This window comes from Sminthopsis crassicaudata, chromosome 1 (genome assembly GCF_048593235.1).
Source record: "Sminthopsis crassicaudata isolate SCR6 chromosome 1, ASM4859323v1, whole genome shotgun sequence".
Classification (NCBI taxonomy): Eukaryota; Metazoa; Chordata; class Mammalia; order Dasyuromorphia; family Dasyuridae; genus Sminthopsis; species Sminthopsis crassicaudata.
In genome coordinates, this window is record NC_133617.1 from 671,247,682 (window position 1) to 671,362,779 (window position 115,098).

At 49.5% G+C, this 115,098-nt stretch overlaps 1 protein-coding gene across 1 annotated transcript; it reads left to right on the top strand.

The window, feature by feature from the left end:
• Nucleotides 1-1,052: 1,052 nt before the first annotated feature.
• Nucleotides 1,053-88,249, top strand: GNAI2 (G protein subunit alpha i2). The gene is made up of 9 exons (XM_074283314.1): nt 1,053-1,292; nt 61,898-61,940; nt 63,149-63,290; nt 64,263-64,423; nt 78,240-78,368; nt 82,473-82,602; nt 83,390-83,543; nt 86,195-86,414; nt 86,945-88,249. The coding sequence occupies exons 1-8, from the start codon at nt 1,175-1,177 to the stop codon at nt 86,383-86,385; spliced, it is 1,068 nt and encodes a 355-aa protein (XP_074139415.1). The 5' UTR covers nt 1,053-1,174; the 3' UTR covers nt 86,386-86,414; nt 86,945-88,249.
• Nucleotides 88,250-115,098: the final 26,849 nt, after the last annotated feature.

Genomic DNA, 115,098 nt, shown 5'->3' on the forward strand with positions numbered 1-115,098 from the left:
CTTAAACGAGGCCTTTATTAGAAACACTTGTGTAAAAATGCTTTCCCATCTTTGTTCTTCTAATTTTGGTTGCATCTGTTAGTGTCATGTCCTCAAAATTATTCATTCCATTCACTCACTGACTGACAGGACAAACAAGGCGTTTTTACGAAGTAATGGGTGTGACAAGTAAACCATTCGCTGTTTTCCTAACTTGCTTGTTACCCCCTGATTTTCCTAGCGGACGTTGCGGAACCCCCGGGGCGCGTCAGTTCTGTGGGACATTTTTACATTCTTGCACTCCCAGCCTGGAGCTGGCGACTTCTTCGCTCCGGCACCTCCCCGCGCGCCCCAGGCCCCGGCCCGACACCCCCAAATAAAACTCAGGCTATCTCTCGTGACTTGGGGGGGCGCTCTCCCTTTTTGGGAGCGCTTGAGGGGGCCTCCGCAGAAACCCTCCGGCGTGATCTGAAAGCACATTTTCGCCCATTAAAGAATTTTTTGGAGTCAGGAAGGACTTGGGTGGCCGAGACATTGACAAGCCGCGGATCAGCTTCCCTCTGAGACCAGCCAGCTGTACCCACCACTCAGGGCGGTGGGAGTGTCCCACGAGGTGATGAAAAGTTTTTTTACACCTGAAGTGATATATAAAAGTGAGTTATTATGCTATTAAGCCACGCCCCCAGCCCGAGGCCCAGTTAGCGGGGACTCTCCACTCCCACCCCCATTTCACAGCTAAGAATTAGATCTGCCCCAATCCCTGGTCCCGGGCAGCCGCCCCACCCGTTCTGGCTCCGCCCACTGACCCGCCCCGGACCAATCCCCGCCTCCGATCCCGCCTTTCTCCCAATCCCGTTTCTGACTTCGTCCTGGCCCAGCCTTCAGCCCAATCCCCACCCTCGATGGTCCCTTCGGCTCCTTCCCCGCCCCCGATTTACCTCACTCGTCCCCCGCCCAATCTTCGCCCCTGGTCCCGGGCCCTGGCCACACCTCCAGGCCAATCCCCGCCTCCGCGGCTGCTCCGCCCCGCCCCGCCCCGCCCCGCCGTCGCGGCCGCTGCGGAGGAGCCGGCGCCGCCCGCAGTCGCTGGGAGCTCCCCACACTAGCGCGGTCCGCGGGGTCCGGGCAGAGCGCGCGGAGGCGGGACGGGACGGTACGGGGCCGGGCCGGGGCCAGGCTGGGCCGGGCCGGCGGGATGGGGTGCACCGTGAGCGCCGAGGACAAGGCGGCGGCCGAGCGCTCGAAGATGATCGACAAGAACCTGCGGGAGGACGGCGAGAAGGCGGCGCGGGAGGTGAAGCTCCTGCTCCTCGGTAAGGCTGGGGCCTGATCCCCGGATTGGTCCTGGGCCCGCCCCCGGCCCCCCCTCCGCCCGGGCCGCGGCCCCTCTTCCTCCGGGCTCCACAAGGGCCGGCACGGTTCCCAGCGCTGCCCGTCACTTACTGGACCTAATCTGTCTTTTGACCATCGGAGGTCTGCTTTCCCACCCCGGGTGGGGGTCCCCGAATCCACCTTGTCAACCCCTGCCCCCAGCCTGCCGTGTCCGTGTAATGGAGACCCCCCTCTAGTCCCCCCAAACCTGCGCCCCTCCTGCCCCTCCTTGCCAACCCCCCCACCTCTCCTCAGCCCTATCAATGGGCCCTTTCAATATTCTGGACCCGAATCCCCAAATCTGTGGTCCAGCTCCATCTCCAGACCCCGGCATCCTTCCTCATTTATACCCCAAGCCTCGCTGACCCCTCCCTCTGAGCGCCAGACCCCTGGCATCCTTACCCACAGTCCACTCATTTCTGGCTCCAAATCCTTGTTTCTCTACACCCCTAAACCTTAATACCCTCAAGCCTTATAAGGCCCTCCAAAACGAGTGCTTCCTTTTTGCAATCACAAACCTATTCTCTCCATACACCCATACACACACACACACACACACACACACACACACACACACACACACACACACACACACACACACACACACACGTTCTCTCCTACTGTTCCTTAATTCACTGTCCCCTCTCTCAATTCCATTTTTCCTTGGCCTCCTCCTCATGCCTCCCAAACTCCTCCATCCCCAATCCAGCGACCCCCAAACTTTCTTACCCTTCTCAAGGCTCACCAAACTGACCCTTATGTCTTCACACTTTGGGGGGGGGCCTTGGAATCCCTGCTTTCCTTGGGAGGGGGACTCTTCTTAAACTGCCTTCCCATCTCATCCCGCGCTCCCAGAAATCCTCCCAGCCTCTACTCCAGACTTCCTCCGGCCTCTCTTTTGCCCCCTTAGGGGACGCCCCCACCTGCCTTTTGCCTATCCTCAGGTTTTACTTACTCCTCTCTACCGCTTTCCACGTCACAGGTTCTCCCAAATACCACTTGCATCTAGCTCCCCTCCACACTCCCCCCCATGCCCCCTAAAGATCTACAGATCTGCCTTCTGTCCCCGGCCGAGCCCGGTCTTTCCGCTATCTCTCCACCCAACCCCACCCCACCCCTGGGCAGAGATGGGGAGCCGGGCGGCTGCCTCCTGGGCGCGAGATGTGGGTGGATTTCCCAAGCCTCGGGGGTGGAGGGAAGGCTGAGGGAATCGAAGGCTTTTTCCGACTCCCCTAAACCCCCTACCTAGGTTACGGAAACGCCCTGGACTGGAGAGGAGGGCGGGGTGCGGGTGGGGGGTGGTGGAAATAGAGAAGTTCCTCTTGGTGGTGGGAAGGGGGGAAGCTGCCGGGCCGCTGGGGGCTGGGGCTGCCTCCACCTCCCGGGCCTCGTTCCGCTTACTTTGAGCTTTGGAGTTTCGAAGTGTTCCCCCCCCCTGCCCCTCCCTCGGAGCGGGTGGGGGGGATGGGGGACTGAACCTCTTCTTGGCTCCCCGGCGTGTGCTCTCGCCCTCCGACCCCCTCCCGAGTGCTCCTAAACCGGAGGCGGGGGAGTTTGTTTGGATCTTTGGAAAAGGGGATTTCGACCTTTTTTTTTTTTTTTAAATCTGCTTCCAGCCCCTGGGGAAAATGGTGGCGCTAGGGGAAGGGGAGGGGGGTGGGGAGGGACGGACATGTTGCTGTCCGGGAACTGGAGGCAGCTTCGACTTCCCTTTTTCACAGTCCGCGGGACTGGCGGGGTGGCTGGGGGGGGGGGGGGGGGACCAGCGGGGCACGGAGCGGCGGGGCGTCTTAGCGATTGCCCAGGATTGGCGGGGGTGGGGGGGTGGATCTTGTAAAGAGACTCCCCCGAGGCTGGGGGGGGGGGAAGCTCTGGAGCTGATGGGGAAGCCATTCTTTTACCTAGAGTTAAGGAAGTGGTTCTGTGCTAGCTGGTACCTCTCCCCACCCTCATCCAACCCCCCCCCTCAAAAAAAAAAAAAAAAAAGCCTGGAAGGAGAAAAACAAAGCGGCTGGGCCGATCCTGGGCCACTCCTCTGGGGTTTGTGTGAAGGGCCGGGAAAACAAACCCCTGGTGGGTTTGTGATCCTGTGGGACTGGCATCTGACTCCTGGGAGCTGTAGAAAGGAAACAGCCCCAGCCCAGGGAGGCCTAGGCCCCGGGCATCAGGAAATCATCTGAGGACCCGTGTGGGGCAAAATCGAGGTGGGGGAGGGGAGGGGGGAGGATTCTCCTCTTTGGAGCTCCCTGACCGTTTGAGTGGTGTTTCTGGTGCTTATCACTGATGAAATGTTCTGACGTCGAGAGGGGAGGAAATGGATGTACCCAGTACTGTGTGTGCGCGGTGGGGAAGGCTGAGGCCAGCTGTTTACGGGGAGGGCAGGGCAGGGCACAGCCCCGCTCTCCGCACAGTTAGAAGCTGCTTCCTGTGCCTGGCGGTGTGTTCTGAGAGGTGGGTGGAAGCTGTGTGGGCTGGTCCCAAGCTGTGTATGCCTTTCTCCACATTCACGTTGGCCTTCCCCTTGGGATGGGCCCACCTCAAGCTTTAAGTAGCAGGTGGAAGATTGTCCCTGTTTCAGCTTGAAGCTTTCCCTGGCAGGGACTGCTGTTTTCCTCACAATGACATCATTCTCCTCTGAACCCCATTCTCCTTTATACCCCCAATTGGTATTACCCTTGTCTAGCCTCCTTTTTTGAGAACGGGGAGGGGAGGGACAGCGGGGCCTTCGGTTAGGAGGAGGAGAGAGAGGGTGGAAGGCTACCTTGGGGATTCTCAACCCACAATGCGGGGCTGGGCTGCCTGTCTTCTGATCTGCTCCCCCCACCCCGAGATTTTTTTAAAGCAGGAATAAACTAGATTTTTTTCTTATTTTTTTTTTTAAATAGCAGCTGTTCAAGTGTAAATAGTGCTGAAGTCTTGAGATATCTTATTCCCCCTTGTTTGAAGCCAGAAATGGTTTTGGGCTCCCCTTCAGATGGTTGTAAAATGAGACTGTTTTTCACAGGGGAAGATGGGAGAGCTGCAGGCTGGCAGCATCCATCCTTTCTTCTGGATGGTGACTAATTAGAGGTGCTATTAGAGGTGGTAATTTCTGGGCACATGCATCAGTTTTAGGGTAATTACAGCTCTATGCTCACCTCCAGCAAAGCTATTCATTGGACTTGTGGGTTTAAGGATCCTGGCATCGCCTGTGGTTTTCAGACAGAATGACTGACCAGGGAGGCTTTGGGATAAGCAGACTTTTTCAAGATGGCAACTGAATGGTGGAGAAGGGCTTTGCAGAGCCCAGGTCTGCCGCCCAACCTCCTCCCAGTCCCACTTTATTCTTGGACTGACATACTGTGCTGTGTCCAGCAATGTGTCCAGGGTGGGAGCAACGCTTTTATGGTTCTTGGGTTCTTAAAAGTTTCTGAGAGAGGAACAGCTTCCTGGTTGGCAGGAGGAAACGAGCAGCCGAGAATGTGATAGCAGAGTGTTGGGCGGCATGGGGCGGTCTTCTTGGCAGCCAGTCTCTTTGTAAGCTTCCATTGGCTCTCAGGTTTGGATGTGACCTCTGGGGTAGCAGAAACCTGATCTGTATTTTGATGTCTCCAGAGTGTCATTTGTAGTTAGTTTTTAAGGTGGCTTTGATGGAAGGGATCTGCCTGTGTGCCTGTGTTGGCTTCCCAAAGGCTTCAGTGCCCTTACCCTGTTGAAAGATTTTATTGTCAGAGGACTGGTACTGGGAGTCTTACTCCGAGTTTCCCCCTGACTGGTTTGGGGTGGGGGTGGCGGGGTGAGGAAGCAGCTGGACCAGTCAGAGAAGACCTTCCTTGTCCGGCTGCTAGTGGAACTTGGCCTTGGTGGGGGCAGGGGAGGAGGGGAAGCCCAGAGGAAGGAAAAGAGCAGAGCACAGTATTCAACGTATCCTCTGTCCTGGGAAGCCTTTCCCAAAGCTCTGTCCTTTATCCATTTCTGTGGCTCTTGTCCCTTTCTTTCCCTCTCTTCCTGGCAGTGCCAGCCACTTTCTATCCTATGTGTCTGCCTTTGGAGCCCAGATCACCCTCCCTGATGGATTTTTTCAGGAACATTGATAAGAACTGTTATTTCTCTAGTGCTTTTAACACTTACAAAATGTTTTCCCTATAGCACTCTTTATAAGGATTATTAGCTCCATCTTACAAATGAGAAACCTGACTAAGGCCTGTGGACACCTGGCATAGTAAATGTTGTCTCTGGGATCAGCACTCAGGTTTGCCCTGAATCTAGAGTATTTGCCACCATGTCTCACGATAGTAATAAGTGCTATAATTCAGTAAACATTTATTAAGGGCTTCTTATTGCAAGGCACTCTGTCGGGTGTCAGGAATACTATTCCCTGCTCTCCAAGTGTTTACAATCTTCCCTTGCTCTAGTCCTAAGTAGGTGTTGCAAGTACCCTGTTTTAACAGAAGAGATCCCTAAAGTTTCACAGCTCACCAGAGTGTTAGTCATTAGGATTTGAATCCAGGATTCCTGACCTTACGGCTAATGCTCTTTATAAATGAGAAGGTGATTTTCACTGGGCTCTCAGCATGTTCCCACTGCAAAGGCATATAAAACATGGATGTAAAATCCTGTGTCCATTGCACAGAAAAGATGAAATAACATAGCCTTTGCTCTCAAAGGGCTTACAGTCTAATTTGGTACAGCACAAACACATGAGTAACTGAAATGCTAGAGAGAAATATACCAGACAGGATCCTGGAAGAAATCTAGTTAAAATCCTTAAGATTTCTCTCTTCTCAGAATCTCACTGAGCTGAAGCATCCAGCCTTTAAGAAAGGGAAGTCTGTGGGCTCTACACCAGGCTTAGATCTGCAAGGCTTTTCAAGCTCCCCTCCCTCCAGTTTACAGTTTGGAGAAGAATCTGGATTTGGTGGTTAGGAAAGGAGATGAAACCTTGAGAGCCATCAGCTGGGTGGCTCATAGATAGAGCCCCAAGCCTGCAATCTGGAAGACTTGAATTCAGATACAGTCCCAGACACTCACTAGCTCAGAGACTGGGCAAGCCACTTAATCTCTGTTTGCCTCAATTTCCTTATTTGTGCATGGGAAATAATAATAGAACCTACTTCCTGGGGTTGTTGAGAGGATCAGATGATTATTTGTAAAGTACTTAGCCCAATACATAGTAACCACTATATAAATGTAACCTATTATTATTATTTACAGTATCATAGATTTAGATGAAATAATCCCTTAGCACAATGCTGAGCACATAAAAGGCATTTAATAAACACATGCTCCTTCCCCTCTCTTCCCCTTAGAGGTTATAAGGGGACCTTAGATGTTACCTTTTACCTCCCCCCATCCCAACCTTTTTTTTTTTAAACATATGAGAAACCTGAGGTCCCCAGAAGGAAAGGAAATTGCCCAAGAGTTGCACAGCTGATAAAACAGTCTGGCAAGGATTAAAGACCTTTAGTTTTTTTCTTCGCCTGAAGTCTCTAGCAAAATTATTTTTAAAAAGTCTAGTCTCCTTTCAATGAAAATTAGAGATCTGCCCACACTGGACCCCTGGAGGCAAGTGTGTGCGAACAGGAAGCACAGGTGTGCCCGCTAGGCAGGAGAGCAGCAGGCACTTAGATTTTTTTGTCCACCCTCTTCTTTCTTCCTGGAGCAAATCTTTGCCTGTATTGAATGGAGTGGTTCTACTGCATCGAAGGACTGGCTGGTAGCTGGAAGTTAGTAGAGAGCTTGTGACCCCAGGATTGGGAATGGAAAAGAGAAGGTAACTCCAGGTGGAGTCTTATTAGTATTCTCTCCCAGGAAAGCAGAAGTTAGCTGGAGGACCCTTGGAGGAATCTAGGAGAGATGGGAAACTACTCTAGACAGGCAGGGCAGGACAGGACAGGACAGGATAGGATAGGATGAAGTCTTAGCCAGGGAGTGAGGTGAGGTTTCCATGGCGCAGGGGAAAGGCCATTGGACTGGAAATAGGCCCTGACTCTGACACTGCTCAGGCTCTGGGTAGATAGGTCACTTCTCCTCCCAAGGCCTCAAGTTTCTTAATCTATCAAATGAAGGAGATAGACCAGATGATTTCTAAGCTCTCTTCTAGCGCTGAATAATCTGTGCCCTAATAACCCTTTGATTGTTGACGTTCTGTGTTCTTTGTTCTGAGGTCTCTTCAAACTCTGACACTGTGTGTGACTGAGACTGTGATTATGTGCTTCTGTTCCCTGGAAAATTATTATAAGTGTGATTGTTTTCCCCACCCCTTTTTTGACTGAGTTCTTTAACAGGTCCATAGTAAGCAACCCTTTTGTTGGGTTCAAGATCAGACCTGGGCCTCCCTGGGGGTGAATATTGGCTGTTACGGGGCACAGTATTGAAATACAATATAACAAGGTGAGGATTAATGTCTTTAACCAGGAATTGGACCATAACAATGAGAGAAAATGGTGCTGGGTTGGTGAGGGTGGAAGTTAGGAGGCATTTGTCCCTGGGGAATGAGAAAGAGAAGAGACACCCCTAGAAGGGTCATCTAGTCCAGTTTTACAGAAACACAGACCTGCTGGTGGGGAGGGAGTTCAGGGAAGAAGGAAGAGAGGGACGTTCTTATACTATATGAGAGCCATACACAGAGCAGTTCATTCCCTGTCATATCATGGAGGCCATCTGCCCTTGTGTTTTGAGAGTCCCCCCCCAAATAGGCTTCAATCTGGCTACTGCTGCTATGGATTGCGCTGGCCGGGATGAATCACAGGTGGATGGACTCCTTTCAGAAGATGAGTGGGTGAAGTCTGTGCTGTAATAGGTGAGCCAGGCTTAATAGGAAGGATGCACCTGCCTAATCAGCTCTCCTATCCCAAACAAGGAATGCTTTCTCAGAGGTACTTGGGAGAGCCTCTCAATCCCCATTATAGCCCCATTACACATACAGGGGAGGTGCAAGTGCCCACTGTGAGCCTCACAGCATCCTAGAAGGAGGAGTTTTCACCCCAACTCCCATTTTCGATGAAAGCCCAAAGAGATTGAATAATATACTTGGGGTCACTAACTCAGATGGAGCAGCCCTTGAAATGGGCCCGGATGTCATCTGCATAGTTCTGCCTGGAGCTCTCACTATATATAGTGCTCTCTCTATAAACTCAAGTTCATTCGTTTGGCCTCAGCATCCGTTTGTGTTGGGCACATTTAAGATTTGTGTGACAATAATGGGCCCTCCTATAATCATGGTGGGTTATTATTGACGTGCATTGTGCCTGAGAAAGCTAAGCACTCCCTAATAGCTCTCTGAAGAATTAGCCAGGATGGGAAAGACATCTTTGTTCATTGTTGGATCCATGGGTTTAAAAAAAAAAATCCTTTTAATTTTGTAAAGCTCTTTTGGCCAGCAGCCAGGCCCCAAAACAATAGGCTCAGTTGGGTTAAGTTGGTGTGCAGGGTCTGTAGCTAATAATGTTGATTGAACATAATACCATCCCAGTGCCCATTTTTAGGAAGTGTCTGGTAGGCACTCTGTATCCCTCTGTCCTGGCTCCCTCCTCACCTTGGTTTCTGCTGCTTTGACTCTGGCTATAACACATTTTACCAAAGCCTAAAATGATTGCAGGAGTTCAGGTCCGTCCTCAGAAATGATTTTGAATCAGGGACAGAGTCAACCTGTGAAGGTCTGAAGAGAGCCCGACTCTTTCATCTTTTATTCAAGCCCTTTTGTACAAAATGACTAATATGGAAAGTTTTACATGAAAAAATAATAACAGTAGCAGATTATTTAGCTCTTTAAATATTACAAAGAGCTTTACATTTATTATCTTTTTTTCTTTTATTCAAGTCTTTTTGTACAAAATAACTAACATGGGAAGTTTTACTTTTTTATTAATTCAGTATATATGCATGAGTAAAAAAATTATAACATTATCCCTTATATTCATTTTTCCAGATTTTCCCCTCCCTCCCTCTACTCCCTCCCCTAGATGACAGGCAATCTCATACATTTTACATGTGTTACAGTATAACCTAGATATAATATATGTGTGTAAATACCATTTTCTTGTTGCACATTAAGTATTGGATTCCGAAAGTATAAGTAACCTGGGTAGATAGACAGTAGTGCTAATATTTTACATTCAATTCCCAGTGTTCCTTCTCTGGGTGTAGTTGTTTCTGTCCATCATTGATCAGCTGGAAGTGAGATGGATTCTTTATGTTGAAGATTTCCACTTCCATCAGAATACATCTTCATACAGCATTGTTGTTGAAGTGTACCCTGGTTCTGCTTGTTTCACTCAGCATCAGTTCATGTAAGTCTCTCCAAGCCTCTCTGTATTCCTCCTGCTGGTCATTTCTTACAGAGCAATAATATTCCATAGCCTTCATCTACCATAATTTACCCAACCATTCTCCAATGGATGGACATCCATTCATCTTCCAGTTTCTAGCCACTACGAAAAGCCGACTCTTTCATCAAATCAATTTAGAGCTGCAAAGAGACTTAAAGACCATCTTCCCCAATGCCCCCATTTTAGAGCTGGGAAGCTGAGAGAGATTAAGCACTTGGCCAAGATTACAACAAAAATAGCAGGGTCTGAATTTGAATCAGGTGTTGTGGCTTCAAATTCAGTGCCCAGTCAATTGCAGCAGTTGCTTTCCCAGGAATCCTTGCTCTCAAAACCATCCCTAAGGCCTGGAAATCCTGTTCAGCCCTTGGCCTGGGCAGTGATTCCCAGAGACAGCTGTTGGGGAGGAGAAGGGCTCAGGCTATGAGTCCAAAGAGCTTACACCACCCATCCTTGGTGTTGGGTTTAATCCCCCTCCCATTTAGATGCCAGGCTTGTTGGGGAGGGAATCTGGACTGGTTAGACTTGGGAAGTTATTCTATGGATGCACATGGGAGTAAGAATTGGAAGTTAGAAGAACATAAAATTTAGAATGGGAACGAACATATTTTAATCATCTATCCAGTCCAGCTTCCATACTTGGGAGAGGAGAAGACTAAAGCCCATAGTTTGGAAGGGACTTGGCCAAAAACTCACAAATAGAAACATACTTTGAACACAGATCATCAGATTTCAAATCCTGTGCTGCTTTGATTCAGGTGGGAGACTAGCTGCAATGCAAGAGACTCACTCCATCATTTACTAGTGGTATGACCTAGGACAGATATATTCATTTCTTGTAGCTTCTGAGTGTCCTCATCTGTTTTTGGGTACCAGAGTGGTGTGAGAAAAGTGTTTTCTAAACCCTAAAGCTCTATTCATCATTGGCCATTCGCCAACTAATGCTCTCTGTGTATGGGGAGTCTGAGGCCAGTGGGTCTCTGGGTATTCAATCAGAGATAGAGTGTAGGGAAGGGCGGTGATGGGCAAGATTTAGATGGAAGTGGGATGGGAGTTAATGGTCCCAGAAGCTGTTTGTCTGAGTGCTGTCCGTTTTTCTGTCCCCCTTCCTGAACACGGTGGAGAAAGTGTTGGATTTATCATCAGGAGACCTGTACTAAAGCCCTGGCACTGACTTCCCCACAGTGACCTGGACATGTCACTTAGCCATTTGTAAAATGAGGCCTGCAGACCTGCCCAACTCCCTCACTGGATAGTTGGAAAGACAAAATGAGATCCTTTGGGGGAAGGAGCTTCTGTTGTCCTAGATTTGGAAGTAGTGCCAAGGTTCAAATCCCAACTGCTGTTTACAAGTTGTGTAACTAAGTAAATTCCTTCCTCTCTTAAGTTTCCTTTTTTGTACGATGAAGGGATTGAACGGAATGGATCTCAAAGGACCCTTCCAGTTAAGAATCCTATGGACATCCTTCAACAGACTCAGTTTTCTAAGCATCAGGGCCACTCTCTGGGGCTACTGACCTCTGTCACCATTCCCATCACTCTCCTGATTATGAATCAGCAGAAGGATTGGGGGGAGGAGGGAAAGGGAAGGGAAGGGAACCAAAGATGTGATCCTCCCTGTGTCTGGGAGGTTTATGGTTTTTGGAGCCTGAACTCTCTGCAGAAGAACACATAGCCCTCCCTTCTTCTATTCCTCTTTTTTCCCCCATCTGCCATAGATTGTTCTAGTCTTCCAGTTCCAGTCTCGAGTTTCCTTTATCATTCCCCACTTCACCCAGTGCCCTGAGTTATTTTTAGATGAAGGCGGGAAAGTCCTTTGAGTCCCAAACATTTGGGGAGGAGGAGACTTGGGAAACCCCAGGCCTCAGCCTGAAAAGTGGCTCCATTTCACAGCTTTCCTTCAGTTTCTCCTCGTCTCTTCGGTTTTTCTGTTCAGGATGAGGGGTTGATATTCCCAGGATCTCTTGCCTGGGCTAACTTAGCTCCACTGAGTATTGGGGATTTCCCCCCCCTTAGAATTCGATCAGCCTATAGGAAAAAGGTACTGGGCCCCCTTCCCAAGTATTTCATCTGCCTTCATAAGATTTAGAGCTGGAAGGGACCCTCTCTAGTTCAACCATCTCATTCTAGAGAGGAGGAAGCCAAATACGCCTTTAATGGGGAAGTGACTTGTCCAAGCTCACCGCAGGTGGCAGTTCCACAGTGTCAGGGACACAGTCTTTCTTTCTCTCTGCCTGATAGGGTCTGTCTGCTTCTCTGCCTTCCATGCAGCCCAAGTGATTGTCCTAAATCACTGTGTGACCATGTCACGCCGGCTTGATAAACCTCAGTGGATCCCCAGGCAGGTAAGAGACAGAGAATATAGAGAGCTGAAGTGGGAGTCAGGAAGATCTTGTTTCTGACATTCACTAAGTATTCAACCTCTGGGCAAGTCCCTTAACTACCATCTGCCTCAGTTTCCTCATCTGTAAAGTGAAAATAACAATCATGGGATTGTTGTGTCAACTAAGAGAGGGTATGTGTGTATATAGATGTATATGGAAGTGTATGTATATGCGCCACATAAAGTTTATCTGTTTATTATTATTATTATTATTATTATTACTACTACTACTACTACTACTACTACCAGCCCCACCATCTCTAGGAGTAGATATATTCTCAATTCTTTGGCATTTCAGCCTGGTCCCAGCCTCCCCCTCCAGCCTTATTCCTTAGTCTTATTGGCCTTTTTCCTATCCAGCACTCTCATTCCAAAGGTTTGCTCTGCCCACACAATCCTGAGTTTCCTGTAAGACTCAGCTCAGGGGCCACCTTCTACTCAAGGCTTAAGTCATCTCTACCAACTGGCTGACACCTAGTCTGTGTTTTCTACTTGTACATGTTTTTTTCTTCCCCTTCCTCTAATGTTCAGGCTAGCTTTCTGGAGCTCCTCCAGAAGGGCCTTGGTCTCAGCAGGATAGACACCACAAGAATGGTCAAGAAGAGTCTAGATACTTTATGCTGGTCCAGTCTTGATCTTAGTGAAGGAGGCATGAGAGCCACTACGAGGGTATTCAAAGACAGAATGTCTATCTTCCAGTCCTTCTTCGCCCTTTTATAGCTTATTGTAATTTCATCATCACAGCATACTGATTATGTGTGAACTGGAGAATCATTACATCACCATGTTAAGTACTAAATATATATGTGAACTAGAGAATCATCATCTCATCAATTCCACTGAGTTAACACCTTGTGTCAAGTGTACTTCTCCACAGTTCTGACCCTCCACATCTCCCGCTTTCTTTTGTTTTAGAACACAGGTGGTCACATCCTCCCTCACTTCTCAGGAAGAGAGATGAAAACACCAAAAAAAGGGAAGTGATCATGTCCTCCCTGACTTATTGCATTGATTATGGGTGAACTTAGAGAACTATTACATCACTATACTAAGTACTAAGTATGTATGTGAATTAGAGAACCATCATCTCATCATTTCCACTGAATTAATACCTTGTTTCAAGTATTCTTTTCCAGAGTTCCAGCCCTCTACACTTTCCTCCATCTAGAATGTAGGCTCCTTGAAGACAAGGTTGTTTCCTGTTTGATTTTGTATACTGGAGGCCTAGCAGGGTCAAAGTAACAGGTGCTTCATAAATGTATTTTGATTGATTGATTGAAGAAGGGAGTGGGGGGCCAGGAATGGGCCTGGCCTTCCTTACTGGCAAAGTGGAAGAAAATGGAGTTGGCAGTGCCATGCCGTTTCTTCCAGCTCTGCTTCTCCCTCCTGAACCTGGTGGAAGGCAGTGAACACAGTTGGCGCTTTTTGAATGTGTGCTGAATTGATTTGCTTGAATTAGCCCTGCTGAGAGAGGAAGAGGAATGGGTACATGTAGCGTCTTCATATTTGTTGATGATGAAGCACAGGAAGTACTGTATCTTCTGCCATTAGACTTAGAGGCTCAGCTTCCATTTGAATTGGAAGAGAATATAGAATGTCAGACTCAAAGGGACTTTAGGATGGCAGAATTGGGAGAGTTAACGATTATAGAATTGGAGCTTTAGAGTTGGAAAGGTTCACTTTGCAGATGAGGAAACGGAGGTCCAGAGGTTGAGAGCCTTGTCCAGTTAGACAGAGGTCCTAAGTGTCAAAGCTGAATTTGACCCCAGAACCTTATACTCCAAACATCTCTTTCCTTTATACTCCCCTGCCTTATAGCCCAAGCCCTTTCCCAAGGACATAGGTCACACCTTAAATTGGTGGTAGAAGAAGGTAGAACTCTGATGTTCTAACAGTGTCTGAAGGTATCGAGGTGGCTCCAGGGGATAGAGCTTTGGATCTGGAGGCAGGAAGATCTGAGTTTAAATCCAGCCAGTCACTCAATAGTGTTTCACCTTTGTATCTCTACTTCCTCCCCCCAAGAAAGGTGAAGATCTCACATGGAATCATTCACCCCGGTCTGCCTCAGTTTCCTTATCTGTAAAATGGAGATAATGGCTCCTACCTCTCTAGGTCATTATGAGGATCAAAAGAGTTAATATCTGTAAAGTGCCTGGCACATAATAGGTGCCACATAAATGTTAGCTATCATGGTGATGGTGATGATAATAAAGGAGCTAAAATGAAGGGAGGAACCGGACCCTGCTGGAAACTATGCTTTGGCCCTGAGCTCTCATTTATTTGGCCCCTCAAGATCACTACTTGAGCCCTGAAATCCATGAGCCTCAGAGTTGAGGCCCCATTTCTCTACCGTGGGTGGGGAGGAATTGTAGTAAAGAAGATGCAAATGTAACCCTGGCTGGCTTCTCAGCTAGTTTGCATTTCAATAACCTCCACCAGTTTGTAGAGGCCCTATGACTTTGGGGGAGGGGAAGAGAGACAGGCTGAGGGGGGGGGGTGTTCTTCTTCCCTGTGGTGGCTACTGAGGGGAAAGGGAGGGGAGTATAAGTGCTCTTGGTGGGGTGTCCTCCATTACCCTTTGTCCCCTTTTATAGCCTGAGGCAGGAAAGGGAAGAAAGGGCTGAGCTGTCTTGAAACTGGAAGGCTGCTCCTTTTCTTTGGGGAAATTGCTGGGGAGATAGGAGATGGGTCCCTAAGCTGGGGGATTTTGTCTTGTTGCATTTTGTACCCCTCTAGTGATGGCAGGCCCCTGCTCCCAATAGGCCTGTAATGGTTAGGGATTCTGCTTAGGCCACAGTGTTCCCCTTGAGCTTGGGTTTCTGGGAGTCCCTGAGCTCAGACCTGGGAAGGCCAGAATAAAAGCAAAGTAGAGAGACCTGGGACTGACCCCCCTCTCCATCCTTCACCCCCTGACTAATTGTGTCTCCTGGAGTTCAGCATTATCTCTGAATTTTGCTTTCCTCACCTATGAAATGGGGGCTTGTTTTAGGAAATGGTCTCTGGAGTCCCTTCCAGCTCCAACTTTCCAGGTTCTAAAATTAAGACAGTTCTGAAAGCCCTTAGACAAACCCCCAACTCTGTCAAGCTGAAACTGAGAGAAGGAAAAGGACTTACCCAGGATGACACAGTCAGTGGAGGAGGAGAGTCTAGAACTAAGCTTTGCAGACTCCCAGTCCTCTCTCTGGTCTGGCACCTGGTGGACTCCCCTCTCTACCCACCAAATTCCCAAGACTTTATACCAGACAGCATCCCATACAAGGCCCTCTCCAACTCTCAATTCCACAAGTAGAATTGAGGCTCTGCTGAGGCCCTCATATGTGCCCCTAGGGTTCAGGCATGGACCTGTGGCTACCTCTCAAACTCCTATGGAAATTATTGAATCTCTTGAGAGATTTTATTCCGAAGATGGACTTAGTACACGCTAATTCAGAGGCCCAAGGCTTCCTGGGAAGGGTGACCTTTGAGAAGGTCTTTGAAGGATGTTCAGAAGACAGTGACTTCTCACCTTCATCAGTCTCATGACATTCTACTTGGTTCTCGGCTTTGTATTCTTTCTTGTATCAGAATTACTTATGTGTTTTTATTTCCCCATTATATGATTTAGGATAATGTGGCTCAACCTCTCCTAACTGTATGGAAGGAGAAGTGGGAGAAGTGGGGGCTCAGAGGGAGGAGAGTGACCTGCCCAAAGTCATACAGGTTCTAGTAAGTGCCAGAACCAGGATTGAATCCCAGACCCTCGGCTGCATCCAGGTGCCCACAGGTGGAATTCCTGTGTCTGTGTGGGTTGGCTTAGACAACCACCCTCTGAAGTCCTCTCTAGTTATCACTTTGGTTATTTACTGTCTGGATGACCTTAATCACGTCACCTATCCCTGATGGACTTCAGTTTATTAGATGATCCCCAACACATTGTAACTTGGATCCCATGGCTATGGATTGGAGATCTAAGATGAGAATAAATAATGGTGGGCTGTCCATCTACTCTCTAGAAAAGGAGCCTGGGCCTGCAGAGTCCATGGGCTGGGGGACGGACACCGGCTTTAGCGTCCCAGGCTCAGGATGCCGCTGCTTTGCTCACCAAGGAGAGCTGGGGATCCCTAGAGGAGGCCGGCCCTCAAGTGGGAACCGCCTGCCTGTTATCTGGGGAAATGGTGCCATGAAAGCAGAATTACTGGCAGTAATGATGCCCTAAGTGGGTTATAAATGTACTGTGCCATTACCAGCCTGATTTTTTCCCAGTGATATTCACCAATAAATTTGTCAAGGGCCATCTGTAAGCTCGGAAGGCCGCCTCCAGCCTCTTCGTTCCAAGGACCTTGGGCCCTGGGGTGGGGTGGCCCATGGCTGGGCTGGCAAGGTAGGGCTGCAGCCGGAGCGTCCCTGCCAGAGACTATCCAGTGTAATCCTGCTGATTTACATGAGGAAGCTGAGATGCTAGGAGATCAAGGGACTTCCCCAGCTTCTGCGGTTTTATCAGTAGAATCACAAGGTTTCAGGGGCCAAAGCCTGTAGCTGGGAATTTGGAGGGGAAGTTGCCCTCCAACTGGGGGGACAGAGTACAGACCTGGGGGTTGAATCCTGGGTTCTTTTCCAGGGATTTGAGTTGTGAAAGTGAGTCCTGAGCATGCTAGGGAAAGGTGGAGAATCCTGGGCACTTAGAGGCACGAGTGCCTTGGTGGGGTGGGGAAGAGCCCTGATCATTCAAGATGCCCCCAGTTAGGTCACAGATCAGTTGCTGTGAATTCTGTCTGGGAAGGATCTCTGTCTGCCCATCCCTCCTTTGCACTGACCGGGGTGGGCAGCATCACTCTTGGACGGGCCCTGCTCGGTGTGTGGCCGCCGGAGCAGAAGCCTGCCTCCTGGAATGGGTGCTGGCCCCTTAAGCGCAGAGTGGGCCCAGGCACCCCTCCCGCTGCCCCTCCCTCCCCGGGCAGCCAGCTCATTAGAACTTGAATAGGCCCAGGCTAGCAACAGGCATTGAGATGCTGGGCCAGAAAGAAGCCTTTCTTCCCCTCCCCCTTAATAGGGCTTTGTCTTCCGGGAGGCCCAGTCCCTGTCTGGCCTCTCTCTTCTGGGAGGGGAGGCTAAAGAAGAGGGGAAGACAGGCCTGGCAGCCGCCTTTGTCTGCTGGGCTTTGTGAGTGAGCTGGGAAGAGGGGCCTGGGGCTGCTGGGGCCCCGAGGGGCCTTCCTGCACAAACAATAGCAGTAACAACAATTCCCACGTCTGGTTGGGAGGCTTTCCTAGCTGTGATGCTGGGAAGTGGGCAGGGTTTGCACAGTACCTGCTTTTTAAAGGAAGAGAAGTGGCTGGGACAGGACCACGGCTGAGGGGGTCCTCCAGTATCCAAGAAGCCCCGGCCCTGCCTCCGCACCCGGGGCCTCTGCAAGAGAAGACTGAGGCTTCCCCGAGCGTCTCCCTCCCAACCCCCCCAAGATTAGCCTTGGATCCCCTGCTGGCTCAGGCTTGGGATACGGGTCCCCATCCAGCCTGAGAGCTTCCCCCATGTTTGGGATGCTGGCCCCCTGTGCTGAGAGCAACAGGTCTAGTTCTGGGAGGAAGCCTAAGGATGGGGCCGGCCCCCCAGGTGGCCCCGGGATCCTTCTCTCTGAGGCCTCCTAGCACAAGGGCCGGATCGAACCATAAGGGAAGCCGGGATGGTTAAGAGACATTGTCAACATCCTCTCCCCTCCCCCAGTGGAGGGGGATAATTTTCCATCCTGTAAGAAGTCTCTGGCTAGAAATGAGGAGACCCGGCTTCTGTCTGGTTCAGGTCCTGCTATAATGGCCAAGATCCCTTCTCTCTGGGCCTCAGAGTTCCCATCTGGAAAATGGGGAGGAGGGGGCCTGGAAAGATGGTCTTCAGTGATCTCTGAGCTCCTCTCTTGCTTTAGCTTGAATGTGCCTAATAGCGGCTTCCATGGCTGAATGAGTCAGATTCTACTCTACTCGTTCTCTCAGGCCCCTCCTTTCTCCTCCTTCTTCCCCAACCCCCTCACCACCTCACCTCATTTCATCCTCGGCCTTAGTTAAAGCTATTTTATGGCATGGTGGTGTGGTGAGAAAAATACTGGGATTGAGACTGGAGAAACTGGGCTTTGACCTTAAAATAGTGGTTATTGATATCTTCTGTTTACCTTTTTCTGAATATATTCTCCTCCGTTTGTTTTTTTTTGTTGTTGTTGTTGTTGTTTATTTAAAAAAAAAAAAATCAGGGGAAAAAACCCCAGTTTAGCAAAGCCATTCTCTCTCCAATATGAGTCTGACAGTATTTGGAATCTTCTCCCCAGTGCCCTGCTCTGCAGGAAAAGAGGGGGAGGTCGGTGCTTCTGGGCCATCGGATTCCACGGCACCAGTTCCTGGGGCGGGGGTGAGACGGCAGCACACCTGTTCCATGGCCCTGGCTGTAAGTCCGGTCTCCCAGGTCGCTGTGCCGGCTCAGAGAAGCCTTCTCATCTTTGAGTTTCTCCTGACCCCCTTCTCGGTGCAGCCAGGAGCTGGTGTGGTGATGGCCCGGGCCGTCCCTGCCTCGGCGGGCAGCTCACATTCGGGACGGCGGGCGGTGCTCTGTAAGCCTTTCGCACCATGTAAGTGCCCGCTGGCCCCGCTCTCCCGTCCCTTCTTCTAGCCCCAGCCCACGGTGGCCCTCTGACCGCTTAGCGCTAGTTGGTTTAAAGGTGCCATGATTACTTCGGAATGTCTGTTTGGCCCCTCCCTTTTTGTATGGGCCCTTGGAAGGCTCTGATATCGTGGCCTTTGTGCCCATGGGTTAGCAAAGAACCCTGGAATCTTTAGCCATTAAGTGTTAGAACTGAGAAATCATCTAATTCAGTGTTGCTTCCTGCTTTACAGCAGAGGAGACTGAGGCCCAAGGAAGGAAAGCCATGCACTGATCTAGGAGTGGGACGTGATTAGAACTTCTCAGTTCCCAGTCCTGTTGTCCGGCCCCTTCTCCCACGTGCTTGGGGGGGGGGGGTGTGCTGATGAAGGTACCCTTAAATTCCCAGGTCATTTACACTAGGGGGGGCAGGGCCTGGGAGCTGGGGTCACCCAGCCGTGGGCTGGCTCTCTTGCCCCCCCCAGACCAACAGGGAGACAACAAAGACTCTCTTGTGTCTGGCATGGGGCACAATTTCACCCTCCCCCCTTTCTGAAGCTCGAGGAGGCAGCAGGTGGCTGGGCTGCTCTGGGGCATCCCTTTGCTATGTGCCTGGGGAAGAGGGGATTCTGTGGGGAGGGGCATGGGTGATTCGCTGGCAGAAAGCGGGCAGAGGCCTTGGGAAGGATGCCTGCCTGAAAGCCAGCCCTTAAAAACTCTGCTAACAGATGGGATCCCAGCACCTCTGCGGGTGACAAGTTCCCCCCACCCCCCTCTTCCCCAGGCCCAAGACCAGCAGAGTGTTTAGATCGTTGGATAAAGCTCCAAAGCCCAGGCTGGCACGGACTGAATTGCTGAGAATGGCATCTGAGCTGGGCTTTATTTATTGCAAGCTTCCCCGGACTGCAGCGGGAAGGCCACCCAACTTCCTAGGGCTGCCTCACTGGGTGGGCTCCCAAGTCATCTGCAGACCATGGGCCTCTGCTTCCCAGTCTGTAGAGTCAGGCAGCTGCCCAAATGCCCCTTTGCACCCTGAGATTTTGAGTGTCTCGTGTTGTTGGCGGCTGAAGCTGAAGCCGGACTTGTGACTCTTGTGCCCACCATGACCTGCCTCCATCCCTGCTCTCTGCCAGGTGCCCCAGGAGCTCCTGAGGGGTTGGGGGTGGGGGTCAGACTCTTAGGCTCCGGCATCAGCCAGCTTGGCCCCGGTCAGCCTGCCCACCTCACTGGCTGGCTGGAGCTCCCAAGTCTGCTCTCTGGATATTTCCCAGGAACTCTTCATTCCTCCTTCCTTCTGAGGTCACAGGCTAAGCTGAGAGGCCCCCCTGACCGAGGAGTTCGTGCCCTATTCGCTCCTCGGGGAACTGAGGGGAGAGGGATGGAGAGGGTAATTCTTAGAAGTATGGAGAGCCCTGGAGTAAGAATAGCTTGTGTTTATAGATGAGTCAGGATTTTACATGCATATGCAAATTTCTGACTTTTTTAAGGTTTATAAAGGCCTATCCCCCCAACAATTCTCAGAGGTTATTTTTAAAAGTGTCCTGTGGGGAGCTGTGATGGAGCTCCTGGTGTGTAAGTTCTACTTCCCCATCAGTGAGAATCCATCTGTCTTAAGTTCAAGTGAGTGACTTAATGGGCCCAGAGAGGACATGTCCGAAGCAACCGGGCCGTAATCAGGTTGAGCTGGCAAAGATGTCCCATTTGATGTCATTGCTAACATCTCCCTGGAGCCATCCCAAGACACCTGCAGCCCAAATCTCTTGCTCCCATTTTATAGATGAGTGAACTGAGATCAGCTTTGAAACGGGAAATGAGGGGCCAGGATCACATGAGGAGTAAGTGGCGGCCAGTTTTCTGATCCCCAGTCTAAGGCATCTTACCCTCCCCCATCATACTGTCTGTAGTTGATAAGGATCAGCTAGGGGCCCCCAATGGGCAGAGTGCTGGAGCCGGGCCTGGCGATTCCTTGAACGTAACTGGGCCCAGGGCCTTTCCACAGGTTAAGTTGGCAGGATTTTTGAAATGAAAGTGATTATAGAGACTTTTTTGCCATCTTAAGACTGTTAGAGGCAAGTCATGATTTGTCCTAGGTCACATAGGTATGATACTGAAATTTGAACCCAGATCTTCTGACTCCTTATTCATTGAACTACCCCATGGACCATGTTCTCCCCCTTTTTGAGGTTCTAGTGGCCTGGGTGGGACCCTGGTCATTGCTGTTACCACTGCTAGCATCTCTGGCTGCCTGGGACTCAGGCTGAGGTGCCCCAGGGGTGCCTTCCCTTCTTCCCCATCCCATCCTCCGTTCCTGGTGCTGCTTAGAACGCTCCTCAGAGGAGGCTGCCCAGTTTTCTCATTGCCTACAAAGCTGGGCCTAGGAACTCTGCATCCCCAGCAGACAGCCCCAGGCCCCCTAGTTCTTACTCTGGCAGAAAGTTGGTCCCAGCCCTTGCTGCAGGTGTTGAGGTTTAGGCTGCTTTTCAGCAGGGCTCCTGGGCCCCTTTAAGGTTTTCTTTTTCTTACTAAATTTTTCTGCTGTCGCTTCCGGGGCAGGGCTGGCCAGTGGTTTTGAGTAGCTGCTCTCAGCCTAGGGGGTGGGGCTGATGCTGAGAGACAGAGAGATGACATAACTTTTGGTCAGAGTAGAGGGGACAACGTCTACACACCTTCCCTGAAGCCCAGAAGTGAATGGGACTGGTCATAATCTTCATGCATTTATTAAGCCCCTGCTGTGTTCTGCCAGACACTGGGGAAGAGACAGACCTTTGTTCTAAGTAATCATGTCTTCCATTTCTCTATCATGATAAGATTTTTAAAACTTTATTTTTATTGATGTTGTTTCTCTTTACATTGCAGTATAGGACCCTCTTCCAATTTTCCTTGAAAAAAAAATAAATTCAACAAAACAAATCAATACTTAAATAGTGTCTGTTATATATGCTATATTCCATAGTTCTCTCAGAAAAAATGGAGGTGTTCCTCTCTGAGGCTGATTGGTCGCTATAATCAACCAGTGTTTAGCTAGATTTGTTTTGTTGTTGTTCCTTCTGTTTACATTGTAGATACTGGGTATAGTTTTCTTAGGTCTGCATTCTCCATATCCCTATTTCATACGACCTACTAACCATTCAATACACGCACCTACCACTATTCCACTTGGATTAGTGCTCCCCATTAGGCGGACATCTAGTTTTGTGTTCTGTTCTTTGCTGCCATAAGAGATACTTCTAAGAATAGTTCATTTTATGGAGCAGGAAACTGAGGCCCAATGGCTAGCCATGCCCACACAGGTCATCGGGGTGAGAACTGCTGTGAGAACTCCAGCTTAACTCTCCTGACTCCAAGCCCAGACCTTTTTTCCACTACCCCAAGGAGAGGAGCGGAGAAGCAGATGCTGGTCCTCTCAAGCATGGCCCAGTGGACAGGTGCTGCCATTGACAGCCCTCAGAATGGGAGGCTCTGGTTGTAGTTGTGTCTCTGCCATTAATTCAGTGTGACCTTGGGCTGGCCCCTTCTTCCCCTCCACCCACTTCCAGGTCATCAGTATCTCCACTTCTAAGATTATGGATTGGGACCAGAACAAGTATCAAATACAAGGCCAGGTTGAGACTACAGAGTAATGTGTGCCAGCAGGAGCCTCATGCCTGATACAGTGGACCCCGCTTCCATTGGAGTTTTACTTAGATTGTCCCTGACATCTCTGTTCTAAGGGACCTTGTGGCCCAATAAACCTGAGCCTACTTTTTTTTTTTTTTTTTAGAATTTTTTTCCACAGTACATATGCATGAGTAATTTTTTTTTATAATATTATCCCTTGTATTCATTTTTCCAAATTATCCCCTCCCTCCCTCTACTCCCTCCCCTTGATGACAGGCAATCCCATACATTTTACATGTGTTACAATATAACCTAAATACAATACATGTGTGTAAATCCCATTTTCTTGTTGCACATTAATTATTACCTTCTGAAGGTATAAGTAACCTGGGTAGAAAGACAGCAGTGCTAACAATTTACATTCACTTCCCAGTGTTCCTACTCTGGGTGTTGTTATTTCTGTCCATCATTGATCAACTGGAAGTGAGTTGGATCTTCTTTATGTTGAAGATTTCCACCTCCATCAGAATACATCCTCATACAGTATTGAAGTGTACAGAGATCTTCTGGTTCTGCTTGTTTCACTCAGCATCAGTTGATGTAAGTCTCTCCAAGCCTCTCTGTATTCCTCCTGCTGGTCATTTCTTACAGAGCAATAATATTCCATAAATTTCATATACCACAATTTACCCAACCATTCTCTAAGTGATGGGCATCCATTCATCTTCCAGTTTCTAGCTACAACAAAAAGAGCTGCCACAAACATTTTAGCACATACAAGTCCCTTTCCGCTGAGCCTACTTTTAATGAGGAAATGAAATGACAACTAGTGCTTCAGTGGGCTGAGAGCTCAGACATGGCTGGTTAAGGAGAAAATAAGGAAGATACTGGAAGGAGAAGGCGCCCCAAAAGGGAAGAAACAAAGGGAGGGGGGCAGGGCCAGCCAGGATTTCAAAACTATTGTCCTCTGAGAGCTGCTTCTCTGAGACAGCCTCTTAACCTCCCACTGAGATCAAAGAACCAAACCCTCCAGGACACTGGTGTTCTGGGGAAAAGGAGAGATCAAATCCATCCACAAGCCTGTATTAATTGGCTACTGCACTAGGAATGCAAAGACAAATAGAAAATAGAAAAAGTTCCTGCCCTCAAGGAACCTTTCATTCTTTGGGGGGGGGGGGGAAGCACATATACAATTTTTTTGTGGGAAGGGTAGTAGCATGGAAGGGGTAGGGGAGGACGGTTCAGAAAAAGCTACATATAGAAGAGATTTCTTGATCAAAATTTTGATGGAAATAAAGTGGGTACGTTCCAAGCATTGGGACTTAGAGATGGGGGGTGGAAGATACTTTGTGAAGAACAAAAAGGTGGCCCAGTTTGGCTAGACTAGAGTACAAGAAAGGAGAATAATATATAATAATGTGGGAAAAGTAGGTTGGGACCAGGTCATTAAGGGTTTTAAAATTAAGGGCTAAATTCAGTTGTTTTCAGATTCTTCATGACCTCATTTGGAGTTTTCTTGGCAAACATGATGGAGTGGTTTGCCATTTAAAGGTGAAGAAACTGACTTGCCCAGGCTTACATAGCTTTTTTTGGAAGTGTTTGAGACCAGATTTGAACTCAGAAGATGAGTTTTCTTGCCTCTGAGCCCAGTACTTAGCCAGGGAAGCTCCCCCTTTAAAAGCTAAATGGAGGAGCTTCTATTTGTACTTAAAGGTAATAGGGAGCCATTGGAGATTTATTGAGTAGGGGACCAAGGAGGTCAGAGCTGCACTTAAGGGAAATCACTTCAGCAGTAGTCCACACTAGTCTAAGGCCACTCACCCTCTCTGGCATCCATCCTTCTTGGTCATTTTTTAAAAACTTAGTCCAATAGGAATCAACCTTTATTAACCATTTATCTTCATGTTTATTTAATTTATATTTAATTTTAATTAGTTTTATTTGTCCATGTTTATTAAACACCTACTCCCATAAGCAGGCTCTTTTGGCCCAGTAGAATGTAGAATTTGTTCCATTTCTGCCCCTAGTCTCGGCTGGGCAAATCACCTTGTAGAGAGCTGATAACTCTGGGCGCCGGCCTCCCCGACCGCTGCCCCTGCTGCTCACTGAGCTTCCGCCCCTCTTTTCTCCATCCTGGTCTCCCTACTATACTGTGGGTCTGTTTCATACCACCACAAGGTTTAAGGTGGGTAGGCCCTAAGAGGGGGTCTTGTCCAACCAGTCTCCCCTTTGTGTTTGGAAACTGAGCTTCCCTTTGCTTCTTTCCCAGCACACTCCCTTTGCTTTCGACCTCCTTGGGTGGAGAAGGAACCACAGCAGCTTAATCTGCTTTGCAGGAGCCAACACCACAAAGCAGCCTGGCACCTTCAGGCTCAATAAATGCTCCTTGTGGAGGGTTCATCTGAAAATGGAGGGGGAAAATGGACAGGAAATGGGAAACAGCAGCCCAGTCCTCTTCCTGTGGCTGAAACCCTTAGTGGGGAGGGGTCCTGGACTTAAGCCTCCTGTCTGCCTTCACTCTCATCCCCCCCAGGCTTGGCTTACTGGAAAGGAGCTATTGCTCCTCAAGCCACCAGCTGGGTAGACTAACCCAACCAAAGGGACCCTAGAGATTGGAGTCCTGCTTTCATGGTACCCTGGGGGCTGCTGGGTGCCCTCTCTCCTGCCCTGGGGCCTCAGGTTAGACTCTCTCCCTGACACTTGATTTTTGTCTCTGAGGATGTTTTAGCAACTGGAAACTCCCCACTCTGGCTGCCCTATTTCTCCAAGGAGGCCGATGGCTGGTTGCCCACCTGCCCCTCACAGGAAGTAAAGCCGCCAAGAGGAGGCTGGCGTGGAAACAGACTGGATTGCTGGATGTATATATATAGTTTTGTTGGGGGGGGGGGAGGTGGAGCTTTCAGATTCTGGAGGAGGGGGGACAATGTGCCCTCTTTCTGTTGAATAAAGAACAACATTCCTCACTGGGAGCATTTGGAAGCCCTTTTCTTTGCCCTTTTCTTGAAGGTACAGCCATTTATAGGGAAGAGAGGTCTACATTCTAGGAGAGAAGTCTAAGTTGTAAAAAATGCTGAAATCCTGCCAGGAAAAGGGTCCTGGGTGCCACTCTCTGTGCCCCTGCCTTAAAGGGAGCCACTGGATCCCTCCTTCCTTTTTCCCCTCCCCAGAATGACTGTTATCTGAGAGGGAGTGTAGCAAAGCCCCACAGGAATGGCCAAAGCTTGCCTCCACACCTAGCCTGAGCCTATAAAGATCTGGGTAATTAATATTTATAAAAATGATAGCAATATTAAAAGCTCATATTTATATACTGCCTTAAGTTTGGCTACTCACTTTACAAATGTTCTCTCATTTTATCCTTGTGGCAGCCCTGGGAGGTACGAGCTGTTTATTATCCCTATTTTACAAATGAGGAAACTGAGGCAGGCTGAGTGACTTGTTCAGGGACACAGAGACTGGATTTGAACTCCCCCTGTGTACACCATGCAGATCCCCGCCCTGATCCTAATTAACCTCCTAGGTTACCTCCTAGGGCCTCAGTCTGCTCATCTGTAAAATGAGGCACTATACCACCTACTGTATTGTTTGTACAACTGGAAACACTATAGATATGAATGTGAATAATTCTTCCTGTTATGTTGGGGCACTGAAGGATTCTAGTCTTCCTTCAGACTGTCTGCCAGGGCCCAGTTGGGAGCTCCCTTCCAGGACAGTGTCTGCTTCCTTTAGCTGTGAAAGAACCAAAGAAACAGACACAAACAAAGCTAGTAGTGGCCTTGAACTGAAGGCAGGAAGCTCCCCTCCGACTGTTGAGTGGAACAATGCATGGGGCCCGATCATCAGGGTGATTTCTTGAGTATGAAGTGATGAATATTCGGAAATGGTGGCCCCATTTCCTTTGACAGGGTGCCAGAGAGTTATATTAGGAATTCATTAAGGTCCCTTGTCTAAGCAAAGGAGAGGGCAACTTTAGGCCTTGGGCTTCCGGGATAAAGCCCCAAGCAAACTCGTTAGGGAGGTTGATTGCTTGCTTCCACTTAAACAAGCAAGAGAGGTATAATGGGGGCAGCAGGGGACGCAGACCCTGGAAACTGCCCACAACCAGCTTTTCTTCTCATTGGCCTATAGACTTTTCCTTTGCAGGAGACCAAGTTTAAACCAAAGAAAATCCAAGCAGGAATTATTTTTAATGGTTAAGTAGTCCAGGGTCTTCATTTTACAGACCTGGAAACAGGTTTAGAGAAAGGAAAGAAGGACTTGCCTGAAGTCACTCGGCGAGTTCCTGGAAGAGCTAAAACTATAGTCTCCTTACCAATTGACCTGTTTTGAGGTATCTACTTCTTCCTTCCCTCCCTGTAAGGAGTAAAATCTTTCCTTCAAACTAGCCATTTATGCCTCAGCTTAGGCAAATTCCTGATCTCAAGGACTGAGGAGAGATAGAGAGAGGCTCTTGCTGAGAGACAGAGAAATAAACACCTTTGAAAAGTGACTACAAAAGCCCCTCCTAAATGAGCTCTGTAATATAGGGTAGTATCTCTGAATGGAGCCGAATCCTTAGCTAATTCTTAGCATCCTGGTTAGGATCTAGGGTGAAGGACAGCCCTTTGTTAGCTGAAGTGGGACCCTAGCACTTCCTGGAGGTGACTTGCTTCCTTGGAAATAATTGACTATATGTAGGCTCCTCCCTGTCCAATGGTCTGGTCAAATTTAACTAATATCTCCCTGGGATTGGGAGTCGTAAATGAAGGAAGCTTTTGTTTAAGCAAGCAAATCATTAGAGTAGACAATAGAAATGGGTATCTGACCCAAAGAAATTTATTTGCTTGATAAGCAAAGCAGTTATCCAAAGTTAAAGGCGACTTATAGAGTATCAGAAGTGGGACAAATCAAGAACATTAGAAATAAAAAGAACCTTGGAACACAGAACAGAGAGTGCTAGATAGATAAAATTTTAGGGATATCTTTTGTTTTGATTGCTTCTCAATTTCTCTCCTTGCTAGAAAGCTAGCCCATGTCACCAAAAAATATATATTTTTAAAAGAAAAAGAGGAAGAAGAGAACCCCAAATCATCAATTCATCAGAATAGTCTGACAATCTGTGCAGTAAATAGTCCCTACCCATGAAGGGAGGTGCCTCCTGGGTCTTTGGGGCCTGGCTCCTTCTCTGTTATTCTGTTATGTGTGTTCACTTGTGGTTATTTTGTGACTTTTCTTTCCATTTACTTTGTAGTTATCAGACTACCGCAAAGAGTGCTGCTCTGTTTTGGTGTATAATGTGGACTTTGTTCTTATCAATGACCTTGTTGAAGTATACAGCTAATACAGGAATCTGGCTCAAAGGATATTTACATTTTAGTCACTTTATTTGCAAAATTAAAATTGCCTTCCAAGAAGATGGGACTGATTCACAACTTCACCAACAACCCTTGGGCCGCCATCTTCCCACATCCCCTGCAACTATTCCCATTTTTTGTCATCTTTGCTGGAGTCAAAGTGAAACTTCTGACTTGTTTTGCTGTGTCTTTCTTTTTATCATTAGTGATTTGGAGTGTTCTTTCATATGATTATTCATAGTTTGCATTTCTTCATTTGAGAGCTGTTCCCATCCTTTGAGTGCTTATCTGCAAGTTGTCTTGGATACTAAGTTCTTATCTGAGAAATTTGATACAAAGATTTTTACCCATTTGACCACTTCCCTTTTGAATCCCAATGCGTTCATTTTGATTGTGAAGAAACTTTTTCTATTTCACAATATCAAAAAGAGCCATTTTATTTTTTGTATAACACTTTCTCTTGTGCTCTTTAAAATCCATCTTTCCCCAGAGCTGTGAAAAGTTTGGTTTCTGTTTCTTTTCTAATTGTTTTTAAGATATAATATTTAATAGTAAAGTCATGTATCCATTTTTAAACTATGGTAGAATGGGGTGCAAGATGTTGTCAAAGAACAATTTCTGCAAGATTGCCCTCCAGTTTTAGTTGGGAGAAACTTTAGCACATGGCAGATCTGAGCTGGAAGGAACTGTAATGATCATGTAGGCCTTTCCTCTCCCCTTACCAAAGGGGATCCTGAGGCCCAGAGAGGAGAAGAGTGTTTTCCAGAAGCACACAGCTGGGTAGTGATAAAGATTTGAAAGAATCCAAATTTCCTGAGCCTCAGGAGAAGGCATTGGCTGCTATTGCACCATGTTCATTGCTAGCTTCAGCAGAAACATCTGCTGTCTGGTCCCTATTTTGTGGGGGGGGTGCCCTGGTATCTGGTACTCTGTAAGTCCTGGTTGGCTAATGAATGCCAGGCATAAGATCTCCTTCCCTCCTCTACCCCCCAACGGGTTCTGGTTTCTGTAGGTGCTGTGCACTGTTGTTTATTCTGATTTCAAAGTCTTCTCCCTCCTGGGGTCGGGGTCAGTGGGGAGGGCCCTTAGTTGCAGCTACTGCACCCCCAGTTTGTCAGTTTGGGGACCATAGAGGTGGGGGATCCTGCCTGGGTGTCTTAATAGCAACCCACACAGGAGCTCTTGGGCTATGCATCCCATGAGGGTTTTCTCCTTCCTTCTTTCCTCTCCTTCCTCCCTCCCCCCAGTAGTTAGTGAATCCCATGACTGAATAGTTCCCATACTGGTTTGAGATTCTCTGGTGAGAGTACTTAGGGATGTCCTGAAGAGAAGGTAATGCTTATTGGATGTGTTGTTATTTAATGTGTCAGCTTTAGGCAGGAAATAAAAAAGGGCAACTAGGTAAATAGAATACTGGTCATGGAGTCAGGAAGACCTAAATTCAAATCTAATCTCATACATGCCAGCTGATCCTGGGCAAGCCACTTAACCCTGTTTGCCTCAGTTTCCTCATCTGTAAATTGAGCTTGAGAAGGAAATGGCAAACCCCTCCAGTATCTCTGCCAAATGCGATCAGGAATTGTGGGACATGACTGAAACAACCCCCACCAAAAGGGAACATTTTCTCACCAGTACCACAGCATCTCCATCTGCCCATGAAGGCCTCAGGGATGATGTAGCGGTTGCCCCTGGTACCTCATGAGATTGTTCTTAGGGTTTTGGAAACCAAGACAGAATATCTAGATGTGGAAGGACCCTTAGAAACTATATGACCCCAGGAAGAAATGACCCTCCGGGATGGGGGGAATTCCCACCATTTAGGAAGTGACAGACTTGGAGTCAGAAAAATGACTCTCACTCTCCCACTCCGTACTGCCTGTCTTAGGAGGTACTGTACAGGGCTGCCAGCCCAGGCCAGTGCTCTAGGCCTACACTCTGTGCCACAGAGACACCCATGCTTGGAAAGGAAATCGAGAGGCTCCCAAGAGCTGCCCCCTCACCAAGGAACAGCCTCCACTGGGACTGGCAGATTTTCATGATAATTGCTCCATAGTGAGGGACTGAAGGTTTGCAAAAGGATTTTTTCACTACTGCCACCCCCACTAGTAAGAAATACTTGAAGCTTTAATAGCTTAAAATTGCACTGAGACTTTTGAAGTCTTCGTAGGTACCTCCTCCCCATTTACAGAGAAGGAAACTTAGACACAGATTAAATGATTCTGTTGGTGGTCACCCGGAAAGTCAGTGTCCGGCCAGGTCCCTGAGCTTTGAGAGGCAAGTAGAGGAAGGTCCCTTTATAGTGACATTGGGGTAGGGGACATCTGGAGCTGAAGCAGCATACTTGGGGTATAGAGCCAAATGGGGGCTCTTTAGGGCTTGGTTTCATGATGGCTCCCATCTCATTCGAAGCTGTCTGTGGGCAGACTATTTAGTAATGATAGCAATAATAACTTATGTTGCTTTTTAAGTTTCCAAGATACTTTGCCTTTGTGACTTCATTTTCTGTCTCTATCTCCAGCACCCACCTCAGCACCTACATAGTAGATATTCAATAAGTGCTTACTGAATGACTCATTCACAGAATTCCAGAAGTGGTGGAGACCTTAGAGAACCTCTCTACTAGTACCGGAATCCCCTCTGGAACTTCTGTTCAAATCCCACCCCCATCACCCACCACCACCACCTTCACTGCACTGAGCTGCCGGGTCTTTAGAAGCCCCAGGGAAAGCATTTGGAACACAGGCAGTAGTGGGTTTTGATCAGTCTGGATGGCTTAGGAAGCTAATAAACTGGGAGGCCCTGGGCCTTTTCCACCTGTTGCCCTCTTGGTCTGAGCCCAGAGTCCTGCATGTTGTCAACAGCAGGAAACATTTGCTGAGTTGCATTGTTCTGTGCATCTGAGAAGGGAGACCCTTGACTGAGAGTTGGTAGTTTTTCCAGGACCCTCTTTAAGGCTTCCTGTCCCCATTCCTCTTTCTGCCCCTCCCCGGAAGCAGCTGACAGCAGCTTCTGAGATCCTCTCTAGACAATAGCTCCCCTTCTTCCGCCTCCCCATTTTCAGTTCCTTCCCACCCTCTCTGGTGAAGTGGGGAGAGAGATGAAAGATTTCAGCAATGGCAGGAGGAAGGCAGAAGATCCTAGCAGACTCTTTTAGATTCTGGGCCACTGGCCCAGGGCCCAGCCTACCTGAAAGACAGCCCATATTGCCAAAGAACTCTTCATTTCCCCGGGCCATTAAGCTCCTGAAATTCCCCATCCCCTTCCTTCACAACCAATTCCTTAAGTGCCAATTTCTGTCTTTAAAAACCAGTGCAACGGATTTGTTGTGGTTGGGCTTTTTTTCCCCCCTCTGTGGCTTAAGTGCGGGAGGTTGAACAATGGCCAGTGCAAAGATCTTATCACAAGGCAGCATGGGAATCATAATGACAGAGTTAGGAGGGACTTTGTAAAGGGCAGCCGGCTCTTTTTAGAGATGGGGAAACTGAGGCTCAAGACTGGAAGAAATTGACCTGAGACCACACAGCTCCTTAATGGCAGAGCCAAGATTTCATTATGGAGAATGAATGAGGAAATGGCTCTTTTCTACCTTATCATATCTGAGGGTAGCAGAAGCTCCTGCTAGTGCCCCTGAGCACCCACAGAAGACTGAACAGCACCTGCTGGTGTGCAAAACTAGCATCAAGATTGAGCCTCTGTTTCCTCCTAGTTCTCTCCAGGTCTCATCTCTTCTCCTCTCCCCACACACTTTTCCCAAACTCTCTTGCTGCTGATTCTTAAGAAAAGCTTGGAAGGGCAGTGATTCCAGAAACCTGTCGTATCTGCTTGGAGAGCCCCGGTGACCAGGCCGACACTGAGCATCCTGGATCACACCGTACCAGGGGCACGCCTAACAGGCGTTGCTGACCAGCTCACTCCTTGGGATTCTCCATGCTTAAGAACTTGGGCATCTTTCTGGCCCAGCCAGAAAGTCATCATGGACTTTCCCTAGGACCCAGAGGGACCAACTGGGAAAGTTGCCCAGATAAGTGGCCTGCTGGAAGGACACTGCAGCCACCTTCTCACCCAGCTGTCTTGCCTTGTCCACATTCTTAGGCGTCCAGTGTAGGGGCCAGTGTAGGGGGCACCCGTCCAGAGACTACTGAGCCTCTTCTGCCATTCGCATCACTTGACTAGTGTCTGCCCCCTTCCTCACCTTCACTTTAAATCCTGCCCTTCCTTCAAGACTCAGCTGATGTTCTGTTCTGACTGCTGATAGTCGCATAAATTAAGAAAAGAGTCACTTTAAAAAAGAATCTCAGAGGAGCGGCTAAGTGGTGCAGTGGTTAGAGCACCAGCCCTGAAGTCAGGAGGGACCTAAGTTCAAATCTGACCTCAGACACTTAACCCTTCCTGGCTGTGCGACCCTGGGCAAGTCACTTAACCCCAGCCTCAGGAAAAAAAAAGAAGAGGAGGAAAAAATGTCAGAAGAAAGAGAGAGAATCTCAGAGGACTCATCAAGGCCCGTATACTGGTTTCCTTTTCTTTATTTTACTGGCTTGCCTCCTCTTGAGAGGAAGAGATACAAACTAGGGACACTGACTGATTAACATTCTTATCAATAAAATGGATCCAGGCAGAGATCTCTGGAGAGAAGTTTTAGAGGGAACACGGAGCCTCAAGCTGAGAGATGGGCATTTGAGGCCAGCCCACGGCACTAGGAGAGCGGGGCCACGGTAAGACATTCCCCCTCTCAGTGCCTCAGTTTCTTCATCTACAAAAGGAGGGAGGACACAGGACTGGCCAGTCTGGGGCCTTCCAGCACGGAGCATATGATTCTGATTTATGGAGCTTGAAGGAGCAGAGAGGCAGGCCCAGTTTGGAGAGGAGAAGTAGCCGAGAACCTGAGCTTGTCCTCTTGAAGTCGCCCAGCCCTTCTCTGGAAATGCGATTAGAAATGCAGTCTCCTGATTCCCAGCCCCCTCGGTCACCACACCCATGTTCCTCTGGAAAAGGCCGACACTCCTGCTGGGTTGGGGAGAGCCATTCCTGCCTGGTGGAGGCTGTCTGATCCCAGGAGTCCCAGCGAGGGGGGGCTTGTGGGTGAAGAGGCTCCAGGGGGAGGAATTTACTGATGATGAGAAACTTGCTTCCCGGCACTAGTGGTTTGGGGTGCATGGGGACAGCCCTGGGTCAGACCACAGCTGGAGCGCTGGGGTCAGCTCTAACCGCCATGTTCCAAGAAAGACAAGCCTGGGGCAAAAACCCTCCGTCAGTGACCTCATCTGGAGAATAGAGATCCTGGTGGATGGCCTCGGGGGTCTGTGCTTGAACTTTCTAACCCTAAGTTAGGTCACGTCCAGAAGATGAGCCGTGGAGGAAAGAGACCAAGACCAAGCGCTGTGGTGGGGGCGGCCACCTACTAGTCAGGTATCCGAAGGCTTGTCGCGGGGAGGGATGAGTCTGTTCAGCTTGGGCCCAGGGGTGAAGCTATGGCAGTGCAGGATGGGCTTCACAGCTGGATCCCAGCTCAGAGGAAAAACTCGTTAACAATTGTGGTTCCCCCAAAGTGGATGGGCCGCCTCCGGAGGCAGTGAGCACTGTCCCATCCCGGGAGGGCTTCAGGAATTAAGGGTGTGACAGGATTATTGCTCAGGCTTTGCTTGGGACTGCTGTTCTCTATGAGGGACCCCAGGCAGGTCAGAGGCAGGAGGACAGATGGTGATGAAAGAGAGGTGATGTTGTAGGAGGATGGGGAAGGGCCTCAGTTTCCTCACCTGTAAAATGATGCAGTTGGACTGATTAAGCCACCTTTTGGCTCCAAGGCCTTTGACTCTCTGTCGGACCAGGCTTGAAGGAGATGAGGCTTTGAAGATAAGCAGGTAAGGAAGGATGATTGATATGTACAGGGCACAGCTGGGGCTAGCGAAAAGGGAGCTGGACTTTGACATTGGGAAGACCCGGATTCACAGCTGTCCTCGGACCCTAGCTGCGAGACTTGGGCAAGCTGTGGGACCTGTGGGGTGCCCCCAGGACTTCTCTGCTAAGTCACAGATGGGCGGGGGCCGTCACACAACAGTTTGCCCCCTTTACTATGGGTTTACCACCTGCTGCTGCCGAGATAGCATTGAGCTCCGCTTGCTTTTGGCTCTGCTATTCTATCAGGTTGACCCTTGGCAAAGCCCTGCCTTGTTCTGTTCCTGTTAAAACATCTTTGAAATGATCCTGAGAGTCCATTGGCACCAGGGGATAGAACCTTGGTGTTGCTGTCACTAAGGCAATCTGGATAGGGAAGGTTGCTTGATAAAATTAGGGCCAGCTGGCAGGCGAGGTCTGGTACTTGCTCCTCTGGCTGACAAGGGAGCCTGGGTCTCCATTCTCGGATCTACCCTGCGGCCTAAGCCCTTGTCCAGCTGTAAAAGCCTTCTGGAGGACATTGCTTTTGGAGCCTTTGGAAGCAGAAGCCCTTGGGCTTCCATCTTGACATCTCATATTTCCTTCGCCCCCCAGTGGCTGGGGAGCTTATGAGGAGCTAGGCTGCCAGGTGGGCTCTGAGTTGCGTTAAAAGCCAAAAGCCCTCTGGTTGGTGAGCCAGTGTGTAAGACAGCTCCTGGCAGAAAACCAAGAGCTTGGACTGAGCCTGGGCCTGGCTGAATGAGAGACAGTGGGACTGGGGGAGGGAGGAATCACAGATTTGTTTTGATTTTTTTTTTTCCCCCCTTGACTTTAGTAGTGCAGGGATGAGAACTTTGAGCCTTGCCTGGGGAGGGGGGAGAGGTCAAAGATCACCAGCACTCCTGAACAACCTCCATGGGGTTGAGCATAGGAAAAAGATAAGCTAACCTTCTTCCAAAATTAATGGCGGGAGTCAAGGGCCCAGAAGGGATGACATTTCTGCCTGTGGACTAAGATGTATAGCTTTGCTTTTCACATCAAGCATTGCAAAGACCCCTCACTGTCCCCACCTTGCATTGCTCCTAAACAGCCACTTCTCGTTTCTTATCTCTACTCTCTTTCTTTCCTGTTCCCTGCTTCCCTTTACTACAAGGTCCTTGTTGTGAGGGCCTCTGGATGAAGACTGGGTGGGCATGGAGGGAGAGAGCGATAGTTCCTAAGCTGGGAAGCAAGAGAACTGGATTCTAGTCCCAGCTTTGTGGCTGACTTACTTTTCCTTCCTTCATTCCTTTCTCCCTTCCTGCAGTAAAGTCTTGGTAAATTCACCTGCCAAGGGGATCCAAATTTTAAGCGATGTTGCCCTGAGCAGCTGGCAGCTTCCGATGAACAGGGGTGGGGAGGACACGTGATTCAAGGCCTGAGCACAGTATCCTGGCTTTAAAAGCACCGTGTGATGGCAGAAAGCAGTCCCGTTTGGATTAGTTCATGAAAGAAGGGAGAAAGCCCTCTATAAATGTCAGGCAGTGGGATCAGGGCAGCCATCGGGCTTCCAGAGAGCTGCTTTTTTCCCTTCTCATCTACCTGATGGGACCTTCTCCATGGGTCCCTTTGCCCAAGGTCTCTGGGTCAGTCGTTGCTACAACAGGAAAGGAAGGGGCTTTTCTCTGCTAAGAGGTTGTGATGTCATTGGGTATAATTAGCACCATTGCCTTCTCCCCTTCCACCTGGAGGAAGGAAGGTAGGGACCTTGGGGAAGGGGGCAGGGGCCATACCTCCATCTGCATTGGCTCTGGTCAGAAAAGCTTTTGTTCTGGGTTAGAAGTTTCCCCATCCTGAGAAGCGGCCTCCATGGCCCAGCTTGGGCCACCTGGTGGATTTCCTTTTTTCCATTGTCCTGCTCCTGAGCAGGGCCCATTTTTACTCAAAGACTGGCCATTTCCTTGTTGGGATTTCCCTGAGCTGGGGAAGTGGGGGCTGTGTGGGAGAGGGGGGTCTCTCCAGAGTTTCCACTGTCCCATTTCTGTGCTGCACTGCTTATTTCCCAGGTTGGGAGCCCAGAGAGAGCTGGTACCATGCTTCAGAGGACTGCTGTTCTCATCCCCCTCACCATGCCAAACTGGAGGTTTAGCTGCCCGAAGGTCCACTTGTTGAGGGGCAGAGGAGTTAGGGAAGCTGTGTCAGAGCTCTGAGCTTCAATCCTGCCTGAAACATGTTCATTAGCTGTCCTCAAGCCGTCACATAAAACCTCCCCGAGTTCCAGTTTTTTCCTCTCTAGGAAAGTGCTTTGCAAACCATCACACAAACATAAACCATGATTATGTAGAACAAGGATTCTTAATCTTTTTGCTATCTGGGACCCCTTCTGCAGTGTCTTTTAAAGTATCTGAAGGGAAGGAAGTGGTTGGGCATGAGCTGTACCCAGAACTGCTGGCGTTATCACGGGGCACAGAGGCAGAGGTGCCTGCTGGGACGGTGACCCACTGGTACTCTTTGGTTACTTGGTGGCCTTATACAAACTGAATGATCTCTGGGTCTCCAGAGCAGAATCCCACAGCTAGTCAGCAGCAGATTGTACCCACCCTCCTTTTCTGCCCAGTAATAATTTGAAATGAGTTGTTAGTGAATCTCATGCCTTTCTCTTCTAAGGAATGTGTTCTGGGCCTGCTGGTGGTCATATATTTCTGTAGCAATTGGTACAAGGTAGGGAGTCCCAGGATGATTATTCTTATTTCACAGAAGTGAAAATTATTCCCATTTTACAGATGAGAGAACTGAGGCCTAAAAAGGGGAATGGACTTGCCTAAGCTTGCCCAGTAAGAGCCAGAACTACAACCTGGCTCTCTGGACTCCAGGCACAAGGCTCATTACCTCATGCCCCATGCCTTGTGCCCCATCCCCCCTTGCCTTTGGTTGCTTAGAGCTTGACGTCTCTTACTCAGGCTGGCATTTGATGGGCTGGGCCCACTTGCCTCCACCTCCTTATTCTTCAGTGACCTCCTTTACCACTGAGTAAAGAAGAGGAGGTCTGAGGGATGTTGAGATGCTCAAAGGTAGGGAGTAAATAGGCCAGGGGGTAATATGAGCCACATAGGCAGAAGGGGTGGCTATACCCAGGGGGCTGGATAAGAAAACTGTATAAAATGGGAGGGGAACAGAAATGGTCAGGCTTTCCCCTGACACAGGAGGGGTAATGTTAATTTTTAAGAAGCCTTGGACTGGCTATGTGACCTAAGACAAATTGGTTAATTTTTCTGAGGTAAGAGGAAGACGATAATCCTTGCTCTATTTGCCTCATCAGATTATTGTGATAATGGAGAGAAAAGTTCTGGGTAGACCATCATCCTTTGTCCTGGCTTCCCCCAAGGCCTTATGGACAAATGTGGTTCTTTCCACTTTGGGGACCCTCTTAAGCCCAACTCAGACAAGAGTTGAAATTAAATGATGCTGGTAAGCTGGTGAGCAGGCTCCATTCTGTGGGAATGGGAAGTGATTCTGTGAGGGTGTCTCAGGGACCTAAGGCTTATTCAGGAACTGAAAGTCACTATCAAGCAGAGCTGGCTTACTGAGCCATCAAGACTTAAGGAATGGCTTACATTTTTATAAATTTGACTCAGTTTTCTATATATTTGGGAAATAAGGACTTTACCTGAAATAATGGTTGAAAAATTCCCCCTCAGTTTTCTGCTTTTCTCATATTTTGTTTGCATTGGTTTTATTTTGCAAAAACTTTTTAATTTTACATAACCAAAATTATCTATTTTATATTTTGTAATGTTCTGTATATTTTCTTTGATCCTAAATTATTTCCTTATGCATAAATCTGATAAACTATTCCATGTTCTCTTAATTTATTTATGGTATCACCCTTTATGTGTAAATCATGTATCCATTTTGACTTTATTTTGGTATGCAATATAAGCTGTTGTCTATACCTTTCCAGTTTTCCCAGCAATTTTTGTCAAATAATGAGTTTTTGTTCTAAAAGCTTAGATATTTAGGTTTATCAAATACGACAATACTGTGGTGCGAAGGTCTGGTCTAGCTCCTCTTGTCAGGATAAGCAAAAGTCCTTGCCCCACGTTGGGCGCCAAATGTAGCGAGCTGTCGTCTCTAGAAGCTGCCGGATCACTCTCTGGGAAGAGATCTGCTGTGTCTTCTACTCAAATCTCTCCGACAGATTCTTCTTCCTGTAATGAACCGTTGTCTCCAGGCAGTTGCTGTTAACTCTTGTCCTTAGAAGTGACTTCCCTTCCTGCAGAGAGCCCCGTCAAGCCTGATGCAATGCAGAGTCTTTTCCTTGAATCTCCTCCAGCTCTTATCCTTCTCCATGTAGACTCACTTTCCAGGCCCACTGTTGCTTTTTATCCTCCCAGAGAATGGGCGTGGGATAATGCAAGGGCTTCTGGGAAGAACCACTTCAGCCAATGGGCTTGCTCCTTCTATCAAGACAACCTGAGTTCTCACCTTGTAATTGTCCAACCTGAATTCTCACCTTGTCACTATCCAGACAACCTCAGTTCTCACTTAGTAATCCTAACACTGTGGTCATTTACTATAATGTAGTTTGTACCTGTTCTATTTCACTGATCTATCACTTTCTTTTTTTTTTTTTTTTCCCCTTCCCTGAGACAATTGGGGTTAAGTGACTTGCCCAGGGTCACACGCTGGGAAGTGTTAAGTGTCTAGAGTCAAATTTGAACTCAGGTCTTCCTGACTTCAAGGATGGTGCTCTATCCATTGTGCCACCTAGCTGCTCCTTACCACTTTATTTCTTAGCCAGTGCCAGATTGTTTTGATGATTAATACTAGTATGGCTAAACTGTTTTCTTTTGTGGGTTTTTCCCCCCATTGGTTCCCTTAATGTGCTTGAGCTTTTGTTCTTCCAGATTAATTTTATTATTTTTTCTAACTCAACAAGATAATTTTTTTATTGTTTCGCATGGTACTAAATAAATAAGGCTAATTTAAGTAAAACTCATTTTATCGTATTGGCTCAACCTACTCAAGAGCAGTTCATATTGTTTCAGTTGTTTAGATATATTTGTGTAAAAAATGTTTTATATAGTTCCTGGGTTTGTCTTGGAAGGTAGATTCTCAAGTATCTTATATTATTTACAGTTATTTTAAACTGAATTTGTCTTTCTATCTTTTGCTACAGGGCTTTGTTGGTAATTTGTAGAAATACTGATGATTTATGGGCTTATTTTATGTCCTGCAACTTTGCTAACATTAATAATTTCAAATAATTTTAGTTGATTTTCTGGGATTTTCTAAATATAATATCAGATCTGCAAAGAATAATTTTGTTTTCTTGTTGCCTATTCTAATTCCTTCAATTTCTTTTTCTTCTCTTATTGCTGTAGCTAACATTTCTAGTACAATATTAAATAATAGAGGCAATAATAAGCATCTTTGTTTCACACCTTATTGTATTGAGAAGGCTTCTAGCTTATCCTCATTACAGATAATACTTGCTGATTGTTTTAGATAAATATTACTTGTCATTTTAAAGTAAACTCCATTTATTTACATGTACTTACATGCTTTTAATTAGGAATGGATGCTATATTTTATCAAAGGCTTTTCTGCATCTATTGAGATAATCATGATTTCTATTGCTTTTGTTTTTGATATAGTCAATTATGCTGATAGTTTTCTTAATAATGAACCAATCCCACTTTCATTGTATAAATCTCACTCAGTCATCCTTATGACATATTATTGTAATCTCCTTGCTAGTATTTTCTTTAAAATTTTTGCATCAATTCTCATCAGGAAAATTGGTCTGTAACTTTCTTTCTCTGTTTTGGCTCTTCCTGGTTTGGGTATCATTTATGTCATAAAAGGAATTGGATAGTTTATATAGTATTTGAATTAATTGTTCTTTAAATGTTTGGTAGAATTCACTTATGACTCCATCAATCTGGTCCTGGGGATTTTTTTCTTAGGAAGTACATTGATGGCTAGTTCAGTTTATTTTTCTAAGATTAGATTGTTTTAAGTATTTTACTTCTGTTAATCTGAATAATTTATATTTTATAAATATTCATCCATTTCATTTAGATTGTCAAATTTATTGGCAAATAATTGGCAAAATAGCTCCTAACAATTGTCTTGATTTTCCATCTTCACTGATGGTGAATTCATCCTTTTCATTTTTGATACTAGTAATTTGTTTTTCTTTTTTTTTTTTTTCAATCAAATTAATCAGTGATTTATCTATTTTGTTGTTTCCCCCCAACAAAACCAGCTCCTAGTTTTATTTATTAGTTCAATGGTTTCTTTCAGTTTTATTCATCTCTCCTTTGATTTTCAGGATTTCCAATTTGGTGTTAAGTTGAGGGATTTTAATTTGTTCTTTTTCTAGTTTTTTTTTTTTTTAGTTGTATGTCCAATTTATTGATGTGCTTTTTCTTTGTTTTAATAATATAAGCAATTAAGAAACAAATTCCTCTGAGTATCCCTTTGGCTAAATCTCATAAATTTTGATATGATGTTTTATTGCCATTTTCTTTAATGAAATTATCAGTTGTTTCTATAATTTGTTCTTGGACCCACTTGTTTTTTAGGTTTAGATTATTTAATTTCCAATTAATTTTAATCTCTCTTTCCACTGTTTATTATTGAATGTAATTTTATTGCATTATGATCAGAAAAGGGATGCATTTGCTATTTATGTTTTTCTGCATTGGTTGTGAGGTTTTTTTAATGTCCTAATACATGGTCAGTTTTTGTGTGGGTGCCATGTACTGATGAGAAAAAGGTTTATTCCTTTCTATTCCCATTCCATTTTCTTTAAAGAGTTTCATATCTAATTTTTCCAGAATTTTATTCACCTCCTTAACTTCTTTCTTGGGTTTTTTTTTTTGTTAGATTTAACTAGTTGTGAAAGGGAAAGTTGAGGTCCCCCACTAGTATAATTTTATTATCTATTTCCTTCTATAATTCATCCAACTCCTTCAAAAATGTAGATGCTATATCATTTGGTGCATACATATTTAGTATTGACATGACTTCATTGTTTATGGTACATTTCAAAAAGATAAAGTTTCCTTCTTTATCTCTTTTAATTACATCTATTTGGGTTTTTGCTACCCTGCTTTCTTTGCTTCAGTTGAAGTATAAGAGATTCTACTCTAGACCCTTACTTTTACCCTGTGTATATCTCTGCTTCAAATGTGTTTCTTGTAAACAACATATTGTAGGATTTGGTTTTTAATCCATTCTGCTGTCCACTTCCATTTTATGGGTGAGTTCATCCCATTCATATTTATATTTGTGATTACTACATTTCTCTCCATGCTATTTTTCTCTTATTTATTCCAAGAGAATGATTTTCAAAAGCATCAATGAGACTTTTTAAAAATGTCATTTTTCATTAACAAAGATGGCATCTACTGGGCCAATTTCTCTCACTACCTTGATTCTAGTAGAAAGTGTCTTTCTCAACCCTCATTCTTTATCCTGGTCCTTCTTTCATAGTCCAAAGGACTTCTTTAGGAAAAGAGAGGTTCAGGTTTAGAACCCCAGAGTCTAGTTGCCAGGAAGGATTCTAATTGTTGAATCTGTTTAGAGAAAACCAGTGAAGTCCATAGGCACATGGCTCTCTTTGCCCATCTCAGCTGACTCTTCTGTCTAAGACATATGAGCCAGAGACAGGCTTGTATGGAAGTGCAGAAGCAGGTTTGTATCCCTGCACATTAGCGGAAAGCAAATCCTTTCCCCTACAAAGTGCCAAGGAATAGGGCCAGGGAGAGGCTAGAGGGGGAAGTTAAGACAAAAGCAGCAACTTATCAGACTTGATATATGGCAGCATGTCGGAGAGCCATTTCAAAGGTTTGCAGTAACCACTATTTGGCCAAAAGTTTGGCAGTCCACAAGCACAAAAGAACTCAGGTCATCTGGGTCCAGGAATAGACTGGGACAACTCACAAGAGTATGAAATTCAAGTTGATCCAGCATTGAGAAGGCATCTCAGAGCCCAATTGTCACTAGGAAACAAGGACCTGGATGTCAGCGATCAGAGATGACGAAGAGCTAAGGAAAATTAACTTTGCAACCAAGACCAAAACTATAGACAATCCTGAGCGGTTCTTCAACTCAAGCCTCCTCTCTTGAACAGAAGTTGAGGTGGGTAGTAGCAGGAGGGCTTCATTGGATGGGGCAGGCAGGACACTTGGTCCTGACCTGACCTTCCAGCAGTGGTTATCCAGTTCCTGTTTTTTTGCTACAGTGGACACTTTTAGCTTACCACGTGAGAAAAATATAGATTTCACTTTTCCTCAAAGTCAGTTTTGTTTAAAGTAGAAGTACATCCTATTATTGGTGTTATATTTCTGTGTGTGTGTGTTTTCAAAAATATCACATTTTAACAGGCTGCCAGTAGTCAGCCAATAATATAATTGATCAGACCAAATCTGAGTTCAGATTTTAAAGGAAGGATGTTGCCTCAGTTTCCTTATCTGTAAAATGTGGATAATCATACTTATAATGTTTATATCACAGAGCTGTTGTAAGGAAATTACAGTTTAAAATACTATGTAAATGATTTGTTATTAGAGGAGGGGAAGTAGGATTTTTTTTAATCTTAGTTTCCAACTAGAATGAGGCTCTTCAATTTAAAACAACAACAAAAAAAAAAAAAAAAAAAAAAAAAACCTTTTTTGTTTTATTTATTTTTATAAGCATTTATTTTCTTTCTTTCCCACATCCCATCCATTCATTAACAATTTTTAAAGGGAAGAGAGAACTCTCAAACCAAATACATATAGTCATAAAAAAGAAATTCCAACACTATTTTCAAAGAGTGTATCCTATTTGACAGTTTAAATCCTTCAGTGCTCTCTCATGTAGTAGGTAACAACTTTACTTTGTCCTCTGGAATTGTGACTTATCCTCCCATTGAGAAGAATTCTAAAGTTTTTTAAAATTTATTTTTTTTTCATAATTGTCATTATAAATTGTTCTCTGGGTTCCGCTTGTTTCACTCTGCATTAGTTTATGAAAATATAGTTTCCTCTAAATTTTCCCATTTCGTCATCATCTTGTGTCACTATATTTCATTACATTCATGTGCTGTAATTTTTAAAAATTGCCATTCTTCAATAGACCACTCCCTTAATTTCAGTTTTCAAAAACAAACACCTCACCCTATGGGGACGCGAGGTTATAAAGCTGAAAAAGACTATGCTCAAGGAAGCTTACATACACACAAGTCGGTTTGGGCCAAGGACGAGGAGTAGAATGAGGGCGCACTTGAAGGACCACGTTCAGTTGGCAGCATTGCTTTCCATTCTGGGTACCTGGGGCATTTTCATGGAGGCTGAGGCACTTTGGTTGGAACAGGTTAGGGAGGAGCCGCTCAAGAAGACCTGATTTTGGGATGGAGGGTAGGAAGTAGTCCTTTGAAAGAGACCCCTTCTGGAATGATGGCAGTAGGAAGGGACCAGAGACTCACTGAGTCTCTTGAGGCCAGAGCAGTGCCAAGAAATGCAGCTGTCCTGCTGAACCTGGAGCCTGGGATCTAGCCTTTCCCTTCTAAACCAGACCCAGAGAACGCCATGTGGAATAATCATCATCATCATCATGGACATTTCTGTAATTCTTTCAAGTCTCTCTTTTTGCAGACAGGATTTCACTTGAGCCTCACGTTAGTCTTGTGAGGCAGGATCTACAAGTATTAGCCTCATTTTAAAGATAAAGAAACTGTGAGTCAGGTTAAATGATTTTCTCAATGTCCCCCACACCCTTAGTTACTGTCTGAAGCAGATTTAGCCTCCCTGACTCCAAGCCTAAGGTTCTGTCTCCTTGACAACATGCTGCCTACCTGCCCTTCGCCATCTGGGTAGGCCTTTTATACGTGAGAAGAGTACTGGATTTGAAATTTGGTTCTAATTCTATCTTCTGTTTGCTGTAAAATGGAGGAAGAAGGGGGAATGTGCAGTAGACTAGATCTGGGCTTCTTAAACTTTTTCCACTTACAACTCCTTTTTTCCTGAGACATTCTTTCATAACACCAGTTTGTAGGGATATAAAATAGGTGTACAAATTAAACATTTACTGATAATAAGTCATAAAGAAATGTATTTTAAAATAATTCTTTGGTGTATATATACATCATTTATTTAAAAAGAAAGCAAATGTGCATAATAATGAGATAGATGTGGTTATTTTTACATAAGAATTAAATCTTGGTGAAATATTTGATGCCTTTTAATGTTACCAAATTTTTTGCAACCCCCCATTCAGTTGCATCACCCCATATCCACAGTTTAAGAAGCCCTGGACTAGATGACATTTAAGACCCCTTTTGGCTCCAAATCTGTGATCCCATGATCCTAAGGTAACGCCCCTTTATTTTGTTTCTGTGTTTCTCCAGTGAGGTAACTCTTTCCCCTAAGGCTGTGGTTGTGGACCAAGTGGCCAAGCTTCTAGGGACCACATTCCTTAACCATTCCCTTATTTCCTGAAGAGGTGGGCCTAACTGTGTGTTGTGTTGCTAGTCAAACCTCTTTGTCTCTATCTCTTGTACTCATGTTCTGGACATTGGGATTTAGAATTTTGAAAATTTCTCCATATGACCTTGTTCCTCTTATGGTGACTCCATTCCTGGCTCTCCTCTGATGGCTTCCGGACCAGCCAAGGTTTTTCGTCTTGAGGAATGTTTTCTTGTGGCTTTGCTGGCCCAGGGAGGGCAGGGCCGGTGGCTGGTTAGCAGCATTTTCCTTCCTGGAAGCGGATCGTTAAAATAATTTGTCCCAAACAGTGGTTTTGAGCCAGCAGGACAGTGAGAAAATGGGCTTTCTCAACGGGCAGCACTCAGATTTCTCTTTAACAAGGCTCGGGTTCACAGATCCATTCTATTAGCCCTAGGTGGAAAATTTGACTAGGTCAGACATCAGTTTCTCTTAGTCACAAAAGGTCTAGGGGGGATGTACCTGATAGGTCTCCACCATCCACAGCCAGTTGTTTCTAAGTGTCCCTGATCACCTCGCTCCACAGTTCCTTATGTACACAGGGGAGAGAGCTTAACAACTGTTTGTTCTCAACATTAATGGGCTTTGGAGAATGGAGCAAAGGGTTGAATTTTCTTTACCACTGAGGCCTCTGCTGATCCAGTGAGTGAGCACAGAAAAGTAAAACTAGGACCTGAATTCCAATCCCATTTCTGCTGCGGACTATGTGGCCTGAGAGAGTCACTTCCTCACTCTGGACCTCACTTTTTCCCCTTTGGTAAAATGGAGGGATTGGATTAGGTTTTCTTCTTTTCAGATCTAAATTCTGTGACATAAATAAAGGAGGTCAGAATTAGGTTTTAGAATAAAGGTGATGTCCCTGGCTTGCCTCAAGGTCAGGGGGAGGGGAAAGGGAAAGAGAAATGATTGAAGGAGGGTTTCTTCCACATTTGTCAAGGCTTATCCTTACTTTTCTGACTCAATGAGGATGGTTTCCTGCCTGGGAGCCCCTCTGTTGTGGTCCTTTCCTCTGTCCTTTTCCGTGGCCAGTGACTCTGGGTGGTAAAGGCCATTCCATAACTTAAGGCAAGTTTCCTCCCAACTCTTAGCAGAAAAAGACTGAGGCTCTTTTGTGGGAGAAGAAAGATAGTAAAGTAATTTTCAGCCTGGCAATGGGGTAGCAGGATGGCCACAGCTCCACCAACTCCCTTCAGCATTCTGTGAGAGTGACTGGAGTAATCCCATTTTACAGGTGAAGAAATTTAAGTCCCAGAGAGGGGAATGGGACCTGTGACCAGAGCCTCCTAGCTCTTAAGTACTTTCCATTTTACCTCCTGTTCTTCAAGTCTAGAGGGACTAGGATAGGAGGAAGAATGATTTCACTTCAGATGGGGCTCAGCCTGTTAGGCTTCTGAGCTTCCTTCCAAGTCTTGGATTATGTGATTCTCTGACTGGGTAATAGGCCAATTCCCCATGCCCTTCTCAGCCCTGAGGGGAATCCGAGGTGATAATTAGTACCAGTGAGCTGGGCTGATCGGCCCCAGAATCAGAGAGGCTGCCCTCTAGGACCTGCTCATTGGCTTCCCAGCAGCTCTGTCCCTGGTCCTTCAGCCCCATCCTTGTTCTGCCTGAGCTCTTCCTTTTAAGCGGAAGAGGCTCAGGCTGGAGCCTGAGCAGAGTAGGATGGTAACTATCGGGTTAATTTCTTCTGTCACTGGAGGGAGGCAGGTAGAGAGCAAGAGTGGGGACCAGATGCAGTAATGAAGAGCAGCCTTGTGGTAATTACCGCTCCCAGAGCCAGGCTCAGCAGATGCTCCTGTTTTTACAGCTCTCAAGAAACCATCACCTCTGGCTAATGGGCTTTGCCAGAGCTAGGAAGAAGTGGCAGCTTGCAGTTGGGAAGGCCTAGAAGCAGCCTAGCACTTGAGGGGCCCCAGGGAATATTGTTTAGGACTCGTGTTCTTCGTGGGGAAGTGTCCATCTGTCACAGTATCACCTCCAGGATTTCTGGCTGCTGAGTGTCAACCCCTTGGCTAGGAATGGAGTACCTGACAGAGCCAGGGGGTGCAATCTAGCTGAAATGGGCCCTGTCCAAACATCTCCCGTTCTTCTCTAGGAAAGGAGGAAAGCAGGTGGTAGTCTAGGAACACCCTCCACAGCCAGGAATCCCCAGCTAACTGGTCTAACCCCGGGGGCTGGGAATGCCCATGAGGTGGCCCGCCTCCCTGAGTCTCATGAGGCTAGCCAGCCTGGAGCCGTGGCCTCCAAGGGGCAAGAGTCCCTGCCTGTGAGCCTGGGAACATACTCTCAACCCTCTGAGTCTCCGTTTCCTGCCTCTGTAGAATTGGGTGGGGCCAAGGGAGTAACTTTAGAGCATCTCCAAGCTGAAATTCAGTGATCCTGAGCAATCCTATTATGAAACTCAGTAATCTTCTGATGTATTTATACCAGCTTTCACTTGACCAGAAGGTTGAATTAATTAGAGTATCCCTATGATCCCAGGATTATAGGTTTAGAATTAGACAAGACCTTAGAGGCTATCTAGTCCAGTCTCTTTTTACAGATGAGGAAGCTGAGACCTAGTAACTCCTCCCAGTTCACAGAAGCAGAACAGTCTGAACCCAAGGCTTCTGACTCAAAATTCAGTGTGTTTTCTGCACCCTGCAGGAGCCCCTGGCTTTCTGATTGGCTCAGGCAGTGGAATGGGGAAGCTTGATAGGATTCCTCAGCCTGAGTCCTCGCAGCCGGATGCTAAGTAAAAAAGCTCTTTGTCCTGAGGAGGGGCTGACTTTGGCCTGCTGTGGGCCCTGCTGCCTGGGCCCTTGGAGCCAGATCTTGGTAGTTACCATTGACGCAGGAGACCTGCCTTGCCCTCGTCCAGAAGGGACCCGAGGAAAGTTGTGGCTGCCGGCCTGGTCTTTGTGTATGTGCCCAGAGCCACAGCAGGGTATGACTTGCTGATTTCCCTCAATGGAGAGAAATGGATCAGCTTCTGTAGGACTTCCTTTTCTCCTGCCCAGCTGGGCCAAGCGTGGGGGCTGAGCACCCTTCCCATCGGAATTCAGGAACCCATAGACATTAAGGTATGGTTCTGTAGTACTCAGTGGGTCAGGGGAGCTGCCGGGAGCCAGGATCTCATATAGATAAAAGCATAATTTTTCTTAGAAAGACCCCATCGCTGGTAAAGATTTCTCAATTTGGAATGACTGGCCTTTTGCTTAATTCAGTTCAGGAAATTTTAATTTAGTTAATATTGCCTTCGTGGAAGGCTCTGGGAATTAAATGAGTGGGGTACAGATCATTCAGAGTTTACAATCAGTGAGGAGAAAAAGGGAGAAGTCTGCAGACCAGAAGCAGGCTGGTATTGGCTACTAGAGTAGAAAATAACACGCTCTGTTGCTCCTTGTATGATATCGAGCAAAGCGCTAAACTTTGGTGGCCCTTCTCTGTAAGATGGGAAGATGGTGTGCGATAATGAGATAAAGTCTTATCTGTAAGACCACACACACAGTGATACTGGGAAGAGGGAAATGAGCAAGGTTAAAGACTGTTCCGTCAGGGGCAGAGGGTGACCTTGGAGTCAAACCTCAGTTTCCTATCCTAGAGACAGGCCTTATTTGCTCACAACCCTGGAAGCAAATTCATCTTTCTTCAGTGAATCTTCGGTTGCCCATGTTTCCCATCACTTTCCTACTGGTCCGATCTTGGTTGTTTGGGCTGTGGCGTCTAAAGCTGGAGGAGAAGGAGCATTCTCCAAGGGTGTTGCCATCATCTACAGCTCTAGATTTGCCTGCCTGGGGTGGGCTTCTTGTGCTCTTGCACTGGGCCCAACCTGTACCCAGTGGCCTTCTGCCCAAGTTATCCCAGCCACCACTGCATTTCCCAGACTTATTCTCACCCCAGTTCCAGGACTTCGGGCGGTCGGTCTGGCCCTCAGCTCTGTCTTACCTTGTGAGTTATGTCAGCTTTCATTTAGTGCAGTGAAGTGCCCAGCCTGAAGCCGGGGGCATTCCGAGGATCCCAGCTGATGCGAAATAGGCTTTCTGGTCCTAGTCTAACAGAGCCTTAACTTGACATGAATTAATGCATCGGAGAACTGGGGATCGTTATACCTGTTCCATGTCTCATTCCAGGAAGGGAACAGTTTTTGAGCTCCTCACAGAAAATGAATTCTCTATACCTGGCAACCTCCCGGGAGCCTTTCTGGTCCATTCTCTAGCTTATGGGCCCAGGCTTCTTGAGAATCCTGGCTGTGAGAGTTTCTTCTTACCTTGAAAAAAATGTGTTCTAAGATACAAGGAAGACCAAGCTAACTATGCGCCTGCTTTTCAATTCAGGATTTGGGGCAAGGATGCCTCCGTGAGAAAACACAGCTCCTGTTTCACCTTGCCCCTCTGCCAAACAGCTAAGCAAGCAGTGGGTTCATTAATTACTTCTCCCCAACCATCCCTGCAGCCCATTAAAAAAAAGGCTGGAGAGAGAGGAGTCTGGGTGGGGCCTGGGCAGCCAGGTACGCTTCCTGTATGCTTTGAACAAAGGAGCCATTCCTGAATCCAGGCCCAGAGCAAATGGGAGGCGTGGATGCTCCTGAACCCTCCTGCATTCCTTTCCCGTGGGCTATGGAGGGGCTATGAGGGCGACTGTGAACTGGACTTGGCTATGGCTGTTCTTTGGAGTAGGAACATGGAGGAGGTTGACCTGCCCCCGAGGTCACTGAATGTGCACCAGCTGATAGACTTCAGATTCCTCCGGCCCTTCTCCAGGAAATGGCTCAGCGGCCAGCCTGACAGCCCCTCCTTCCAACCTCGTTCCGGTGTGGCACTCTTTAACGTTTCTGCCAGGAGATATCTGAGGTATCTGCCCACATCATTTACCATCTCTGTGACCCGGGGCCAAATCATTTAAACTCCCTGAATGTCAGTTTCCTTATCTGGAAAATGGGGTAAATAAAAATTGTACCACCTCTCATAAAGGGCAGAGTGAGAGGGGGTGCTTTGTGACCTTAAAAGCACTCTGGGAACGGGAGCTGATGTTATCAGTGTTCCTGATTGAGACCAACGGACTGCAGCACATTGTTCTCTTGGGACTGGGAAAAGTGGGGGCCGTCGTCGTCGCTTCTCCTAGGAATGCCTCCAAGGTGTTGCCCGTCTTAGCAGTGACCGGAGGCATCTGCCGTGGGGCCTTGCCTCGCTGCTGGACTTCAGACGGACGGCAGCCCCTCTCAGGAGGCATCTGACTTCCTCCATGGGGTCCCGTTCTCCTCGAATCTGAAGCTTTCTTCTAATCTTCCATTGAGCGGGGCCAGGGCAACACCTCAGTCCCATGGACACCTTCTTTCCTCCCTCAAAAGGAAGAGTTAACTCTTATTTTGAAAGCCTCCTCTTCCCTATGGAAAATTATAACAATAATAACTCCACTTTCTCCTTTTAAGATTTCCAAAGCACTTCCCTTGCCATAGCCACACAGTCCAAGGAGGAAGCTCCCTCGTGCCCCCAAAACGAGACTTCCGCCACCCTGAGCCCAGCCACTCTGCACTATCAGAGTTTCTCCCCTTGGGTTCAGGGCCCAAGAACAGCCATCTGCAGATGGAGGGTCCGAATATGAGGGAATCCCTCACAAGCTTCAGTCGCTCACGGCTGGTGGGGGGGCGCGTCCTCCCTGAGTTCATGAGTGAAGGTTCGAGGTATCTTTTGAAGGGATGCTCTAGGATGCAAGTGTGGGGAGGGGGGAGATGGCTGGCTCGGGAGCCCATCTCCCTCCGGTGGTAGGCTGAGGATGGAAGGACGCAGAGCCCAACTGGCATCCATAATTAAAGAGTATATACCGGAGCCGGCAGATGTTAACTACAAGTTCTGGGGCAGGGAGACAGAGATAGACACCAGCCTGTTTCATCTGTGCAAGAAGAGCCTGGGGGAGTAGAGGGGAGGGGCACAGGAGCGGCCCTGAGAGAACTGTGGGACGTAGGGCCAGAGAGGACCTTACCCAGGCTTGTTTTACCGAAGCCCAGGGGCGCTGAACACCTTGCCATAGTCACACAGGAAAATGGCTTGCGAGAGAGCCCCACTCCCCACTGCGCCCTAGCTAGGCGGAACGCCCGTGTACGCCCGTGTGCTCTCGGCGTTTCTGATGTTCTTAGAACAGCCTGCCTGGCACTGGGGCTGCCCACGTCTCTGTGCCCTGTCCTGAGTCTGGAACCTCCCTGAGGGCAACAGCCCACTCTTGCTCTTCTCTGTCTTCCCCTCACACGGGCCTCCTGCCCCGCGGGCCCAGAAAACCTGAGCTCGGGCCTGATGAAAGTCCCGCACGCCCTCCCGGTCCCTTTCAGGTCACCCTGCCGGAGAGACGAGGGGTCCCTGGGAGGTGGGCCTGGGAAGGCCGGGCTGCACTGCGGGAGCTAGTTTAGGGGGCGGCGTGGGGGACAGCAAAGAGATCTCTGCCAGTCCAAGAGGACCAGTCTGAGAGGACCGGCCCGAGCCATCCCCACGGGCGCGGTCGTTAGCCCCAGGCTTGTCACAAACAGGCACTGGACAGGGGATGCTGAGCCCATTTTTGCCTCTGACTAGACCGCTCGTCCAGGCTCAGTCTCCTCGTCTCAGACTCTCCTGCCCACAGTTGGTTAGAAGCTCTGAGTGCCTTTCTGTATCCCTTTTTCCCATCTCTCCCCTGCCTTTTCTCTCTACCACCGCTGCCCCACCGGGTCCCTCCCCCTTTCTGTGAGGGCAGGCCTTATTCTCCCTGGGTAAGAACGCCCTGAGCCCCTCCCTCCCCCAGCTTAGCCTTTCTGGAAGCCGGGCTGTCCACAAGAATGTGGCCTGCCTCGTGGTTTGGCCATGTGGCAGGCTCGTCTCCCAGGCCCTGGGCCGGAGGCCAGCATTAGGCATGAGGCTGAGATTAGTGGCGCGGGGATAGAGTAAGTGACCCCTTGTGCCTCTCAACCAGGAAACTGGACAAACAGGGACGGGGGTCTGGGGCTAGAACGTTGTGGGAGACTTCATTTTGCCCCTCCCCCCCACCCCCCCTGCTCTGAAATGAGGGGAGGTTTGACTTCTTCAGAGCTCCTTCGAGCATCTACACAGGCTGGGGTCAGCCTCACCTGAGGCAGCCCCCTTCTCCTGTCTCCCGATCTTGGGGACCTATGGATTCTCTCCCCGACCCCCCTGGTTGGTGCCCTTGGGCGGGCAAGGCTAGGGCCCTGACCTTGGCTTCCCGCCCCTTGAGCCTACTTGGGGCAAACCAGTAAGAATGGTGGATTGCCAGGTACATCTCTTTCCTCCACAGGTTTGCAGAATCTCAGAGCACCCAGCCCCGCACTGGGCCTGGGCAGTTTCCCAGCAGTAAACTCTGCTTGGAGATGTCTGTGCAGTGACTTCTCTCCCCATCTTGCCTGGAGCTGGAGTGTCCATTTCTTTGGGGATGACTCTTATGGTTAGGAAGATTTTCTTTAGAGTAAGACAAAACGTGACTCTAGAACTCCCCCCATCCCCCCTCTGTGCCATCGCACCTCCCTTTGCCCTTTGTGGCCGAGCTGAGTAAGACAGATCCCACTTTCCTGCTTCAAGTGCTTGAAGACAATTGTGTTCTTTTCCTTTCTCCCCATCCCCACTCCCCACCCAAGACCGCTTTTCTCCGAGCTCCTTGCTGATGAATGACTGGACTTTCTAAACTCATGTGTTCCCCTCCACTCACATATACACACACAGCAGTAGTTAGGGACAACCACAGAACCTCCCCCGATTCCCAGAAACCCAAATTAGCCGCATTTTTAAGGGCCACTGTTTGGCCCCAAGGGCTTGGGTAGTCTTAAACCACTCCCGCCCACTCCTCTGTCCCCACGTGGGGGCCACGTGGCAATTCCTGAGGCCGGCCCCCCAGAGAACGCAGGATGGGAGGGTGAGTCAGGCGGGGCCAGTCGCGGCTCTGCGCAAGCTGAGGCCCAAAGTGGGGGCTGGCAGTGGGGCCACTTTCCTACCCTGGGGCTTCCTCATCCCGGGAGCCCCTGGGTTAGCTCCCTCCCTGTGGGACAGGGCTGGCAAGGGGCACCTTCCACAGCACTCTGATGGGCAGGTGGGAACATCTCACTTCCCCATGAATCACTCCTGACAACTTTTAAAGTATTAAATGTTACAGAAAAACCTGACAGACTTATAATGAAATCACCAAACAGCAAGCTTTTCATAAAAAGAGAAACAAAAGGCACGGCCATCTCTCATGACGCATTATTGCCAGCTTGCTAAACCACCGATGAGGAAGGCTCCGGCATCCCCAGAGCTGCCCTGCGTTGGCCTGTGGGCGGCCTGAGCAGAGCTGCCTCTCCTAGACCTGGCACGGGGCCCCAGCGGTTCCTGCCCAAGACGGGAGAAGTCTGGCCTTCAGAGTTGGGAGAGACTTAGAAAGTTCTTGAGCCCAGCTGGTGACTGAGTAATAATAAATCATTTTTCTGTAACAGTGTACGGTTTATGGCGGCCAGATGTGGTAGGTAATGCAGGGGGAGATGAGGGTCACAGGGGTTCATTGATTTCCCCAGGGTCCCCCAGCTAATAAACAGCTGAGCCAGATCCCAGACCTTGGACCTCAGCTTCCCCGTTTGTACGATGAGGGAAACAGGGCTCGGACGCCTCCAAGGTCTCAGCTCGGTATCTGGGGATTCTGTACGCCTCTTCTCTTAAAACAGGAAACTTCCACTTCCATTTGAACACTCTTAAATGACGGGGATCTCATTACTTGTCTCTGCGGGCTTTCCTATTTTAGACGGCTCCACTTGTTGGGAAGGCCTTCGGGCATTAAGCCGGAATCTGCTTCCCTCGGTCTTCTCCCCTCCCCCCCACTCTCTGGGGCTGAACAGATGAGTCTGCCCGTTAGCCCCGAGGTACTTGAGGCCACAGTCACGGCCGCAGGGAGTCTTCTCCAGGATAAACATCCTCAGTCCGAGCAGTTGCTCACGGGATGTGGCCTCGGCCTCTGGACTAGATGACCTCAAGGTCCTTCCCAGCTGGAGAAGTCTCTGATCTGGGGACGTGATCTCCCTAGCTTGTCTCATCCGCACTAACGCCGCAGCACACACACCGCGGACCCTCCCGGTCCCTGCCTGCGTCAGCCCTCTGCAGCACATTCTTCCCTACTGACTCTTTTTTTCTTCAGCAAAATGAATACTTGTGTTTTGACGACAGGTTAATTTTAGCATAATCCTTCGCTTTTCTCCTCCTGCCTCCCCCTCTAAATGTCTCTTCCCCAAGGCATGTGACTCAGCAGCCCTATCATTAGACACTTGGAGTCCATTTTTCTGCAAGAGGGAAGGCTGGGTGTAAGCGGGGGCTGCCACGGCCATCCGACCGGTGAGCCTCTGTGCCCGCTCCCGGCGCTGAGCCGGAACTGGGGGAGTCGGGACCACTCAGCGGACCCACTCTCTCCCAAGGGGATCTGGGGGGTGGAAGGAGCAAATGGAGAAGCTTGAGATTGGATCTTCTTCTGTCTCCATATGAAAGCCAGCCATCCGACTTAATCCCTCAGGGGTTTGTGCCCCGTAAAGCCAAGGCCTCCTCCTGCTCTAATCCCGGAAACTCTATGGACCTTCTGCTCTGCCGGCCCTCTCCTCCCGTCCCCTGGGGAGCCAGGAGTCCCTCTTACCTCCCCGGCTTGGAGCCCCAAGAGTTCAAGGGAATTTGCCCTCGCCCACAGCGTCTCTCACACCCCTCTGTCCTTCCCCAACAACCTGAGCCGGCACCTCTCATTCCCGCTCTCCTGGAACTGTTGTCCTGACACCCCACATCCCTTCCCTCCTAGTCCTGCCAGACTCTTCTTCCTTAGGCGACACACAGATCTGGTTCCGTCCCTCCCACTCAAAACTGCTCATGGTTTCCTCTTGTCTACCAAGAGACGGAGTCCGCTCCCTGGCGTTCCTAGTGCTCCATATTCGTGTAAGGTGTGTGCGCCCCGCTCTGCCAGTGGCTTCTTACCCGTCCCACCTGCCGCCTCCCCCAGAAAGCTTCTCCTGGCCCTGGAACTTCGCGGGCTCTTTGTCTAAGTTTCCTATTTGTGGGCAGGTAGGTGGCACAGTAGATGGAGCACTGAACCTGGAGTCCGAAAGCCCCGAGTTCAAACGTGACTTCGGCTGTGCAACCCTGGTCAGACCTCGGTTTGTGCAAAATGGGCATAACAGCACCTACTTCCCAGGGCTGTTGGGGACTAGATGAGACAATATTGTAAGGTGCTTAGCACGGTATGTGGCATGTATTTGGTGCTTAGCAAATTTCCTCCCCTTTTTCCTGTTCCTTATTTCTCTGGTGCCCAGTGTCACGCTCTACACGCAAAAATGTTTTATAAATACAAGCTGAACGAACAGACCTGAATCATCCTCCTGAGTGATGGCCATCCCTGCCATCCCTGTGCTGATTCTGGTTCTTCCAGGGCACCCCTCTGAGTCACCCCCTCCCTTCTAGGACATGCTGGTTTGGATCTGTCCCGCCACCACCACCATGAAAGAAGAGCATCTTGGGCCCAGGGAGCCAATCTGCCTGCTGGCACTCCAGCCCCATGCGATGGCACCCGCCTGGGAGAGATTCATTAAGCCTGATTATCACCACTATGCTCTTTGCCACAGGCCTGGGGGGGCAGAGCCCGTCCCTGGCTCCCTGGGTGTCACTCTCCCCACTCTCAGCAGCTGTGGCTGGGCCCTGGGGGAAGAAGGATGTGCTGGTAAGGAGGAGGATCAGAGGAGACAGCAAGGATCTTTAACGTGCACTTTACACACATCAGCTCATTTATTAATAAGTTACCCCTCTCACCCGAAGTACTTTTTTAGTTTACAAAGCACTGCTGTCCGTTCTAGTGGTGCAGTAGAGAGAATAATCATATCTCTGCTGTACGATCTTGGGGAACTTTAGCCTTGGGGGTGGGTTTCTTTCTTCACTGTGACATGAGAACTGTGTGCCATCAGAACCTGGATTCGAATCCCGGCTCTGGAACTTATTAGCTCTTGGAAAACTGGCCACCTTACCGTTTCTGATACCTGGCATTCCATTTACTGTGTCTGGCCCTGCCTGGAGAATAAATGGATCACGAGGCTGGGAGTGAAGGCCCCGGAGGCCTGGGTTCTGCTCCCAGTTTTGTGGGGGGATCTGTTTGGGAATGTCTGTAAAAATCCAGGGCATCCCTTTACATGTATGTGCTCAACTTGGCTACTCTCAGTCCTCTGGGTGTTCAGTATTCCAGGCAGAGGCCGGGACAGCTATTTCCTGAGGATCTGTGTGTGCCTGCTGCTGAGCCCCCCGGGCCAGAAGAGGACGGGAAGGGTGGGAACCTCGTACCTTGGCGAGGTCTCCGGGCCTGGGGTGGCGTCAGCCTAGCCAGGAGGACAAGCTGGGGGCTTCCTTTCCTCCTTTCAGAAGGGAGGCAAGCAGCTGGGTGGGAGCCTGGGTGTTGGGGTGACAGTGTGGGTTTATTGCGCCTCGAGGATAAAATTGAAGTGGAAGCAAAGCGTGGTTGAAATGATGGATTGAAAGGCGTTGTCTCTGTGGAGGAGGAGTGGAAGTGAGGTTGGGTTGAAGGGAGTTCAGCCTGCCAGATTGGGCTGTAGATAATTATCTCGGGCAGGTAGGCTTGAGGGCAGTTTGAGCTTACTGACCCTCCTTGGAGCCCAGAGCAAGGTTTTCAGTGGTGTTTGACTTTAGGACCAAGCTGCTTTATTTCGGACAGACACCGTGCCCCGCCTGAATAACTCCACTTTGAGCCTACCTGTAGGGGCCGAAGTCTGTGGGAGGCCAGTGGATCGGCGGGAGAAGTCTCAGGCTGCGATTTAGCAAATGTCCATTAGTTTCCAGCTACTTCCGGGGGCCTGGGCTCAGTGCTGACAAAATGAAACGGCCCCGTCGTCCCGAACGCTCGGTCTGCCCTCAAGAAGGGGAGTGGAAGGGGATCCTCCCACAAGTAAGGTACAAGGAGTAATATAGAAGCAAGGTCAAGGCAGTCAGGTGGCAAAGTGGATAGAACGTTGGGCACTCTAACCAGCGCAGATCCCGAAGATCCGAGTTCCAGTCCAGTCTCTTGACTTTTATTAGCTGTGTGACTGGGCACCTCTGTTTCCTCAGTTTCCTCATCTATAAAATGGGGATGATAATATCACCTATCTCCCAGAGTTGTCATGAAGATCATCTAGCACATGTTAAGTATATACATGGTAAGGAGCAACGGCAATAAAATGTTAAGAGAAATTTGAGGAGGGGGATGATCACTCTCCTTCCTGGGAAGAATGCTTTGTGGAAGAGGTGTATCTGAACTGAAGGAAAGAATGAGTTTCAGCAGAGGGGGATGAGAGAGGGGAGGTGGGAGCCCAGGTAGGAGGCAGGTTAGGTGGGGGTGGACTTGGGAATTAAGTAGACCACTTGTATATCCTTGGGAAGTGGGGAGTGGAGGCCATTTTGTGTCTAGTATAATAGTCCTGGGACAGCTGCACCTTCCTTCTTGCGAATTGCTCTGGAGATAAGAATCAAGGGGGCTTGGGTAGGAAGAGAGCACTTCCAGATGTTTGAAGAAGTGTACGAGGCTGGGGACTGGTCATTATTAAGTCCTTAACTCCCTTTGAGAAGTCGTTGAAATGCGATAAGCCGGTACTTCCAGAGCTCGGCTCCAGCCTCCCGCCTCCCCGGTCACTTCTGAAGGGCCTCTGAACAGAGGGCGGGTCACTTACCGCGGGGAGGCCATGGGTATCAGGTGGCTCACGATCGGTGCCCCAGGAGAGCCACGGAAGCAGTGCAGCTGGGGCTCAGAGACAGGAGAGTGCGGCAGGGGTGGGCTGCTGGGCTTTAAGATCAGGGGTCTGGGGCTGAGAGAGCCCTTAAAAGCCATGTCGTCCAACCCCCTCCTCTGCAGATGATGAAACAGACAGAAAGAGCTTCTTGGGGAGGGGACATTTGATCTGGCCTTGAGGGTTGGGATAGAATATTAACAAGGGAGCCTATTTCCTGGTGACTGGAGATGTGACTGAGGGAGGCAGCTGGTCCTGTTTAGCCGCCCCAGAAGCTCTGGCAGCCTGTCCCTTAATGCCAAGGATGACTCCGTACCTCCAAGCCCACCTCCCCAGAGCAGGCTACAGGCGTCAGCAGGAAATAGAGGCCCAATGCCCTGGAATCAGAAGGGACCGGCTTCACACCTGGCCTTGGATGCTTCATTGACCCTCAGGGACTGCCCTGTGCCTCAGCTTTCTCATCTGTGAAAGAGGGGTGCCCTGGCCCCAGGCTGGCCCTCTCTGGTCCCATAACAGCCCACATCTTTTGTTTGCTGCCTTCCCCACTGGGTTGGAAGCTCCTTGAGGGCGGGTCCTGCCCCCCAACCTTGGCCCATTGCCTTACTAGTAGACCTAGAATGGGCTGCTTGATGATTGGCCTGGGATGCAGCCCCAGGTGTCTGCCCAGTCAGTTGGGCAGCCCAGTACAAACCAGAATGAGTCTCCCACATAGTCTGAGTGGGCTTCCCAGAGGTGGTGTGATTTCAGGAATCCAGGCATTGAAATAGCCGGCCCCCCTGCTTAGGCTCACAGCCTGTGGCCATTATTCCAGTGCCCACTTGCCACCGACAGCTCGAACCTACCTTTCTGACCCTACCTCGCCCTCTCTAGCTCTCTGTGCCTGGCCGGTATCTGGGAGGTGGTTTGTGTGTCCCCATCAGCACCCTCCCCCCGAACGGTCTTAGGCCCCAGTCTGCTGAGTCCCAGGCCAGACTGTGCCTGTGGGAGGGCAGCTCTGGCTTTGTCCTGCCTCTCCCGCCTTCATCCCAGCGGGTCCCAGGCCTGCAGCCACCCCATTCCGCTCCTGAAACGGGGGGCCAGGGCCAAGCCTTCTCCTCAGGGGAGGCTTTCCCCACAGTAATCATTAGTCTCTTCCTCGGGCCAGCCTTTGGAGAGGCTGGGAGGTGGGTCGGAGGTGGTGCACAGCAGCAATGGCACCAGGGCCACTGGAGGCCTTGTCCCCCCGAGCCCACCAGCCTCCAGTCAGCCATCCCGGGTGAGGGGCAAGCACCAGGGAGGAGCGGTGAGGAAGAGGACTTCCACCGTCCCACCGTGGGCCTCAGGTCACTCACTCACTGGTTACACGAGGGCTTTGGACTGGACAATGCACAAGGCTCCTTCCAGGCCTAAATGACACCGCGTGAAAGCTCCCGATTCCACGTCTGTGTGCTGGGCTTCTTCAGTTCTCCACCCAGCCTTCCCTTACTCCAAGGTACAATTATCCAGGCAGTGCCATGTGTGACAAGCTCTGGTCTCTCGCCTTCCTGGCAGCTCTCCCGCCCTCCACCCCTGGACAGCCACAGAGTCTTAGAATTCATCATGGGAAGGACATAGACCTCCCCCTGTAGGGCTACCTCCTAGTCAGGAAGCTGAGGCGGAAGGGAGAAGGCCCCTCCCCAGATGCCACGGGTCATGAGTAACGGAACCAGGACCCAGAGTGGGCTCTTGACCCCAAATCAGTGAGCCTCCCATGGTACCACTCCCTGGGCTTCCCTCCTCCCAGCTAGCCACTCCTTGGAATTCAGTGAGATTATTATTCCCCGGGAACAGAGTTTGACTTTCTGAAAAAGAGAAAAGAAAAGCAGAAAATGAGAGGGGGCTTGTGGCTCTCCCCACCCCTCCTAAGTCAGAGAGAACCCAGAAGACCTTGGCTAGCTGGGAAGGAGGGCCCTTAGCGCTTAATTAACATTTTGTTTGCAAACGTTTTACAAGCATTTTACTGCATCCTCCAGAGCGAGGCTCTGGCTGCCGGGGTGGCACGAGTTCCGTTCCCAGCCCCCACTGCACCTGGCTCGGGGTATGCTCAGAGGGCAGCTTGTGCCTGAGCCCAGATTTCTACCAGCGCCAGGCTGGGCTGCCAACCCCACTCGGGGCTCAGTCGCTCAGGGTCTTTTCGAGACCAACCAAAGAAAAGCAGCCGAACTATAGTAGGAAAACGGGATTTGAGATCTGAAGGTTTGAATGTCAGCTCTGCACACCATACTGTACGACCGTGTTCAAGTCACCTGTCTGGGCCTCAGTTTCCCTATCTGTCAAATTGACATAAACATTCTTTTGCTAACTGCCTAGTGTATACAGATTACCGTATGTGAGCACAAGTAAATCGGAGTTGTCGGTCCATTGGCCTGTGAGAGGAGGAAGACAAGGTCTCTCAGCTCCAGAACAAGAGCACCGAATCATCCGTCCCGTCCTACCAGCTGAACAGCATGGCACACTTGGAGCGGCGGATGCCCACTCGATAGCTTTTCTGTGTTCTCAGCTTGGTGCTTGTGGTGGATCCCGGGGGGCACCGGGCTCCCCACTGTCAGCCCTTGCAAAGACTTCTCCAAGCCCGAGGAGAAGCTGTGGGACTGGCAGGGGGAGGAGAGGGGAGGGCACCCTCAGGTGGAGAGATCAGGTCTCTGAGGTCTTCACCTCTGGTCAGAACAGCCTTTCCACCTGCCGCCCGGCTCTCCGTGGCAGCAAGTGGGAGAATCCCACTTAAGTCACTTACATCGGTGCCTCAGTTTCTTTATCTGTAAATGGGCTTTGTACGGGCATAGCCTGCCTGCCAAGGATGTGAGAGAAACATCTTCTAAAACTTTTGCAGCGTCAGAGAAATCAGACATTGTTATTTTTACTATCGAGGGCTCGGATTCCCCACCGGCCTGAGACCCAGAGAAAACTGTCTCTTTTCTGGAGCTTGAAGAAGGGCAGGGGCCAAAGGCTCAAGGCTGCAGACGGGCTCGCGGTCCCACGGGTGCCTTCCCTGGCCGGCAGGAGGGGGAGGCCATGAGGAGGCCGCAAAGAGGAACAAACAGCGGGGAGCGCCAGAGCCGGGGGCAGTCTCGGAGGACGGTGGAGGGTCTCAGTCTTGGTGTCAGGGCCCCCTTGGCGGGCTAGGGAAGCCTCCATCCCCTTTTTTAGACTGTGGAGAATCCCAAAGAACATGCAGCGTCCCAGCTTGGGACCGCAGGCAAGCCCTAGTGTCGGATGTCCAGGCTCCTAGGAAGGACTTGAGAGAACCGTCTCGTGCGTGTGAAATTCATACTAGCCCAGACCCTGACATGTAAACTCTGAAAGAGCCCCGCATTTGGCGTCAGGGGCTCTGGATTCAAATTCTGACTTCAGTCCTTCTCCGACCCCTTAGCTCGGCTGTAAATTTGGAGGGTCAGACTCGGCGACCCCGAGGCCCCTTCTGGGGCTCAGAGACCGTTCCCTCCCCCTTTCCTGCGCCCCTGTCCTGGTGTGTGGGATGAAGAGGGAGCTGCTCTTCACCAGTCCTGCAGTCTGGGAGGCTCAGAGCTCTTCAGAGGTCCCGGGGAGGAGGGAGCTGCCTCTGTTGTCCCAGTTTTGAGTACAAAAGACGGGGAGGCTTGTCCAAGGCCACCCAGGAAGGAGGAACCGCCGAGCTGCGATGCTCGGCCTGGTGCATGGTCCGGTGCTCCCCAGGCTGGGCAGGCGGGGCTCCTGGAAGGAAGCTGGGAGACTGGGAAAGGCCTGTAGTTGGGGTCCTCCTCCCAGGGAGCCTCAGAGGCCCGGGACCATCCCCACCCTCCTGACTAGGGGAAATGGGGCCGGAAGCCAGGCCGGCCCGGCCACACCTCGGTTCCAAGTTCCTGCCATTGTGCTCGGGGAAGTCGGGGGCAGATCTGGGCCTGGTGCACTCCAGGTCTGGGCGTGGGCCCCTGCTGGGGGCGTGCAACGTCTCCCCTGGGTGCCGCGGCCGCCGTCACTGGCTCAGAGTGCCAGCCAAGCTTTGCTGGGTGCCTCTGATCCCCAGCCGTCCATCTCTGCACCAAAGCCTGCTGAGTGCGGGACGCCGGGCTGAGGGGCAGGCGGTGAGATCCTAGGCTCTAGCATGGAATCATAGATTGAATGCTGTGACAAACCTCGAGAGCCCATTTTACAGATGGGGAAATTGAGGTACGGACACACATAATTGTAATACAAAGCAAAATGTGATATGGGTCAGGAAAGCGGTCTGCACGGGGGAAGTGGGAGCCTAGCGGAGGCAGTCTGACATAGTGGAAAGAGCCCGACATCCCTTTCCTGCTGCCTGCCACCTCCCAGGACTGGGCCAGGTCTCCTTCCCTCTCGCTCTACTTCCCTTTTCTGCTCTGTGAAAATTGAATGGGTCGGACTGAGTGATCTCCGCGGCCCCTGCCGGTTCTGATCATTGGGGCTCAAGTGCAGGGCGGCCCCAGGGCCTGGCGCAGTCGGTGGGCACTTGTGGCAGGCTCTGGGCCGGAGGGCGTTGGAGGTCAGGCCCTGAAGGGCATCGGAGATTTAGCAAGGAGAGCTTTGGTGGGAGGGGGAATCAGATGGAAAAGAGAAACAGTGTTGAAAATGTGGGATGGAAAAAAAAGAAAATGTGGGATGAAAGAGCAGCCCGGATGCTGTGGAAATTCTGTACGTCATCCTCTTCTGCTCTTTGTAGAGGGAGACGTGCTGATGTTTGTCATAAGAATAACTTTTTTCTTTAAGGAAAGCACGGGATGTGCTAAAGGAGCGGTGAGTGGTCCGGATTAGCTGGGATGTATGTTAAGTCACCTGCAGTATCATCCCTGACGGGCTCTCCACCAGTGCAGGTGGCAGCCCTTCTCTTGGTTAAGTGATGGGCCGGCTCCCTGGAAAGGATTATTATTCTGGGAAAAAGCAACATTGCCAAACCCATCCCAACTTGGAGCCTTCCCGAGCCCGCTCTAGGGCCTTATGCTTGGATGTGAGGATACAAACAACTCCCATCTCCATCATCCCACCCGGGAATGTCCCACGGTCTGCCCCTGTGCATGGTCCCCACGGGGGAAGGGGAGGCTGGGGCCTGGGCCCAGGGCACATCTGTGGCACACTTGGGCGTGCAAGACTAGGAACACCTGCTCACAGGCCTCGTGTCCCTCGGGAAGGGCGAAAATGCCCCTGAAAAAGTCCTCCCAGCACAGCCCTCCCTGCAGCATCAGAGCAGGCCCCAGGCGGCAGTGGGCCTAATTCTGCCTCGTCACCAACCTCTCCTCCTTTATTTCCAGGTGCCGGAGAGTCCGGGAAGAGCACAATTGTTAAGCAGATGAAGTAAGTGTTTAAGGAGGCGCCTGGACATGCAGGGGGGGGTGTATGTGCAGGGCTGGGGGGGGGGCACGTGGTGGATGGGGGGCATGGGCTGGACATGATGGTAGTGGCTTCATGTGGGCCCTAACCATTGGCCCGGGCTGCCTTTGTCTCCTGTAGTCCTCCTGTAGCTGGGGAAAGAACATACTTCAGAACTGGCCAGGCAGCCCCACGGCCCCCTGGGACTCTCATCATGATCCTTGTTAGACCAAGCGGTGGGCTAGACTCTTGCTATTGGGCAGGTCGTCTTGGGAGTGATAGATAAGATGAGCCATTTGGGTGAAACAGCCCCCCCACCCCAGCTGGGATAGTCTGTGTTCTGTCTCCAGGGCCCTGCGGTCCACAGAGAGGGCTGCCTGGCCATCCGTATGTCCCTTTTCTTTACCCCGATCCCAAAGGGATTGTGCCTTCTGCCCAGATCTTCCCTCGAGTAGTAGCAGGAACTGGGTTCATAAAACTCAGACCTAGGAGAATGGTCTCATTAGATTTCCCCATTTTACAGCTCAAGAAACTGAGGTCTGGGGGGCGTAACTTGCCCAAAGTTATAGAGCTAGTGAGCATCAGAGCTGGAATTTGGGCTCTTTTGAGGAGAAACCCCACAATACCCATCAGAGTCAGATCGGGAGAAGCGCAGAGCCAGGGGGCTCTGACTGTACCAGCAGCAGTCGTGACTTTGCCAGACTCGCCCCTTCCCTGCCGTCCACCTCAGTCGTGATCTTGGGTGCCTGATGTCTCCCACAGAACACTGGCAGAGGCCTGACCCAGATATGCCGGGCAGCAACCTCTGCCCCCCTTTCACTGCTGGGATTTGTGGGCATCCTCCACTTATCCACGCAGCCTCTCGGGAGACGGAGGCCGGTTCCCCATTCTCCTTGTGAGGCCCTCGCACACCCTGGGAGGCTCAGGGGGCATAATAACCAGACAGAACTTTGTGAGAAGTAGCCCCTTGGGCCACATCTCCTCGGTCATTCACATGTTGGCATCTGGCCTGGCCCGGTGCTGGCAGGGGCGGCGCCAAGGAAGGAAGGCAGCCACACCTTCTCTCTGGAGTATACCTAGAGCAGGCAGTGGCCATCCCGGTGCAAGAATGGAGGGGCAGAATTGGGCGGGGAGGGGAGCAGGGGGGCAGGTCCAGCTCAGAGGGCAGAAGTCTGACTTCCCTCCCCCTGCAGGATTATTCATGAGGACGGTTACTCGGAGGAGGAGTGCCGGCAGTACAAGGCTGTGGTCTACAGCAACACCATCCAGTCCATCATGGCCATTATCAAGGCTATGGGCAACCTACAGATCGACTTTGGGGATCCTTCGAGAGCGGTACGTCCTCCTGCCCCGTCCCCTTCTCCGGGCCGGCTGCGGGCCGTTTTACGCCAGAGGTGTAGATCCTTGTCTCAGGGCAGGGGCAGAGCCTGCCATTTCGGCACCTGGGGAGCGCTTCCCGCCCTCCATGTCCTGGTACCCAGAGAGCTTGGGAGCGTGCAGGGGCTCGCCTTGAGCCTGGCCTTCCTGCCACCCAGGCCGGGCTCCCCGTGCCACCGTGCCGCCTCTCCTTTCAGAAAAAGAGAGATCGGAGCGTCTGTGGGAGGAACTGGGGATGTTTAGCCTGGAGAAGCCTAGACTGGGTGGGTGGGGGGTGGGGAAATGATAGCTAGCTGTTTGCAGGTATTTGAAGGGCTGTCACATATGTGGAGGAAAGATAAGACTCCTTCTTCTTGGCCCCAGAGGGCAGAGCCGGGAGCTGGGGGAGGAGACGGCAGCATCAGATTCTGTCTGAAAAGGGCATCCCTAAGAGGAGGGCTGGCTCTCCACCGATGGAGCGGGCTGCTGTCAGCGGGGGGAGCTTCCCCAGTGCTGGAAGGTCTCAGGCCAGCTCAGATTGACCTCTGGTCATCTCGGTGATCCTATGGAGGAGCTTCAGATGGAGCCCCACCTCAGTGGCTGGAGTTCCTCCCTGAGCTGGAAAGTCTGTGCCATTGTACAGATAGAGAAACCGAGGTCCAGAGAAATGAAAGTTCCTCGGAGTCCCCTGCAGAGCTGACAGGGGCGAGGAAACCAGCTCCCGTATCTCTGCAGCTTGGGAGGGAGCGAGGGCCCCGTCTGATAGATGGGAGAACTGAGGGCCACAGTGGGGAAGTCACCTCCAAGCTTCGGCCCTTCACTGAGTCCCTGCCCGCATCTCCCTGGGGGTCTTTAACCCACCGCACTGAGAAACAGAGGAAAGGTCCGAAGTGGGGGCGCTCTGGCCCTGCCCCCAGGAGGCCTCCCTGACTCTGCTGCTCCCGCCCCCAGGACGATGCCCGCCAGCTGTTTGCCCTGTCCTGTACCGCAGAGGAGCAGGGCATCATGCCAGATGACCTGGCCAGTGTGATCCGGAGACTGTGGTCAGATGACGGCGTGCAGGCCTGCTTTGGCCGCTCCCGGGAGTACCAGCTCAACGACTCGGCGGCCTAGTGAGTACCTCAGCGCTGCTGGCGAGGGCCCGGCCCAGGCCGAGATCCCTGGGAGACTCGTGGGATATCTGTCCCAGAGGGCTTCTCGGCCCGGCCTGGCCAGGGGGGGTGGGGAAGCAACTTCTAGCACATGGGAGAGAGGGGTTTCTGAGCTGGCATTCTCAAGGACTCCGACCAAATTGCCCTCTGCCTGTCTCTGTCTCTGTGTCTGTCTCTTGCTCTCTTTCTCCTTCCCCTCCCTCTTTCCCTTTCTGTCTCTCCCTCTTTCTTTCCCTCTCTCCCTTTCTCTCTGTCTGTCTCTCTCTCACACACTCACTCACATATGCACACATGCATGCACAGACCCTTTCATTCCTGAAAGGAAGGGGAGGTGACACAGAGGATCTAGGTAGACCAGCTCCCCTCTCTCTCCCTTCCTCACATTTCCTGGAGTTCTGTTGTGTGGAGGGTCTTGAACCACACTGTAGGAGAGGTTGGAGGCTAAAACACAGCTCCTAACAAAGCCATGAAACCCAAACAAAATCTCAAGGGATAAGACAGACACAGAAAATTATGCAGGGCCAAATGTGATCAGTGCTATTTTTAAAAAAGGGACAAATGAGGTCATGAAATCTCATAGACTAATGACGATCTGGTCATCACAGGGTGATCTTGTGAAGGAATTCCAGATGGAGATTGACTTGGTTCCCTAACCACCTGCAACATCTGTGATTCTAACCCCATGTAGTACAAATAGGGAAACTGAGGCCCAAAGAAACGAAAGGACTTCCCAAGCACCTCCCCCTCACCACACTCTGAGGGCAGGTTTTTAGATCTCCCGTCCTTATTACGGAGGAAGAAGCTTCCACCAAGACAAGAAAAGTGCCTTGCTCTGTGTCCAGGGGCATCTGGCCCCAGAACCATCGTGACCCCAGATCCAGTGTTCTCTCCATTACACCACGGAGCCTCTAGAGGAGGTAGAGATCCCTTCCACCTGTGACTGTAGATAGTACAGCAGGGAAGTGGTTGGCCCAATCAGGGGTCGGGGTAGCTGCCAGCCCCCTAGCCCCGGGCCGATTCCTCTGTAGTGTGCGGCCTGTGACCGCCCGGCCTTGAAGCATTTGTAGGCCCCTGAAGGGTCCCTGGAAAGCCCCTGGTTTCCAGGCCTCCCAGGGAAGCCTGAGAAACATGGTGAGTCCTCTCCCTTCTGGAGAGGACCTAATACAGGATTTATGTAGCACCTACTGTGTGCCTGGCACTGTGCTAGGTGCGTTTGTCAATTATCTCGTTTGATCGGGGGACCAAGAGTTTCTTAAAAGCACCACTTTAGGTCCCTAAGAGCTGAAAAAAGACTGCCCGCAGATTATGGTGACACGAGTAAGGCCAGAAATGGGGGAATGGAGGAAGCAAGAGCAAACTTCCAGGTATTTGCAGAGCATTTTTCTTCAAACCACTTAATCAGCCAGGCTGGGCCTTTCCCCATTGATGTCCTCGTTTTCCAGAAAAGTGGCAAGCTGAGGAAACCGAGGCTCACACAGTGAAAGCAGTGTGGGCTCACCCAGCAGACTTGGATTTGCATCCCAGTGCTAGAGATAATTCAGGCCCAGCAAACACCGGGAAGCCCCCTGGGCCGGAAGGCCTGTGCTTGCTCCTTCCGCAGCTCTGCTGCTCCTCTGGGAGCTCACCCAGAAGCTCCCTGACACGCTTGGCGGGAGCTCAGAAGCGAGCCCTGAACTCAAAGCCCGACATCCACACAGAGCTCGTGGGCTTGACGAATACTGCGGCAGCCCAGAGGAACCGGAGGCAGACAGACAAAGCCCCTAGATCTGGAGGGGCTGGGGGGGCTCGGTCTCTCTAAGTCTGGGGAAGCATGGACCGTACCGCCTTGCCAGCTCTGGCTTTCAGACTCAGACTCTTGCTGGGTGGGGAAGAAGCCTGAGAGCCGGGAGGGATGGCTCTGCTCCCTCCACAGTCGGGGAGAAGCCCAGGCACTGCAGTGAGAAAGGAGAGAACAAGCATTCACCAAGTACCTACTAAGTGCCCGGCACTGCGCTGAGCATTCTGCAAACATCTCATTTGAGTCTCATGGCAACCCTGAGACGGAGGCGCTGAGATTGTCCATTGAGGAAACTGAGGCAGGCAGAGACGTGGCCAGGCTCACAGAGCTCCTAAGTGTCTGAGGCCGACTTTGACCTTGGTTTTTCCAGGCCCAGCGTTCTGTGCCCTCTGGTGCCCCGGCCTCCGCCCACAGGTAAATGGAAAGCCAGCCCTGTCTCTTAGGCTTATGTTCAGCAGACCTTGGCAAGGCTGCCCTGGTGCCCTCAAAAAGTCCTGGTCAAAAAAGAGAGGGGGTTCTGTGCTGCAGAACTGGCCCGAGCCGCCGAGATCCCCTGCACCAGGGCTCTTACATGTTCTCCACCCGCGAGCTCTTTTTGCCCGAGAAATGTTTACGTGATCCCTGGTATATAGTTGTATAAAATAGGTGTACAGATCAACCATTTACAGAGTCATAATTTTGTGACCCCTCATTCTATACATGACTCCTGAGGGCTCACGACCACGGTTTAAGAAGCTGTGCTGTAGTCAGAGACACCTCAGCCTTTGGTTTCTTGGACCCCTCCCAGAACGCTTTTAGTGCACAAAATAAAGTGCTCAGCATTGAAAGGAAATTGGTCCTCCTGAAATGTCGCTCTCCACGTTTTTCACGAATCCCTGCGGGATAGGAAGCCTGCTCCGCTGGCCTGGCTCTCACTCGGCAGAGCAGGGGGCTGAAGGGCCAGCACCCAGGAAACCGCCCGCACGCCTGGATCCGGCCTCCACGCTCCTGGCCTCTGTTCTTCCTCCGGCTCGGCTTTCAGCCTTGCCCAGGAATGAGCTGAGCAGCTTAAACCCCGCCATAGATATTTGCATTTTAATTGGAAATTCTTGAGGACTGAGGGCCCCATGGGAAGAGAGATAGACCCTGGAGTGATAGGGAATTGTGGGAGGAAGTCTCCCTGCCCCCTCCTGGGGTGGAAGAGCACCCTTGTGGGGGGTCTTTTCCTGGAGCCAGGCTGGGACAGCCGTGGTCATGACCCTGCGCACTAATCTTTTTTGGATCTTCCTTCTGAGCCACGTATTTTCAATTGTCATGTGCTCTTCTGGCCTCTGATTGGGAAACACTTCTTCCAGGGTTTGGGGTCTCGCGGGCTGTTGGTATTGTTTGGATTTCAGGGCTGAGCCAAGTAACTGAAACCCCACAGCACTCGCCATTCCCAGACCTCCTGGAAGCAGGGCCCGGGTACTCATGGACACGTCCTTCAGTCCCCCCTCCCGCTGCCCGGAGGCCCCTTCCTCAAGTTGTGTTTGGCTTGGCAGGACCTGTTTTCCTAGAGGATGTGCTGGACGCCTGCCGTGGGTAAAGGCCCATGCTGACAAGGGGGGCCGTTCTCAGGGAGGCGGCCCCTGTCCTCAGGGAGTTTACATTCTGGCACTAACAAGGATTCCACTTTCCGGGTGCTCTAATGTTGCCGGAGCCCTTCCCCCCAGCCACAGAGAGTGGCCGCAGATTCCAACTCCCAGGGTTTAGTGCCTTAGTCCCAGTCTAGTCAAGGTCACGCAGCCAGGAAGGGTCAGACTTGGGCCTGAATGCAACTCCCCTACTGCCACACCGCGCTGCTCTCCCCGAACCTGCTCTGAAGGCAAATCCCCAGGTCCAGAAGGAAGAAGGAACTTGCCCCCTTGACCCACTGAGTCAAGGACTGGAGTCCAGGCCCCCGATTCCCGGCCAGATCTCTTCCTAGCGCCTTGCTGTCCCCCACTTTTCTGTCATGCGCTCCCGGGGTCCAGCATGGGGATGCTTGGCTTCCTGTTCTGGAGGAGAGCCTCGCTGGGCCCCCGGCCAAGCCCACTCCAACCCTAGGCCTCCGGAGCTTCTGGAGCCCCGCGTTAAACAAAGTTACTCCTGAGGAGCTGAGATTTCTTTGTAAAGACACATTGTAATCAGCGAGCGAATACTGCCTGCCCTGGTGGGAGGAGATGGTTCAGGGTCTCTGTGGGAGCCCTCAGGAGGGCCCAAAGGAGGTGGACGTTGAGAGCCTGGGAGTGTCAGCTGTCTTCCAGGCCTGTCTCCCCCTGCCCCCAGCTCCTGCCCGGTCTCAGGCCAGTTTCTTGCACCCATCCCTGCCTGGGAGCTGAGGAAGCGAGCCACAGCCGATAGAAAGGCTGGAAGGTTACCAGACAATTCGGGAGAGTCGTCCCCTGGTTACTTCTGGGAACCTGGAGAGCCTGGAATGCCAGTTTGACTTACCTCAGTGCCTTGCCTGGAGCTTTACCTTAGTTGTCACTTGGAAAACTTTGTTGCCTTGGAATGAGGTTCCTTCTAGGCAGTGAGAGCCAGAGCCCTTAACTGTCTGAGCTGAAATGGTGCTTGGAGATCTGCTCCTCCACTTAGGGTTCCCGCCCTGACAAGGGGACGAGGATTTGGGCTGGTCCACCCTGTAGCCAGGGGCGAGATCAGGCCCAGAGTGCTGTAGTTCACTGAGCAAAAGAATGTGCAGGCCGGAGTGGAAAGGGTCCTCTCGGGAGTACCCGGAGCCACCGGCAGCCATGATCATGTGCCGGGCCTTCGGCTGGCTTCAGGGTCATGCATTCAGAGGGGAAGGGTCTTAGAACCAATCTAGCTCCTTCCCTTTACAGACAAGGACCAAAGAGGCCTCGACTCCAGCTCTGCTACGGCACCATTCTGCCTCAGACCAAGCTCTTGAGAATTCTCTTGTGTATTTTCCCTTTACAAAATCCTGAATAATTGATTTGTTTCTCTGTAGGTAGAGAAGCCCTTCCTTCCCCTGAGTCACCATCTCTCCTCCCTAAAGTAAGGCAAAGGAGGGGGTCATTGCTTCCATTCCCTCTCCCATGCACCATGCGGGGGCATTTGCTTGCCTTTTTTTTTTTTTTTAATAGTACTTTATTTTTCTAAATGCATGCAAAGACAGCTTTCAACATTCACCTTTGCAAAACTGTGTTCCAAAATTTTCTCTGTCTCTTCTTTCCTTCCCCCTACCCAAGATAGCAAACAATCCAGTATAGGTTAAACATGTGCAATTCTTCAAACATATTTCCATGTTCATCATTCTGAGCAAGAAAAATCAGATCAAAAGAGAAAAAACACGAGAAAGGGGGGAAAAAAAAAAGCAAAAAACCCACAAAAACAAACCAAAAAGGTGAAAATACTATGCTTTGATTCATATTCTGTCTCCATCTCTCTGGATGCAGATGGCTCTGTCACAAGTCTGTTGGACTGCCTTGAATCACCTCATGATTGGAAAAAACCAACTCCATCCCAATTGAGCATCATGTAATCTTGTTTCTGTGTACAATGTTCTCTTGGTTCTGCTCACTTCACTCAGCATCAGTTCACATACGTCTTTCTGACTTTTCTGAAATCAGCCTGCTCTTCATTTCTTATAGAACAATACATTTTCAGCCATTCTCCAGCCCATGGACATCCACAGTTCCTTGCACTACAAAAAGGGCTGCTACAAATATTTCTGCACATGTCCCCTGCTGGTTTTCAGGGGAGCTTCCCTCCTCTGGAGATGGGTCTGAGAGAGAACATCAAGTGGCTGTACCAACCTCTATCATGGACCCCTCGAGCAAGCTGGGGAAACCTAAGAACTCCTCAAAATCCATTTTAAGTGCTGAAAATAAATAAAACAACAAAGGAAAGAAATTATATAGCAATGCAGCTAGCAAGATACTTTTTCTAAAGTTCATGGGCCCCAGTTTAAGAAACCCTGTTCTAAGAAGCTTCCCCAGTCTTCTTTCCAGAGGAAGCAGGGGGGAAGCTAGCTTCTCTCTCCCCAAGCTCCAATGATCCAGTGAAAATCTCATCTGCTGGGCAACCTTCCCAAGCAGACCCTTCAATCACCAGGAGCCAACCCCCTCCTAAAACCTTCTTTTACAAGGAGTTCCAAATATGGGCTAGTTATATGTGAAATGGGTCACCTCCTCACTGTGTGGTCCTGAACCTTTTCAGCTCACCTGCATCTCCACTGTGAGAGAGAGATCATGAACTTGAGCCCTGCCTGGTACTCTTTTCCTGACAGAAAGGCTCTGGAAAAGGAGGCACTTTCCTAATAGAGGAATCTAGAACTCCAGGACTAGGACTTGAGCCTAACTAATTCTCCTGAGTCTGTAGCTACTGCTCTTTCCTATTAAGGCGTAAACTCTCCATAGGGCAGGTGACTCAGTTTCCTCTTCCATCCAGTTTCCTAGGTGGTATTTTGGGCCCTGTCCTGTTCCCTGCTTGAAGGAGGCTCCTCTCTGTGAGAAATTACCCTGTTTCCAGTTAGGGTTCCAGGCAGCCAGTCCAATCCCATGGGCATCCCCTGTGATGGAGTCTTGAAGGGGTGTCTTCTCAGCTCTGTTTGTAAATGGCCTGGCTTCTTCCATTCAGCAGCAGTATTTGCAATCTCTTTTTACCTTAATCCTATTCCAATGCTTCTGTGGCCTTCCGAGCCAAGAGTTGTTGGAAGATAGTGGAAGCTCATCCAAGATCACTCCCATGGGCCTAGGCACTGGGAGGAGGTTAGTCCTTCAGCCTGGATAGAAAGAGCCTTGAAGAGCAGAGGAACTGCTCAGAGAGTAAGGACTAGCTCTGTTTCTCATCTCTTTTGTGTCATGAACTCAAGGCTGATTTGGGCAGGGGCTGGCAGTGCTCTTAGACCAAAAGGCCACTTCCAATCCAAGTAGGAGCTGAGATCTTTCATGTGAAAAATGCAGCCTTTTCTCCTTGTCTCAACTGAGGGTCCTCCTTCCCTCAAATTCCTCTTCTCCCCCTTCTCCCCACTTCTGAATTAGGACTCTAGTCCTGGGGTCACTCCACCTGGCTAGGACAGAGGTTTTAACATTTGTCTAGTCCAGGATGTCTTAACCATTTTTGTGTCAAAGGCCTGTTGGGCAGTCTGAGGCCCATGAACCCTTCTCAGAATCATGTTTTTATAAATGCATAGCATTAGATTTTATTAGACTGAAATACAGCTATCAGAATATTAAATGATCTAGTCTAGTCCCCTCATTTTACAGTATGAAGCCCAGAGAAATGACATATCTTGTTCCTGGGTCATTCCCAGGCACCACTGCCCGTAGGCCAGAGTTGGGCCTTATGACTTTCAGAGTTTTCTGGCCTGGGGAGGGTCCTGATCCTTCAGCCAGGTGTACCCTTGCCTCTGTCTGCAGCTTTGGAGCACACTCAGTAAAGGAAGGGCCCGTGGAGCATTCACTCTAACCTTCCCCACCTTCCTTTTCTTTTTTCTTTTCTTTCCTTTCCTTCCTTCTTTCCCTCCTCCTCTCCTTCCTTCCCTCTTTCTTTCCTTTGCAGTTGGGGTTAAATGACTTTGCCAGGGTCACACAGCTAGTAGCTATTAAGTGTCTGAGGCCGGATTTGAGCTCAGGTCCTCCGGACTTCAGAGCCAATGTTCTATCCACTGCACCATGTAGCTCCCCACTTCCCTTTTCTAGGGAGAAGCAGCTGAGGTTCTGGGGGGCCTGAGCCTTGCGGGTGGTCTCCTGCCTCGTCTTCTCAGTGGTCTGTATCAGGCTGGAATGTGGGAGCAGGCGGCAGATGGGCACCTCGGGGTGAACAGAAGAGTTAAATGCTGATGCTGGGTGGAAGCAGGGAGTTTGGGAAGGGTGTGGTTCTCAGGCTGCACTGGGTGGGAATGCGGAGATTCCCCAGATGGAGAACAGAGATAAGAGTAGAAGCATTTGGGGTCAGTGCTGGAATTTGGATTATCTCTGCTGGTGGTAGCCGGTGTCCGCAACCCTTTCAGTCCCCAGCCACTGCCCACTTTGGCATCTTGCTGAGATGGAGAGGTTTGGGATCTTCTAGCCCTTGGCCACCTCCATATAGAGCTCAGTCTCTTTGTGGAAGAAGGGGGAAAGTTTTTCCCAAGGCTCTTCGCCACTCCGGAGCCTCTGCTCTCCTTAAGGCTTTGTCTTTGGTACAAAGCATTCTTGGCTCACTAGGCCACCTGTCTCTGAGCAGGCCCTTCAGAGGTCAGTGCTCCTGGATCGGGCAGCCGTGGGGACTGTTTACAGTCAATAGGGGCTGGGGAGAGAGTATCGTGTGTAGCAGGAACACGTAAGCCACGGTTCTAGGTTTCAGGCTTGGTTCTCCTGCTTGTGACCTGGATGACTTTGAACAAGCCACTTTATTGTGATTTGATTATTAATAACAATAATGATAGTTAGCACTTATATTGTATTTTGAAGTTTGCAAAGCACTTTATGAATATCTCATCTGATCGTCACAACAACCCTGTGAGGGATGTGAATGAAACACAGAGAGATTAAATTATTTATCCAGGGACAGCCGGGTTGCACAGTGGATAGAGCACCAGCCCTGAAGTCAGGAGAACCTGAGTTCAAATCCTGCCTCAGACACATAATGCTTCCTAACTGTGAGACCCGGGGCAAGTCACTTAACCCCAATTGCCTCAGGGGGAAAAAAGATATTTGCCCAGGATCATCTAACAAGTTAGTGACTGAGGTAGGATCTAAATTCCAGTCTTTCTGACAGTACTTTTGTCTCCCATGTCACCTGCATCCCTCCGTCTGCCTCTCCCTTTTACCATCTAATATTAGATGCTCTCTATGATTCCTTCCAAATCTAAAGCCTTGATTTTTCTGATTTGCAAAGGTAGTATTTCAGGGGAACCTCCTTAGAGGAAGAGGCCAGATATGTCTTACCATGTGAACTGGAAAGTAGCCCTCTCACCTTATCTCAATGTGAGGGTGTAGTCCTAGCTGCCATTAACCACCAGGCGGCACAAAAAAAGAACATATTCCAAGCCCAAGAGAAAACCGAGAGCCTCAGTTTCTCTCTCCATCATATCAGATAGCTAAATTCTGTTTTCAAGCCTTTGTTGTAATGCCATAGAATGCTGGGCAGTCAGTATGCATGAAATGGAGGCAGTGACAACTCAACTCTGAAAGGATTGCTGTCCCTGAAGGTTGTTGATCATAGGACTTTTTAAAGATGGTAGCACCTCTGTTCCTCCTTATCTGAGGACCTATTGAGCTTGCTGAGAGACCAAGGTGGGGTGGGAGGGGAATACTTTGGGGTATAAGGTTCATCAAAAGCTGGGTTGAGGTCAACTGATCTGAGTTTTGAATTCTGCCCCTGTTGCTTCCTTCCCTGAGTCACTTAATCTGTGTAGGCTTCCATGAGCTGATTCATCTGGGTGACCCCTAAGGGCTCTGCTTATCCATAAACGAGGGTCAGTAACACTTGGGACCACTTACTTCATGGAGCTTGTGCAGAATGCTTTATAAATGCCAAAGTTTTAGGTAATCCTGAGCCTAGGTTTGACAGTTCCATCCTCCTGCCCTTCCTTTTTTCTCATTCTGGCATTAAGAAGAAGCTTGAGGCCCAGTTTTTTCTTGTTCCCTTTTCCCATCTGTCCTTCATGCTGGCGTCAGCCCCACGGGCCCTCCTCCTTGGCTCCATATCCTGTCCTGGTTGCAACAGAAGCTCCGGAGTTCTGGACAGCCCTTTCCTCTTCCTCCAGATCTGGTCTCTAGCATGGCCAGGTCCATCCCTGGTCTTGTCATTTGTGGCAGAGAGGGTGACAGCCAAGCTTCAGGTTTCTGGACACACCCCTGTCCTTTATCCCTTTCTCCCTCCCCCACCCCTAAGACAGCTCTCAGCCAAGGTTGTAGCATCCCTTGCCTCAAGTCATTCCTTCTCTTCCCTGGGTTGGGGAGAAAGCTGAGCTGATAAGCCATTGCTGAAGATGGGGGTTTTAGGGCTCATGGATGTGGGGCTCAAGGAGTAGAAGGGATCTGAGAGAGGAGAAGGGACAGGACAAAAGAAGCAAGGGAAGGGGGTGGGAGTTGGAAGGAGGGTACAGAAGAGGAGAAACCTGCCCACACCCCACCCTTCCTGCCTTTCTTTGTGGCTCGAAGCTCCCAGAGGGAGGCCGCTGAACTCCCTCCTACAGGCCAGCGGCCATATATTCTAAAGCTTATGCACATCACCACCAAGTCAGGGCAAACTTAGCTTTGTCATTAAATCCACAAGTCATAATTTGGGGCCCCAGGACAGTGTGGGTGGGCTCAGCACAAATAGTCCTAAGGCGGGGGTTCTGTCATGCTCTAGCCCCTCCTTCCCTTGGCAACAGAAGCCTTGAGCTGTGCTGTCCAAGGCCCAGCCCACAGGCACATTCGGCCCTTCTGCATTACTCCGGATATCTAGAGGTCATGAAGTCCATCTCCCAGATTTCGAGCAGCTGTGCCAGCTTAGGCCCACAGACCAGAGGAAAGTGATAGAGGATTAGAGTAGGAAGGGAATGTAGTGTGCTTTCTAGAGCCCCCAAATTGGTGTGCCAAAATATACTATGCTTTCTAGAGCCCCCCACTCTGGGGTGCCAAAATAGACCATCCGGACTAGCTCTCTGGAGGATCTTGGGACCAGGCCGAGTCCTTGGTCTTTAAGCCTGGTGGCCTGGATCCAGTCCATCTCCCTTAGAGAAGCTCAGTCACTGTCCCAGAGTCTCACAATTGTTAAGGAAACACAAGGGGATTTGAATCCAGGTCCTGACTCCAAACTCTGTGATTCTTTCCACCCAAGGACTGAATCTCCTTCCACTGACTGTACTCAGCCTTCTGTGCCCTAGCACAGGTCAGGGAGGGACTTCCTCTTCCTTGCAGGAAGTCTTTGTGAAGATGATGTAATTCCATCCTTACCTTTATAATTGCTTGCATTTTGGGAACTTTTTCTCCCAACTTGGTTTGATCATCCCTATTTTACAGATGAGGAGACTAAGGTCTAGAGAGGAGAAATATGGATTGCCAGGGTTACATAGCTAATAAATAGAAGAGCCAGGATTTGAAACTGTTACTTTTCCAAGTTGTATTTCTTTATTCATGCCTTGATGCTGCTTTTTATTTTTTTTTAAAGAGACTAGGAGTGGATCTTGTACTAACTTATGTTTCATATTTTAGGTAGTTGATTGCCTGTATAATCAAGGGCTCCCCTCACACACCTTCCCCCCCACTGAGATTGAGACAGTTTCCCTGGCATTTCCACTAAGGATCCAGTAATTGAGGTCAGACCCACTTGTCAGAGCTGAGAGCGAAGGCCCAGAACTGGCCCAGCAGTAATAGAGATGCAAAGTTAGTGAATTCTGCCACTCACAGTACTCACAAAAGCCTGTGCTTGTAGATCTGAGGAAGGCTGCTGCTTTCTGTCTTCATATCACAGTGCTGCTCAGCATGTGAGTAATCCTTAACTCCTGCCTCCACCTAGATCCTTCAGACTCCCTATTTCCAAAAGGGGGAAAAAGTGACCTGGGATATTCACTTGTCACAGAAGCTTCCCAGAGGGACAAATAGGCTAGGACACTCAGGTATTCAGAAGGCCTGGTTGGCGTGCTGGTGCTATCACTGTTTATTCCAGGCGAGCCATTTTCTCTCTGAACCTCAGTTGCCTCATCTACCAAACAGGGAGAGTTTGTAAACTTCAGAGTACAGGAAATGAGATTCTGTGTCAATAACACTAAGTATGTACATATACAGATCAGAGAGTATGAGGGCATGGATGTAAACCATTCACGTTCCGTCCTTAAAGGACAAATAAGCAGTTCTGCCCGAAGAGATTCATTTGCGTCACATGACCAGGGTAAGGTCAGGGACATTTGGTGGAGTAACATACCCCATGATACTACAGCCTGAATCAGGACTGCCTTTCTTGTTACTGTGTGGTGGGCAGGCCAGCCTCCTAGGCCTTTCAACAGAGTTGCTAATGTTTCTCACCCAGAGGGCTTTTGGAATTTTTGGGATTCTGAGCTGGAAAGGAGGCTTTGATGTGATCTGATCCAATCCACCTGTTTTACAGATTGGGAAACTGAGGCTGAGGGAGAGAAAAGGACTTACGGTGACAGTGAGTGCTGCAGATGCCCAGGCTGTCCAAAGCATTTTGCCCCGCCTTGCTATCTCACTGCCCTTTTATCCCTTGTTTAGCTTCCCACCCCAAGCTAGGCATCTGCACACAGTAGGGACTCAGCAAAGGCTGATTGCCAGCCTAGTTGGAACATCAAGGGCTCCAGCCGGGCTTTCTTCCTGAACAGCCTCCACCCAGCAGCTGTTGCCCGTAAGGTGTTTTGCCACTAATGAGAGAGGAGCTCTGTTAATTATCGGGTAAAAGGGAGCTGAGGCCCAGGGGAACAGGTGTCGGCACCACCTCCTCCCCATGAGGCCCCCAGCTCCACGGCTGTGATGGGGCTGTCAGTTTCCTGGGAAGACCAGCATGCATCAGCCCACCCTGCTGTTGGGGGAAGGTGGGGCTGGGGTGGGGAGAGAGTCTATGTCTGGGAAGCTCTGAGTTGCTAATTGCCAGATTACAGCCTGGAGAATTCCCTGATTAGCCCAGCTAATGGCTCAGAGGCAGCCTGTTTGTTCTAACCCAATTATATGCCAGAGATTACATGGCAGAGACCTAGCTGGAGCCTGGCTTCCCTCGGAGCAGAAGGACTACCTGGCTCCCATCCTCCTCTTTGGCCCATGCGTGCCATCCTTGGCTGAGTCCCCACTACTGGCTCTCTCCCAGAGACTAGGAAAGTGGAACCAATTCGTGAGCGGCAGGACAAGATAGTAGAAAAAAGTCTGCTCTTAAAGTCAGAAGAGTGGGGCTTGAGTCTCAATTCTTACATTTCCTAAGCTGTGACAAATCACCATCCACTTCTGAACCAGAACTTCCCAATCTGTAAAATGGTAATAATTGTACTCAACCTACCTTCTTCTCCAGGCTATGGTGAGAAAAAAGTACTATCAACCCTAAAGTATTATAGAATGCAAGCTATTGTTCTGCTTAAGCTAGAAGGCTGGGCTTGAAGTCTGGAGGCTGAATTCAAGTTCTGCCTCTGACACAGACTAGTGTGTGATCTTGCACAAGTCACTGAAGGCCATCAGTGCTCCAAGTAGCTCTAGGATTGTCAGTCACAGATGAGCTGCCCGTCTGCATCTCCTGAAGGATTTTCAGTATAATAATTATAGATCTAGTTTAAAAAAAAATTAATTCTTTCACAAACATTTCCCCAGTCAACTCCTTTGGATCTCATTTTATTCAGTTTAAAATGGTGAGTATAGGAGAGCTAGTGGTAATAGTTCTTACTCCATCACCCTCTCAAGACATGGGTAGGATCCAGATATGAACTTTGAAAATCATGCTCAGTCTTTTCTTTTCTTTTTTTTTTTTTAAAGCTTTACATTTACAAAACAAATATGGGTACTTTTTCAACATTCACCCTTGCAAAACTTTGTTTCAAATTTTCCTCTTCTCCTCACCCACTCCTCCAGATGGCAGGTAGACCAATACATGTTAAATATGTTAAAATATATGTTAAATCTAATATATGTATACATAGTTATACAGTTATATTGCTGCACAAGAAAAATCAGATCTAAAAGGGAAAAAAAACTGCAAAAGAAAACAAAATGCAAGCAAATAACAACATAAAGAGTGAGAATGCAGTGGTCCACACTCTGTTCCCATGGTTCTCTTTCTGGGTGTATATAGTTCTCATCACTGAGCAAGTGAAACGGGTTTAAATCATCTCATTATTGAAAAGCATGCTCAGTCTTTTCAAGTGAAGAGGGTAATTGAAGCAAAAATCAGAGGTGAGGTTAGTGACCTATATAATTGAGCATGTTTGGTAAAGGGAAAGAGGAGCTCTAGGTTTGGATGAATATATTTATAAGGCCTGGGAGTGTGGGGAGCAAACAGGTAGATTGAAGGCCAAGTTTCAATGCTTAAGCATCCCAAATGTTTCCTAACCCTCTCTTTCCGTCTACCCAGCTATCTAAATGACCTGGAAAGGATATCTCGGTCTGACTACATCCCCACCCAGCAGGATGTACTGAGAACCCGTGTAAAGACCACTGGCATTGTGGAGACTCATTTCACCTTCAAGGATCTGCACTTCAAGTAAGTGGGTAAAACTAGGGAAAGATGAAAAAGAAGCTCTCAACCAATATCTCTGAAGGAGAATGATATAAAAATGTTAACTACAATCTTAGCAAAAAGACTATTGGTGTAGCAGTACTAGTGTCTCGATCTGAGTGCACAGAACGGATAGAAGCAGAAAGCACATAAGTATGTATGGAATGCACCAGAGACACCGGAGGCCATCAAGTCCAGCCTCCTCATTTAACAGATGAAAAAAGTGAAGTGCAAAACGGTTAAGTGATTGCCCGGTCACACAGGTGGTCAGTGTATGAATCTAGGCTCTTAGACTCCTGGTCCTGCCTGGCTTGTGGTCCTCAAGCCTTCCAGGCTTCACACCCTCACCAGGTTTTGTGATCCCTCTCCCCCTTTGTCAGTGCAGGTAAGAGAGTGGAGTGTCCCTAGTTAAGAACACTCAGTATTTATTAAGCACCTATTACATTCAGAACACAGGATTAGGTGCTGGGAAGAAACAAATCTCCACAATGAGGGAAACCATGTGGGAAAGTAGATGAGTTGTCCTCAGAGTTAGAGCAATGTAGGTTCAAATCTCCCTTCTGACTTGTAGTGAATTGTCGCCAGTGCAAGTGCTATACGCTAATAAAATCACCGGTTCTAGACCCCAATAAAGCATTGCACTTTTCTGGTTCTTTAAGGTTTGCATATGTACATTAACTCCTGGGTCCTCACAATAGTCCCATGGGGTTGGTATTATCCCCATTTTACAGATGAAGAAATAGAGGCCAGGATAAGTGGTTTACCCAAGGTCACACACTTAAGGAAGTGTCTGAAGCAAGATTTTGACTCCAAGGCCAGCTCTTTGTCCATACGGACTCTAGCTAAAACAGACTCTGCCCTGGTGGTGCTTGTGATCTGGGAGCATGATAAACAGCAAGATGGCTAAGAGTGCTCACTGTTTGAGATCCTGGTCCTTGGGGATCAGAGGAATCTTTGCTTTTTAGAGGAAGAGCTTAGGAAGTAGGCTTTCAGAAAGGCCAGGTGGGGATTCCCCTATGGACAAGGGAGAGTATTCCAGCAGAGAGGATGATCTGCTCAGGATCCGTAGGTATCGGGCATGTTTCCTGGGATAGCAGACCATCTGGTTGGGCCATGAGAAAGTATGAGGTGCAGCTACAGAGGGCCTTGTGCGTCAGGCAAGAGAGGATGTGTTAGCAGCAGGGAGCCTTGGAAAGGTTCTGAGCAAAGCATGGGAAGGGGGCAGGCTATGGAATCATTCTCTGTGGTGTACCCCTGGAGAAGTAGTATAGAATCAGGGTTTAGCTTTAGAAGAGACTCTAGAGCAGCGGTCCTCAGACTTTTTAAACACAGGGCCAGCTCACTGTCCCTCAGACTGTGGGAGGGCCGGACTTATAGTAAAAACAAAGGCTCACACTCTGTCTCCGCCCCTCAGCCCATTTGCCATAACCTGGCGGGCCGCCTAAATGTCCTCAGCAGCCTCATCTGGCCTGTGGTCCGTAGTTTGAGAACTCCTGCTTTAGATAATGAGTTCAGTCTTCCTTGTCTCCCAGGTGAAGAAAATGGTTGTTGTTGAGGCTCACACGAGTAGGGAACCCAAGTGCTGAGAGAAGGGATCTGCCCCCGCTCCCCCAGCTGTCCAGGGTTCTGTCCCAGACACTCCAGAGAAGGAGAGCACTCCTGAGCAGTTCTCAAGTCTCCCTCATGACCAAAATCCAGTTCTGGAAGAGAGTCACAACAGCCACAAGGGGGTCCAGCCATCCAACGTAAGGGAAGCACGTACTTCCTGTGCTGTGACTCTGGGCAATACTCTCTCCGTCCCTCTGTCTCAGTTTCTACATCAGCATGTTGTAGGAATTGGATTAAATGGTCCCTCAGACCTCTCTGAGCTCCAGTAGGGTTCTCCCTCCAGTTTCCCCCTGAAGAAAGAGTATTTTCCCAATTTTCATCACCCCCAAAACTCACTCTGGTGGTACTTTTGTAACTACCAAAAAGGTATTTTTAGGGAATACCAAACAGAAAGTAGTAGGTCAGGCAGAAAAGGAGCACTTCATTCAGCCTCTCTGAGTCTGCCTCAGTGGGCAGCAGTAGATGGAGTCAGTTGTTTGCCCTCACCCAGGCTGGGTTTGTATCTGGGACTCAGTTTCCCCTGGTTTCCTCTTTAGAGGAGCCAGAGAAAGAGCACTGTGGCTGATGATGGGAGAGGGGAGAGCAGGAGCCCCGAGACCCAGACTGCCTCAGACACTTTTACAGAAGCTAGAGGTGGAAAGGATCAGACAATTGGAGGGAGAAGCAGAGACAGACAGAGAGAAACAGAGATAGAGACAAAGACAGAGAACAGCACAGTGTTTACTAGAGAATACCATCATTTTAGAGGTAGGAGGGACTTTTACCCTCCACTTCACAGGTGAGGAAATTAAGTCCTCCAGAGGTGAGAGGAACATTGCCTGTGCCCACACAGTAAGCCACCAGTAGAGCCGGGCCTGATTCCCTGGCTAAGAGAAAGCGACTTGGCCCTAGACACTGGCAGGTTGAAGGGTGAGCTGGGCCCTGCTGACAGTGAGAAAGGGCGAGGCGAGGCTGGGGACTCTCAGCAGCACTGTTAGTTCCCTGAGCATGAGGATGATGGGACTGTGCCGGATTGCTGCCATTTTGCAGGTGAGGAGTAGGGAGTAAAGGGAAGGGCCTGGAACCTTGACTTTAAATCTTGGCTCCTTGCTGGTGACATGGCCTTGAGAGCCATGAACTTGGCAGATCTTCAGCTTTGCAGCTGTAGGAGGGAGGTAATCACCCATGGACCACCTTCCTCCCAGCTCCGCTCAGGGGCTTTGCAAGCTGACCAGCACTGACGTCTCAAACAGATCTCAGCATCCCCATTGCCATCTTTATTAAACTCCCAGGCATGTCCCCCCCACCCTGGCCAGAGAGAAAGGGACATTCTTGTCCCAGACGGGCACTTACACTTGCAGGGTTATGCATCCCCTGCTTCTGTGAGCCAGCAGCTGTGAAAAGCTATGACCCGCCTTAGCCGTCCCCCAGGACAAATGCTTGGGAGGCCCTGTAGCCTGGGAGCTCTCTGCTACTGCCACTGTGAAGAGGAAGGAGCCCTGGGGTCAGTCAGCACTGGGGTGGGGCGGGGAGAGGAGAGAGCAGGAGCCCCGAGACCCACACTGCCTCAGACACTTTTACAGAAGCTAGAGGTGGAAAGGATCAGACAATTGGAGGGAGAAGCAGAGACAGACAGAGAGAAACAGAGATAGAGACAAAGACAGGGCCAAGAGAGACCTGAAGATCAGCTAGTCCAGTGCTCTTGCTGGGTGGAGGCCAGAACTCAGCAGCTGGAACCAGGGACCTTTTTCCTGGCAAGGCCCAGGAGAGCTATTCACTGCAGGCCGAAGACCACTGCTCGGGAGGAGGCTCCTCTCCTGGTCCTCAGGCCAGCAGCCAAGGGCAGGTGGGAAAGATGCAGACCTCGGATGCCCGCTCTGACGGCAGCATGAACCTGATCTCCCTTTTTACTCAGGCCTGAGCAGGATGGGCCTGGCACCAGTGCCCCCTTTAACAGAGCTCCCCTGACACTCAGACCCAGGTAGGGACCACAGGTGTGTCATTTACCATCCCTCAGTTACCAGGCTCAAAGGGCTGTTGTGAAGAACACACACACACACACACACACACACACACACACGTATGTATTGTGTTGTGGAGGCAGGATAAGTCAATGAGCTCTCCGAGGCTGGGTACACAATACTATCCTTAGCTGGAAAGAGGGCATGGGGGCAGTGGGGGAGGAGGGAAGCAGGGATGTCTCAGGGACCCAAAAGGATCGTCGGTGCCCGTGACACTACACTGGTTCTTCTTGGCCCCAGAGGGCAGAACTAGACAGAAAGATTTGGTCTCGAGGTAAGGAAAACTTGCTGTCATCGGGGCCAGGCTGCCTGGGATTGCCTGGGTACCTGATTATGTCGGCAGCGGCTGGCTCACTGAGGGCCCGGTTTGCTTGGTGGGCTCCAGGGCAGGAGGGAATCGCCTTTCTTCCTGTGACGGAGTTGGGGGCGGGCAGGGAGAGGGAGCAGGGCCACAGACTGACCCGAGCCCCTGTGTTTGCAGGATGTTTGATGTGGGCGGGCAGAGGTCTGAGCGGAAGAAGTGGATTCACTGTTTTGAGGGCGTGACGGCCATCATCTTCTGCGTGGCCCTGAGCGCCTATGACCTGGTCCTGGCCGAAGATGAGGAGATGGTAAGGTCTCGCCCCTTCCCTACACTGCCGCCCAGCGCTCCCCTCAGAGGCTTTGCCCACGTGGGGTTGATATTCCCCCATACTGATGCTTGAGGAGGGAGAGGGGAGGGGGAGGACCATTGGCAGGAAGACAGGAGGCCCTGGGGACCGGGATGGGGCATACAAAGCACCCCTTCCTTCTGCCCTAAGGAACCCCCACGCCCCATGAAACTCCCACTGACAATCAGCAGAAAAGTCTAATTACAGAAGGAGTTGCAGGGAGATAAGTTAGAAAGTATGGTGGGAAAGTTGCCTGGAGGGACCTTGGGCTGGGATGAGAAAGAGGCCTTCAATCAGGCCTAGATTTTATCCCCGAAGGCCTCGCCCACCCTCCCCCCCCAGGAGGCTGAGTGCTTCCTTCTTGCAACAAAGGGGCCTCAGTCTCCCACTTACACCCACTGCTGCCTCCCAGCTCCTTCCTGAGCCCACTGGCTCCCAGAAAGGGCTCAGCTGGCCGACAACAAACAAGTGGAACAGCTGGGAGGGCCGGTGGGCAGCAGCCGCAGGGCCCAGACTGCGCTCTCTTTTCCCCAGCATGTGGGTCTCAGGGACAGAAGTGACCTCCCCCCCGCCCCCCAGCTATGCCTGGGGCAGTGCCCACCAGGGGACCTCTTCTGCCTCTGATCCGGCCCATGGTGGGGAATGGGTGCATGTCCCTCCCTCTCTAGAAAGAGCAGGTCCTGGGTGCCTCAGACCCGCTAGGGATTCCATTTCTTCCTCAGCCGGCCCTCCTTCTTCCCTCCCCTAGAATCGAATGCACGAGAGCATGAAGCTTTTTGATAGCATCTGCAACAACAAGTGGTTCACAGACACCTCCATCATCCTTTTCCTCAATAAGAAGGACCTGTTTGAAGAGAAGATCACTCACAGCCCCCTCACCATCTGCTTTCCTGAGTATTCAGGTACGAGGCCGGGGAGAGAAAGGGAGGGGGAGCACTGCCTTCTGCTTCCTCAGGTGCCCGGCTGGCTGGGAAGGCAGAGCTCCCCATCTGCTTCCGCCAGGGCGGAGGGAGTGGGGGAGAGGGCCGGGCCAGCCTTCACCGCTCCCAGCAGTGGCCATCCAGGGCTCCCAGGGAGCAGGAGGGCGGCAGCAGGAGAGGGGCCACCTCGGGGTCCCCAAGGCATTTTAACTCCGCACCTGTTTCCTCATTGGAAAAATGAGAAAGTCGCAGCAGCTGGCCTCGAGGCGGCCTGAGGCTTTCCTAACAGCCCTTCTAGCCCCTGTGCCCCTAGTGGGACAGGGTGGGTGAGGGCAGGGGGTGGAGACATGGCTCCAGGGGCTGCTCTGAGCCCCCTCCCCAGTGTTCTCCTGTCCGGGTTACAAGAACCAGGCCCTGGATGGAGAGGGAGAATGGTGGGGGAGGGGGGCGGTCGGGACTGAAGTCCTGACATAGGGACACAGTGATCGGGACAACTGAGATCTCCCTGGACCCCACTGGGCCTGAGGCCGGCACGCACCGTCCAGTGGTCCCAGGGGGCCCTCTGCTGGACGAGAGGAGGATGGCAGCTAGCCCTAAGCTGAGTTCTCCTCAGCCTCTGGCATAGAAACTGTCCCCAAGGGGAAGGGGGAGCTCAGGAAGCCCCTCTGATGGAGGACCCATCGTCCTGACATCAGCCCAGGCTTCTGCCAGTGACCAGAAGGAAGAAGGCCGAGGTGGGGGGGGCGGCGCTGGGAAGACCCCGGATTGTGTGCCGGCCCCTCCCGTCCCACTTCCAGGTCCCCCCTGCCCCTGCAGAACTCGGCTTAGGCCCACCTTACGTAGAAGGCCCTGCCGGGGCCTGTCCGGCCTCGGAGACTCGCCGGCATTTTGACTGCGCAGAAATGTTCTCTGCCCCTTGTCTCCACGATGGTTTCTTCCTCTCTGTCCCTGGGCATAGGGCGTGGCTTATAGGGTGGCTTACTGCTGTAGCTCCTTGACCGACTGACCACTGGCAGCCTCCAGTCCCTTTTCCACCCAGGTCAGACTAGCATTCCTAAACCACCGGTGCAGCTGTGTCCCTGCCCCGGGGGTGGCGGAGCCCGAGCTCTCCAGCCTGACGTTCCCACGGCTCCTTCCGGCGCTGCGCCTTCTGGCCGAATGTCTTCCAGCGGCTCCCTGAGGCGCTCCGAGATCTCCTTCCTGTCCCCGTGCTCGGAGCGCCTCCCTCCTGACTCTGCCTTTCAGAATCCCTAGCGTCCTTCTAAGTCCAGCGGGGGCCGCCGCTCACTTTGTCCATCTCTCTTAGTGCGCTCTCCCCCTTGAAATTAATCGAGGCAGCGCGCGGATTGAAGGCTAGACCCAGTCAGGAAGGGCTGAGTTTAAATCCTTATAACTGCTGTTATCATCATCATCGCCGTGTGCCTCTCGCCTCCCCTCCCCGCATCCAGAACATGAAGGTCCCTGACAGGAGCAGCCATTTTTCACTTTCACTGTTTCTCCGGGGCCTGGCACACTATTTACTAATGCCTGTGACTTGAAAGGGGCAGTGAGTTCCAGAGACCGGGGAAAGGGAGCCGAGAAAAGCCCGCAGTCCTCGCCAGCTTCACAGGGCTAGGTGTCGGAGGCTGGATCCGGACCGAGCTTTCTGCAGCTCCAGGCTCGGCCCTTGTGCCAGGGGGTGATGGCCAAGCACGGCCGAGGACGTTCCCGAGAATGCCGTCCAGGCGGCCGCGGGGGGCGGCTGTTCTCGGGGCGTGGCCTCCGCGGAACTTTCTCTTTGAGTGGTCCGCTTCGGGAACCCCTCTGCTGAAATCTGGCATCAGTCTAGAAATGCTGGGAGAAAAAGAAGTAAAATTCATCGAACTTGAGCAGGAAGCCGGCTTAGACTGGGGAATTTGGTTTTTGGACCCCAAGTGTAAATTTACATTTATCCCTTCCCATTACAACCCCTCTGTGACTCATCACCTCTTCTCTAGAGGTCCCTGCGCAGTCGTCCCCATAGTTCCATTCTCAGGCTTCACGGGATCCACGGCAGACACGGCGCACATTGTGTTTTCTCCTCTTTGGGGCGGCTCTCTGCTCTGGAAGGCTGCAGCACTGCCCGTGTTCTCTGTGGTCTCGGTAATGGCGCCTGCCTGTCTCCCCCGCGTCCAGAGGTGGGGACTTTCTGATCTGGGGCTCCCCCGATCAGCCGCCTTTTTTCTCTGTCCAGAGATGATCCCCCGAATAGAGAAAGCAGTGGTGACGTGAGCGGTCCCGCTGGCACCATCGCGCGCCCCCCTCCAGCCCGAGCAGCAGCGCTCCGGTGCTTTCTCTCCTCGGCCCTTCTCTTTTCCCCGGTACAAGGAGCGAGTCCTCCCTACTGGAGTGCATCCTTTCCCCGCCCTCGCTGCTCGGTCTTCAGCCGGGGGAGCTCCCTCTGTGTCCCCATCAGAAATGTTTTTCCGCTTATTCCCCCACGGGTGTGCCCACCAGAGGTGCCCCCGAGTTACCTCTGGCACTCGGTCCTGGCAGACTGGAGGTGGAGCCTCGTCCCTGGGGGCCCAGGCCGGGTTTGGGGCGGATCTGGGAAGGGCCGGGGCCAGTGGAGGGGGGCGCAGCCGCCCCGCGCCCAACGCCCCCTCTCTCCGCAGGGGCAAACAAGTATGACGAGGCGGCCAGCTACATCCAGAGCAAGTTTGAGGACCTGAACAAGCGGAAGGACACCAAGGAAATCTACACGCACTTCACGTGTGCCACCGACACCAAGAACGTGCAGTTCGTGTTCGACGCCGTCACCGACGTCATCATCAAAAACAACCTGAAGGACTGCGGCCTCTTCTGAGCCGGCGGCCGAGGGCCCGCGGGCAGGAGGTGGGCAGCGGGGGGAGGGGCACGGGGGCACAGGCCCCTGGGGACCGTCAGGCTGGGCTTTCTGGGAGACGCGGCTCTGAGCTCAGGAAGTTTCTGTCTGGAGAGGAGGGGAACGAGCTGGGGGCAAAGGTTATCAAGTGTCTGGGGAAGAGACCAGCGTGCGGACACACACACGGACACACACGTGCATACGTGTGCTCTCCCACACTCTGTGAGGAATGCAGCAAGGCTGGCTGGAACTGAAGTCCAGACGGGCCTGGGGGGGAGGGGCGCCTAGCAACAGGGGGCTGGCTGCAGACACCACGGGCGGAGGGGCCGCTGGCATCCCTCCTGCCACCCGCAAGCCCTCAGAAAACCTGGTAACCAGGCAACCGCAGGCTGGTTTCTGAGCCCACGGCCAGGACCTTGATGGATGGGCAGGGTCATTGCTCCGAGGGCTGGGAAGTCAGGGGGAAGTGGGAGCCTCCGTGGGGGGCGGGGCCCACCTGGGCGGCCTCGGTGACCTCACCTCTCCCCCTCCCTCCCGCCAGGACCACTCGAGCTGCTCAGTCTCTGAGCAGGAGGAAGATGCAGACAGGACCAAGGAAGGAAGGATGCACCATGATAGCGACTCCGACTTCTCTCCCACAGTCTCCTCCCCCTCCCTCTGTTTCCGTGTTTTGGTTTCTCCCCACCTAACAAAGAGACTTTGGGGAAGAGTGTGGAAGGCGGAGGCCCCTGAGGTTTGGAGCTGAGCCTGCGGGCCCAGCAGCTGGGAGGGCCCTTCTGCCCCCTGCCCTCGCCTCCCCTCCCGCGCAGCCCCTCAGCTCCGCCCTGGGCCGCTCCCGCTTTCTCTTCTACTTTATTCTGTGTTGGGGGGAGGGGGGTGTCGGTCTTTTTGAATCTCGGGTTCTTGGTAAAGGAAACCCTGTATTTCTCTGGCCAATACTGTCGGCCCCTCTGCCTTGCCAGGACGTCGTCCCCAGCCCAGCCCCGTCCGTGTTTTCGGCCCCCGGCCCTGCGCCCGTTCCCTCCGGGCCCGCTCGGGGCACCGGGGAGCCCTCCCAGGATAAAGCACAAACCCACCCTGAGCAGGACGGGACAGCGATGACAACATTCCTTAGCCCAGAAGTCCCAAATCCTCTGTTTCTCTTGGACCTTCTGTGTGTGTGTTTTTTTAAATATAAAACAAAACTTTAGGGACCTTTATAGAGAAGACTATTTAAAACTGTCACGTACTAAATGGCTGAGTCGTCCTGATCTGTGCTGGATCACCTCCTCCAGGGGAGCCCGTGCCTTGGCTTGTCTGTCTGTTTACATCTGTCTGTCTCATTGCTTGCTCTGGCCCTGGGGGCTGTCGTGGGGGCTTCGCCTGTGTCCCGTACCCCCGACGAGGGGACAGCAGCCTCTGCAGCCGCCCAAAGCCTCATCTCCTCCCCCCTCTTCCTTTTCTTCTCCATTCCAACTCCCCCCATCCAGAATTCTCCATTCCAGTCCATCCTCCTCCTTTCCCCCAGAATTCTCCATTCCAGTCCTTCTCCCATCCCCCCAACAAAGGTTCCAAAGGGCTAAGTCTCGAGTCAACTGCCAACGTCACCGGGGGCTTCTCATCTCCCACTCCCCCCACCCCTGCCCGCCCCCCTCCGGCAGCTCTCCCGTCAGCTCCATTAACTGTAGCTCCTTAGCTCTAACGATAGGAAAGTCCACTGCCATGAGGGCTCCCGTCTTCATCCTCAGTCCCCTGAACCCTGCCCCAGGCCCCAGAGTCAACAGCATCGGATGCCTCCTCGCTTTTTTCACACGTTTTATCAAATTGTTCACCTGGTTTGAAATAATAAAATGTAGAAAGAAAAACATCCACTCGCTCCAGGTCTTTTTTGTCTTCTCCGATGTGGCTGAGGGCTCTCTCGGGCTCTGTCTTCACTTCCCAGAACTCCCCTGCACTGGCTCGAGGAGTAGGACATCCCAGGCCAGGCCGGCGAGAGGGTGCTGGTGCTCCCGGCCCGGGCCGGCGAGGGGGTGCTGGTGCTCCCGGCCCGGGCCAGCGCCGGTGGTGTACGGTGGTACCTCTGGGCAGGGCGTTCCCAGCCATACCTCTCCCTATGCATTCATATACAGCATCTCTTCCAACAGAGCATTAAACTGACACGGGGTGAGCAGTGGAGCAGGGACGGGACCCCCAAACTTTGTGCCCGAATCAGGCGATGGGTCGTCAGCATGGAAACAGCCTGTCCTATTGACCGAGGTCAGCACCTGTCCCCATCGCCTGGAAGGGACACAGAAGGGAAAAGAGCGTGGGGAGTTGACTGGACACCCTGGGGTTTGGTGCCTCTTGTGCTTCACTTCTCCATATTGGTATAGTAAGGACGGAGGAGAGTTCACTTGCTCCCAAAGCAGACATTTCTTATTGTCGTCAAAACCTGTGTGCCCCGTTCTGCCCCACTAAGGCCACCTAAAAGAAACCTGAGAATCCAGGTACCCCCTTGTAACTCTGGGCTCCTGTAATTCTTAAATGCATCCTGTTAGTAGTCTTAGCCTTGGGACTGCCATTGAGCATGAAGACACCGAGCTACCCAGACCCCCCAGGACAACTGTTGTGTAGCCATACTTGTACTTGTGAAATTCTTTACAGGACCTTAACATGATGCGTTTTAAATGTCTTCTTAACATATTCATTATAGTGTCTTAGCACATCGAGATTCTTTTGAGATGATTTTTTTTTATCCAATGTGATAGCTATCCTGATAGTTTTGGATCATTGGAAATTTTGGTGAGCATTCCATCTATACCTGCATATCTAACTTAAATGGCCAGTGTTAAACACTGATCTCTTGGGTGCTCCATTAAAAAATTCTTCCAAGTTGATGGCAAACTACTAATGATGATTCTTTGAGTCTCACCATTCAACCGATTGTGAATCCATGTGTCTAACCCATATCTTCCTTTTTTCTACCAAAAAATTAGCATAAGAAACTTTGCTAAGAATCTGTGTAATCAAACATCTAACAGCTAAAAAAAAATCAAGCCAGTCTGGCATGCCTTGTTCTTGATGAAGCCATTGGGTTCTTTGGCCAACACTTCTAAGTATCCTCTGTAGACCATTCTAGACCCAGTCAAGTCCACTGGTTTATAAGTTGTGGAAAATGCATTCTCTTATTTTTTTTTTAATTGAGATATTTCCACTTCTCCAGTTTGAAGATAAGATGGCTAAAAAGCATGGGTCTGTAACATCAAAATCAGTTGAAGGGATTGGTTTAGACAGAAGAAAAGAAAATCCAGTAAAGGAATCGACTAGCCAGCTCCAGGTATTTGAAGGTTCCTCATGTAGAAGGGGCTAAACTTGTACAAAAGAAGAGCTGGGAACAGTAGATGGAAGTAAAGAAGCAAACTGAGCCTTGATGAGGATGAGAAAGAATGGGCGCCTCCTTATTGGATGTCTTTTAATGGAGTCTCGGGAACCAGACTGCAGATTAGAGTTATTTTTGTATGGATTATGTCAAAGAATCAGATTACTAAGACAACTTCCCTTTTTTTCTTTTTTTTACAATATGCATCAATCTGTATTCAGAGTTCAACAGTCCTCTATCTGGAAATGAATAGCATTTTCCATGCTGAGCCCTTTGGAATGAAGACATCTTTCTAACTCAAATTCTGAAAGCCTCTGTGCCCCTTAGCTATTCTGGGACCTCTCAGAAGTCATTGGTGGTGTGGGGTTTGTAACCATATCCACCTGTTCTTTCAGTATCCAACGATGGCATTTTCTGACTCTCTGCCTTGAACCCATCAAGAGCCCAAAATCTCCCTATTTATCTCGAGTATCACTTCCTTATTTGGCCACACATTCAGGCCTTTCCAGTCCAAAGACTTCTCCTTAATGGGAAGAAAAGGATGGGAAAGAGAAAAGCAAAATAATCAAGTTGCTTCTTCTCCATCACCACTTATCATCCCATCTACCCTCAAGCACTGATCCTATTCCTCCTTTGATCTTGCTCTTTTCCCCAAAATAGCTCTTTTAAATTAAATTTTCTTTCAATCAATAAAAATCTGCCTGTTTCCTCTCCCACCCCCTCCCATTGGCAAGATAGCTTTATTTTTTTTAATCGTTCTCTTTTCATTTTTACCTCTTCTGTAATTTAATTAAAAAGTTTTAAATTTTTAAAAAATTGCCTTCCCTTTCTTCCAAATGAGAAATCAAAACAAAAGCACTTTTACAAACGTGTATAGATAATAAAACCTAATTCCCATGTCCCAAAATAACGTATGTCTCCATCTTCCCTCTAACTCCAAGATCTGACTTTCCTTGGACTCCTTTGTTCTGAATTGGACTGCTGATTTCATTATGAATCTTTTGAAATCATGGTTTTGCTTTGTTTTTGGTTTTTTTTTTTTTTTTTTATCAACCTCCAATCACTCTGAGCCTTAGCTCAATTTGGAGATGGTGGAAGCTTAGAAGCGAATAATAATTGCTGTATTTCTGTCGCATTTTAAGATTACAAAGCCCCTTACAGATGTCCAGTTCGGTTGGACAAGCATTTATCGAGTTTAGCTGGGAAAGTAAGGGGGAAACAAGAGTGGGGTGGGGAGGTGAGGAAGGGGAGGGAACAGGCAATTTACCAAGTGCCCGCCATGTGCAAGGCATTGTGTAACCTTAGCAACAGGCCCATAGACAAGCAAGACAAAATCCACACGGATAAGGACTGGAGCTCTGGTGTTGTTAGTGTAAGGAATTCCCAGGTAAGAAAATTTCTGTCTTCAACTTAAAGTCTTAGGTTGTTTAGGTCCCGGAAAAGTACCAGCGGATCACACAACTGGTGTGAGACAGAATCCTGTCCTTCCTGGCTTCCAGGCTCCCTCTCCGCTCACTCTCCACATGTAATGTCTCACTAAAATAAAACTGGGCACAAGGAGCAGAATAATGAAATATAAGATGAGCAAAAAAAAGGAAATGTAACACGAGGGAAGGGGAGAGCTCTGGGCCTGGAAGGGGGAAATCTGAGTTCAAATCTAGCCTCAGACATTTACTAGCTACGGGACCCAAGGCCTATCTCCTCTGTAAGAGTTAACAAAGATAGTCTGCCCTCCAGTGAGACTGATTAGAGACCTTAACTTAAAAAGGCCCCGGCCTCCACTATATCTGGGCCATCTCCAGACCTACCTCTGGCCACTGGTGAGGCAGCTGACCTTGCACGGCCCTCTCTCCCTTAAATCCAGTTTTGAGAACCAAGGATGATAACATGATTTGTAAAGTGCTTCGCAAACTATAAAACACTGCTAGGTCTGCTTCCCTTAAACCTTTCCACACTCCAAGCTGCCCGCCACTGGGCCCCAGATAGATTTTCCTAAAGAGCAGGCCGGCAGCCTGTGGTGTGCCATTGCCTCTCAATCCTCGTCAGCTCCAAGTGCCTCATAGCCCGGACCACCTCCTACCCTTCTAGCCTTCGTACTCTAATGCAGTGACTTTGGCCTCCGGGACATTTTCTCTGTTTACCTCCATCCCTGGAGTGTTTTCCCTCTCATCTTCACCTCCTGGCTTCCTTAAAATCTCAATGAAATCCCACCATTTCTAGGAAACCTTACCCAATCCTTTTTAATTCTAATTTCTCTGTTGGTAATGTCCTATTGGTCCTCTATATCACCTGTTTGTAAATATCTGTTTGCTTGTTGGGGTCTGTCTTCTTTTTTTTCTTTTCCCCTGAGGCAAGTTGGGGTTAAGTGACTTGCCCAGGGTCACACAGTCAGAAGTGTTAAGTGTCTGAGGCCAGATTTGAACTCGGGTCCTCCTGACTTCAGGGCTGGTGCTCTATTAGCTGCCCCCAAGAACAGTCTTTTGCCTCCATCTGTATCCCCAACTCTTAGCACAGTGCCTGGTATATAGTAAGTAATTCATAGCTGATTCACTGACTATATATTTTCCTAACACATGACTAGCTTTCATGCTGCTCTGGAGCGGGGATTGAGCTGACACCTCTTCACTCTTTCTAAGAGAAAGAACAAGAACACCCAGGCTGAGGAGGTGTGAAGAGGCTGTGAGCTGCGCCTTTGTAGGAATCACCCACATGAATGAGATCTCACATCCTTGAAATACAAGTATTTGCAAAGTAGGATAAAAGGATTTAAGGTGAAAAGGTCTTTGGAGATAATCTGGCCCCATTCCTCATTTCTAAGAGCTCAGGCCTGGGCAGGGTGGAGGGAAGACGCTCTAACAGGGCTAGGACTCAAATCCACATCAGAGGATCATAGATTTAGAATCGAAGTGACCTCACTGGGCACTAGTATGATGACTTATTGCAATAGCCCTGCCCAGGTATGTGTCTGTGTCCTGTCTCTCTTTTTATCTCTGTCTCCCTGTCTTTTTCTCTCCTTTTCCCCTTCTTCTCTTCCTCCTCCTCTCCTCCTCCTCTTCCTCTTCCTCGTCCTCATGTCTGTCTCCCTCTTTCCCCTCTCTCCTTCCTCTTCCTTTCCTTCTCTACCCCTTACCTTCTGCCTCCCTCCTTCCCCCCCTCCTCCTCCCACTCCTTCTCCCTCTTTATCTTCCCCTTTCCCCACTTCCTTCTCTTCTTGTCCTCTTTTTCTTCCTTCTGCTCCCCTCCACCCATCTGTCTCTGTGTGTTTCTTTCTCTATCTTTTTCTCTCCCTCCCTCCTCTGCCTCCTAGCTTACACTTAATACAAATTGAGAGTAGTTACTGAAAGCTGACGGTGAGAGCTTTCCATTAACTCACTGGCTACGATCAGGATGGCCGTAAAATAACTTCCTTTTTTCCTCATGAGACCTTGAAAGCCAAGACAGCTTCCTGAGAAACAGCAGGCCAAAAAACTGGGTAGAGAAAATTAAGATTTAAAGTCTTCCTAAGAGCAGCAGTAGGTTTTAAACACTGATAGTTTATTTCACTTTCACTGTAATAAAAAATTTAGGAATTGTAAGAAAATAAAATTAAAACAACTCTAAGGCAAATCAGCAAGGATGACCCAAAAAATAGGAAATTGGTGTTGAAGGGGTTATGGAAGGACAGAACCACTGATAAACAATTTGGAGCTGTGAAATGACCTAATCTTCCTGGATCTCAGTGTGATTACACAAAGGGCCTAAATCATCCATACCCTTTGATCTAGTAATCCCATTATTGGGTATATAACTCAAGGAAGTTAAAGACAAAAATAAGTCCAGTATATATAAAAATATTGCTAGCAGCATTCTTTGTAGTAGCAAAATATAAGAAGCTAAGGTGCTGCCCGTTGGTTGAGTATTAAAAAAAACCCAAAAACACTGAGATATGAGAATATTATTATACAATAAAAAATGAAAACTGTGAGGAATTCAGGGAAACATGGAAAAGTGTATAGGAACTAATTTAGAATGAAATAAGAAAAATCAATATTAATAAATGCAATGACTCAAACAATGTAAATGAGATCGCTAAAAGAGTCAAAATTTGAAGAATTTTTAAAAATCAAAGGCAATGTTGGAGAATAGATAATGAAACCTCCCTCCTTCTTAATAGAATTGACATGAAAAGCTATAAGAAGGCAATTTTGTTGTCATTTTTCAGTTGTATCCAACTCTTTTGTGACACCATTTGGGGGTTTTCTTGACACAGATACTGAAGTGGTTTGCCATTTTCTCCTCCAGTTAATTTTATAGATGAAGAAACTGAGGCAAATAGGGTTAAATGATTTGTTCGGGATCATACAGCTAGGAAGTGTCTGAGACCAGATCTGAACTGAAAGTCTTCCTAATTCCAGCTCCAACACGTTGCACTATGGCGCTGCCTAGTGCCAGAAAGGAATATTATCTATATTCAAAAGTACTCTCTGGTTTTGGATTTTTGCTTGTTTTTCTTTCTTCTAAAGGAGGATTCAGTCTGGAATGACATTGAAATAAGGATGGTTATAAAGACAAAAGGATTTTAAAGTGAATTTTTGAAAGAAAAAAATTGAAATTTCAGATTGTCCTTGTTCTTTAGGACTTTTGATCATATTTTATTTATTATTAATCATATTTATTTATAAAATAAATTCATGCAGGAAAATGTATTTGTTTAATTTCCCATTTTATTTTTCCCACTTAATAGCATTTTCTTTTTTCCAATTACATGTAAAGATAGTTTTCAACATTTAAATTTATAAGATTTTGATAAAATTTTTATTTCCATCTTCTCCCTCCCCTCATATATATCTTATATATACTATACAGTATAATCATATTAAACATATTGCCCTATCAGTCATGTTGTGAAAGAATTAGAACAAAGGAGTTAAAAAACACAAGAAAAAAAAGTGAAAATAGTATGCTTTGTTCTGCATTCAGATTCCATAGTTCTTTTTCTGGGAGTGGATAGCATTAGGAAAATATATGTTAATCTATATGCGAATGAACAATAATTTTAGTTTATATGAAGTTAAGGAGAATTAGGATCTCAGTAGGATAGAGGCAAGCATAAACCAAAGAGGATATGGATTACTGTTGGGGATATAGTCACACCTTTTAGACCGGAGTAGATGAAATAATCTGAAGATGCACAAAGAAGCTGAAAGGGGCAATTAGGTGTTTCTGGCAGCCATCTAGAAGAGCTCTAAAGCTCAGGGAACCCTTACAGATTTCACCCTCACAGATTTCATCTGTTCCAGTACTGACTTTGGCCTGGTTGCCATTGTAAAGTAAGTCCCAGTCTCCGTCTTTTACTAATTTCACTAAAATAAACTTTAATGAATCAAAAATTCAAATTAAACTGGAAAAAAACACAATTATTGGCTAAACAGACAAGTTGTATACAAATCAGACTTGTGAGAATAATAGGGCCTTATGTTTACAATACTACTATAATGGGTACTCCTTGCTGGCAGGGAGGATGTGAAGCTTCACTGGGGTCCTGAAGCGGTGGCTCCTGATTGGCTGACAGCTTGGCCCAGATTATAAAATAATCCACAGGATTAAGGCAGACTGTCCAAAATTGGGTGGAGCCCAAGAGGTTACCCTGTGTCAGAGGGTTTACAAGGACCACCTGGAGTGTGAGACTGAGCTAAAGTAACAGAAAAGATTAAAATGAGATTTTACATGTAGGTGTGAAACTTAGACCTAACCCCCCTGGATGTTTTTAGGCTTTCACCTGGAAAAAGAGGATTTGGTGAGTTCTTTCTCTGGCCCTTATATAGCTGGCAACCTAAAGACCACATGCCCTGGTCTGCAATTCCATGATGTAGCCAGGAGTGGAGGAGAGACTTCTCAGAGACTGGTATCCCCAGTGATATATATACATTACATAGATAGATAGATAGATAGATAGATAGATAGATAGATAGATAGATAGATATAGATATAGATATATATCACAAATGCCATGACAAGAATGGGAGTGACTAAACTGGCCATGAAAATCCTCACCTCCTCACCAGTCTGGAACCAATGGGAGGCGGAACCCATCTCTGGTACTCCCCTCTCCTCCTGCTCCCTTCCTTCCCATTGCTCCATTTCTCTGCTTACTGCTAACTCAATCTTAGCCAATTTTTTTTTATTAAAGCTTTTTTATTTTCAAAATATTATGCATGGATGATTTTTCAATATCGACCCTTGCAAAATTTTGTGTTCCAAGTTTTCCCCTCCTTCCCCCCATTCCCTCCACTACATGGCAAATAATCTATGTTAAACATGTTAAAATGTACATGCATATATTATATACATATGTATATACACATATGAATTTATATATATATATATTATATACCTGTGTGCATGTATTTATGTGTGTGTTAAATCCAATATATGTATACATATTTATACAATTATCTTGCTCTCAGCCAATTTTGAACCAGCAATCCCTTCTTCTACTTCTGCTTCTGGTAGAAAAAAGGCGGAAGGTAGAAGGATCATAAAAGAGTCTATGGTTACAATGCTTCCAAAAAATCATCAGGCCAACAAAGTCAATTGTCTCTGTGAATGAGGTTGATCAGTTGCAGGGGACTTCTCTAAGGTAGGAAGTGGATTTTTAATTGTTATTTTAAAGCAAATTCCAACTTGTAACCCTTAGATCTATAAAGAACCTGAGCCCAGCACAGCTGCCCACTGCTCAGGAAGTGGGAAGGGATGTTACTGCCCTCTGGTGAGCAGTGGGGGCACACTGAATTCCCTCTCTCCTATCCCGGGAATGATGGCCAAGGGTAGAGCTACCTAGTAGCCAAAATATTTTATAAGCATGGATATGTGTGTATACTTGTGTATTTACATGTGTACATGCATGTATGCTATATATTCTTGTGTATTTATGTGTTACACATACATGTGTAGACATATGTTGTGCATGAGCTGCTGTTCTACAGGTAGCAGAAAATAAGGGAGCAAGCTGGGGGTGGGATTTACAGCTTCTGCCTAATCTACCAAGTCTACCCCTAGCCCAGAGCACTTGGCACTCTCGAAACCAGGCTGGAAAAAGTATGATGGAGACATAGCAGGATGTGGGCAAGAAATGGGAAGTTGGAAAGGTCTCCTGGATCCTGAGAGGCTTCCTTTTTTTGAAGTCCTGAAACAGTTTTTTAATGTGTTAGGGTGTTAGGGAATCCAATGATTCCTGCAGATTTTGAAGTCCTGCAACAGTTTTATCATTTCTCAGAAAATCCAATGATTCCTGAGGGTTTTGAAGTCCTACAATAGTCTTATCATGTCTCAGGGATTCCAATGATTCCTGGGGGTTTTGAAGTCCAACAACAATCTTATCATGTCTCAGAGATTCCAATGATTCCTGAGGGTTTTGAAGTCCAACAATTTTTGATGTCCATGAGTCAATTGCCATAACTGCCATGCTCTTTCAGTGTGGGCATAATCAGCAATGGAACCACTGGGTGTTTCTTGAGTCTTCTCCTTTGTTTCAAGGGTCTGCTCCATCTCTCTTGGATAAAGCCAGTTCAACTTCTCTCAAAGCCTTTTGGGCTTCTTTTGTAAGCTGGTGAGTTTAAAGCAGTGTCTCCCCTTAAAATGTCATATAATGGTTGCAATTGTAGGTAGTCAAGCCTAACATTGGATGCATCCATTGGATTTCTCCTATCAATTTCTGAAAGTCATTTAAGGTGTTTAGCTTCTCTGTTATTAAGGAAAAATTTTGTACTGTAAGCACTGTAGGGTATACTTCATATCCTAAATATTGAAAAGATGTATGTATTTGAATTTTTTCTGGAGCTATGTGCAATTTGTAGTTCCTTAGTGTTTCCATAGTCTTTTGTAGACATGCTTCTTACATTTGTTCCTCAGGTACACGTCCCAATGTATCATCCATGTAATGTAATAACATTACTTTTGAAAATGCTTTTCTTACTGGAGTAAGAGCAGCAACAACATACATTTGATACATAGTAGGGCTGTTTTTCATTCCCTGTGGCAAAACTGTCCATTCATATCTTTTATAAGGCTCAGCCAAATTAACACTAGGCACCGAAAAAGCAAATCTTTTCATATTCTCCTTATCCTATTTCCTGGTCCCTGAGGGCTTCTTCAGTAAAATTAGGGTCTTTGATCCCACGTTGGGCACCAAATGTGATGACTGCATCAGCTCGCTACATTTGGCGCCCAACGTGGGGCAAGGACTTTTGCTTATCCTGACAAGAGGAGCTAGACCAGACCTTTGCAATTTGGCGCCTGAACAGGGACAGACACGGTCCTGATTCCAGTGGAAAAGCTTCCGATCTAGATCTCAGTCTCTCTGACCCAGAACCGTGAGTAACGAGGAAACTTTGTTAAAGATTAAGTGAGCGTGCTAATAGATAAATAAGGAACTTAACTTGTTAAGGGCTAAACCAGGAATCTCTTATAGCCAAAATGGGGCAGATGTTAGCTATATTCAATCCCTGGACCTCAGCCAACTCAACCCGAGCCCCAGAAGCAACCTCAGCTCCACCCCCATTCAGGAGTGGTACTATAGAGAGTATAATCAAGATAATTGAGGAGCAGAGTTTACTTGTAACCTGGGTACAGATTGCTAAACTCTTGGCTGCATTAAGATGCACATCCCCTTGGTTCTTAGAGGAAGAAAAGATAGATGTAGATAAATGGAAGCTAGTGGGATATGAAATGAAAGAATTTCAAGCAAAAAATGGGCCTCGTTCAATTTCTGCAGAAGTATTTTATATCTACAACATAGTTCAATTAGCCTTAAACTATCAAGCAAGTTGGAGTAGAAGGAAAAGTTTTAAAAATGAACAGAGGAGGAAGTGTGAGGAAAAAAGGAAAGATCAAGATCTTTCCCTAGAGCAAGAGGATTTAAATGAGGAATTATGGTATGATTCTCTTGAAGAAGCTTCAACCCTGCCTAGAGAACAGATTATTGACAGGCCCACATCAACCCCACCTTCAGAGATGGAGGAAGAAAGAGGGGAAGAGGCAGAAACACAAACAGAATTGCCTGTGAAGCAGCCTAAGCCTATGACAAGATTAGAAAAAGCATTGGTTAAAGCTAAGAGAGAAGGACAGGATATAAGTGATTTTATACATGCATATCCTGTGATTGAAGAGATTGACTCTGTAGGTAAAAAAAGGAGAAGATATGCACCTTTAGATTTGAATAAAATTAAGGATTTGAAAAAAGGTTGTACCATTTATGGGGCTACATCAGCTTATGTCAAAATGTTACTAGATGGTTTGTCTTATGAAGTCCTAACCCCGAATGATTGGAAATCCATAGCAAGGACATGTCTGGAACCTGGAGAAAATTTATTATGGCTTGCGGAATTTCATGAATTATGTAAAATTCAAGTCAGATGCAATTTGGAAATAGGAGTTAACACACAATTCACTTTTGAGCACTTAGCTGGTGAAGGTCAGTATGGAGAGAATTCGGAACAGATTCATTATACCATGACAATATATGAACAAATTGCTAAGGCTGCAATAAAAGCTTGGGGTGTCCTCCCTGGACAGAAAGATCGGGGAGAGGCTTTCACTAAAATACAGCAAGGTCCCAATGAACCTTTTGCAGATTTTGTGGGATGTTTGCAAACTGCTGTCAAAAGAACTATTGGAGAAAATTCAGCTACAGAAATAATGACCAGACATCTGGCTAAGGAAAATGCCAATGAGATTTGCAAAAGAATTATATGGGGATTAGACAAAGATGCTCCTTTAGAGGAGATCATAAGACGCTGTGCTACAGTGGGAACAAATGCTTTTTACACCCGGACAATGATGAATGTGGAAAGACAGGGTCCCTTCTGGCAAGGGACTTCTAGAGAAACTCGGTGATGTTTTCAATGTGGAAAAATTGGACATCTAAGAGCTCAGTGTAGGTATGGAGATACAGTGAGAAGATAGGGTGAAAGAAGACCTAAAACCCCATGTCCAAAATGCAACAGAGGACTCCATTGGGCATCAGAGTGTAGAATAATTCAGGGAAATGGGATGAGGGGCCCAGGTTCAGGGCCCCAGGCAAAAAAGACTTGGGGCATGATGGCAGCTGATGTTACACCCAAAGAACCTTTAGAAGGCCAGGACTCTGATTTAATCAACCAGCAGAAAAGCAATCACATGGCAGAAAGGGATTACCCAATCAGTCAACCAAAAGGCAATCAGATTGCAAAAATGGATTACACTTGGGGAGAATACAGGCCTTTTAAACCAACAGGGCTGTATCCAGTGCAAACAATTCCAATGTAATTGCCAGATGATGAGAAGAGATTTAGAAAGTGGTAAATAGAAGATAATTAGATAGGTTAACTGCCTGGGAGAGAGGGTTTGCTTGTATTTCTTCAGCAGGAGAAGGAATCAGATGGGTGCCAACGAGTCATATTCGCCTTGTCCATCAGAGAGAGACAGAAAAAGAGAAAGACCTCAAAATAAAGGAGAAGATCTAAGAAACATCTGACACTGAAAGAGCATGGCTAATAAAAAGACTGTTAAAGAACTTTAAAAGCAGCAGGAATCATTGGACTTCCTCACACAAGATGAGACTAATGGACAATGGACTTATGGACATTTATAAATTTTCAATTTATGATTATGTTATATACTTCTAGCATGTGTTATGTTACTATGTTACTTATGTGCTTATGTAATTTATGTAATTATCTGTAATACTTCCCATATTGATGGATTTATGTTTCAAGGTCATTTATGTAATTATCTGTAATACTTCCCATATTGATGGATTTATGTTTCAAGGTCATGACTGTCCTATGTTCTAAATCAAAAGAAAGGGGGAGATGTTAGGATTACTAAGTGAGAACTCAGGTTGTCTGGACAGTGACAAGGTGAGAATTCAGGACAATTACAAGGTGAGAACTCAGGTTGACTTGATGGAAGGAGCAGGCTCATTGGCTGAGGTGGTTCTTCCCAAAAGCCCTTGCATTATCCCACGCCCATTCTCTGGGAGAATAAAAGAGAGAACAGTGGGCCTGGAAAGTGAGTCTGTCTGGAGAAGGATAAGGGCTGGAGGAGATTCAGAGCCAGGATTCAAGGAGAAGACTGCATTGCATCAGGCTTGACGGGGCTCTCTGCAGGAAGGAAAGTCACTTCTCTGGACAAGAGTTAACAGCAACTGCCTGGAGACAACGGTTCGTTACAGGACGAAGAATCTGTCGGAGAGATTTGAGTAGAAGACACAGCAGATCTCTTCCCAGAGAGTGATCCAGCAGCTTCTAGAGACGACAGCTCGCTACATCCTTTCATGGAACTATTATGGAATTTTCAAGGGACTGTTATAGGATACTAGAATTCCAGCCTTAGAAGCGCTTGACCTTATTTCTTCCCTCTAAGGGGAGAGAATGGAAGGGGAAAATCTTGGCCTTAGACTCACATAAGCTCCGGAGGAACCTCTGAGGCCCTTCCCCCAAGCCCCTGCTTTAGGCTATTTGGGGAGCCAGCCCTTTAACAACCTCTGTTCCCAATTTGGATTCAGTCTCTTTTCTTCCTGTCCTCATCTACCGCCTCCCCCAACTCATGTTTTGTTTGTTTTAGAATTGTGGCTCTAGGAAGCATTTTCCTCAAAGAGGCTCTGGAAGCTAAACTCTACAGGGTTCACGAACGTCCATTGCACAGAACACTGAGGGTTGAAGGTGGTTGAAGTGACTCATTCAGAACGAGTCAAGATTCAAACTTTGGGCCCCTGACTCAAGACCAACATTCTTTCATGGGCATCTATTTTTTCTTTCTCCCTGCCTCCCTCCTTTCCTTCCTCACTTCCTTTTCTGAGGCAATTGGGGTTAAGTGACTTGCCCAGGGTCACAGGGCTAGGAAGTTAAGTGTCTGAGACTAGATTTGAATTCAGGTCTCCCGGACTTCAGGGCTGGTGTTCGGGGCGTGTATTTTTCAGTCTAAGACTGCCGGGTTGCAATTGGGCAGCAGACCCTCTAAGGCTGAGACCTCCAGGACTGTGCAGCTAGTTGGGGATCGGGGCCGCCGCCCGTAGGCAGAGAGCGCGGGGGAGGGCTGAGGATGGAGCCCGGCCTCAGTTTCCTCCCCAGTCAGCCACCCTCTGCTGCTCACCTTCAGCCAGGATTCGGATTCTAGCTCAGAGGCTTCTGGGAATCCCTGATCTCTCTCCCGACCCCACAAGGATCCCCAAGATTCCCAGTCCCAAATCCCCTCGGTAGCCTCTCCTAAGACCAGCGGCTCCCATTTCCGCAGGTAGGAGAAGCATTGTTAGATCCATTTTTGCAAATGAGAAAAAGCGCGTCCCAAGAAGCAACCGCCGGCCGCCGAGGAAGTGGCCGGAGCCCGGAAAGTCCGTTAGGGGCGTGGCGGGCCGGGGAGCTGCGGGCGCGCTCCTGTTTCCAGGTGTAGGAGGAGGATCGCACCTGCAGAGCTGCAGGGCAGGAAGTGGGACGGGAAAAAAGGCCTGGAGCCGGGCCATGAGAGCAACGGATTTACCGACTTGGGACCCGGAGCCAGAACCGCAGCGGGCCCGCCAGTGCCCTCCCCCCATTTTACCTCCAGAGGGGAAAGGTGACTGCAAAGGTGCGACCGGAGCCCGGAAGTGAAGGGTCCAGAGGGAGCAGGGCCGAGACCTTGACCGACTTCCCATAATTATAGAAATAAACATTCCTGCCGAACCTATCGGTTACCTGCTGAGCACTTTTTACAGCTAATGCCATTCTTCTCCCCATTCTACAGAGGAGGAAACTGAGGCAGACAAAAGTGAAGTTGATTTGCGCACAAGTCAGTGGCCGAGGCCATATTCGAACTCCCATCTTCCTGACTCCGGGCCGGGAGCTCTATGCAGCTAGCCACCAGCTGCGAAAACGAGCCAGCCACTGAGGCAGAAGCGTGGCTGCGGGAAGCATTTTCCTGAAAGGGGCTCTGTAAGCTAAAGACCTCGGGTTCCCTGCAGCAGGAAGCTCAGGTTCTCCGCTCTCTGGTCAGAGCTCAATGTATTTTCCAGGTTTCAGGAGAGTCGGGGCCTCCCTTCCGTATCTCATTCTGTGTGCTCCGAAATCTCCCTCTCTACTGGGATTGTTATGTTTAGTCACTGCCCGCTTCTAATACACAAGCAGCTTCCTCCAGCAATCCTGCAAGTTCCTTCGTTTACAATTATCAGTCCCATTTTACAGACAGGGAAACTAAGGTGCTGACAGGGGAGTGAGTTACCCAGGAGGCTAATCATGGTCCAGTTTGCCTTCCCTTTGCGTGCTGTGATAAATGTGGAAATGTGTTTAGAATCATTGCGCATGTTTAACCTTTATTGGATTACTTGCTCTTTGGGGGAGGGAAGAAATGGAGAGAGAGGGAGAAAAAACTGGAACATAAGGTTTTGCAAGGGTGAATGTTGAAAATTATCTTTGCAGGTATTTTTAAAAAAAAGCTATTATTAAAAAAAAATTTAAGAAAAAAAAGCTATTATATTTTTTTAAATGTGCTGGCCATATTTGGGCCCTAGGGAGAAAGTCTGTCCCTATGGATAACTCGGCCATACTGGAACTTGCACCCCCGCTTCCCCTGGGCTCCCCCACCTCTGAATCAAGCTTCCCCAACAAGGACTCCGAGCCTGCCCAAATGTCGTTCCCCACCAGGGGGCGGGCTCGGCCCAGCTGCCCAGGCTCTGAGATGACCGCCTGGGCAGCCTTGGGACATAGCTTTCCTTCCTACCCCTTCACTCCTTCCCCTCCCCCAGTGACTGAGGCTTGGACTGTAGCTCCCCCCACCTCCTCCTCTCCCCACCCCCTCCACTCTGGGCCCCGCCTTCCCAGCATAAGCAGAACAGGGTTTGGGAGGCTGACGTCACCCTCCGCTCCGTGGTTGCTGCCCCCAGACCAGGGCCCTGGGCCCAAGGTACAATGGGCCTCATTGTAGGGCCTCAGTTGGAGGGCAGACCAGGGGCAGCTGGGGTCAGGCTGGGGCTGAGGGCACTCCCTTTCCCAAAGTCACCCAACAAAGGAGACCCATGAGGGTGTGTTACGGCCCCTCCCACCTTGATGCTCCTCAGCGACCCTCCCCTTACACCTGTGGGAGGTTAGGAAATAGAGGGGCCCTCGGAGAGCCACCAAGGACACAGACCAGAGAGAACGCAGGACCTGGAACATCAGAGCCAGAAGGGCTTTAGAAGAAAACATGGCAGAAGTAAGGTACAGATATGAGCACTAGAAAGGAGCCTAGAATGGCACAGTACAGCTGCCGAACCTGAAAGAAATTTTAGACACCAAACCCCTTCATTGTTCAGCTGGGGAAACGGAGGCATCACTAAGCACTAGCGCAGGGCACAGAGGCTCAGACCCTATCCCTAATTGTCCAGGACAGAACTGGAGGGAGCTCCCAGTGTGCCAACAGGACTGCGCAGAAGTGGGAGGGCTCAAGCCTGCCGCTCCTTCTTGGGAAAGTGGAAGGAAGTCCCCATGGAGTCCTTTCCCATCAGTCCCCCAAAGACCCCTACTTCATTCCCTTCATCAGATGGGAAACAGACCCTAGTTATGGAGTCTGGGCTGGGGGGAGAAGAGGCACACAGCCAGTCACAGTTCTAAGGTGAGGACAGAAATTCAGTTCAGTTTAACACGAATTAAGCATCTAATGTTCTATCCTCCTGTTGGGAATCTCCAAAGGTAAGAAGTCCCGTTCCCTGCCCTGGAGGACCATATATTCTAAATGGAGAAGGAGAAAAGAGGAAAAAGAATGAGGTATTCCAGCTCACATGCTCCACAGTTATAATGGGAGAGATTGCTGTCCAAATGAAGGCTTCCTGGAGGAGGTGCTATCTATCTAAAGGAGGTGGCGCAGCTAGCTGTGTGACCCTGGGCAAGACACTTAACCCCAATTTCCTCCCTCCCCCAAAAATAAATTAACCCAAATCTGGCCTTAGACACTTAACACTTCCTAGCTGTGTGACCTTAGGCTTAAAATAAATAAAAATAAAAATAACCCTAAAGGAATAAAAGGAGAAGATGATGTTTGAAGGAGTGCATTCCAGGATGGGGGCATGGCTTAGGCAAATGCACAGAGGTAGGAGACAAGTACGAAGAGAATGGAGAATGGGGAGAAACCTAATTTGGCTCCAGTGCAGAATAGCTGAAAGGGAATAGTATGAAATTAGCATGAAAAGGTTGGCAGTGATGAGATCTGCCACGGAGGCTTCGAGTGCAGGTGAGACCCAGCTCTTACCTACCCATCTACCCCTCATCCTTTTGTCTTTCTATCTCTTGCCTCATCTTTCCTTATGTCCTTTGTCCCATTCCTTCAACCTGTATCCCTTTCCCCAGGTCCATCACTCTGTTCCCATGACCCTCTGCTTCCCGTTGTCCACCCTATTCTAATGTCCTCTCCCCTTCTCCTTCTCCCTCTAATACCCCCTCCACTTTCTCTATTCTTTCTCCTCCCAATTTCCATGCCTCCTAGACATCTCCTCCGTGGGTAGGATGTTGGCATAAGATGAGAGCCCCTTCCCCCCTTGGGAAGGAAGCAGACACACCCCTACCCTTCCCCTTCCTGAGGCTTTTCCTGTGGACGGGGTTCCCCGATTTTCAGCTGTCAACCAGGGTCCTTGCTTCCCAGCTCCCTCCTTACTGGCTTGGGAGGGGCATCCATTGCCCCATCCCTACCTGCACCCCTCTCCCCATCTTCCTCCTCCCCCTTCAACATGAGCTAGCAGTAAACATGGAAGTTTTCCTCTCCATTGTTCAAACTGAGAAGTAAGGGAGAGGAGAGCTCTCTTGGAAGGGTTGGGGCAGGGGGTGGGATGGGGAGCTGCCCTTTAGCTGCCCTCCCACTGTCCCAGCGGAACAGGACACAGAACACGGAAGCATCTGTGCCAGGGAGGCTGTCCAGGAAGTCCTTGTGTCCTCTGTCCTCTGTCCAGGGGCTATTCCGGGGACAGCTGCTGGGGCACAGGACATAGAGGCCTCTTTGAGTTCGCTGGCATCTCTGTCTATGACGACAACTTGCACCCACCACACCCTCCTCCGGTTGGGAAGCAGGGACCAGGCCAGGTGGGCTTCTGGAGTGCCTGCCCCTCTCATCCCCCACCCAGCAATGTCATTAGGGAGCAAAGAGCCAGAGGAAAGGAATTCTGCCCCATATCCTCACCTCATGCCCTCACCTCTTATTCTGTGATTAAAAATCTCTCCAGTATCCAAACCCCCAATCATCTGCCTTCAGCCCTTCCTGTCTCCTATCCCTCTGTTCCCACCCCATTTTCCTGGTCTCCTGTTCCCCTGGCCTGCTGTCCATCCTTCTGACCTCATGTCATTCATACCTTCCATCTCCCCTAGCCTTCTTTTTCTCTGTCTCTCAATCCTATCTCCAGACTTTTGTCTCCACGTTCCTTATCCTCCATCCCCCAGTATCCTGATCTTTCTGGGAGGTGGGGGAAGAAGCACCTGAGGTCTGAGGTGATCCCAAGCTCTCCAAGCTGACCCTGATCCACAAGTGATTCCTTAAAGCAACAGCCCATATCCCCCCACCCCAAGCCCCTAAACCACATCTCTGGGCAAAAAAAGACCCTACCACAAGGGCCAAGCAGTAAGGCTGAATCCTTCCCCCAACCCAGGCTGAGGCTTTGTTCCTTTATTCATCCTTCCCTCTCTCCCCCCTCCCCACCACAGGATAAGGGCATAAATAAGGAGAGAGGGGGGCAGGCTCTGTCAGCTCCCCCATCTAAGCATCGCTGAACTCTAGGAGACAAGGCCCCCATTGTCCTGCCTGGGCAGGCGGGGGCTGACTCAATAAGGCCTTATCTACCTCCTTGGGGGCTAGGGGAAATTCCCAGCCATTGTGGGGGCAACGAAGAGGGGGATATAGGAACCGGGGTGGGGGAGACCGCGCTACAAAGGGAGGTCAGTAAGGGTCCCGTGACTATAGCTGTAGACTGAGTCATTTGGCCCCTTCCCAAAGAGTCCGTGGGGTTAGTTCCCCCTTCCTCCATCTCCATCCAGGGAGTGAACCCAGGTTTCAGAGGACATAGAAATTGCAGAGAGGACAGACTGTGGGAGAGTTGGGAAGAACTGACTCTGGGATTATGGAAGGGGAAAAGAATAGGATGTGGCCAGGATGGGAGAGCTGGGAAGTCCTGGTCATCCTTAGCTGATGAGGAAGCTTGTCTGTGGACCACTCACTGGCAGGCCCCTTTGCTAAGGCCAGGGCCAGGGCTGTCTTCATTTGCAAAAGGTAACGAGAAGTCACCTGTTGCTCTGGTGGAGTCATTTTCTGGTGCAACTCCATTTGAAGGCTCCTGGGCAAAGATACTGGGCTGGTTGGCCCTTTCAGAACAGATGAGGAAACTGAGGCAAGCAGGGTGAAGTGACCTGCCCAGGCTCACAAAGCTGATGTGTCTGAGGCTGCATTTGAACTCAGGGAGATGAGTCCTCCTGACTCCAGACCAGCACTGTGCCATCCTGCTCCCTCTCCGGGGAGGATTTACTTTGATGCTTGGGCTCTGGGTGGGGAGCTGCCTCCCCGCCCCCCGGGTGGCAGGAGCGGTGCCCAGAAGCCCCACCCTGCCCCAAAATAGTCCAGAAAGCCCTGATGTGGTGGGAGTGGAGTTGTGTGTTATTTATAACCTGTATAGGAGCAGTGGAGGCTGGGAGGGGAAGTAGCTGGAGAGTCATAGAGACAGAGGACAAATGAAATGGGGCTTCTTTCCTCCCCAGCATCTTCTCTTCCATTTCCTTCCATAGAAGACAGAGGATTCCCAGAAACAGCCACCAGCTGGACATGCCTGAGAGGCCAGAGCGCTAACATTGTCCAGGACTCGGGAGCCCATAAAAGGGCCCACAAGGCCCTTAGCTCAGAGGAGGAAACATGCTTGCAAACTGGGAAACTGAGGCACAGATCCAGGCAGCAGTCATTAACATGGGGACCTGGGGGGCAGCTAGATAGTACATGGGCAGTAGATGGAGTGCTGGCCCTGGAGTCAGGAGGACCTGAGTCCAAATCTAGCCTCAGACACTTAACACTTCTAGCTGGGCAAGTCACTTAACCCCAGTTACCTCACCAAAAGAAAAAGGAAAGAAAGAAACTTGGGCTCCCTAGTTTGAATTGAGGCAAGCACTTTGAACCTAAACAGTCTCGGCCTTTTGCCTCCAGAATATAACTGCAATCAGGGCAGGGACATAGAAATGTGGGTGGGCAGGAGGCAAAGAGTTACCCCCCACCGCCATTAGATAACACGTTCATGGATTTAGGTCATCTGGTCCTAGACCCTCATTTTCCCAAAAGAGTAAAAAATAGGGCCAGGATTTGCGCCCACATGTCCGACCCCAAATCCACCACTTTGCCTATTACAGAGCACAGCTGTCCTTGCTGGACCCAGCCTCTGTTTGACCCCAAAGTGCCACACCCCCAGCAATGGCAGCGTGTTAGGCCAGAAAAACTCTGAAGGGGAGGGTGATGTACTGGGGCCTGTTACTGCCAGAGACAGAAGAAGAGAGAGACAGAGATAAAGAAAAAAAGAGAGACAGAGGCAGAGGCAGAGAGACAGAGAGATAGAGAAAAAGAAAAAAGAGAGAGACAGAGAAACAGAAACAGAGAGAGGCCGAGAGACAGAGAGATAGAGATAAAGAAAAAAGAGAGAGACAGAGAAACAGAAACAGAGAGAGGCCGAGAGACAGAGAGATAGAGATAAAGAAAAAAGAGAGACAGAGAGATAGAGACAGAGACAGAGAAATAGAGAATGAGTGTGTGTGATTGTGTGTGTTCTCTGCCCTCCCTCAGGAGCAGATTAGTGGTAAGAATGGGGGTCTGAGATCTGGGAGGGGATGTTAGGCTCCTCATCCCCCCTTACTCCTGTGTTCCTAAGATTATGGGGCACCGGGAGCCTAGCCCAGGAGGCAGCTGACCCTAATCCTTCCCCTCCCAGGGGATCAGGCTGGGAGGGTGGCTGTGAGCTCAGAACCCGCAGGGAGGCCCCTGGTGCCCACCCCACCAACCCTGCCCTTTTCCCTGGCCCCTGGCACAGATTTCACCACTCCCGCTGCTCCCTCCTCCCTCTCTCCCTCGATAACCCTTGTCCCATTAAAGCCGCCTCACCCCGGAGCACATCCCCAGTCACCCAGACCCAGGCCTAGACAGATCCATTCATAATCACACACACAGGCTCAGAGTCTGGCAGACGGGCAGCGAGACACGATTCCATTCAATTCAACAAGCATGTATTAATTAAACACCTACCAGGTGCCAGGCACTGCCGGGTCTAGGAATACAAGAACACAAAGAATAAAAAAGAAAGAAAAACAGTCCCCCTACTCAAGAGACTCAAGTGGAACCCGGGCACAGACACACAAATAAATACAGATAAGTCAATAAGTCAATACGAGATAATTCGAGACATTAGAGGCCAGATCCTTGGGCAGGGATATTCCATTCTTGATGTTTGTCTTTTTGTCGCCTAGCAACATGCCTGGCATATAGTAGGCAATTAATAGATGCTTGCTGATTGATCTCTTCAATAAAGAACGGGCTGAAGAATTGGACAGGCGGTGAATAGGAGCTGAGTCTTGAAAAAAAGCAAAGAATTTTAAGGGGAGGAAGAGAACATTCCAGGAGAGTCTGTGCAAAGACTTGGAGGCAGCAAATGATGTGTGAAGTTGGGGAGACAGTTAGCAAGCCAGTTTTTCTGGAATATAGAGCGTATGGACAGGAGTAATGTGAAACGTAGGGGAAAAAGAAGCTGGGGAATCTACCGTGACTTACACAAGAGGCAACAGGGAGCTGCTGAAGGTTCTGGAGAGGGCAGAGCTTGAAAAGTTCCATTAGGAATTAAAATTTGCAAATTGTCCGGAACAAACTGGGGTATTCCCGTTAGGAATGTCCCGCCCTAGACTAGGTGAAAGGTGAGGAAGCTGCGCCCTTCAGTCCCGGGGCTCACTCAGCTTGGGGATCAAGAAAGGCACCGACAGGGGCAGCTGGGTGGTGCAGCGGGCAGAGCACCAGCCCTGAAGTCAGGAGGCCCTGAGTTCAATTCTAACCTCAGACACTTAACACTTCCTAGCTAAAAAAAAGAAAAAGGGACAGACTCCGGCTCAGAAGGCCAGCATCACACTGGCTGTCATATCCAGAAGCTCACTCAGCTTGGGGATGAAGAAAGGGACAGGATCCTTGCTCAGTTTTGGGGAAGTGGGGTAACACATCCTGCCCTGACTCGGGGTGTATCTCATAGGTCTGATTAATTGGGAGCGGGATTTAGGGGGCGTTTGGGGCTGCATACTGAGTCCTAGTTCCCACTGGGGTCTGGGGGAGTTTCCCCTTAAAGGACAAGAAGTCTAAAGGCAAGTGTGCTGTGGAAGGACTCGGATCCTCAGGAGCTGCCCCCCTGGGCTCAGGGCTGGGAGCAGTATAGCCTTGAGGACGCATTGGGTTGAGAATTAGGGAAAGGGTGGTCTTCCCACAGGTTCTGGGGAGAGGGAGACCTGGACAGCAGGTGCAGAGATCGGTTTGTATGTCCCCAGACCCTTAGGGTTTCCTTTCCGCCCTCCCCTCCCCCACTGCTTTCAGTCTCCGGCCACAGAATGGATGTGGAGACTCATGGCCTGCTGAGAACCGCAATGCTGAGGGTCTGGTCCCTCTTCTTAACCTCTGACCCTGAAGGGAATTCCAAGGTGGTTGGAGGCTGGTGCCCCAATTCAAGCTCTTCTACTCTCCTGAACCAGGTTCGGGGGCCAGGGGCTCAGCGCCCCCATAAGCCCCGTGTCTCCAGTTTTTGAGGGGTGCTGTCCCCTTCCTCACCTTTTAGGGAAATCCTGTTTCTAAGGGATTCACTTTTTTCATAGCGCTATGTAAATATATGCAAATATATGCAGATTAACATGGTATTTCTACAATAGAAGAACTCTGGGAGTCCAGGATTTCTGGGGCTTCCCGTGTGCCCCCAGTGTTTGGGGGGAGGGGTCGGGCCTCTGCTCTGCTACTCCCTGCTGCGGAGGCTGAGAGCGTTCTCTGGTCTCCCCCACCCCCTTTCCTTCCCCTCCTCCCAGGCAGGCTCCTCTGCCATGGGCCGATGGAGAAAGCAGGAGCGGGGAGAAAGTAGTGATGTGGCTGGCCCGGGGCTCCCTCCCCTCTCCTCTGAGGGAGGGGGGCGGGCTGACCTCACCCAGGGAGGAATGTGCGGGAGGAGGCTGCCAGGGGGTGGTGGCTGCGCCGGGGCCTCCGGGGAAAGGCTGTCACGTCAGGCTCCCCCCACCCCCAGCCCGAGAGCCCACATCGAGGCGGGCGGGGCTGCTCCTTCCCAGGGGAGGAGGGGTCGGAGGGGCCCCTCGGGGACAGCTCCCCCACCCCGCCCCCCACAGTCTTCTGACCTCCTAACCTGCTTCCCCTATCCTATCACCACGGAGACCCAGACTGAGGGCCCAAGCAGGCCCAGGGATGGACAGGGGAGGGGAAAACGGGATGGGCTGTCCCCATTCCCCCTCCTCGTCCTCCTTCTGGAAGGTCTTTGAGGGGCGTCACCTTTGCCCACAGTCCAACACCCAGCATGTATTTGTGGTTGGGGGGGAAGGAGCAATTCTAGAACAAGAAGGAGTGTGGGTCTGGAGGTCTGGGTGCCCTGTGGGTGCTCCCTGTCCTTGCAAGGTCGCTTCCAAGCAGTTTGGGAAGAAGAAGACCCTCAGTATGGACCTGGGAGGGAAAGGAGCAGAGTGTTCAGTTCCCTGGGGCTCCCTTGGGGCCCTAGCCCTAACTAACCCCCTCTGTCTCCCCCCCCCCCGAACTTTTCATTTCCCCCTCCTTCCTGACTCCTAGAACTATCTCCCCCATCTCCAGGTCCCTGCCACCTTTCTTTGTGCCCACATTGCCAGGGATGGGTGTGTTGTGAGTCCCTGACCTTAATGGCTAAAGCAGGTGTGGGCAGAAGCTGAGTGAATTCCTACGGGGGAGGGGGAGGAAGGGCACAAGGGCCAACACCCAGCCCAGCCTCCCCCTCAGACTAAGCAGAGACTGAAGGGGTGGGCAAGTGGCAAGTGTGCCTTTTGCCCAGCTTGGGCATTGGAGAGCAAAGCAGGGATCCTCCCCAAATCTGCTTCCCTGCCATGGTGCCCAGGGACCAGGCTCAGAACCCAAGAGCAGCTGACTCCTTTTGCAGAAAGTGAAATAAAGGTCCAAGATGCACAAACCCAGACTAAGAAGGGACAAGCTGAAAAAAGAAACCTGGGGTCCCAGCTTTCAGTATGGAGCCATGCCCCATCTCAGAGGGTGGGCGGGCTGAGGGAGAAAGCTCTAAACATATGAAGATCTCAATGCTGGGGGAGGGACATTAATCACTTGCCCTAAAAAAGAGACTGGAAGAAAGGCTCTTCTCTCCCCTTTCCCATACTCCGGTGTTATTCTCTGTGGGCTCTCCTGCTGGTGAGGGACACCTAGAGAATGTTGAAAGGAGGAGCCAAACGGAGCTTGCCCTTTCTGGGCTCCCCCTGACTCTCCCAGTCCCTTGGTCTCCCACCATCCATCCTCCTGGCTGATGACCCCTTTCCCTGAGTGGCCTTGGCAATGGCTGTGACCAGCAGTTACAGAAGAAACAATTCATGAGATACTTTGTATCCATTTGGCAGTTTAGGAAGAAATGGGGAGAGGAGGATGGTTGATTCAGTCCCAGAGGGGGCCAGGGAAGATACGGGTAGGGAGTTCAAGGACCCTGGCCTGGACAGCCTCTGAAAAGGGTGGGGAAAGGCGTGCAGGACCCCAGGGACCACCACACCCATTCTTAGGAAAGGCTGGTGAAATGACGGACAACAGCTTCCAACCATCTCCTCTCTCTCTGCTTCTGGACGAGCAGTTGTAGGCTGTTGTAAGGAGCAAGTTCTAGGTAGAGCAGCAAAGAGAATAAACTCTGGACTCAGGTTCAATCTGACTCAAGACTGAATGAGCCTGGGTAAATTATTTAATTAAAATGGGCAATAATAATAATGATGTCACCTATCTCTCAGGGTCATCAACAGCATCGAATAGGATACTCTATATAATGTGCAAGTCTTAAAATACTCATTCCATTGTGGGCTCCTTGAAAACAGCCCCTTTCTTCACATCCCCAGAATTTTATAAATAATGAGCCCTGTGTGCATTCATTCATTTGACCAATTGTCATGCTGGTAATCTCTTTAAACCTCAGTTTAAACCGTAAGTAAAATGCCTTGAACTGCCTCCCTCAGGCAATACTCTAGAATATAGTATATTCACTTGATCTTAGCCAAAAGGTGGAGAAATAGTATTCTTTGTGTCCTCATGAGAAGCTGCCAGCATAATGGGATAGGAAAGGTGTGTGTCTGTCTGTGTATGTGTGCATGTCTCTTAGAGTGTGTGAATGTGAAACTGAGAGCTGGAGGGGTGGTAGGAGCCAGGCCCTAATCTCGGTGTATAAATGGATGCCCTGCCAAATGCAGGCAGGTGATCCTCTCAGGTTCGGAGGCAGAAAGTCTCTCCTCCATCTTGCCCCCACTACCCATCTATTCCAGCCCTTGAAATCTGGCCTGGCCTGGCCTTGGTGACTGGGGCAGGGGGGGGGAGGCAGGGGGGAGACATAGCCTAAAGAGGCTTCCTCTCACAAGGTCTCAAACCACGGAGAATCCTAAAGACAAACCCTCTAGCCCAGTTCCCTCACTTTATGTGGGAAGGGGAGGAGGTACTTCCCCAGGGTCACTTACTCCTTAACAAAAACCCTTCAACTCAGACTGCTCAGGTCAGGCCTTTGCTAGCTTGGGGATCCTAGGAAAGGCAGGGGGCCCAGGGCCTTAGGGAAGCACCCCGTCTCCCTAGAAGTCCAGCTCGAGATCTCCAGAGTGGGGGCAGGCAGGGAGTTAGAGTAACCAGAGTCTAAGCTTCTGGATCCTGGGCTCCAATCCCACTCCCCTGGGGCCTGGCCCACAGCTGGTGCTGCTGCCTATGGGACCTGAGGCACGGGCCAGGAACCTGAGCGAGGAGGGGTGGGTGGACAAGCACTTGCTGATCTTGGCAGCCTATGCTGGAAAATTGGAAACAGCCAAAGAATTCTATTTTCCTGGGCCTGGGAGGAGCCAGCAGCTGCAGGACAACTGAAGGGAGGGAGAAGCAGAGGATGCCATCACTGAAAGGGTCTTCCCCTCCCCACCTGGGAGGCACAGCTAATCTCCCCCACCCTTATGGCTACCCTCACCCTAATTCAGTAATTTAAGCAATTTAACAAAAGCATATCAAACACTGTCAAGGGAGAACAAATATTAAAAATGAAGAAACAAACAGTCCCTGCCCTCAAGGAGCTTACATTCTAGTGTTTTTGACAACATGTAAACTGATGAATATGAGATAATTTTAGGAGTGGGAGGGCACTACAAGCTAAGGAAAAGGAAGGGGTTGATCAGGGCAGGTTCAAATGTCATAGGAGTTGAGCCTTGAAGTAAGTGAAGCATTCTAAGAGGCAAAGGAAAAAAGGAGAGTGTATTTTAAATAGAGATGTCAAAAAAGCCACAACAGTCCCAAAAGGGGCTGAACAAAATCGAAGTGCAACTGGGAAATATTTAACCGAATAAATAAAAATACAATAATAGATAATAAAACGAAATCAATTTGCAGCCTGCAAGGACCCTTATGTACAGAATAGTACCCACCTCCCTTTATATTGAGTTTGACATCATTGTTCTAGACATAAGGTTCAGTTTGTAGAAAGGTTGGGAGGTAGAAGATGAGATATTAAGTTGGAGAGGGAAGAAGCAAGTGTGCCAATTCAGCTGCAATGTGAAGAAGAGTAAAATGAAGTGTCTGGAAAGTTAAGTGGGAGCCAGACCATAAAGACCTTTACATCAGGCCCATTTGCATTTTATTCTATGGGCAATAAGGCAAGGGAGTGACATGATCAGCCCTGTGCTGACATGAGGCAGCTGTGTGGGGAATGAATTGGAGAGGGGAGGAGACTGGAAACAGAGAAATCAATTAGGAGGTTAGAAAGCACAATCGTCTGGGCAAGAGGTGAGAGGGTTCTGACCTTAGCTGGTGCTAAAGAAAGGGATGCTGGGCAGGTGGGATTAAAGAGGCCTTGGGAGTTGACTGGATATTGACATGGACCAGAGGATGGATTCAAAGGAGTTTGGGACAAGCTTGAACCATTGGAAGAATGGTTAGTTGTCTCAGCTGATAGAAGGGAGTTTGGAGGAAAGGAAGGTTTGGGAGACAGGGAGACTCTTTTAGGAGTTTGTTGAGTTTGAGATGTCTATGCACATGCAGATATTCAGCTGGCAGAAGGATGGGAGAGGGGGCTCTGAATTCAGGAAAGAGCAGCTTAGACTGATTTGGGTATCATCTGGATAGGAACTAAAGCTATGAGAGACAGACCAAAGACTGGAGGATGAACTAAA

Coding starts and splice junctions, on each gene's coding strand:
- GNAI2 (XM_074283314.1), top strand. CDS start 1,175: ATGGGGTGCACCGTGAGCGCCGAGGACAAGGCGGCGGCCGAGCGCTCG. Junction 1,293..61,897: donor GGTGAAGCTCCTGCTCCTCG/GTAAGGCTGGGG, acceptor CTTTATTTCCAG/GTGCCGGAGAGTCCGGGAAG. Junction 61,941..63,148: donor ACAATTGTTAAGCAGATGAA/GTAAGTGTTTAA, acceptor CTCCCCCTGCAG/GATTATTCATGAGGACGGTT.